The 144,179-nt window shown below is 36.1% G+C and overlaps 1 protein-coding gene across 2 annotated transcripts; it reads right to left on the bottom strand.

The window, feature by feature from the left end:
- Positions 1-76,898: 76,898 nt before the first annotated feature.
- SLC6A15 (solute carrier family 6 member 15) lies at positions 76,899-126,000 on the bottom strand. Of its 2 annotated transcripts, XM_032644110.1 has the most exons (12): positions 125,721-126,000; positions 105,805-106,271; positions 101,642-101,799; positions 101,147-101,273; positions 99,934-100,115; positions 92,969-93,079; positions 89,611-89,852; positions 89,323-89,515; positions 88,235-88,427; positions 85,224-85,383; positions 80,710-80,872; positions 76,899-79,354 (listed from the first exon to the last, which is right to left on the bottom strand). In XM_032644110.1, the coding sequence occupies exons 2-12, from the start codon at positions 106,091-106,093 to the stop codon at positions 78,983-78,985; spliced, it is 2,190 nt and encodes a 729-aa protein (XP_032500001.1). In that variant the 5' UTR covers positions 106,094-106,271; positions 125,721-126,000; the 3' UTR covers positions 76,899-78,982. The 2 variants fall into 2 exon arrangements, with proteins under 2 accessions (XP_032500001.1, XP_032500002.1); XM_032644111.1 differs by lacking the exons at positions 76,899-79,354; positions 80,710-80,872; positions 85,224-85,383; ... (2 more) ...; positions 89,611-89,852; positions 92,969-93,079 and adding an exon at positions 98,860-98,896.
- Between the last annotated feature and the right edge of the window lie 18,179 nt (positions 126,001-144,179).

The following is a 144,179-nucleotide window of genomic DNA, read 5'->3' as shown; positions in this document are numbered from 1 at the left end:
CTGTGGCCTGCCCCAGCCACTCACAACCAAAAGCAATTTTGGCACAAATCTTGTCCCGCAATCTCCTTCATAATCATCGCCCTTGTTTCCAAACCCAACCCTAAAATGTGATTGAAAACTGGGCTTGGACATTCTGACAGGTGTGAAATGATATCTCACCGTGTTTCTGATTTGCATTTCCCTGATGACTAGTGATGTTGAGCACCTTTTCACATGCCTGTTGGCTATCTGTATGCTTTCTTTGGAAAAATGCCTATTCAGGTCCTCTGCCCAGTTTTAATCTTTTTTTTTTATACTGAGTCGTATAAGTTCTCTATATATTTTGGATATTAACCCCTTATCAGACATATCATTTGCAAATATCTTCTCCCATTCAGTTGGTGGACTTTTTGTCTTGTTGATGGCTTGCTTTGCTATGCAAAAGCATGAAACCATAAAACTCCTAGAAGAGAAAAAGAGAACATAGGCGTAACACTCTTTGACATAAATCATAGCAATATTTTCTTGGATCAGTCTCCCAGGCAAAAGAAATAAAGAAATAAAAGCAAAAATAAACATACGGGACCAAATTAAAAGTTTTTGCTTTTATACATATATGTATATGTATATATAATGGAGTATTATTATTGTATTTATTATATATAATATATATATGTGCTGGAATATTAGTCGTAAAAAAGAATGAAATATTGCCATTTACAGCAACATGGATGGACCTAGAGAATATTATCCTTAGTGAAATAAGTCAGACAGAGAAAGACAGATACTATATGATATCACTTATATGTGAAATTTTAAAAATAATATAAAGGAATGCATATACAAAACAGAAACAGACTCACAGACATAGGAAACAAACCTGTGGTTGCCAAAGGGGAGAGGGCGTGGGGAGGGACAAATTGTGGGTATGGGAGGGATTAGCAGATATAAACTACTATAGATAAACAACAAGGATTTACTGTATAGCACAGGGAATTATACCCAATACCTTGTAATAACCTATAATGCAGTAGAATGTGCAAAAAATACTGAATCACTATGCAGTACACCTGAAACTAACACAATATTGTAAATCAACTATTCTTCAGTTTAATAAAGCTTTTAAGTTTGAAAAGGTCCCTTTTGTTTATTTTTGCCCTTGTTTCCCTTGCCTGAGGAGACAGATCCAAAAAAATATTGCTAAGACCTAAACTACTAGGTTTAAAACAACAAAGATACAAAGATATAATGTTCAGCACAGGAAATATAGCCAGTGTTTCATAATTACTTTATATGCAACATAATCCATAAAATATCAGATTGTTGTACACCTGAAACTAATATAATACTGTAAGTCAACTATACTTCAATTTTTAAAAATTGGGCTTGAAAAAATTTCCAAATTGGTACCCATCATAAATTCTATGTATAAAACTATGAGCACAAATTCCAAGTATTGAAGACCTAGTGTATATCTTCATAGTCATTAAGTAAGTTTCTAACCAAATTATTTTACCCTAAATTAAATATTCTTCTCATTTGAACTTGAGAAAGCATCCAATGTCAGTAATGACAAGTTATATTAACTAAAATTGGGGCTAAGTGATAGGTCCCTATCCCCTGTCCAACTGGTGCTGTCTCCTGCAGATGCTCCTGTGGAGGCTGGGTAACCTCTGGAAGCTGACTTTTTCTGCTACAGTCTTTGCAGTTCTTCTATTTGCATCCAAATCTTAACACAGCTCTCCTCAGTGTCAGAGCCATCCATTTTCACCTACCTTCCCTCTGTCCTAGCTGAGAAATGGTCTTTCTTCATCATGCATTCTTCCAAATTTCTGTCTTCTGCCCTGAGTTCTTGCCTTCCTCTCCTGAAGTCCAGACTTCTACAATTTAATTACCTGTTCCTACTTTTCTGCAATAATGACCTTCATCTCAGGAAATGGATACCAAATGCCTAGTTGTTTCCTGATTTGGGGGTCACAGGAGACAGAGCAGTGTGGCTTATGTACATTTGTAATTGAAAAGTTATATTCCATCAAAGTTAGTTAAGGATTGTGTACACGGTCATCATTTGTTAATCTGTTTTGTTAACTATGATAAACTGCTTAAGGTCAGAAGCCGTCTCAAACACCTTTGGTTACTTAAGCCTTAGCATGTTGCCTGATATATTAGAAGACCTCAGTGTATGTTGGCTCTTTGTTGGTGCCTGAATAAATTTATGAGATGCCAAAATGGGAAGACACAGAGAGATGCATGTTAGGTGGGTGATATGTGAAATTTGATCACAGACCTAGGGTGGACCACATACCTTTATACTCAGAGGAAATTCCATTTTAGCTGGTTAGCATCAATACAGAACAAAAGGCAGCTCACTTAGACCATAGCAAACTAGAGATGTTTTACCCAAAAGGGAAAGATAATGACCATTCCTATGCCAATACACACACACCTAGAAAGAAAATCCCACTGAGAATAAAGTTTGATGTAAAAGGAGGGAAAAATAAGGCATTAGTTGAAATAGGTTATAATAAGGCAGTTTATTAAGGGCTTAATTATCCGTACCCCCAGAGGAGGGTATGATATTATGGTGGAGGAAGAAATCATAAAACTTAGCATCAGCGATTCATCTTCTTAGATATTAAATAGGTAATTAATCTTAACTGCAAGAGGCAATTAAGCCTCACTCAGTAAGGTGAGGATTTTTAGGCTCACAGTCAAAGCAAAACTTCAAGCCAAAGCAGAAATAGAAAAGGCAGGAGAGCAAAATAAATGACACATGTGAGTACTTTTCTTTTGCAAAGTACATTAATCTTTACATTGTTTCTGTATTAATCTGTATCGTTTTGGAGAAATTTAAGTTGTACTTGAGATAAAATTTTATTTTCTTTTATTTAGAAAAGTACTCTGAATTTTCTCTTATTTTGGTGATTTTTGTTTTTCTGCAGTTGCTATAGGCATAATACCGTAGATGCCAAGAGTGCACCTTTGAACATTCTACATGTTATAGAAATGTAATTTGACAATAAATCTATAGAAATACAGGCTGGGGGAAGCATGATTAGTAGGATCCTTTATACATACCTTAAAAAGTACATAAATTCTAAGAGAAAGTTTTTATTAATAAGCATTAATTTTTGCCCTACATAAAATATTAAGTAAATAAATTTGAAAACATTTTAACTAATATTGTAACTTTAGGAGTAAGGAGGATAGCATGAATTTGCTAGGGTAGCCATTACAAAATGCAGCACTATTTAAATCTATTTAAACCATAGACTGGTTGGTTTAAACAACAAAAATGTATTTTCTCATGGGTCTGGAGGCTGGAAGTCCAAGATCAAAGTGTCAGCAGGTTTGATTTCTCCTGAAGCCTGTCTCCTTGGCTTACAGATCTCCATTTTCTTTCTGGGTCCTCAGGGACTTCTCTCTGTGCACACAGGCCCCTGGTGCCTCTCTGTAAATCCTAATCTCCCCTTCTTAGAAGGATACCAGTTAGGTTGGATTAAGACCCAGCCTAACAGCCTCATTTTAAAATAATTGCCTTTTTAAAGTCTTATCTCTAAATACAGTCACATTCTGAGGTACTGGGGGTTAGGGCTTTAATAAATAAATTTTTGCAGAACACAATTCCATTCATAATATATACATATAGCCCCCCAAAAAAGCATAAACCTTTGAGATAAAGAGAACTGAGTCAAAATTCCAGTTCTACTCTTGCTTCATGATTTGAAGCCAACTATTTAAATCCACTGAGGCTTGGATTCTTAAGCATATGTGCTTGGATAAAAGTATTAATTTGGATGTTCTCCCTGACTTCTGCCAGCCCCACAGTAGAATCCTGTACTTGGATTTCAGCTCTCTTCTCACTACGACACACCTACATACTCCTATTGCCCCAGGTGAGTCAGTCTTTGCGAGACCAATTTCTGGATTTCTTGTCTGTAAAATGGGAACTATAGAGTACTTACTTCAGAGGTTGTGAAGATTAAACAATTGAATACAAGAAAACTTCATACAAAAATGCCTAGCCAAGAGAAAGCACTACATATAAAAGATAGGAATTACTATTATGGCTATTAAATACCAGAGATAATATATACAAAGTACATGTGCCAGAGCTTGGTGTACAGTAAGGTTACATTACAAAATAGTTACTTGTATTATTACTAGTGTTTACTACAAGTGTCTGTTTATAACTACTGCTACTATTATAGTCATTATTATTATTTTAATTACTGCTATTACTATTATCATCCACTGCTGTTAATATTTTTACTGAAATGACCGATCTTTCTAAAATTCTAAAATTCAAGTTGGAAAAATGTTACTCCCCTGATTTAAACATTTTAGTGACTGCCAGTTGCTTTTAGGACAAAGCACAGAGTCTTATATGGCTCATAATTTTCTGAAGACTCTAACCCTTCTGAGCCTCATCCCTAGCCATTTCCTACCTGCCACAATGTAGCCGCACAAATAATATTTCAGTTCCTCCCACAGCAACAAAAGCACTTACCATGGGCCTGCCTACTGTGATAGAAGCACAGGGACTACAGCTGTGGGGAAAACAAGATCCCTGTACTCAGGAAGCATGTATTCAGGAAGGAGAGGATTGTGGAGTCAAATAATAAGCAAGTAAACATATTAGCCAGTGAAACATGCTTTGAAGAAAGTCAAATAGCAATACAAGAGAGAGACTGAATGATGGACAGCTTGGGATGGATAGCGTAGGAAAGATTTCTCTGAGGAAATGATATTTAAGGTGAGATATGAATGAGAAAAAGAAGTAAGGTGAACATTCCAGGCAGAGGGAGGACCACATGTAAAAGCTCTAAGGTGGGAATGCACTTTGTGAATTCATGAAACTGACAAAAACATGGAGTGACTAGGGCCCACTGTGCACAGTTGAGAGAATCAAAAGATGAGATCTAGAGGTTGGGAGCAGACAGATCCTTCAGGAGCTAACCTGTGTGAGGAAATTGGCTTCTTTATTTTTTTTCTTTTCTTTTCTTTTTTTTAATGTGTATTTATTTATTTGACTGCGCCGGGTCTTAGTTGCCGCATGCAGGATCTTCATTGTCATGTGCAGGATCTTTAGTTGCAGCATCCTGTGTCTTTAGGTGGCCCAGTGGCTAAGACTCTGCACTCCCAATGCAGGGGGCCCAGGGTTCGATCCCTCATCAGGGAACTAGATCCCACATGCTGCAACTAAGCGTTTGAGTGCCACAACTAAGGAGATTGGCTTTTATTATAAGGGCAGTGAAAGCCATTAGAAGAACTTGGGCCTAATAAAACATGATCTGATTTCCATTTTCATAAGACAACTTCAACTTCTTTATTTAGAACTGATTGGGAAAATACAATCATGGAGACCAATTAGAGGGCAATAATGATAGTCCAGGTGAGGAGTGATGGTTCTTGGCTTTGAGCAACTAGGCAGATGATGCAAAAGGCTGAATGAGAAAGTTTTAGAGGGTAACACTGAGACCTATTTCACATATTATGGCAGATACTGTTATTCTCTTATATCTGTTCTTTCCTCCCTCCTTACTTGCAGAGCTAGTTGATTTTTAGCTGGACATGTGTCTGCCTAGAATAAAGACCGTATTTCCTTACTGAAAGGAACACAGACTAAGTTCTGAACAGTGGAACATAGAAGGGGTGTGTGTAACATCACAAAGCATGCTTAAAGGCAAATTTCTCTTTCACAGTTCTTGTTCCTTCTGGTACAAAGTAGACCAGTAGTGACCATCTTAGCGTATTTACCGAGCATGGTGGAGCACAGGGTACCAAGGAACATGGGTTACTGAGAATTAATCTTCAATATGGATGAGAGAAAAATTAATCTTTATCTTTTTTAAACCACTGGTATATAGTTAGATATACAAGTCTGGAACTTAGAGAAGTTGTCAGGGAAAGATACATGAATTTAGAAATCATTTGCTTAAAGATGTTATTTATCTAAAGCTTAAAACTGACTAGAATCACTGAGGAAGAAAATTTAGCCAGAGAAGTCCACAAACTGAGCCCTGGGGCACTAGAGTTAGGGAAGAGGAGGAAGCTTCATTAAAATAGGTTAAAAAGGAGCAACCAGTGAGACTGTGCTATCTTAGAAACCCAGAGGACAAGACTTCAAAGAAGGCATGAGTGGTTAAATAATAGGTCAATCAATGAGGACATAGAAGAAAACAGTGAAGTTGCAGCAGCATGGTTGGTGACCTTGACAGGAACAATTTCAATTGTGTTGCGTGGATGGAAGCCCAAATTTAGTGGGTTGAAGAGAGAACAAGAGGGAAAAACATAAAGACAAAGAAGACCATAGGCCACACATCTGAGTTTTTGAGTTTTTGTTTTTGTTTGTTTGTTTTACCCTAACAGAGCAGTAAAAAGATGCAAAAGAGGAGAATGAAGGTGAGTCAAGGAAGAGGAATTTTCCTGTGTTTTGCTTTGTTTCATGGCAAATAATAGATCTATTTATTCTTTAAAACATCCCCAGGCATAGTCTTTCTCATGGGCTTTTTCACATGTGTTCTCTGCCTAGAATAAACAATTTTCACTCACAATTTTCTCCTGGCTTTTCCACCCAGCCAAAATTAAATATATCCCTTTTTTTTGTGCTGACAGTGAAATTCAGGCTAGAGAGAAAGAAGTCTCCTCTTTCAGAAATCTTTACAGTAGAAAAACCAGGACCTGTGAGTCAAATGGACCTTCTAAATATAAGTTGTCTAATATTGAAGTAGTTGCTTAACGATTCTGTCTTAATTTTCTTATCACTAAAAAAATATGCTTTTTAAAAAATTACTGAAAGTCTGCTGTAAAACCTCAATGAGATAACATGTAAAAGGCTTTGCATAGAGCCTGTCACATACTTAGCCACCAATAAAAGTGATTCTTTTTATTGTGAGCCTGTCTGGGTCCCTCTTTCCCTCTTGTCCCTCAATTTCTACAGATTCCTTTCTGTGCTTCATCCTATTTTTGTCCATTTCTAGACTGAGCTAGAATATTGACTCCTTTTTCGGTAGTTTTAATTGCAAGGAACAGAGACACATTCATGTCCCCTCAACTTAAATAAATTTAAATATAGGAATGATTGGGAATAATCGATCTAATTCAGTAATTTAAATCTGAGTGCAAAGAGACTCAATAATTGGGGCAGAAGCATAAAGAGTAATGTCAATCTGCAGATGCCAAGAGGCAAAAAGAACTATGAGTAGGCAGAAACTGTGAATGAGTGTCTTTTTGAAAGACTATTAGAGAGGAGATGGTTGACTTGCAGCAACAGTGGAAATAGTAATCAGAATTGGTTGAATCTGAATCAACACTGTGGCGAGATTACTCATACACAGATGAACAGTGGCTGCTAAAGGCCAAAGATAAAAAACCCAGTCCTCAGAACCATGTCAGTCCTGAGTGACCTTCTATTTCCTGAACTATATTCCAGTCTCCTGCAGCCATGCTATACTTGTTGCTGTTTCTTCCATGATATCGGAAGGATGTCTTTTCCTGATTCCAGTGAGGTGCCAGTCTTTTGTCTTACTTGACAAACAAAAAACAAAACAAACAAAAAGCAACAACAGCCAATATAGTTGACCCTAACTATATCAGAAATAGAGTCTTATGGTACAACAAAAACAAAAATACTCAGGAGTATATCTACCAACACCTCTAATGCAAAACAAAGCAAAACCTAAAACAGGGAACTGAAATATATTTCAGAAAGGAAAAAATAGGAGAAAACTTTCAACTATTGTGCATAAAAGGCCATCACTCAGTGATACAATATTCTACATTTCCAAATCTTTCATAGCCTAAAACCATCCATATATGTTTTTTCTTAACTGCAGCAGCAGACCTTTCCATCTGACTACCTTCTATACGGTGAGAGTACAGCAAAATGACTAAGAGGGTAGATTCTGGAGGCAGAAGGAGTTTATTGGAGTCCCAGATCCAACTCTTACAAGCTGTGTGATTAATCTTCCTGACCCCCAAACTTGACTTCCCTCTTTCATAAAGTTAAAACTGCTCACCAGAACTCTCCCTTTGGGTGTCCCGTAGCTATTCGTCATTTTCTTCCTCTAAACACCCTACGTCTTCAACAATACTGAACAAATGCAATTCCATGACAGTAATTTAGGGGAATTTCTGACGAAAGATCAGGCAGACACCCTTAACTTTCCAGGCCACTGATTAACTAAAAGGTTGTCATTTGTTTTCTTTTTCGTTTTAAGGCAGTGAGTCAAAGTTCAGAACAGCATGAGATAGGCATCATTCAGAAATCTTTTGTTGTTGCTGTGGGGGTTTTTTTGGTTTTGTTTTTAAATTTATTTATTTTTGGCTGCGTTGGGTCTTCGTTGCTGTACGCGGCTTTCTCCAGTTGCGGCGATAAGCGGCTTCTCATTGCGGTGGCTTCTCTTGTCACAGAGCATGGGCTCTAGGTGTGCAGGCTTCAGTAGTTGTGGCATGTGGGCTCAGTAGTTGTGGCGCACGGGCTTAGTTGCTCTGCGGCATGTGGAATCTTCCCGGATCAGGGCTCGAACGCGTGCCCCCTGCATTGGCAGGCAGATTCTTAACCACTGCGCCACCAGGGAAGCCCCTGGGGGTTTTTTTGTTTTTGTTTTTTTTGATGCTCCTTTATTCTGTACTCAAGATATGGAATATCAGATTATCAGCTATTACTGTGGACATTGTTTTCTCAAGTGATGGTAGACCTTTCATATTTCTGAGAAATGAGGTCACGCTATTTTATGAGGGTAGGCGGGAGAAGACATCCAGACAAATCACATATTTATTACTTGTCATTGTATTTCTCCTTGACAAAGTAACTTCCCTCCCTCTCTTACACCAAGATGACCGACAATATAAGAAGACTCAATTATACTGGTTTCTTTCATCGGTATATGAAAATTAACCAGCATGTAGTGTTTTCATGATATAGCACAAGATGTATGTACTGTATCACATACCATGCTTTACAGTTCTTCCACTTGGAAATTCTATATGTGCAAGGAGGAAGCACTGTCACATTACAAATGACCCAAGGTCTTGGGTACCCAAGTGAGAATGTCTGGGGTCCTCCTACTCGTGCCTTTGTGACTTTGTACATGCTACTCTCTTTTCCTAGAATGGCTTCCCACTTCCTGCCCCTTTCCTCATCTGGTTACCTCTTCACCATGGATAACTGCTCTTCTTATATATTTATTTTTATTTTTTTACATCTGTACACATAACTTTCCTGATATTTAGCACAATGGATTGCACTTGTGTAAACTCCTTGAGGAAAGAATCAATCTTAGTATGGACTTGTCACATAGTAGATACTCAAATATTTGACAGAGTGAATAAATTGATGGTTTACAAATTGATTTTACTTTACTGTTTGGCACACACATTGCAAGGTATAATGTGATCAAAGGTTGGGAGAAGGGATTGAACTAATGATAGCGTGGTGTGGAAAATGGTATCTAGTGACAGAATTTGGGATAAGAAATTCACTACTTACATGAAAACAGATATGTGTGTGTGTGTGTATATATATATATATATATATATATGAAACAGTCTCTTCTAAAAGGAAATCATAAAAAATAAGATTAAAATAAATGTACTCAAATAAAATCCCACTTCTCAGAATCTTTTAGTATGGCCTTTCAATTGAACCAACTAAATTGGGGAAAAAGCTTATTCTATCTTCATTTTCTGCTTTGGTATCATAGCTGAAAATATCAATGGTCAAGGTAGGATTGAATTTCTCAAAAGACAAAAAATAGCTTTTAAAAATAAGCACTTGTAAAAATTTTAAAGTTGATACATTTTAAAACATAGTAGAGATAAAGCTATACCTGTTTTTTATGTTAAGTACTTAGCATATTTGTTGCATGAATTAATTACCTAATTGATATAGCTTCGTATTTCTTTAGTATGTGCCTTGAGGATTTTAACTGTAAATACAAAAGTCTAAAAATATAAAAGTTTATATCAAGAGTTAAGAGTTAGCATCCCACACTGGCAAAGACATTAAAATATCAGACCTATAATCCCTTCAGACAAACAGGTTCTACCAGAAGAATAGAGCAGTAAAAGTATTTTTATTTCCTCCACTGACCTGAATTATGCAACCACTACCTCTTTCATCTCTTTAAAAGGCAGAAATGACTAAGATGAAGTTCAGTTTTACATTACTTTTTTTATGTCCCTCTCCATGACTAACTTTTACTTTTTATAAAGATATGTGCATTGCTTGAAGGAATTAACATTTTGGAATAAAATTGGAGACAAGAAAATTCTCTCAGAATTTAGATTGAAATCAATTACTACAATATGTAAAGTGAATGCTTTGAATATTTCAGCAACTTTTCTAGTGAGGCAATTTTGCATTTTAATTACATATTTTTATCTTAATTTGGAGGAAGAAGTAGGTGTATCATCCATAAAAAATGTCGCTTTAAGTCATTAATGAAAATTTTCTCTATATTAGAATTGCATATTTTAACTCCACTCCTGACTAAAGTTCATATATCATCCACTTACACAGCTTTGATAGAACATCATTCTCCAATCTTTTCATTCCATGACAGATCATTCAAATTTTATGTGTGTAGAATTTAGGAAAGAAAGTGAAGGTGAGTGAATTTCAATGGACTAATGAGTTTCTTTGATTAAATTTTTCTTAAAATAAAATCAACATTGTACATCAACTGTACTTCAATATAAACAAACAAATGAATAAATAAATAAATAAAATTAAGACAATTTCATGTATAGGACAATCTTCAAGAAAACCAGGTAATGTCATACTCCAATGTAGTTAGTTGCGCTAAAATGTAAGTTTTTGCTTTCAATCACCCCAAAGCTCTATATCCCATGGTTACATCAGCTCTCTCACATTTAGTGATGACCAGGAAAGCAGGTTTGTTCCAAAGGGTTACTGGAAATATTAGACGTAGATGCCAAGTCCCCATGTGGAATAGCCCTAGCCTTATGCCATGCATCTTTTTGTTTTGAAATGAATAAACTATGTTCAGTAGGAATCTGAGATCAGATTGTTCCATACTGCTGAAACATGTTCTTATTTTATACTGAATCTCCATATTCTCCTCTTTTTTTTTTTTTTTTTTTTTTTTTTGCGGTACGCGAGCCTCTCACTGTTGTGGCCTCTCCCGTTGCGGAGTACAGGCTCCGGACGCGTAGGCTCAGCGGCCATGGCTCACAGGCCTAGCCGCTCCGCGGCATGTGGGATCTTCCCGGACCGGGGCACAAATCCATGTCCCCTGCATCGGCAGGCAGACTCTCAACCACTGCACCACCAGGGAAGCCCCTCTCCTCTCTCTTTTATATAACATCATTTGGGAGGGAAAAATCAATGATGTAGTACATGCTTTCTGAAATTATGTGTCTTAGACACATGGATTGCTTGGGTCATTGCTTTTCTTCACTAGTGGAAAATATAATGAAAACTGCATAATGAAAAGAACAATCCCAATGAGAGCAGGTTAAACTGGTGCAGAATTTTAAAATTGAAATGTGAGCTATGGAATAAGTAATAAGTTGTCATCTTTGCAAAATAATAATTTCTTCATATGGAATACCACCAGATTAAAAATGATTTTTAAAAACTCTGAGATTAGAATCTTCTTTCTCTATATCAAAAGATTTATTTTCATCTTTCTTTTTAATAGATCTTTATTGAAGTATAATTGCTTCACAATTCTGTGTTTCTGTTGTACACCAAAGTGAATCAGCCATTGGCATACATATGTCCCCGTATCCCCTCCCTCTTGAGCCTCCCTCCCATCCTCCCTATCCCACCCCTCTAAGTCATCACAAAGCACAGAGCTAATCTCCCCGTGCTTTGCGGCTGCTTCCCACTAGCTGTTTTACATTCGGTAGTGTATATATGTCGATGCTACTCTCACTTCACCCCAGCTTCCCCCTCCCACTCCTGTCCTCAAGTCCATTCTCTATGTCTACACCTTTATTCCTGCCCTGCAACTAGGTTCATCCGTACCTTTTTTTTTTTATTCCATATATATGCATTAGCATATGGTATTTGTTTTGCTCTTTCTGACTTACTTCACTCTGTATGACAGACTCTAGGTCCATCCACCTCACTACAAATAACTCAATTTCATTTCCTTTTATGGCTGAGTAATATTCCATTGCATATGTGTGCCACATCTTCTTTATCCATTCATCTGTCGGGGGACATTTAGGTTGGTTCCATGTCCTGGCTATTGTAAATACTGCTGCAATGAACATTGTGGTACATGACTCTTTTTGAATTATGGTTTTCTCAGTGTATATGCCCATTAGTGGGATTGCTGGGTCATATGGTAGTTCTATTTTTAGTTTTTTAAGGAACCTCCATACTGTTTTCCATAGTGGCTGTATCAATTTACATTTCCACCAACAGTGCAGGAGGGTTCCCTTTTCACCACACCCTTTCCAGAATTTATTGTTTCTAGATTTTTTGATAATGGCCACTCTGACTGGTGGGATGTGATTCCTCATTGTAGTTTTGATTTGCATTTCTCTAATAATTAGTGATGTTGAGCATCTTTTCATGTACCTCTTGGCCATCTTTTGCACAGGAAAAGAAACCATAAACAAGACAAAAAGACAACCCTCAGAATGGGAGACAATATTTGCAAATGAAACAACAGACAAAGTATTAATCTCCAAAGTATACAAACAGCTCATGGAGCTCAATATCAAAAAAACAAACAATCCAATTTAAAAATGGGCAGAAGACCTAAATAGGCATTTCACCAAGGAAGATATTTTAATCTTTAGTGAAGTTAACATCCCTAATGAATCTAGAGCTAGGACACAGAAATTAAAAGGGCCTGGTATGTTGAACAGGCAAGCAATCCTGGAAAGTGCACCCTTGAGGAAGTATCATTTAGGTATTATTCACATGAACAGATCCCTGAAGGGAGATGAGAAAGGAGCGAGTGTATTTGTCAGAGTTTTAGTTAGACTATATATACATGGAAATGACAAGAATATTGACTATAAACTTGTTAAAGAACACTATCTCAGAACAACTGTAAGCTAAGACATGTTTAATAACATAAATACAAGAAGTGGCATGATATTCTTATTTCTTCCTAATGAAGGAAATCACCCCTGTATCCAGCCTGAATTGAGAATTTCTTCTATATTTCCCCACCCCCCCCAAAAAAAACTTGAATTCATCAGCACATTATTACATATAAAACAGAAAGTGAGTCAGGCTAAATTCAGAGAACTGTGAGAGAATAAATTTCTGTTGTTTAAGCAATCCAGTTTGTGATACTTTGTTAAGATAGCCCTAGGAAACAAACACAATGTAAGTAATAGCAAATTTTGATATGAGAGATCTATTATGAGGCTGCTTTGACAATTCACCATTCTGCATCATGCAGATTAGTGGCAGAATACAATGGTAAATGAGAGTGTTTCCTTAATTTCTCTTTCAAATTTTTCATCATTAGTGTATAGGAATGCAAGAGATTTCTGTGCATTAATTTTGTATCCTGCTACTTTACCAAATTCATTGATTAGCTCTAGTAGTTTTCTAGTGGCATCTTTAGGATTCTCTATGTATAGTATCATGTCATCTGCAAACAGTGACAGTTTTACTTCTTCTTTTCCAATCTGTATTCCTTTTATTTCTTTTTCTTCTCTGATTGCTGTGGCTAGGACTTCCAAAACTATGTTGAATACTGGCGAGAGTGGACATCCTCGTCTTGTTCCTGATCTTAGAGGAAATGGTTTCAGTTTTTCACCATTGAGAATGATGTTTGCTGTGGGTTTGTCATATATGGCCTTTATTATGTTGAGGTAGGTTCCCTCTATGCCCACTATCTGGAGAGTTTTTATCATAAATGGTTGTTGAATTTTGCCAGAAGCTTTTTCTGCATCTACTGAGATGGTCATATGGTTTCTGTTTTTCAATTTGTTAATATAGTGTATCACATTGATTGATTTGCATTTATTGAAGAATCCTTGCACCCCTGTGATAAATCCCACTTGATCATGGTGTATGATCCTTTTAATGTGTTGTTGGATTCTGTTTGCTAGTATCTTGTTGAGGATTTTTGAATCTATATTCATCAGTGATATTGTTCTGTAATTTTCTTTTTTTGTAGTATCTTTGTCTAGTTTTCGTATGAGGGTGATGGTGGCCTTATAGAATAAGTTTGGGAGTGTTCCTTCCTCTGCAACTCTTCCTCTGGAAGAGTTTAAGAAGTATAGGTGTTACCTCTTCTCTGAATGTTTGATAGAATTCACCTGTGAAGCCATCTGGTCGTGGACTTTTGTTTGTTGGAAGATGTTTTATCACAGTTTCCATTTCATTACTTATGATTGGTCTGTTGATATTTTCTATTTCTTCCTGGTTCAGTCATGGAAGGTTATACATTTCTAAGAATTTGTCCATTTCTTCCAGGTTGTCCATTTTATTGGCATAGAGTTGCTTGTTGTAGTCTTTTAGGATGCTTTGTATTTCTGTGGTGTCTGTTTTAACTTCTCCTTTTTCATTTCTAATTTTATTGATTTGAGTCCTCTCCCTCTTTTTCTTGATGAATCTGGCTAAAGGTTTATCAATTTTGTTTATCTTCTCAGAGAACCAGCTTTTAGTTTTATTGATCTTTGCTATTGTTTCCTTTGTTTCTATTTCATTTATTTCTGCTCTGATCCTTATGATTTCTTTCCTTCTACTAACTTTGGGTTTTGTTTGTTTTTCTTTCTCTAGATATTTTAGGTGTAAGGTTAGATTGTTTATTTGAGATTTGTCTTGTTTCTTGAGGTATGCTTGTATTGCTGTAAACTTCCCTCTTAGAACTGCTTTTGCTGCATCCCATAGGTTTTGGATCATCATGTTTTTGTTGTCATTTGTCTCTAAGTATTTTCTGATTTCCTCTCTGATTTCTTCAGTGATCACTTTGTTATTTAGTAACGTATTGTTTTGCCTCCATGTGTTTGTATTTTTTACATTTTTTTCCCTGTAATTGATTTCTAGTCTCATAGTGTGTGGTCAGAAAAGATGCTTGATATGATTTCAATTTTCTTAAATTTACTGAGGCTTGATTTGTGACCCAAGATGTAATCTATCCTGGAGAATGTTCCATGCGCACTTGAGAAAAAAGTGTAATCTGCTGTTTTTGGATAGAATGTCCTATAAATATCAATTAAACCTATCTGGTCTGTTGTATCATTTAAAGCTTGTATTTCCTTATTAATATTCTGTTTGGATGATCTGTCCATTGGTGTAAGTGAGGTGTTAAAGTCCCCCACTATTATTGTGTTACTGTCGATTTCCTCTTTTATAGCTGTTAGCAGTTGCCTTATGTATTGAGGCACTCCTATCTTGGGTGCATATATATTTATAATTGTTATATCTTCTCAGAATGATCCCTTGATCATTATGTAGTGTCCTTCCTTGTCTCTTGTAACATTCTTTATTTTAAAATCTATTTTATCTGATATGAGTATTGCTACTCCAGCTTTCTTTTCATTTCCATTTGCATGGAATATCTTTTTTCATCCCCTCACTTTCAGTCCTTGTGTGTCTCTAGGTTTGAAGTGGGTCTCTTGTAGACCACATATATGGATCTTGTTTTCATATCCATTCCGCGAGCCTGTGTCTTTCGATTGGAGCATTTAATCCATTCACGTTAAGGTAATTATCGATATGTATGTTCCTATGACCATTTTCTTAATTGTTTTGTGTTTGTTTTTTTAGGTCTTTTTCTCCTCTTGTGTTTCCCACTTAGAGAAGTTCCTTTAGCATTTGTTGTGGAGCTGGTTTGGTGGTGCTGAACTCTCTTAACTTTCTCTTGTCTGTAAAGCTTTTGATTTCTCTGTCCAATCTGAATGAGATCCTTCCCAGGTAGAGTAATATCGGTTGTAGCTTCTTCCCTTTCATCACTTTAAATTAGTCATGCCGCTCCCTTCTGGCTTGTAGAGTTTCTGCTGAGAAATCGGCTGTTAACCTTATGGGAGTTCCCTTGTATGTTATTTGTCATTTTTCCCTTGTTGCTTTCAATAATTTTTCTTTGTTTTTAATTTTTGTCAGTTTGATTACTGTGTGTCTCAGCATGTTTCTCCTTGGTTTATCCTGCCTGGGATTCTCTGCACTTTCTGGACTTGGGTGTCTATTCCCTTTCCCGTGTTAGGGAAGTTTTCACCTGTAGTCTCCTCAAATATTTTCTCGGGTCCTTTCTGTCTCTCTTCTCCTTCTGGGACCCCTGTAATGCAAATGTTGTTGCATTTAATGTTGTCCCAGAGGTCTCTTAGGCTGCCTTCATTTCTTTTCCTTCTTTCTTTTTTACTCTGCTCTGGGGCAGTGAATTCCACCATTCTGTCTTCCAGGTCATTTATCTGTTCTTCTGCCTCAGTTATTCTGCTATTGTTTCCTTCTAGTGTAGTTTTCATTTCAGTTATTGTATTGTTCATCTCTGTTTGTTCTTTAATTCTCCTTGTGTTTGTTCTTTAATTCTTCTAGGTCTTTCTTAAACATTTCTTGCATCTTCTTGATATTTGCCTCCATTCTTTTTCTGAGGTCCTGGGTCAACTTCACAATCATTATTCTGAATTCTTTTTCTGGAAGGTTTCCCCTCTCCATTTAGTTGGTTTTCTGGGGTTTTATCTTGTTCCTTCATCTGTCTTTTCATCTTGTGTATCTTTCTGTGAATGTGGTGTTTGTTCCACAGGCTGCAGGATTATAGTTCTTCTTGCTTCTGCTGTCTGCCCTCTCTCCTTTTATTATTCTTGTACAGTCTGCCATTGTAATATTCATAATAGTTGTGAAAACGGTGTGCAGTTTACCAGAAAGAAACTACAATGCCTAAAGAGCTTCTCAAGGTAAATCTTATTGGTGTTCTGGCAGAGTATATATAAGACATTATTTAGGGATTTTAACATCTTCCCTTACCCACTTTAGAAAGGCTGACAATCGTTTAGTTGTGGAATTGAATACCTTTGTCAGGGGCTGGAATATGCACTCAGCTGATACATGGATATAAACATGTGATCCCCGTTCCCAAGTCCAGAGTGGAAATGTACTTATATGAGTTGCCATTTACAACACTTAGTGATAAATCCTGAGGGTGGGGGGACAGACAAGGTGCACTGGCAACAATGTCAGCTTAGTGGAATAGAAAATATCTGAGCTCACTTTTAATAAAGGAATATTAATTTGCTAAGAAAATAAGAAAAAAGAGTTCCCTAGCAGGAAGAACTGTAAGAGCAATGATAAAAAGACCAGGGTATGTGTGGCATATTTGAGAGGGGAAAACTATTTAGTGTTCCTGAAGTATAAACAGAACATTTGTAGAGTCAAGATAGAAAGCAGGATAAGAAAAGCATTCCTTAAACTTAAGTGGTCCTGAATCTATGCCAAGCAATTTAAATTTAATTTTGTAGGTAATGGGGAGTCATTAAGGAATTTTGAAAAGGGTGGAACTGGAAGTAGAAACCAATCCTAGGCTGACAGAAGTCCAAGGAAGAGGAGCACAAAACAGATAAAACAAGGTAACAGAGGAAGGTTAAAGAAATAAAGCTTTCAACTTTTCAACTGCATGAAACTGCATGTAAATCTTTTCAACTGCATGAGAAGATTTACAAGGATGGACAAGTCTGCATGATTTTCAAGTTTCTAACTTGTGATACTAGGTGAATTGTACGCTATTTTGTTACATAGAATATAATAGATTCAAAGAAAGTCAGTGTATTTAGTTTTGAGGTAACTGATGGACCTGATGAAATTTCCAGAAGAGGCTTAGACAAAAAATAATGTTGGCTCTTAGGAGAGGAAAGAGATATTGACTGCAAATAAAGTTGTTGGTGTATATGTAGCAATTAATGCCACAGGGTTAAATTCACTAATAATTTGACTCATCAATAAGTATTCATATATATCACAAGGTTATTAACTTTATATATTACAAAATGTATAACAAATGTGAAAATAAAACATATATCAACACCAAAATCAATTTTACAATACAACCTCTATTCATTTATCATGCATCTAACCCATGATGTCTCATATACTGTCCATTTCTCAACACATATGAAGTCAGAAATATTTAACAAATCATTTAAGCACTTTGCAGACTTACAGTAATTCATATAGAACATAAATATCTAATTACAGTCAACAAAATCTGACTGCTTCTGTAAACCACAAAGAGATGTTTTTGACCTGCACATCAGTTGTTAGGGAGCTATTATAATATTCCTAACAAATAACATTATGGTCTTGCAGTAATGCAGTGACATGGATATAGAAAAATGAGCTCAGACTAAAAGCACTTCTGTGTTTAAGAAAGAAGTTAGAAGTTAATTGAATACAAAAGTAGCCAACAATTTTTATTTAACACCTGCTAGTCACCATTCTAAGCACTTTACATGTGTTGACTCATTTGATCCTCACTACAGTCCTATGAGATAAATACTATTATTGCTTCCATTTTATGGATAGAAAACCGAAGTAAAAAAAGAAATCAAATTTAGGCCAGAATTTATACTATAGTAAACACCTTTTAAAGACTGGAAGTCTGGGTTCAAATACATGCTGTAATCTTCTACACTAGATTTGTGGTCGTTCCTAGCCTTTTGATATACTCTGCTATGTTCCATGAAGTAGTATCGTACATATTTATAATAATAACTTTATCACAAATGAAAAAGCTTAATCCATTCATGAATCCAAATTGGTAAACCTACACAGAGGTGGTCAAGAAGTATGTATTTTTTATTCTGTCATGTGAATGTAAGCTCAATAAATATAGGTAGAGATTTTTGCTTATAACCCTGTCGTATCCACAGCACCTAGAACTAAAGTACTTAGTGAGCACTTAAAATATATCTTTAAATTAACAAATGAATAAACAAATTAATTAAGCCATAATAGTCTATTTTAATTGAAGAATATATATTGGCAAACACAAGGCTTTTCCTTTAAGAGATTACTGCATAGAAAATTTGTTTAATATTAACAAGTGGTTAGAGAAAAAATAATACAATTTATTTGCAATATGCCCAAATACTAATGAAAGGCACTGACATAATGTTAATATAGGGGTTTGATTTCCAACTCCTCTTTAAAAATAACACTTTGTGATTGGTATGACTATACATATTTTTGAAGAAAATATGTACAGTAAAAGAAGATATAAATACAAAATTGAAAAGAACTTATAATGCATCATTCAGGGATAACCACTGTTAAACATTCAGGGTCTGAATATCTAATATCCACTCTATGAATGTGATTAAATTTCAATTAAAAAATTAGACTTAAACTATGTATATTGTTTTATTATCTTCTTCTCTTAAGAGTGTACCGTCAGAATTTCTACATGCCATTAAATATTATTTGAAAACTGAGTTTTAGGGATACATAGCATTCCATTTTATGAATATATCACAATAAATCTGACTTTTGTGATTCCTAGTACAGTAAGTCTCCTACATATGAACCTTCAAGTTGCAAACTTTCAAAGATGCAAACATGTGTTCGCATGTCCAATCACGTAAGTTAGTTCACGTGTCTGGCGTACATTGTCACATGCGTGCTTCTTCTACAAGTGGTTGTACTTTTGTGTACTTTACTGTACAGTACTGTATAGAGTACAGTAGTACAGTATCTTTATCAAGCCCAGGATGTCCAGAAGCAAGAGTAAAAGCAGTGGTGATGTAGCTGGTACTGCTAAGAAGCGCCAGGAATTGGAGGCCCAGAGAAAGGATGAAGAAAGACAAGAGGAAGAACTAACTGAAGAACTGAAGAGATTTATGACGCAGGAAAGGGAAAGGGGATTTTCTTTTTTTGAGGAGACACTGTTAGTTTTTGAGGCACAGGACCCAAACGTAGAAAGGTACACGAAGGTTGCAGCAGCCATTCAGAATGCAATCCAGTGTTATTGTGTCATCTATGACTAGAGAAAAAGAGCTACTACCCCGACATCACTGGATCATTTTTTCAAGAGGGTAGATAGAATTGAATCCAGCAAGGAACCAGAACCTGTGCCATCAACGTCAGGTGTGAGTGAAATTGCAGCTTGCCCTCTGTCTCCTATTGCTGACAATCCTTCAGCTCTACCATCTCCCACCTCCTCTCCCTTTTCCAGTCAGTAACTCTTCTTGCCTGTTCACTCGATGCCAGCCCCTGGATACCAGCTGTTGTGCTGTACTACTGTACTTTTCAAGATACTGTACTGTAAGACTAAAAATGTTTTCTTTATTTTTTGTTTGTTTTTTTATGTATTATTTGTGTGAAAAGTATTATAAACCTATTACAGTATAGTACTATATAGCTGACTGTGTTAGTTGGGTACCTAGGCTAATTTTCTTGGACTTATGAACAAACGACTTAACGACCGCACTCTCGGAATGGAACTCATTCCTATGTAGGGGACTTACTGTATTTCATTTTACTGATTTCTGTAAATAACACTGTGTAGACATTCTTACATGTAAATACTTGAGCACATCTCTAATTATATTTAAGAATAAATTAGGAAAGCTTAAATTTAAGAGGTCAGAGTTGATTTAATAATTGTTAGAGCTTTAAGAATGCTAAGTTATAATAGAAAATGATACATTTGTGTATAATGTTTATCTATTAAGTAAAAAATGGCTTGCATTATTTTATATAAATATCATCAGGTATAACTCCAAGCCTTCTTTATTTCTTTCATTATTTAGTATTTATAGAGAAGTCTACTACGGATCAAGCAAATTGCTGGTCATAAGATATAAAATTAAATGGCAATTATGTGATAGGTTTTCATGTATTTATTGTCTTCATCTATGCATGCTTAAAATTGACAAACTATTGATTTATGGAAGTGTTTGAAATAAAATTGGATCATTATTTAAAAAGAATAAATTTCTAGATTTGGAATCTATCATTATTTTTCAGTTGAAATGACTATCAACTCACTAATCATTAAATGTAGATTTGAGCGTCATATAGAATTGCCTGTTTCCCTCAAATGTTCTCTAATTTAATATGTTTTCCTTTAATCAGTAAAACAATTACAGGCTTTATTGGCACAACTTAGAGTAATAGGCATTAACACAATAAAAGTTAAGTAAACAGAAGTTAAAGATTATGATCAAATATTATTCTGCTAAGAGTAATAAACCTCTGCCTAGAGGTTTAAATTCTCTTTCATAACTGTTTGTTTACATTTATTTTAATTTTATAGTGTTAAATTAATTTAGACATGATTTTTGATCCAAAATCAAATTTTGCAACTAGACAAGCTTGCAAAATCAAGAGATCTTAAATCACAAATCTATGAAAAGCCTGATAGCTTCCCGAATAGATGGCGGAGATGAAAATTTTAAAGCGAACCTACAAGAATAAACCCACTTATAAATTCTCATGTAAAATTCAACTGAATATTAACATCTTCACATTCCTTAAATTTAAAAGCAACACTTTTATTCCCATTTTTATCCTAGAAATCATGATAAAATCAGACAAGATTTCATCTCAGGAAATATTGTACTCACTGTAGGCACACATGCTTTTATATTAGGAGCAGAGAGCAGAAATTTTTTTGCATGGTAGGAAAATTAAAGTCTGTCTGTAACACTCAACTGATATCTAACGTATTATTTTCTATTCCATTTGCCTGGTTTCTTATCTCTTAGGTGTGTGGAACATTTTGAGAACTGCTTATATAAATAATTTAATACTGACCCCTAAGTCATTTACCATTGACCACTTTTATCAGATATGTCCATGACTCAGTATAAACGATTAACCCTTACATATGTCAGCATAAAATGGCCTTTTAAAACTTTTTGTGTTGAAACTATGAGAACTGAGGATGTTTGTAGCAAGGACAGAAAGGGGGGGAAATGAGTACTTTAAGAAAAAATACATAATAAACCTGAATCAAAAGATTAGTCAAATAATTATTTCAAAGAAAATAGAAACAATAAAGACATCACTACTTTGTATTCCTGGTAAACTATCCATTCAATGTTACTATTATTTCTGAATTCTACAGAAGTGTCCAAAGTGTGCTCTATAGACTATTAAAGCAGATATGTAGCTGTTAATATTTTAAAACAAAACCCAAGGTGAGACAATCAAAGTTCTGTAGCCAAATAATTTGAGGAAACTTGGTTAAACAGAACTGTATACTTTTAATTGTTGTTTTGGTTCTGTAGTTTCTTTTCTTATAGTTAATATGTTTATGGGTACTGTAAATTCTTAGGATATTTGTATCATTTATTTACTGATATATAACAAACCACCCCAAAGCTTTGAATCTATGAATTTTTGAGCAGCTCTGCTGACCTGGACCAGGCTCCACTGACCTCTTTGTTCTCTCATACTTCTCTAATCAGCAAGCAGGTCAGGTAGGGATGGTCTACTGTCCTCAGCTGGGGCAACTTTACTCTGCTTCACATGGTCTTTCATCCTTCAATAGGCTAGCCTGAGCTTGCTTTCTTAGCAGAGGCAGAATACGAAAGAGAGAATGGAAGCATGCCAGATCTCCTGAACCTACACTTAAAAATGGCAAACATCACTTTCCCTGTATTCTATGGGCCGAAGCAAGTCACAGGTGCAGCACAAATTTAAGGGGTAGAGAAATAGATTCCACCTTTTGATAAAAACACCTCTTGGTAAGAGTTATACTGCAAAAGATATGTACAAAGAGAGAAATGGAATATGGGGAATAATACTGTAACCAATGTACTGTACACTTTGACTGGGGAACCCCTTTTTTTCACATAATGCCTTTCAAGATTGAATTTGTAGCTCATATCTCATAAATGCTAACATATAAGGATTTTATAATCCACCTTATTCAATAAATATTAATTGAGCACTGAGTCTAGTCAGCAACTAAATTTTTGGTACACAGGGTGAGTTGAGAGCATGTTCTCTATCTTCAAGATAATTCAGGGACTTCCCTTGTGGTCCAGTAGCTAAGACTCTGTGCTCCCAGGGCAGGGGGCCTGGGTTTGATCCCTGCTCAGGGAACTAGATCCCACGTGCTGCAACTAAAGATCCCACATGCCAAAACTAAGACCCAGAACAGCCAAATATACATATATATATATATATATAAAATAATTCAGTGCAGCTTTCAGTGGTTGCCCATGTAAGTGAAGCAAACTGTTGCATTGGTGTTTTCCAGTAAACTACACTTAGTGTTATTTACATACCTGTATTCCTCTTCAATGCTGAAGCTTGACCATGTAATTTACATATCAATGGGACATTAGTGAGCGTGATGAAAGTAGAGGCTTGATAAGTGCTAGCAAAGAGGTTTGTCCTCTTGAAATATTACCTCTTGAGCCTCAGAGACCGCTATCTATGAGAAAACTCAAGCTAGTCACATGGAAAAGCTAATGCAGAAGAACCAAGAAATTGAATGGATATCCAGATCCAAGACCCCAGATATATGGTCCCACTCAATGTACTTTAATCCAGCCATTCAAGCCACAACATTTTAGGCTACAGTCATTATGGAACTGATACCAGCTGTCTCTGTTTTCCTTGCCTGAAATTCTGACCCACAGAATTATGAACAAATAAAGTGTTTCTTATTTTAATATACTAAGTTTGGGGTGGTATGCTATGTACCAATAGATAACTGTGAGAGAAATTGATACCAGAAGAGTAGTGCTGCTGTATCAAAAACCTAAATGCAATATGGGCCTTGGGACTTGAAAGCAGGCAAAGGTTTACATGTACATGGCATTTCTTATGGAAAACAAAGATAGATGGAAGGAGAAAACCCAGAGACAGCAACTCTATGGAAAAGAACTAGCCTATAATCAAGGACCATGTCCTGTCTCCCAAAAAAGGATACCTGGCTATATGGAGCTGGTTGGATTTTAGACTTGTTATGGCCCAGTGACTGCTATGTGTTATACTTTTTTAATAGGAATGTGTGCTTCAGTTTTCATATTATTATCTCATCATTAAATAGTGGGTATGTAAAGGCAGAAAACTTCCCTTTTTAGTTCACAGATTTCTGGGTTAAGAAGAGTCATACCTGAGCAGCTGCATCCAAAGAACTATGTCTAAAGATCCTCATTTGTACCTGAACCTGATTCAAATGACAAGAGCCTAACTAAGCCTGATACCATAAGGAAATATGATGTTGAGGATCTTGGGAGGAGGGAAGTGTACTTTGCATGTGGAAGGGCTGTGAATTATTAGACATCAAAGTATGGACTGAGGTAAACAGTTGCATCAGTTGCTGCCGCAAACCCATACCTTTCAATATTCACACCCTTATATAGTCTCCTCTAATTCCAGCTGACTCTGGAATCAGCTGTGTATCTTGCTTTGGCCAATGGGACATTAGAAATACACTTGATAGGCACCAACACATTGGTTTAGTCCTCATGTAATGCACCCTGTTTGGACTCTGAGACCACCTTTTTATGAGAAAGTACAAGCTAGCTACATGGAGAGATCACATGCAGGAGAACTGAGGAACCCAGTTAGTCACTAAAACTGAATCTCCAGACATCTGGCCTCAACTGAGCTGTTGTAGTCAGCTCCCACCTGTTCAAGGCAGCCCACATGAGATCCCAACATCACGAAGCAAGATGAGTTACTTCCATTGTTCCCTGCTCAATTTCTGACTGTAGAATCATGGTCCAAGATGTTACCGTGAGTCACTAAGTTTTGGAATTGTTATGGAGAAATAGATAACTGAAACAACAGAGTATGCTGCAGGTTGGTAGAAGAGTGAACATCATTGAGGAATCAGATGGATCAACAAGTATCAGCGCAGGTGTAACAGAAATATTATATAATGAAAAGTGTGGCTGCCTCACAGAGACGATAGATAGGTAGATAGATAGATATAGATAGATAGCCAGCCATTGGTCTCTTTCTTTTATTGAGATAATTGGATAATTGAAACCTAGCTCTATGACTTAGAGATTAAACTGTTCAAGTGCACATAACCCACCAGGTCCTTTCACATTATATTGTAAAATTTAATCACATTCTTACTTGATTAGCATAGGCTTTATAAAATCTAGACAGTCATATTATAAGCAAGTTACATATGCCTACTTTCATTTTAATTAGGTTTACGATCCTAAAGCAATTTAATGAAAACTGGCAAATAAAGGGAGATGGTCTTATTCCAAAGAAGTAGATGTAAAGAGAGACTACACAAGAAAGAAAATTTTCCTAAAGAATTCTTTATTAAGAATACCTGTTATAAGGCACAGTGTTTTATATTTGGATATTCTAAGTTGCATCTAACCCTATCTCGATCTGAGAACATTTTAATATGAAATATTATATATCTAATAATTTGAGAGTTACTAAAAATGCCAATGAGAAAGTTTTCTATGATTTTCTATTTCTTAAAAAAAATTTAACGTGAAATTTTAATATTTTTCTCTGTATAACTTACTATGAAGTTATATATACTAGTTAATTGCTACACCTGTAATAGAAGGGAGGAAACGCATTAGCGTGTTTTCACTTAATACAAATTAGAAATCCCCATGTATAAAAATATTAAACAATTAATTCCTAAGTTATATCATATTTCTGTGATCTACGCTGATTGAAGGGAGGTTTTATGAGTATGTTTGGTTGTTTGAAACAGTCCTATGGCCCATTGGTTAAGAACAACAACTTCAGAGCTCAATTTGCCAAGGTTCAAATCCTCACTCTGTCACTTCTTAACTGTATGATCTGTGTCTCTGATTCCACAATGTTAAAATGGAGACAATATTAGTAACTTTTTCAGAGCGTTGGTATGAGAATTAAATAAGGTAATATACATAAGGCAATCAAAGCAGTACCAGAAACAATATCACACGCAGTACCTAAGTGTAAGATATTGTTATTCTTAGCAGTTTAGTTGCTAAATTTCTCTTCAATTTAGGTAAATTGTCCATCCCAGTCATTCGTACTTCTTTGCGAATTGTTAATAATTTCTTTAAAAGGAAAAAGAAATGAACACTTACTGACTGCCAAGAAATCTTTTAACAGCTTTACTATTAGAAGTTATGTATTGATTGATTTGATCATTAAAAGCACCCCTATGAAGCAGAAACTATGATCATCCTCACTTTAGAAATGCAAAAACAGAGCTTCAGACAGTTTAAAGAGGCTGCCCATGATATGCCCCTAGTAAATGATGAAGTCAGCACTCAAAGTATTAGAGCTCCAGAACCTGCAATCTTAATTATTAAATGATCTCTGAACCACTCTGGATTATATAATTTCCAATTTTTTCTGTCAAAATCGGACCCTATGAAAATTATTGCCTCTAACAGTCTTCTTTCAACATCTTTATCTTTGCAGAAAACACAGAGAAGAAAATAATAGTGCATGAAAGAATCAACAGAAAATTCAGATTGGTGAGAGAGGATAAAAGAACAAAGGGGTCCACAAGCCATTGCAGTGAGCACCTGTGCTGTTCTAGGAACTGTGGATACCGGAATACAAAAAACTGACACTGAGAAGCTCTTTGCCTGTGAGGAGTTTGCATTGATTCCAGAGAAGACTCGTAATGAAATGATGACAAAATTAAAGAATCAATACAAGTTAAATGAGTAATAAGCACTAGATAGAAGGTAAGGGAGAATCAGGATATGCCACACCAAAATATGCCACTTTGGCATACTGATTAATTTGAGCTGAAAGCAATTGAGAAACAGCAGATGCAGGAAAAGCTCTCTGTCTTTCCTCTATCTGCCTAAAAACAGGACATAAATTTCCCGTGAAAAAGGTGCCCTCCCTGTACCAAGAGAAGAGAGCACTCTATCACCAGAGACAGAGTCGATGCCAAGATGATTCTGCATAAGCAAGCGTTTCTAAAATAACCCTTATCTTCCATTAGTTTCCTCCATATATTTCTTAGTCACTTTCCCACAATTTATTGGCCCTAGAAGCCCAAACACCCTTTTTTTTTGCCTAGTCGCTTCCCTACAAGTTAATACCCTCTGTTTAAATTGGTGCATAAGCTGTTAATTTGCCTTTTGTCAGTTTAATTCGCAGGTCCCAGTGACTTAACCTAAAAAGGCAGAGGAAAAGTTTTTCCTCCCTTACAAGGGTAATGACATAGAGAGGTCAGGGCATGCTGTTTTGGAGACTGTACCAAGCAAAGCCTCTCTAAGTAGACATCATTTGTATTAAGACTTGAGAAACTAAAAACGTGTGTTGCAGGTAGAGGGAACAGCAATAGCTGTGGGCTGAAGTGAAAGGAATGGTGGTCTGTTCAAAGCACAATAATAAGAAGGAGACCAATGTGGATAGAGTACAGTGAGCAAGGGGGAGATATGAAGAAGATAAGTTTCTAGAAGACAGAGACCCAGGGAGGGATTTGTGTACCAGGCTAAGGAGTTTAGAGTTTATTCTAATTAAACTAGAAAGCCACTGAACAACTTTAAGCAGGAGACTGACTCCATTTGATATAAGAATATTTCGTGTCATTCATTCATGGAGGTCACCATGCATACCCCTCTGTGACAGAAATGCAAGCCAGTATGTGGAATCGTGCTTGTTATTTATTTTGTTAAGTGTAGAAAGGAAGCCTCTTATTGAAACAGATCCATGTGTCCAACATAATATAGAACACATCTTCTGCATTGTGTTAGGTCTTTAATTGCCATTCAAACTTGTTAATAAACCTTAAATTTATTCTTTTCCTGAACTATTTTTTTCTTTTTGTTTAAAACTGTACCCAAATGTGATTTAGTCTTAATGATTTTAAAATGTCACAAGTGTAGTAAATGTGAAAATTATACTTGAGACATTTTTATTAGCAAACAGTAAATATTTATACCATTACAGAGTAGGGTTTTTTTTTTTTAAGATCTGACTTCTAAGGTTGAATTAATAACAGATTGAAGCAGTTAGAATAAAGATAAAAATCATAAACTCCTAAGGATTTTATTAAATCTCTACAGCCCTCTAAGTATACTTTAGTTTTTTTCTTGCTAATTAGCATGCAATTGGGACACAAAATGAAGGATTTTTCTCTGAGCCATTGTGGTCCCTCTGAAGCTGCTGCAAAAATTGAATGGTTCAGAAATAAACCAAAGTAGCTTTCAGTCCATTTTCTTGGAAAGGTCTTGCCTGAGGGGGTAGTTAGAGGTGTGCCATAATGTTTGATTTTAATGCTAAAGAGAAGTTATTTGATTTGCCCAAGGTCATCAATTGCCACTACAAGAACTGAGAAACAATTCCAGCTCTTTACATCATTTACTGCATCAATGATTTACATCATTTTGTTATGAAACTGGAAAACATAACAAAACTTCCTATTGGGTAAGTGAATTTTTTATTATTTTCACTGAGATATAATTGACATACAACATTATATTAGTTTCAGGTGTACAACATAATAGCTCAATATTTGTATATAAATTGCAAAATGATCACCACGACTTGTCTAGGTAATATCCATCACCATACACAGTTACAGCATTGAATTTTCACTTTTTACATGACTTTCTCCATTTTGGCGTACTATCCAGTGTAGTGTACTGGAAAGAGCACAAAATGTTGGGACAGGTAATGAGAAGACTTCAATTATAGTCTCAGGTACACTTACTAGTTCTTCCACTTACTATTGCAATAGAACATATCATCCTGATGCTTAGTGACTTAAAACAACAAAAGTCATTGTGCTATTATCACTCCCAGTTGCAGGGGGTTGATTGAACTCTCATCTGGAATTTCTTACACAGTTACTGTCAGATTGTAGCTGAGAATGGAATCATCTCCAATACTTCTTCCCTCATGTGCCTGTTGATTGATACTAGCTGTTGGCCGCATGGCCTACAGGAGGCCTTTTCGCAAGGCTTGAGGTGCCTCATATAGCATGGTAGCTTTTATAACCTAACTTCAGAAGTTGCATAGCTTCAATTCCAGTCTAGCCAAGGGCCTGCCCTGCTTTGGGGGAGTGGACATGGACACTTGCATCTCTCAGTGGGAAGAATGTCTATGCCACTGTGTAAGAAGAGCATCTGGAACTGGACAGCTTGTTACAGACATCATGGAAAATACACTCTGCATACTAGCTGTGCTATCTTAATCAAGTTTCTGAATCCCTCTGTGCTTCCATTTTTCCATCTATAAAATAGAAATAGTAACTGCTTGACTTATTCCAAACTGGGGTTATGAAAGTCAGATATTAGGATGTATAAGAAAAGATGTAATAAACTTTCAAACACAATAGCTGAAAGCTTTTATTAGGATATACATATTCTCTAACTTATGTGACAAGGAGGAGAGGATTGAAATCTTAGATTCCAGCTACTCATCTAGAGTTATTTCTAGCTTGGCAATGAATTGCCCATATGAGATACGCAATCGAATTAACTAAATATTAAAACAAAAAAATCAAGCCCGATAAAGCTGATTCCAAAAATTCTGTACACGTACAAACTTAAAAATGAATTGTCATAAGAATTAAAATGCTTTATTTATGATAAAATGATTCAATATGCTGTGCAATTGTCAAAATCTTGGGAACTTTAATTTTTCTAATGAAAGACTGCTTTTGCATATAACTTTTCTATGCTTCAGCTGTCTTCATCAGTAAAATTAAAATACTAACACTTTTTAATATATATTAAATGATCAATTAGATAAAGTTTAGAATAATACCAACATCAGTGGTAAATATAATCTGGTATAAAAATTATCGTTGGGGGCTCCCCTGGTGGCGCAGTGGTTGAGAGTCCACCTGCCGATGCAGGGGACACGGGCTCGTGCCCCGGTCCGGGAGGATCCCACATGCCGCGGAGCGGCTGCGCCCGTGAGCCATGGCCGCTGAAACTGCACGTCCGGAGCCTGTGCTCCGCAACGGGAGAGGCCGCAACAATGAGAGGCCTGCGTACTGCCAAAAAAAAAATTATCGTTGGAATTTGATTCTGAGTTAGGCTTGATCAGACCACATAGAAAGCATGAGATAATGACCAAATTTATCCCCCCCTGCCAGATATCCTACTCATATCAAGGGCATATATTTAAGCATATCAAGGGCCTTATATTTGGATTTTTCTTTGCCTATGAAATCTGATGATAACACTTTTTTGTTCTGGCTTTCACTAAAGCTGTTTTCTAATGATTCAAATGCAGAAAAACATGACAAATACTATTTAACTAAGAAACTCAGAGAGTAGGATCATGGATCAGTATGGGTGTACCTGCCTAAGAAAATAAACTGAAGACTATATAGTTTAGTAATTCATTGTCATTATTTTAGTGAACAATGATAGAAGGAAAAGAATTATTTTTTTAATTAAAATCCAAACAATTATAATTTTAACAATAATTTTGCCTGAGCTATAAAGTGATTTATTTTTTCTCTAAATAAGTAAAGCACAAATCATTCTAAAATAGGGAGATTGACTGCATATTCCATCACTTTTTTCAACTAAAATTTATACAATACCAGCAATACTAACTTTGAAGATTTTAAGGAATGTAAGTGGTACAGTGGAATGTGATTAAAGGCAGCAATTTTCACAGTCATCTAAAAATATCACCCCTCACCAACAGTGATTCATTTAAGAAATATTTACTGGGCACCATAGTTTCTATGTGCATGGCATTTTTCTTAGATCTAAGAAGACAGAAATGGAAGAGACACGAGCACGGTCCTTAAGGGCCTTCAAACAAAGCAACATGATGATTTTCTGTAAAGGAATCATGTGATTTAATTGTATAATTGTATTTTCAACAATTATCTTCCTATGGCAGAGACTAGTATACTGTTTATCAAGCTAGTTGCATATTCTTTTTGGATACACAATTATCCTCATTTTTCCCAGCCTCATTTGCAATTGAATGTGGCCTTGTGTCTGAGATTTAGCCAGTGGAATAATAGTGACAGTGAAAAGTACCACTTTCAGGACTAGACCATGAACTTCCTAGGGTATCATTCACTGTCATTCCTCACACAACCTGTTTGATATTGAAAAACAATGGAAACTTCAAAGCTATGTGAAGATGATGCAAAACTCAAGAAGTGACCAAAATCACTTTAATGTTTCCCTCAGCTTGACTAAACTTTAAACAGGTTTCTTATTGACTGTAGACCCCTGACCTCGCTTTTCTTAGAGCATTTACTAGAATATTTGCAATCCAATACTTCTCCACTAGCTGACCCTAGCACTTAACAAAATCTCCCATCCTGTGTTGAGTTCAACTTCTCCCTCCGATTGCAATTGTCTTGACACCTATTGCCATAGTCTTGAATAGTCTCCTTTGCCAGTTTAACTTTTCTGATGCATTTTCTTTTGATATAGGAAAACTGGGTCTCTATATCACCTCATGGATTCCAACACAAGCTATACAGTAATACCTGTTTCGGACTTAGCATAAATGAAAAATCAATTATCTTGATTGAGCTATAAAACTTGGGATTTGTTGCTTAGAAAAATTAGCTTTCCCTTAGTTAACATAATCCCCACAATAATGCAAGCCTCTGAGGACAAATATCCTTTTTTTCTTATTCACCATTGTTGTCCTATAACTGTGAGAACATAGAAGAAGGGACAAGATCTAATTAGGATGATTCAGGAAAGTCTTCATATAAGATAACATTGATTTGAAACATTAGTGAGAAGGAATTTTCTGAGAGTTGATGCTCTCCAAAGAGTGATCAACATATATGAAACCCTGGCCATAGAAGTAAGCGTAATATATAGAAACTAGTCCTTAGCTATAATTAGGTTACTTAAAGGCAAGAAGTTTGCATTAGTAATAGGTGAATAAATAGGGGGTGATTCTAGTATCTGAATCTCTCTCTCACTGAGTGATGAATTTTAAGGTTCACCAGAGCAATGGGTTTTCTTTGGACCAAGGATGAGAGAAAAAGGCAAAGGTTCAGAGGACATGAAAATCAGAGGACTGAACAAATCCAGGAGGTTATTTGGGAACTTAATTTAAAAATCTGAAGAAATAATTAGGCCAGAAGCAAATACCAAAACCAAGCTTATAGAGCCAAGAATATATGAATCACAGATATTAGCCAGAAGAATGTAGTTGGTTACTGCAACGGTTCAGGAGAAGTCTAAAGACCTACATTTGTGGCATTATGGTAGAGGAAAGAAACCAGACAGACGATATGAAATCTGTAGAATTCTGTGATCAACAGACTTTGAGAAATTATATAGAGGAAAATCCACTGGGCTTTGGTTTATGGCTTCTGGCCTAGGAAAGTAAACGACAATGTAGTCATTCACTGAAAGTGATTTAAAAGGGAGCAACTATTTTTGAAGTAAAAAATAGAATTACAAGATCATTTATAAAGTAAATTTTGAAACCCTTATGGGCTATCCAGGTGGAATCCAATCTTCTTAAGTTGTCTGAAACTTAAATCATCACCTAGATACCCCATAAGAGTTTCAAAAAGGAGATGAAGGATGCAAGAGTTGAGGAGTTTGGAAGTTTTTTTATTATGAAATAGGGGTGGTAGAGCACACAGTAGATTATAAAGGGGGTCATCAGTTGCAAATGAGTCAGTGACAGAGCAAAAGTAAAACACTCTGAACTTCAGTAATGAGAAAAAAACTGATGGCTGGAGGTGCTTGTCAGGGTCTGTGGATATTTGTTTTATATAAAAATAAGTCATGTACTACACAGACTAGGGTGCATGACACCTACTGGCATGGCTAGTGCAGTGAGGAAATTAGTCTTCAGATGCTACCCTTTTCACTGCCAAAAACCATCCTCAACAACGTTACATGTTGGATTAGCCCAAGCTGAAAATAAATATGATATTGAAAGTAGGATTTATTAGATTATCTGTTTGATTCCTGCAATCAACAGCAGGTAATAAGCAGATTTTGAGTGGATAAGGCAAAAAATAGTATTTTTGATTAACTGAGAATTTAAGGGCAGTTGACATTGGAGCACCAGCTATCTGAACCAGAAAATGGTGGCCAGTGATCAATATGAAAGTTATTTTCCCCACTTGAAGATGTAGTAGGAGTGGACATATGATATAGTAAGTGGGGTGGACATCGAACATACAGTACACACTTGACTTTTGTTAAGTTTGTTAAGTAATCATTGCACTCATTTTAGAAGTGTTTTCACATGATTATTTTTCTTAAAATTTAAAGAAAATTTTTTGTAATTTTTACAACTATCTCAGGGAGATTATCAAACATTGAGCTGTCTAGATTGATTATACAGTCTTCTAATTAAAGTGTTTATTTTCCTTTTTCCATTATTAAAAAGCAGTCAAAACCTTGAGATTGAGAACTTGTATGTGAACTGTAAGATTCTCAAGCATTACATCTTAAGACAAAAGACTGTTTATTGGCCTTTACAGAGTTACATATAACTTGTTTGAAGTTTTTAACTGGAAAAATAGTAAGAATATTTTGGAACCTCAATCATCACAGCACCTTGTCAATAGACAGTGCTCGCTTGCTCTCTCACGCACTCTCTCTCTCTCTCTCTCTCTCTCTTTAAAGCTATCCATTGTTCTTCATTCAGGTCAAAATTTTAAAAGCAGGGTAAAATACAAAGTATATGCACTAGAAAACGATCAGTTATTCTCGACACTACAGTGCAGTGTTTTGTGAGGTGCTGGTCAATTTTGGAATGGGTTACACTATCAGGAGCTCTGGGAAATATTGCGATGTCATTTTATTTAGGAACAATTGACTTACAAAGTAGCTAATTTATTTTTAAATACAGCTGTGCTAAGGCATCAAATAAAACTAAATAGGCAACGAGATAATGTTTATTGCTCAGGCTCTAAAGATAAGCCGACTGGTTTCAAATTAAGTTGCTGTCACTTACTAGCATGTGACTTTGTTCAGGCTGTTAAACTCCTGAAGCCTCAGTTTTTTCACCTTTAACATTAGTAAAATAACAATACCTACTACACCCTACTTAAATGGGGGTTTTATAAAGTAATGTACATAAAATGCTTTAAAATACATATTGTTTTTTAAATAAATAATTGAAGCTTTCATTGGAAGATGAGTATAACAGGGCAGAGGTGCGGGCTAGGAGCACAATTAAAGTACTGTGGAGAGGCACTTTAATCACTGTATAAAATTATTTCCTTTATCCTAAACAATATGGTCTAATTTATAGCACAACACTATTAACTGACTCATGACCAGATAATTTTGTTATTAATTGTGAAGTTCTGCTCAAATTGCACCATGAGAAAAACTCTTTTACTTTCTTACATATTTTCCCCTAATTCACAGATAGTAAGCATCCCCTTCACTGTACTTTCTTAATGTGTACGTAGTGAATTCCAAAAAGAGAAATCGATTCAGCAGCATAATATTACGGTGATATCTGCCATCAAAGAATGGGTGCTATTTTGACAGCAATACCCCTGGTGGTTGATCATTTATCCCTGGTGACACTAGAAATGCAAAGCCGTCAGCAGCCACCAGTTAAGTGAAAAGATTAGTAGAGCACATGTTCAACAAATAGATTTACTCTAGAAAGATCCATTTGAGTCCTTATTTGATTTTACACTTTCTCTATAAATTGTAGCTTTATTGATTCAAGAAGCTACATTTGATTGAATAAAAATAACTAAACATAACTTCTTCCATTTACATATTAGCAGTCAAAGAAAATTCTGTTTGAAGCATGTAAGAATATTGAGTTTATCCAGATACAAGATGTTAACGAGGCTTCAAGATGAATGTGTCAATACTAAATGTGTGGAAATGGAGTGAGAGTGGGAAAGTATGGAGTCAGCAAGTGCTAGAAGTAAAGGAAGGCCATAATAAAGCAGTGACCATTCATTGTTCAGCTTTTTTAATTTCTAAAACTAGCTATAGAGAATATAATGGGAAAGCCCTTCAGAGACTGAGAAGTGGAGTTTGTACTATAACAGATGAAGCAAAAAACAGAGTAAGAGAGTGTTACAGGCTGAATTGGGTCCCTCCAAAATGTGCATGTTGAAGTCCTAACCCCCCAGCACCTCAGAATGTAACCATGTTTGGAGATAAGGTTTTTAAAGATGTGATTAATTAGGGCTTCCCTGGTGGCGCAGTGGTTGAGAGTCCACCTGCTGATGCAGGGGACACGGGTTCGTGCCCTGGTCCGGGAAGATCCCACATGCCGTGGAGTGGCTGGGCCTGTGAGCCATGGCCGCTGAGCCTGCGAGTCCGGAGCCTGTGCTCCGCAATGGGAGAGACCACAACAGTGAGAGGACTGCGTACCGCAGGAAAAAAAAAAAAAAAAAAGATGTGATTAATTAAATATTGAGGTCTTTAGCATGGGTCCTGATCCAATATGACTTGGTATTGTAGTAAGAGGAAATTTGAATACAGACATGCACACCCACAGATGCCTTGATCTCAGACTTACAGCCTCCAGGACAATGAGAAAGTAAATGTTTAAGCCACCTAGTCTGTAGTGCTTTGTTATGGCAGCACTATAAAACTAATAGAGATAAAGAAGAGGGCAAGGTTGGGGAAGACAGGTATTCCAGGTCCTCCAAGATCATACTATGCCATCATCATCTCCTTCCTGCTGAGGTGACCCTTATTCAGTCTCTAAGAGCCTAGATCTGCAAGAGGGTACTTGAGGTATAAACCTTTTCCTTGATCTCCTTGGTGGTCCTTATTTAAAATTCTTTGTACATTATGTTGGAACGAATCATTAACTATTCCTGTTTCTTGGAAACTTTTCTGTAATAATTCTCAATCAAAGGTGGAAACCTTTGACCAGTTGAGTGTTGGCACAAGAAATCATGGGAGTTGACACATAGATTGACTTTCTCAGATATGTAATATTACCCTTGGACACGAAATATTCAAGTCTATATGTTAGTAAAAATTTTCAGTTGTAAGTTAACTCATTCGTATCCAAGAACATTAATAAATCAAGATAACTTATTGAAATATTAATGTCTGCTTGTTCTTTCTTTTTTCTTTTTTGCTTCTCTGCCACTCTCACTGTCTTCCACCAAAGTAGGTAGCCAGGCTTTGGAAGTCCAGGGACTTGGTGGGGTGGAAAACTTCAGAAGTAAGTGATGTAATAAATTATTTTTGTCTTTTGAAAAAAGGATGTTTAACTGGGAGCTGAAACAGACCAGCAGGAGTGTCAATATTGTTAAAAATATGAAATTCACAACAAGCTTCACCATTCTTTATTATAGTCAGTCTGATTCTAGGAGACAAGTCAGCTTGAAATCCCTGAGCCCTAAACCAATAAAAAACAGATTATGTTAGGTGTATGGGCAGAGTTTGGAAGAAAGAGTATCTTTAAGAATCAAGGAGGCAGAGAAAAGGATTATGGAATGGAAGATAGTATTCTGAGTTCCACAGGTAATGGGGCATCTAAGTACTCCTCCATGTGGCACCAGAGAAGATGACTCAGTCTTTAAAGGGATGGCTGTATAATCTATCTTAAGGAGATGCTATATCTGTTACAAAAAGGCAGAAAAACAGATCCAAGAGCTTTAAGAAAGGCAGTTTATTGGCTTACATGGCTGAACATTTCAGGAGTTATTTGATCAGCTGTTGAAGTGATGCCCCAGGATTCAGTTTCCTGTCCTCTACCTTTCAGTTCTATTCACCTTAACACCAGTGCTATTCTCCAGCAAACTCTTTCCTCTTGGTTTTAAGACAGCTTAAGTAGCTCCAAACTATACATGATCTGAGCTTCATATTTTAAAGGAAAAATGAGATTCTCTTATCCAGGATCCCCTCCCTGAGGTAAGGTATCATTCATTTCATTAGCCCTGAATGTATCACATGTCATCTATGAACCAATCACTGTAGCCAGAGGAATGCGCTGTGCTGATTGGCCAGGCTAAGGTAGTACACATACTGCTGGGTCTTGAGGTTAAAATCTGCTTTACCCAAACCACATAGGATGAGATTGAAAGAAATGACAGCTTTCAAGGACAAAAATGGCTTCCAAAAATAGAATAATTAGGCAAAGATTTCTATAGCCCACATCTAACATGAAAGCACAAAACTGCAGGACACCAAGGGAACACTGCAGACTTAGACAAAAAAGATACCAGCATTAAATAGTAGACAAGAGCTTACAACTCATTATCTCATTTGGGGGGTAGTGTCTAGATCTCCTGATTTCTGAGTGAAACTGGAAGAGGAAGGATCCTATAATGACTGAGAAGAAATTCTCAGCCAGCACAGGAAAAGTGCAACTTTGAGACCAATCTGAATTGATTTAATGGTATGTACAAAGTAATATTTCTTTTACTCTTGGACTTGTGGAGTAAATTTAATATCCTTTCATAAGGGTCTTAGACTTCCTTTTAAATGCTGACCCAGCCAGGTTACTGAACTTGTAAGGTTAAATGATATCACTGAAATCATGAAAAGTCACCACAGAAATGCCAACATATGATAACTATATACGACTTGGGATAATTTCATTATGACATATTCATGAACTAATGAATATGTAAAACTATAACCATCCATTTACTGAAGCCTATCTTAAAAACTATACCATTTCTTCCAAAGTTATCAAATGAATTTAAGAAAAATAAATAGAGTAGACAGAGGGGAATGTTTTACTTAAAGACAAAGCCTCTTTAAAGAAATAAAATCAAAGAAGAAAACAAAATCCATGTATCACATTCCTCTTGATACCTCTCTAATTTAACTCCTTTTTCTGGAAATATTAAAAATGTATGTCTGTACTTCAGAAAGAGGAGACCCTTTTGTTACCAGCGTTAGGGGTGTGTTTTAATTAAAAAAAAAAACAATGAAAAACTATAATATGGATCCAACCATAAATATATATGGAAATATTTCAAGTCCTAAAAACCTACACTTTTACCCACACATTCCAGCAGAATAAAAAATGAAACCAGATGACCTCCAGTGGTGACAGATGGGCTCAGTTTTTGACAATGTGATTCTTATATTTTGCCCTAAGCTAGAACATCTTTAAACTTGATGAGGAATAAAATGAGAATTTTATTGCACAATTTAAAATAAGACTCAGTCATATAAATTGACCATGAACCTGGAGCATTAATTTGCAATAACTTGAGCTACATATAATTATACAAACATTTATTCTAAGTCAGTAAAGCAGAAGCAATTTTACAATATAGTAGTTCAGTTTACCAGGATGGTGCAGGGTTGATAGTTAATTAGTTTTTTCCTTTATTTTGCAAGAATATATGAAAATTAATTTGTTTTCTTTCTCTTGGTTACTTGGTTAATTTAGTGAATGTTTCCCCAAGAGATATCTTCATGCCAAAAGTCAATACCTTCAAAAGCCTAAGGAATTGTCTTCATTTGATTACCTGTATGTCTATGATTTAGAAACCAGTTGTACTCTATAGAAAGTTTGTTTTATTAATTATTAGGTTATATAATTTTCTTTCCTCCCTCTGGTACCCAAAACATTTATTTTAGAAAAATAGGTGTTCTTTTTATTATTCATAATATTTTGAGTCAATAAGTAAGAAAAAAATCCAAAGAAACTTAAAGTTTGAGATTTTACACAAGGTTTCGGTACCCCTCAGTACACTGAGATAAACTACCTGTCAAAACATTTATGTGTTTATTTCATGCAAGATACCAAATTTTCCTCTTCTTTTTCCAAGTTATAGTTAGCTAGGGAACTTTTCATTTTGGTCTTAAATTGAATCAATGGGGGGCAAGTATGCATGCATTTTAGAATATATCACAGAATGATTTTCCACTATAACTTTCCTATGGGAGCAGTCTACTACCAGACAAGTGTTTTAGCTGCTTTCCTCCAGATCATTCCAGTTATGGAATGCATAACTACTCTGAGTCCTGCTTTTTATTAGGTTGGGTTGTTGACATTAATATCTAGGGTGCATTAAAAAAAACAAGTATAGGTAAATCAAGTAGTTAGGGAAAGGAGAGGGCTTCCTTTTTGACTCATTTGAACCAATATACATGTGAAACAAAAATTTTTGTTTGATTAATTGAAATATTTAAGGCAAACTGACCAATCAGCCTTCTTAATTCTCCTCTCTCTCTGTGCTTTTGCTTGTCAAGGGGAAGCTATAGGCAATGGTGAGTGACAATACAGATTCTTCAGTCAGATTATTATACAGGTAATCAGGAGTACTAAAATGATTTTTTTCAAAATGCAAAACTACTGAATGTCCACAGGGCAATAATTATTGTGTTCCACTTGACAGAATTCATTTATATTTCTATGGATATGAATTATTTACTTTTCTATCAATATCCTACACCTTGGAACAGTAAAATACCAACAACCAAAGTCACAGATAACCCAGCAGGCTGAGTCAAACAGGTCTTCCAGGAATCTTTTTTACCCATTTCAAAGTCTCCCACATTTTTTCTTGACAATAAAATGGATAGGAAGCAGAAGCATATTAGTTGTTTGATGAGAATAGCATGTTACATCTTCCAGATAAAGAAAAAAAGGAAAGGAAGAGAGCAAGGAAGAGAGAGGACGGATGGGAAGAGAGAAGGCAGACAAATAGAAACTTCACAAAGAAAAGGAGTCTACAAAAACAGTAGTCCAAATAGGACACAGCTAAAATGTGACATAATTTAAATGACTGAGGGATGTAAGAAAATATAATCCATTTGACCTTGACTCTAAGAACATTCTCTTTCAAAGAGCAATCCAGAACCTACCAGATGTTATCTGCAGTGGCTAAAACTCACAGTCATAATAATGGAAATGGAATTTATTTGTTTTCACCCTTTGAAATCTGTTAAAACAAAAGTGAAAGAATAATTTATGAGATAGCTAGTGGGAAGCAGCTACACAACACAGGGAGATCAGCTCGGTGCTTTGTGACCACCTAGAGGGGTGGGATAGGGAGGGTGGGAGAGAGATGCAAGAGGGAAGGGATATGGGGATATATGTATACATATAGCTGATTCACTTTGTTATACAGCAGAAACTAACACAACAATGTAAGGCAATTATACTCCAATAAAGATGTTAAAAAACTAATTTATGGTTTACACAAAAATATATAAATATGAAAGATATAAAATATACTGCAGAAGGATCCAAATGTGTCTCAGCATTCAAAACAGAAAATAAAAGCAGAGAATATTTCATCATTAAGCAGTAAAAAATAGCTAACATTTATTTAAAATGTGAAAGACACCTTAGTAAGCAGTTTACATTTATCATCTCATTTATTTCTCACAAAACCACTATCAGTAAGGTGCATTTTTATTGCCAATTTACTACTAAGGAAAATGAGGCACAGAGAAACTTTGTAGCTGGTGATCAGATTACACGAGTGTCAGAATCTGGACTTAAACCAGGCAGTTTGACACCTATGTTAACATAGGTGAAATTGGAAACTAAGATTTCTCAAGAAAATACTACAAATACACTGAAAACCAAACATCTGTATTATAACTCTTTCTGTAGTGAGTATCAGAAAATAGAATCCAAACTGGATTGGGCAAAAGGAGAATTTATGGGTTAACAGATCTGACAGGCCCAAGAGTATAAATAACTTCAAGAACAGCTTGATTCAAGGGCATAGACAATGCCATCTCTCTCCGTTTGCAGTTATGTTTTCCATGGCTTCTATATTTAGGTTTCATTTGGTATCAAGATGGTTCTCAGCAGCTCTAAGTCCACATCTGCCAGGTTAAATTCCAAAGAGGAAAGGAAAGAGGGAGGAGGGAGAAGGAAGAGATATAGTTCCACAGATGTCCTAGCCTGTGTCCCTGTTGAATTGTTATAAAACCATCCTGAACCAATCAATGTGACCAGCACAATGTGATGTTCTGCTTGGCTTGGTTTAATATGCGTATCTATTCTGGACCTAGAATCTGAGCTAAAGCAACCAAATCATCACAGACTGATCTTGGGACATGTTTCATTTCCTGCAGAAAAATTGGGTTGCTAATACCTAAAGGGTGAAAAAAATACTAGTTGGTAAATATGACATATCTAATATATCAGATATATGCAGTCCTTCGTCAATTTGTAGGAATTACAGCTCTCTCCTTATATATAAGCCTGTGTCCAGAAAAATGTCCAGAACCCACAAAAATAGAATAATAGCTTGATATATGATAAAATATTGGATTTTTGTTCTCAAAAGCTCTAACAGTATTGTAACTTCATTGTATGAATGCAGTGTGAGTAACTCTTAATAAGTCAGCTGATTACTCATAAGAAATTATTGCTTATACCTAAAAATAAAAGGCAATGGGATAATATATCATTTGACTGTAAGAACTAAATAAGGGAATAGTCTTATTTTTATCAGTTCCTCCCCATGAGGCAGATACTCCCAACTCCACAGTTTGGGAACACCTGGCCTAGAGCACTGAAATACTTACCATGACATACAACATATTACAAAAGTTAATCTAACTTACCTTCGTGGTACACTGCTGCATCCCACAACTCTCACCTTCTCACACATGAAACGTCATCACTTTTGAAACAATCTGTACCTTCATGCCTTTATGTTTTGTCCTTATTTTTTTTTTAGACAGCTCTTTCGTGTCTGTCTTCTCAACCAGGTGAATTGATAATCACCCTTCATAACTAAATATGTATCACTTCTTCTTGGAAATTTTCCTGGAAAAGTCCACATAAGTTTAGATGCTCCTACAAAGTGGACTCACATGACACAATTATATTACTGATTATATTTGTGTAACTGGTATATTTCCTTCCCCAAATTTTCACTTTTCAATGACAGGGATTGTGTTTTATTCATCAGTCTACTTCTAGCACCTACTATAGCATGGTGTTGAGAACACAGAAGGAACTCATAAATACCATATTTCATTAAATTTAAAAACGTCATCTGATGTAAGATGCCCTGTCATACTATATACCATTAAGAAAGAACATAATAACTTTAGCAATCAGAGTTCTTATTTTATAATTCCTGAGAGGCTTTATCATACATTCCTGAAACTTCTTGAGTCTGACTTCTCAGAATTCTTTTTCAACTCTGATAGATTGATACCTATTTTTTCCACACAATGTCAGCCTCTGTGCTATTACCAACATCAATGATGCAGCATTTCATTAAAAGGTTCTTAACAATTATTCAGAATTTTCTTTTCAAAGTGCTGACATGTTTTTATACTGGGCTTCCTTGGTATTAATAGACCAAGGACTCACTTGCCACTTCAATTGTACTTAAATGTACTTAAGTACTTTAGCAATTAAATGTTTACTGATGAAAATGTCAGTAGTTTACAGTTGTCTTGTTTTATCACCAATAAGAAAAATCAAGTTAGTGTATGCCTTAGGCTGAAGTATGTTAAAAATGAATAAATAACTAAAAGAAAATTTATACCCTATATTTATTTTTTCTAAGATATTATAATAAAAACTTTCCAACGTGGAAAAAACTTGAAAGGTTTTTTCAGTAAAGACCTAGTTCACAGGTGATACAATTAATACTTTGTTATGTTTGCTTTATCATATATCTATTCATTAATTCATCCCTCTATTCATCCATCAACCTATATTACTTTTGGTGTACTACAAAATTATTTACAGACATCAGTACACTTCCCTATAAAGACTTCAGGATATATATAATTACCTACAGTTTAAGCTTTGTTTCTTTTGAGATAAAACTTACAAACAATTAAATGCATAAATATTTGTGTACCATTTAATGAGTTCTCACAAATGCATACACTTCTGCAACCTAGCAAAGATATAGAATATTACCATCACCTCATGCCTCTTCATAGTAAATCACTGCACCAACTCCCCAGAGACAAATACTATTTTGATTTTTTTTTGCCTATTCTAGAACCTCTTTTAAAAGAAGTCATGCAGTATTTATTCTTCTGTACAATCTTTCTTTCACATCCATATTGTTTGAGATTCATTCATGTATGAATAGCTCATTCTTTTTATTGCTGAGTAGTATGTCATTTTATGAATATATCACAATTTGTTTATCAGTTCTGTTACTGATGGACACTTGGGATAGTTCCAGAAAGTTTGGGCTGTTATGAATATAACCGATAATGAATATTTTTATAGGTATTTTTTGTGGACGTGTTTTTTTTTTTTTTTTTTTTTTTAATTTTTCCGAACACGCAGGCTCAGCGGCCATGGCTCACGGGCCCAGCCGCTCTGCGGCATGTGGGATCTTCCCAGACCGGGGCACGAACCTGTGTCCCCTGCATTGGCAGGCGGACTCTCAACCACTGCGCCACCAGGGAAGCCCTGGACGTGTTTTTAATTCTATTGGATAAATACCTAGGCTTGGAATTTCTGGTTTATGGGTAAATATGTGTTTGGTTTTTTCTTTTTTTTTTTTTGCGGTACGCGGGCCTCTCACTGTTGTGGCCTCTCCCATTGCGGAGCACAGGCTCTGGATGTGCAGGCTCAGCGGCCATGGCTCACGGACCCAGCCGCTCTGTGGCATGTGGGATCTTCCCCGACCGGGGCACGAACCCGTGTCCCCTGCATCGGCAGGCGGACTCACAACCACTGCGCCACCAGGGAAGCCCTCAGACTGTGTCTTGCACATTATGAATGAAATGTTGTTGAAGTTCTAACTATTATATTCCTCCAAACCTTTTTTTTTTTTTAACCAAGACTAAATTTACACTTCAAACTGCAAGTTCTTGTTTCCCCTTTAGTGGAAGATAGCTTAAACCTCAGATCAGTTCATTTAGCATTTTCTGGGCTGCTTGGAGTCTTTTCCACGCATACATATTCAGGGGTCAACCAAGATATAGGCAGAGTTTATACATAGAACATGGGTTCCTCTCTCTGACTTTCCTCCTCTTAGGATTTAACTTCTAGCTTTCCAGGAAGTTTGGCCCTGAACCCTGTCCTGTTCTTCATGACAGCAAGAAACAATGTTTTCCATTGAAGTTTTAGCTGACCCACAAGGTGTTGTCTGGGACCTGCCCTTCTGGTAAAAGCTGTAAAAATAGGATATTCACCTAGTGTCATTCTCTCCTTCCAAATGTCACCTCGTCTTCAGAATCTACCTACTTCTGTCTACTCTCCACGCTTCAGGTAGTTGTTTTATACATAGCTTCCAGAGTTTGCAGTTATTATCTATGGTATGGTTGGTCCAACAAGTGCTACACAACCATAGCTGAAGTAGAACTCCTACATTCATTCTTTACTTACAATTATATGTAATTAATTTCTTCCACCAATAAAACACATTGTGGTACATTGTGATTTTTCAATAGTATTGGTGATAATTTTACTCCATCTTTATAAAACTAATGGAAAATACTGGGTTAATAAAGTTTGATCTAGTAGTGAAAAGATAAAAGTTATTTAGAAAAAAAACAAAGATAATATTAAGCTTTCTCTTTTTGTTTGATAAGTTTTTGCCAAATGCATAAAAAATCCCAGAACAAAACTATTCCTTTGTCTGTTCTTTTTTGGAAATAGAAACATTTCATATGCCTAATAAATAGCTTTTATGTTAGCTTTTATGTTACTGAGAGATAACCACTTTAAGGCCAATGCCTTAAAACAAGACACCAAATTTATCAGAAAATTCTGAATAAAATAATTTTTTATTCCTCTGATACTCCTAAATACAAAATGATACCTTCAAGCCCTTTATATATAAATGTGTAACTCTCTGTAAATGTAATAGGAAAATATGAAAATTGTAGAATATTGTTACAGTGAAATCAATAAAAAACACAAAACCAGCTAATCTGCCACTATAGATTTTAAGATCTAGCCTCTTAGCAATTTTGAAGTATATAATACAGTACTGTTGACTATAGTCACTATGCTATGCATTAGATCTTCAGAACTTATTCATCTTCCAGAGGCAAGATTATACTGTTTAACATCTCCCCAATTCCCCCACCATTATTGATTTTAATACATTGTATGAAAACACTGGAATAAATGTGAATCTATCAATCATGTCTCTATGAATTTACCAAAAATAATCCAAATTATCTAAATAAGTGTCTGAATGTTTTTAACATACTATATATAAGGTGTTTTGGATTAGTTTTTGCCATAATTCCATCAAGCAGTCAATATTTTTGAGTACTTACCTGTGCAGACCTGTACAAAGAAGAGTTATTAAAAATGAAAAAAGTTAAAAGAATGATAGACAGAGAAACAGAGCACAACCATAAGAAAGAAAAACACAAAGGGCATTATTACAAAAAAAGATTGAGACTGGCATTTGGAAAGAATTAGAAATAGAAAATAGGAAGTTATGAGATTAAAAAGTTTAAAAGGTAAAAACAATGAAATCCAAATTAGAACTAGCTTTTCCAGAATGAAATGAAATCCAAGTCACCAGAGGGAAAGAAAATTATGAAACATGTTTATAACAAACTGAAATCCATCATAGGGCACTTAAATGTTAAGTCCAGTTGACATAAGTGCTTAGTAGACAGATGACTGTAGTTAAAATTGAAAAAAATAATTAAGATAGAATTTAGTTAGAATATAAGTGTAAATAGACTCATAAAATAAAATCAAAGGTAAAGGGTCTAAAACAAGTTGAAATAGATGGGGCTTGAAGTATACCACTTCCAAAAAGCACGGATTGGTATTTGACGGTGTAAAGATATTTCTTACTAGACAGATGAAAGAATACCATTTGACATTTGTTGCTTTCCAAAGTTCATCCTTATTATAACATAGTTCCCTAGTCTCATGTATAAAACTTAAATAAAAAACACACTTTTTTTTCATTTTCTATGAGAACTTGTGATTCATATATATTTGGAATGGAGTTATAATTTTTTTAGCCTGTGATGTTAAAGTCTTCATTCCCAGTCCTAAGAGAATTGAATGAAATTTTTTATCTTGAACTTGCAGAAATGAATAGTCAAATAATAAAAACAATAAAATGAAATGTGTTCCATTTTGAAAGAATCTTAGAGAGGTCTTGGTTCTCACCAAAAAAAAAAAAAAAATTATTGGCATTTATATGTGCTCCTAATATCTCCTAGTTACTACTGTCTACATTTGATTCATGGACCTGCCTTAGATTCCATTATCTAGAGTAGATAAACTATGTAATAAATGATTTAGCTTCATTTTTCAGTATGATTTTTAGATAAGAGCAATGTAGCAAAGAAAGATAAGGGAGAAACTTTCAAAGATAAAAATGAAAGTTATATTTACTCTAAATATTTCTGTTTTTATAATAACTGAAGTAAGTTATCACTATTCTAGGAAACAATAATAAAAATAATAAATGTTTACATTTAAATTAGTAACAGATATTCTTGCATATGTAGCATATCCTATATAGTACCCTATGTTGTAAAGAGGCTGAGCTCTGGGGACACATGTTTTGTTCAAATCCTGTCTTCAAATGTTGTGTCACATTATTTAGTTTCCTTACGTTGCAGCTTTATATCTGTACTATGGGGATCATGATGTTACCTTTCAGGTTTATTGTAAAGTTAGTATATAAAAAGTGCTTATAATAGTGCTTCCTATGTTATTACTATTATAGTTATTTGTACATAATACACAAGGAAGTGGAACTCAAAATTAAAAACTATGAATATTACGAACCATTGAGTGTTTACTTATCAGCCTTTTCTAGTCTCATTATCAGTATGTGATCTTTGAAGCCAAGAGTAAGAGATGAGGCATGTGGAGAGATATCTGCAACCACAGAGGATTTATTTTTTTCTCAAAATAGATCTGCCTTAAAGCTATATAAAGCTACAAAATTAGAATTCAGGACACGGGTGAAATTGAGAGGAGAGGCAAATTTTTTCTGTCACCCTCTCATCCTCAACCTTTGAAAGCCATTTGTCCAGGATCTAGACTCCTGAATGACTCACCCAGAGACTGCCTGATGACAGTAACTATGACAGTATTAGGCTTTTCTCTAGATGTATATAACATTTTCTGAAATGTTAGTTCCATTTTTGTGTGTGTGTGTTAATTTGGTGACTATTTTGGGTTCTCTTTGTGTGGTTATTTATAAACTTTTCATCTCTTCATTTAACAAAATAATTTGTGAGCCTATCATGTACCTGGCAAAACAAAAAAAGAACAAAGTACACTTCCTGGCTTCACAATAAACTGGGAAGAAAGCCTGAAATTTACTGGGGAGAAAGTGTAAATTTTCGAAAAAGAGTAGTAGGCAACTCTCCAGCTAGGCTTTCTTGAAGGTAGGGTTTACTGGGTTTCAGGTTAAGGTCTAAGATGAAGAGAGTCTACTGAAGCAGAAGTCCAACATTGTGAGAGAATGTTTTCCCCTGGGTTCTTGGAGATCTTAGAAGCAACAGCCATGAGAATCTCAGCAAGGTAAAGAGAAAGAGAAGGAAATGTTTCATATTTCTATGTTGCAAAATACACAAATATTCTTAATTTAAAAGAACCTAACTAGTAATTTGCTAACTTTCTACTTACTTTATAGCCCTGTTGGCATTGGTCTAATTTGTTTCCAGTAGCTTCTCAATCTTTCCCTGCATTCATTCCCATTCTACATGAGAAGCCCCAAATGTCATTCCTGTCTGTGATCTGTGTTCATCAAGAAATTGAGCATTTATCTACCAAGATCATTTAATCCCCAAATTGGAACCATTTACTTTTTTCTAAATACTTCCCATGCTTGATCTTATGTGTGACCCTTCCTCACTCTTCCCGCATTTCTCCCCAGCCCTACAGGTTAATCCTACTTATACTTCAAGGCCTGATTCTCCTTCTGTGCTCTCAGCAGCCCTCTGTTCCTTCTTTATGATACCTCATATTGTATTTTGTCATAATTTATTGTTACCTGTTCCATTTTTATGCATTCTCTACCAGATCTATTCAATAGTTACATTCCTACAAAATTCAGTGTCCATTAAAATTATGCAAAAATATCCTTTGTGTTTATATATAAAATGAAAGGAGGTTCTAGTCTCAAATAATTATAAGTGAGTTTTTCCACCTGCAAGATTGGTTATGGAAATATTTAAAAGTCATTAGGACCCAGGAAAATTATTTTTTATGTGGGACTCTCTCCCACATTCCAGGATTTCTAGCGCTCTGATGTAAGAGCTCTGAATGATAGCAGTGCAAAATGATAGTGACACCCAAAAACCCACTCCACAACATTCCAACTCCTGCCCAACTCTCAGGAGTTAATGTGATTTTTAAAGTAGCCAGTATTAAGATTAATTTTACTCGGGGAGAAGTACCCTACCAACACCATCACCATCCAGGATATAGTGAAAATATTTCTTAGTGATGGGAAAGTGTTTGAAGAGCTCACTCCTTCCTGTTCTCTGGGAACTAATTTTTAGATGATTGTTTAATGGACCATGAAGGTATCATTTGACAGAAAAAGACCTAGGGAGGAACACAAAGAATGTGGGGCAGAACTCCAGCACAGCTTCCCCGAATTATGTTCCAGAAAAGAAAGGAGAGAAGTGGAGTCCTGCTGTTGGTGAAGAGAAGGGAAAATAGGGCTTGCATTTATTTATGTTTATTTTTAATTTAGGAGCAGGTTGTCTCTGACCTGCTATCCAAATGATCCAGGTCATAAGACATTTGATCTGCCTCTTCCAGGCGGACAACAGGAGGGAACTATTCTTCCAAACCACCATATCTCACCTGCTAACTGCACACCTGGGAAGTCAGGCAGCCCAGAAGATTTTGCTCTGACGCTCTCTGACTACCACTGAGTACATATTCCACAATGTCTGAGAACGCACATCGGCCTAAAATGAGTTTCTGAGTGTGTAGCCGTGCACTTCTGGTGGGGTACAGTTCCCATACCTGCCTTTGACAGAGAGTGCTAGAGTGAGTGAATTGAGACCTTGGAGGTGGTTCTTATAATTCATAAGGATTATAAACGCCTTGAAGGTGAGATGATCATTTATCTTCGTAATCCCACCCCTACCACCACAACCACCATGAGATCTTAACACACTCTGCCAAAGATATATTCCCAACACATTTTTTAATTGATTCCAATCTCTTTTTTCATCATTTACTATTCCTTTGCAAAGAGAGTGTGCTTTTAAAGTGTTGCCTCTTCCTTACACTCTAGGATTTTTCTAAACCCAAACTGTTTATAGCTTTCAAATGTATGTGTGTATAGTATGGAACTAATAATTGGTCAAACCAACTCTGCGTATGTACAGGTGTTATATTTGGAACACAAAACGAGTACCTTAAGAAATATTTGTCGAATTGGATATAAACTTGTTACGCTCACTACATCCATGATCCTTTTTTCTGTTTTTTTCCCATATTTTGCATAATTAGAATTGTTGAGGTTTGTCCCTAAGTGCTTTGCACAATATTGTGTACATTATAGGATTAAGTAAAACTTCTTGAGTGAATTAATAAATGAATGACTGAATAAAGCGACTACTAATTGTTAGGCAAGAGGTGTAGCCAGAGACCCAAAATGATCTGCATTTAGCTTCTATCTTGTCAACTCTGAATTGATTACTTTGATTTTAACCATTCTTGTAATTTTAGAAAATAAGACTGTGGGATTTTGAAGCTGAGAGTGGAGTCTTTTCTTCTTTCCTGTACCTACTTGTGTTTGCAATTACATCAAGAACAACAAATGCACAACCATCTCTTCATCTTTTGAGTGTGGTCTCCGGTGCCACAAACTACGTAAATAAATCACAACTGCATGGCCTAGGTCAGGGAAGAACACACAGGCACCAGCTTCAATTCTGTTTAGCCAGTCTAGGGATCAATGCCTCATATATAACCTGTCAGTGTGGGCAACCTCTGCAGCTACGGGGTTGCTGAAATGCTGTATAATGGAAACTGTAGACCCTGTTGGACCAAAAGTAAACAACGATGAAATAGTGAGTTCTTGAGAGACCACAAGTGTATTTAAGTAGAAAAACAGCATCCCACCATGTGATGACTTTAGCCAGCTGTGTGAATTTTCCTTGGACTGAACCAGACTGTTGGCAGTGCCAATTCCTCATTAGTAGAACTCTGGGCATGCACCTTTTGGAGCCAAGAAAATGAGATGGAATGGGGGGAGGGAGACTCTGAGTACCTGGGTGCTTTTTGGCAAGCAAACCAACTAGACACAATCATAATCTAAACTTTGCTTGGTCATAGCATAAATGTCGGGAATAAATGTCTAACTGATTTGTTTGCCCTTGCTTGCTTGAAAAATAGAACACTAAATCAGCCATCAACACCAGACAATGTTTCTCTATCCGGAGAAATGTAAAACAGCAATTATTCATTACATTATAGCAATGCAGAGAAGCTAACATATCTTTATACTCCCCCTTTTTTAAAAGAGTAAACAAATATTTATTACTCATCTACTCTGTGCTAGGAGGTGTTATGTTTGCTAAGTACATACCTCTGAAATAATACCACTGTCTTTAAAAAATTTATGTTCTAATAATAAACTCAAAAACAAAAAAACATAATGTATGTGTATACATGTGGAGAGAGAGAGAGAAGGGGAGAGAGAGAGCCTAAGGAATATATAATAAGCTAGTGTAATAGGCTACTGTAATAAAGAGAGATGAAGATAGGACGTTTGAAGATGGGTACTTCTTTTACAGGGGCAGTTACAGAAGACCTCTCTGAAGTGACATCTGAGTTTATATGTTTTCATTCATTTATCAAACACATGCTATGGTATAGGAATTTCCTATCAGTTTGGCAATATCTGTGAACAAAGATCCCCTACATCACTACCTTCTAGTGATGGTAAAGAGGAGTGAGAACAGAAATTGATTAGTAAATATAATAAATAATGTGATAGAATGTGATATGTGCTATAGAAAAAGTGATGCAAAAAAGGAAGATCAGAAGAGCTATTGGCAAGTTGTCATTTGAATGGGGTGATCAGAAGGCTTACTGAGGAGACAATATTTGATCAAATACTTGAAAAAGTAAGAGATCTGCTAAGGGATATTTGGGGTAAAATTATTCCAGGCTGAAGAAACATTTAGTGCAAAATTTGGGGGTGGCTTGCTTAGGGATTTTCAGAAACAACAAGGAAGCCAGTTGTGACCAGAGCAGAGTTGGGGAGGGGAAGAGAATTGAGAAATGATTTCAGAGGTCTCTGGGTTTAGTTCTGAATAATGAGGCTGTGACAATGTGTCAGATTTTTACGTCACCAATCGGTACTTCTCTGTTTGGGAGGAAAGAAGCTTTGAGAGGAGGAGGTTCACCTGCTCAGAATAAAACTCTCCTCTTCTTTCTTATCCGTAAAAAACTTCCACCCCTAAACCCCATCCACATGCCTCCCCAACATACACCTATACCTGTGTGCACTCTCGGCAGAGAGAAACATTAGTCTAAGCCCGTGGTTTGCCACCTTAGCTGAGACTCAGAATCAGCGGTGCAGCTTATTAACTGCACACATGTCAGGGGCCCACTGGGTGATCCAGATTCAGATCTGTGTTATGGCACAGGCCTCTCTTTTGGTGTAGAATCTCCCCGAGGTAACTTTGATGGGCAGTCAGGCATAGAATCCAGTGCTCTACATGTACTCGGTGTGTGGTCCGAGCAATGTGAGTGTTATCTGGGAGCTTGTTAAAAATGTAGAATCTCAGACCTCATCAGAGAACTGTGGAATCAGAACCTGTGTTTTAACAAACTCGAGATATGTATGCACATCCAAGTTTGAGACACACATCTCCACATCGTTGCCTTAATTCTCTATTCTTTTATACCTAGTCTGTGTAGATATGCCCAAGTACTTCAGACCTGTTTCTTAGGGGGAAGTAAGCATAGCCCAACGAAATAGAATAATCTTCCCCCCAAGAGAAACTCTTCATGGGACTTCCTGTGTAAATCTGTTCTGCTCACAGTATTTTTATAACCTGGAAACAATTTGTAAAATAGTGTATGTGGCCAGAAATCCATCATGCTAATTATATGTAATTTGATATCATAATAATATAAGTATTCGTTAATTCATTGGTTAAACATTTTTTATAAAGTTTTTCAGAAGTACTCTTGAAATTGAAAATTTCTTTTCCCTCAGCTTGAAAGTATGAGTAGGCTCTTCTGAATGTGTGAAATTAGAAAATGATCAAATTCATATGAAAAATTTATGGGGTACATTTTCAGGGTCTGGTAAACAATATGTTTTCTTTTTCAGTTTGTTTTTTTCTCTCTCTCTTTGCTTTTAATAAGTGGACATGAGTATTAAAGCTATGAGCTCAGAATTTCTTTATGTAAGTTTTTAAGAGTAAATAATAGCCTATAGATGAAATAAAATATTTTTAATTAAAAAATAAAAAGTATTTAAGGTCCCTTCTTCATATATATGTGTATACATATATGTGTTAAATGCAGTAACATATCCAACAGAAATAATAAACTTCAAAACCATATATAATTATGTCCACATAATTTCCGCAGCTGTAAGAGTAATATTAATGAACTCCAAAACCACCACCAAGGAACAAAATAAATACATCAAAGGATATTTTTCTCTTTAGGTTCATGGCAAAGAAGATTTATAATTCGATTCAAACATCACATCTGAAAGTGAATATATTGCAGAAATAGGAACCTGCAATATCAGCTGTGGTTGACAATGAATTGAAGCCATTCCCAATGACTCATATTTTTTTTTCTGCACTGGCAGTCAGTTAAAAAACTGGGTAGTCTATTTAATATCTAATTTTGAAGCTAGATGTGTTTCTATCATTAAGGGTCCATGCTTTATGACATGGGAAAAACTTCATTTGGAAAAGGGCAAAGCTGATTTGTTAAGTGATATTTAGTCCAGTTCTGTATGGTACACTAAAGAATATCAGCCTTTGGTAGGGTCACCTCTAATGATGAAAGATCATTAATTGAGCCACAAATCAGCAAAACAAGTCATTTGTTCAGGACAGCAAAGTAAGTAAAATACTTTGCAAGGAACATCAAAACACTGTCACAAATTTTAACAACTAGCCTGTGTCTTCTAAATCTAAACTTGACTTAAAACTTTGTCAGATAAAATGTACCACATATAAAAAGTGTTATTGGAAAACAATTCATAGATTTCATGTACAATATTTCATTTCAGCTACACTATAATTCTGTGAATTCAGAAGGACAGAAGTTTGATTGCTTCTCAGAAAACCATTTACTAACAAATCTTCCATCTAAATGTACACATTTCTGAAATAACTCCCTTCTCTAGTTCTTTCCACATCTTCTAAAGATCCAGTGGTATAGAAGGCATGGAAGGATGAGAGAAGGCATAACATCTGTAATATGATCTATTGGCATACTGAGGATTCAAAAGGAAACGCCACTATTCCATTTTTAATACTACAGAAATTGTTCATTATAGTTAAATTAAATTACCCTTATTTTAACTAAAACCATCAGAACGTCTAAGACACAGTCATGATAGCATAAATTAGAAAAAATATGCAGTTTTCAATATGCTATTAAGGTAGTTTGGATAATTCAGGCAAAAAAAAAACTTTTACTGAATTATCTTGGTAAAAGAAAAATATGGGTTATATCTGTTTTCTTGAGTTGCCTGGAAATTGGAGAGATAAGAGACTAATTAAAGATGACTTATTTTTAGCAAATCTAAACAGTAATATCAAATCTTTCTTCAAAATGGAGCCACTGCAAGATTAAAAATATATCAGTTTGAGTCAATTACAATCAAAAGGCTGTCATCTGGGGAAAAAAATTCTGGAAAGAAGTTCAAATATTTTGAAAACTATTTTTAAAGGAAAACAACTTCTTAGGGACACCCTCATCTTTTTGTCCTATTTCAATCATTCCCAAACTTGGCCACACACTCGAGTTACTAGAGTTACACACTAGAGTTACTCGTGTTATTTAATAAAAATAAAGAATTCAGAGGTTAATCCCTGGAGATTCTGACTCAGTGGAGAGAGTTCTAGAAGTGAAAAAAATTTTAAAGACCTCAACAGACTTGGATGGGGCTAGTCTAGATCCAAGGATTTAAGATCAATGCCAACAGATATAAATATAAAGGACCATGTTAAGGAGACTATAAACAAACCAATCAACAACAAAAACAGGTAGTAGGTAAGGATTGGCTAAAAGTATACCAGTATTGTATTTAAGTGCTGTTACTAGTCGGAGATTTAGATAAATCACACTTTTTTCTATAAACTATTAAATCTAACTTGCTTTAAGCATTTTATTGTCTCAGAGATCGACCATATTGACCACTAAGTGCAACTGGGCATCCATACCAATGTCCTGTGGTAAACAGAATCATTTCAGGCAAGAAGAAAACCTCAAGTAAATGTCTCGGCTATTATTATATTCCACAGTCCATTATGTCATGTTCATTCTTACTGGTCTTTCCTATGCGATTGCTTGGGAAATAAAGGAATAAAGTGATTGCTGTAGAGATTTTAGGGTTGTAAATAAAGGAATAAAGTGATTGCTGTAGAGATTTTAGGGTTGTTGAGAAAAAGTTTATTAAAAACTTTTCTAGATTATTTTCTGGTTTGTGGTACTATGGGTGATTTTATTTACTTTTATAATTTTTCAGTATTTTCCAAGTTTATATACTGTATATAAATTACTTTCAAAATTAGAAAAAATAATATTTCAAAAATATACCAAATGGGAATTATAAGTGGAATGAATATTGTTATAATGATCAAAGATATCAATGCCAGTAGATTTACTCAGTAACATGATAATATATTGTGTTGGTAATTTGTGCATTTTCATTCTTGTTAATTTCTTTTTATTAAGTCATGACTTTGGGCTCAAAAGCAAAGCAAAATTTCCTTGCAGCCCTACTATCCTACCCTTTGTTCACACAGAAATTTTAGTTCATGGAGGGTATAGAGATTGAGGGCTTGAGGAGAAAGAAAGCAGAGAAAGTGTCTTTGCAAGGGGAGAGAATAAAGAAAGCCTGGGTGGTGGATCTAAGGAAGCCAGATTCTTTCGACACAGGTGTTTCACAGTGTGCTGGAGCTAAGAGCATTTGTTAAAGTTTGAAATAATTTGTGCATCTGAGTTAGTGGAATATGACATCTATTCACTACACTGTTTGCTTCATATATTTACACCTGATGGAAGAATATTTCTCATAGTAAATGATGCAGATCTTTTGTATCCAGATCTGCAAAAATATCCATTAAAAATAATGTCAATCACTGAGTCCTTCCCAGACTTATTAAATCAGAATATCTGAGAACTAGAAATTAGTAATTTAAATAAGCTTCCTAAGTCATTTTAATCACAGTAAAGCTTGAATACTATTATTTAAAGGCATAAATTAATATTTATTAAAGACTTTTATCTTTAGAAATTAGCATTTATCATATCATTACACATCTAATTTTAACACTGGGAACAAATCTCTCATATTTCCCTCAAACAGAAAGTCTCCTTTGGCCCACAACAAGATGGGAAAATGAGGATCAAGCAGTGAATATGTAACTGAGATACCATGCTTCTCCCTTCCCTCATTCTTGACCCACCAGAGAATTGATTCTGATGGACAGAAGGATAATAACTCCTTCTTTTACCCCGTTCACTGACATCCATTTGCTTCTATCTAATCTAAGGTAAGTAAACATATTTTTTTCTTCCAAAAGTACTTTTTGTGGAAGCAGATACCCACAAAAGACAGATGCTTGGAAAATGCACAGCAATTAGCACTATTTTTCATTGGCCCATAGCCCTCTGAATATGGTTTTGGAATTGGGAAGAGGATAGTAGGCGTGACTGATAACACTTTGGTATCTACAGGATAAGCGAAGTAGCCTAGAGAGAATAAAGTGTATTTAATATGAATCTGGACCACACTTCCCCTGAATTATTATTTGTCAAGGTATATGTTCATGTAAACATTTTACACAAAATTTCCACTAAAAACTACCTATCTCCAGTCCATCCTAGTAGAGAGTCCTCAGAGGATACTGAAAATTGGAGTACCGAAATCTGACCCAGACCTGTGAGCTATACCTAAATTCCCATGTCTCACCCACAACAGTTCTGTTAAAGCCTCTTCTTCTACACTTGCTATTCATAGGTTGTTTTAAACAGAAAAACACACCCATGATATTTACTCAGGTTCTTTTATTGAGTCCCCCAGATTGCACTAGTGGAGGGGAAGAACTGATTCTAGAATAAGACTAGAATCTACAGTTTTGAGTGGAGTTTTCTAAGAGGGAGCTGGAGGGAATGGACCCTAAAAAGGAGAATCTCTCAGGAGATGGAGAAAGCAACAGGGTTTGACGTAGGGGAGCACGACTAGCTTCCGGGAGTCTGGCCATGGGAAATGGGATTCTTCTGAAAATCTCTTGGTTAAATAGTTTATAATAGCATGAAAGTTTCCCTAATACTCATCATAAAAAGAAAGACATTTTTCTCTTATTCTCACAGGGTAGAGATGAGATTAGGGACGTCTGTTTATTAACAATTGACTTTAATATCTGTGTGAACTTCAGCGAGGGGGGGGGAGATAAATTAACCATAATACAAGCAACATGTAATGATTCCTTGCTATTCTAATGTCGTTCTTAGAGAACAGAGAGGGACCACATGTTCATTGAATCCATCTCAATGAAGTGATAGAATTACGATTGCCTTTTATCACTACTCATTGTTTCTGTCCAAGAAGAAGTAATAAAAATGGCCAGAATCCCTCTCCCCTTTGCAAGTCACCCATTGTAAGAAAAACCCTCTGGGGACATTCAGAACAGCTCAGAGTTTTAGAAAAGGAAAGGAGTCATTTTAATTAGGACTAAGGGATGAAACCTATGGGGATAGAACCTAAATGTGTTTAATACTGTTGGAGGGTAAATAGTAAGAGGCACTGTGGATTCATCTCTGCCTCTATGTAACCTCTGTTTATTTTAAAAGGACCAAATTAAAATTATATGCTGTCTGAGATTTGCTTTAAAATACTCCAGAAAAAAAAATAGTTGTGAAATAGATTAAACAAGATTGGCCAGTTCTTTAAAATTATTCAAGTTGGGTGAATGAAATACATGAGGATTTATTATATCTTCCTCTCTTTTTTGTGTATGTTTTAAAATTATATAATAAAAAAATTAATTGTGTTTTAGCCCAGAAAATGGTGCTATCTCTGATTTTTCCACACTGAACTAGAAGAAACTATACTCAGTGTGCAGTTTTTGTATTTTTTCTTCTATGCTTTCATGGTTAAGTTTCCTAGTTAACCCTGATTTCTCAGTAAAGCCGTATTAACTCATAGCCTTTAATGGACAAATGCAGCACAGTAAAGTCTGACCTTTTGCATATCAACATTTCTGTTGAAAATATTGTAGCATTATCCTGGGGAGGAAATGGTCCTGAAACTTCAGGCCATAATCAGCAAAGAAGTTGCAGTGTGGCAGTCCATTTTAGAAGTGGGAGAAAGTAATTGGTAGACACACACACACACACACACACACACACAACATGCTTAGGAAAACATGCATAACTGCTACAGCGCTTGTTTTTGTAATAAGCCATGAAGTCATAGTTGATGTCAGGCCCTGACTTGCAGCATTTGTTGATTTTTGTGCTGTACATGCTTCCAAAGGCTGATTTCCAGCTTCCAAGGTGATGTCACAGATGCAGAGCTGAGAAACGAACCACATAGTTCTCAGGAGCCCACATGTGCCTGCTCTAGAACACCCCTGCTTTCATAGTACCAGAAGCTGAGACTGTACCTTCCTAGTTTGCACTGGGCCGTTTTGCATTCCTCATGCCACTCAAACAAGAGGCAAGTGGGAGGGCCTTCCCTGGTGGCGCAGTGGTTAAGAATCCACCTGCCAATGCAGGGGACACGGGTTCGATCCCTGGTCCGGGAAGATCCCACATGCCGCGGAGCAACTGAGCTCGTGAGCCATGGCCGCTGAGCCTGTGCTCTGGAGCCCGTGGGCCACAGCTGCTGAGCCCACGTGCCACAACTGCTGAAGCCCACGTGCCTAGAGCCTGTGCTCCACAACAAGAGAAGCCGCCTCAACGAGAAGCCCCGCGCAGTGCCAACGAAGAGTGGCCCCCGCTCACCGCAACTAGAGAAAAGCCCTCGCACAGCAGCAAAGACCCAATGCAGCCAAAAATAAATAAATAAATATTTAAAAAAAAAAAAAAAAGGCAAATGGGATAGTATCCTGGTGGGGGTGATAAATCCTAGTTAACAAGGATAAACTGTGGTTGTTGCTACACATTGGGAACCTCTGGGATGCTCATTGCTTCCATCCCAATCAGCAAAGTTAATGGAAAATTAGGGCAAAACAAACATATGAACAAACAAGTCGGCAAACAGACAGATAAACGAGGCAGGTCCACACATGATTTAGACCCCTTAGGAACAAACCTTTAGATCACTAACAGGTAAAGAACTTCAAGTAGCTCAGATCCTGACAGTAAGCAAAGGGCAGTGGAATGCGCAGTGGATTAAGATCATTGACTATTAATTTTTGTGCCCCCCCAAACCTAATAGAGTTTCTGACACATTTAAGTGCTCCATACATATTTGGCAACTGAATAAAATTCATCTACCTGGTTAATTATGTAAATTGTCTTTAAACCAAGTGCTGTTTCTGAACTAAATTATCAGATATACTAATGACTTTGGATTTGAAATTCCATTGTTTGTTCCCCATAAATGTATGCTGAAGCATAACAAAATTGACCTAGTTAACTTTGCCATCTTGATAGAAATCTTCTGGGTAATCCTGATTAGATATTCCCAAATTCCTCACTTTGCTTTTCGTTACACTGATATAAGGAATTCTGGAGAAGTAAATAGCAACAGACTTTAATAGCAGGTGCAGAGAAATAACAAACCGTTCATTTGGATACTGAGCTCAAAGAAAGAAAAACATCCTTCTACCCGTGACAGATATGATTTGCTAGTTCTCAGTACCATCCCTGTCCTTCAAACCTCTCTCCAAGACTGCGGGGGAAGAAAACTAAAAACCATTTTTCCCAGACTCCCTCACCATGTGGGAGGTGAAGAAGGACAGGAGGAGAAGTGAGTATCCCACAGCAGCTGCAGACAGATATGTGGGCACGAGCAGTAGTCAAGCAGCAGATGAAGGGTATTGTCAGCAGCCACTGGAATTTCTCCTGAGTATATTCATTTCAGTGCTCTATGCCTTTAAGATCATTACTGGAAGCTTCCCAAGGCTTCCCCGAGCCATCCCGAAAAGAACCTACTGATACTGCAAGCAGCTAAGGTCACTCGTGTTGATTTCCCTGTTCCTTTACTTCTCCATTTCCTGAGGGTGTCTTTACTGACCGTCACATCCTCTGCCCTTGCAATGGTTTGGAAAGCCTCTAGTTACCCATTTAAATGCCTTTCCTGTCTCACACTAATGTAGCATCACCTCTGAATAATACACCATCCTATCCCATACTTTTTTCTTCATAAATGGCATGATGGAGAAGGATGAAGCAGAAAGAAGAAGCGAAAGAGAAGGAAGCAGAGATCAATATTTGTTGATCTGTCTTTGAAACTAATACAAAGATTTCCTAGGCCCACGGATCCTTAGAGAAGGATTAGATGAACGTTTGTCAGAAAAATACTGAAATAGCGTATTTCTTTAGGAGTCTAGTAGTCACTTCTAAAATTACTTTTAATGCTACAATGTTGTCTAATAGTCACTTCTGAAATTACTTTTAATGCTACAATACTGTAATTCTATGAACCATCAGGTAGCAGCCAAGGAATGGGAGTTCTGAATCACTATGGAATTATTATCAAATTATCTATAATGTGATAGAATAATAGCAGTAATCACATTGATAGCACACATTATCACTTAAAAATGCTTCAAGGTACAAGCCTGCATAATTTCCTCATTAAAGCATTCATTATGGAAGCTTTATTCTGTAATTATGTCCACTTTTCTAATAATTTTCAAATGATATAAAAAGTATCAATCAATATATATACAATATACATTGAATATATCATGTATGCCAGACCCTATGCTATGCATGTACTTTGGAATATACCAAAGAGCATAATTTATATCTCCCTGATTTTACAGAGAACCTGAGTCATCCTTAATCCCTTCATTCAATCCATCAGCCTGTAGCTGTAGGTTCTGACTCCAAAATACATACCAAATCTATCTACTTTTCATCTACATCAAAGTCGCATGGGCTAAGCAGTCAGTTTCTCCCAGGAAACTGCCTCTTCACTCCTGCTTCTGCATTTCCTCACCACCACCAATCCAATCTACACCCAGAACACACAGTGTAGTTTTTAAAACATAAATCAGGTCATGTCAATTACCTGTTATACAACTTTCAGGACTTTTTCTTTCTTTCACAGTAAAAATTAAATGCCTTTGGACAGTGAAGCCCTGCAATATACAGCTCCTGCATCCTTTTCAAGCCTCATCTGGTGCATACCACACCCCTTCCCTCACTGTGCTAAGCCACCCAGCCATTCTGTCTCTGGCCCCCTTCTCTGTTTTAGTGCCTTAGCTTTTACTGTTTTCTCTCCCCCGTACACTCTTCCCTAGTGGGTTTTTTTTTACTTTTGATTTTAAAATAATTTCAAACATACATAAAAGTCATTGGATAGTATTAAGAGCTCCCATGTACCCCTTTTCCAGATTAGGACACTTGCTTTCATAACCCCAGGAAAATGATCACAATCAGGAAATTACCGTTGATCAAATATTGATTAAATATTACTGTCTAATCCACAAACCTCATTCAAATTTCACTGATTGACCTAATAATATGCTGTAAAAGACTAAGATCCAATACAGAGCTTTATGATGCACTTAATTGATATGTTTCATTAGCCTTTTTTAATCTAGAACAGGTCCTCAGGTTCTTCTTGTCTTTAATATGTTTAAAGAATAGATTAGTTACTTCATAGAAGGTTTTACATTAACCGTGTTCTCCTCAATACATTGTATTGGAAAATACACCATAGATAATTGCTGTATTACTGGTGATATTGACTGTCATCATTTGGTTAAGATCTTCTTCACTGCAGTTAATTACTTAATGTATTTATTAATAATAACTTTAAAGTATTTTGTAGAAATATACTTTGACTCTTCATGTTAATATTGTCATTAGCACTCTTCAGATTTATGTTCTTCAAGAATTTATGTATCCCCCAAATCATTAACTACCTGAAGATTTTTAAAAAATTATAAACTTACAGCACTGAAAAATATTGCATACTTGTGAGCAGATTATACGAAATGTGAGTAAATTTATGTTAGTAGACTATTTCAAAAAAGTACTATTTATTTTCTTAAATAATTCATGGAGTTCTACACACACTAATACACACACGTGTAAAAAATGTCTAAACAATGATGGAAAAATTGGCTAATATATTTTAACTGTTGTTATTTTAATAAAAGAAAAATATTTTACTAAAGTCCAAAATTGTTACTGGACTATCAATATATAATTTTCTTGATAATTGCTTTAATTTAGGAAAACAAGATTTTTTTTTTAACATCTTTATTGGAGTATAATTGCTTTATAATGGTGTGTTAGTTGCTGCTGTATAACAAAGTGAATCAGCTATACATATACATATATCCCCATATCTCCTCCCTTTTGTATCTCCCTCCCACCCTCCCTATCCCACCCCTCTAGGTGGTCACAAAGTGGTCACAAAGCACGGAGCTGATCTCCTTGTGCTATGTGGCTGCTTCCCACTAGCTATCTATTTTACATTTGGTAGCATATATATGTCCATGCCACTCTCTCACTTCACCCCATCTTACCCTTCCCACTCCCTGTGTCCTCATCCTCGAGTCCATTCTCTACGTCTGTGTCTTTATTCCTGTCCTGCCCCTAGGTTCTTCAGAACCATTTTTTTTTTTTTTTTTTAGATTCCACATATATGTTTTAGCATACGGTATTTGTTTTTCTCTTTCTGACTTACTTCACTCTGTATGACAGACTCTAGGTCCATCCACCTCACTACAAATAATTCAATTTCATTTCTTTTTATGGCTAATATTCCATCGTATGTATGTGCCACATCTTCTTTATCCATTCATCTGTCAGTGGACACTTAGGTTGTTTCCATGTCCTGGCTACTGCAAATAGAGCTGCATTGAACATTGTGGTACATGACTCTTTTTGAATTACGGTTTTCTCAGGGTATACTCCCAGTAGTGGGATTGCTGAGTCCTGTGGTAGTTTCACCTCACACTGGTCAGAAGGGCCATCATCAAAAAATCTACAAACAATAAATGCTGGAGAGGGTGTGGAGAAAAGGGAACCCTCTTGCACTGTTGGTGGGAATGTAAATTGATACAGCCACTATGGAGAACAGTATGGAGGTTCCTTAAAAAACTGAAAACAAGATTTTTAATGATTGTTTATCTGTATTTTGTTTTGAAGAATCAATTATGTTGGTCTTTTTATATTCTTATAAAGTTTTATTTCTATAATATTTTTTAAATTTACATGGTAATAGAGGTATAAAAAAGAAAGCTTTAAGCCGTAAAAACAAGATTTTAACATAAACATATGCCTTCCAAAGCACCGATTATTACTGTCAATTTACTGGAAATAATGTGAATGAAAATAGTTGAAAACCTTCTATTGATATAGAAATGTACTACTGCCCCCTTATGGAAAATACTTTAATGACACTCAGTGGTTTTACACTTCTCTTTTGAAGTGGAGAGAAATAGTAACAAGATTTTAAAAATGATTCAATTCACAAAACAACACAATTTTTTTTATTTGTATAATTTTTGCCTTAAGCTAACCAATGTAGAATTTCTACAAATTCCCTTCTCACATAGTGTCCTTTGAATTTGTATCAGAATGACCGTAGTAGTACATTTAATGGAAAACTGAAATATAATAATTGACCATTTAATTTGGAAGGTGGATAAAAATACTCATTTTAATATTTAAACTATTATTGGTTAACATGTCTGGTTAATCTAGGTGGAAAAACTGAGTAAGAAAATGTTGAAAATAATAGTTAACACTATGTAACATGTACTATTTAATATGCATTAGTCGAGGTACAGAGCATTCTACATATATTAACTCACTATATCCTCACATCAACTTTATGAGTTAGGTACTGTTATCATCCCTCATTTACAGATGAGAAAAAGGAGGCGTGGAGAAGTATGTGAATTACTCAATCACTTGGATACTAAATAGCAGAGCTGGTATTTGAACCAGGCAAACTGATTCCTTGTTTTTAACTCCAAAACTCTACTGGTCTCAATGATCAAGATAATTTATTAAAAGATTTTATACATTTATCCATGATCCCTGAAAAAAACCTAGAAATTGCCAACTCATTTTTTGTTGGATCTTTTTAGCAGATGGAATGGGTAGACTAGTTTGATCCTATTTAGTAAAAGTGCGGATGTTTAGATATGACCCTGTTTATTCTCCTCTAATGCTTCTTCCTCCTTCACTATCTCCTTCTCACCTATTTCTCCTTCCTTAAAAAAAGAGGTGGGGGGAAGGAAGAGGAGACAGAGAAGAAGGAGAGAAAGAAGAAGAAATTGCATGTCAATTCTGTGCCAAGCACTGTTAAGCCCTGGAAATACAATTCTAAATAAAACTAAACATCTAACATTTGGGAGTGTATAAGCTAAGGTGGAAAACAGAGAATCTGAATATTGTGTGATGATGTTATTCCAAAGATGACAGAGCACATAAGCAGGGCAAACAAATCCACAAAGGAAAATACCTTCTAAACTGAGAAATGAAAGATATGTTGATTCTAGCCAAAGATAAAGAGGAAAATGGGGAGGGATGGAGAGCAATCCAGATACATAGAATGGTGTGTGGAAAGAAATGGATTAGGAGGGATTCAGAACATTTGAAGTATAAATACATCAGTTACATGTGGCTGGGGTGTAGAACGTGCCAGGAAAGAGATGAGCCAGAGGCGAGGCAGAGACGTATTGCAGAAAACCAGGTCTGTCTGCCATCGTGAGCAGTCTGAACTTTATCCTGAGGGAAATGCAGAGCCTTAGACAGATTTTTAAGAGAATAATCAGAGCAGAATTATGCTTTTAAGTGCTCTACTTATCTGCCTTTTTCTCTAGAAATGAAGGAAAGTAGTGAAGTCTATACTTTGTTATTACTCTCAGCAGCATTAGATTTATATTCACCAGGGAAGCCGAACATAAATGAACACAGCTTCAGCCTCTTTCGTTGTGGGCTGAAGTGTGTTCTCCAAAAGTGTATGTTGAAGTCCTGATGCCTGGCACCTGTGAATGTGACATCTTCTAGAAATAGGACTTCTGCAGATCAAATTAAGTTAAGATGAGAGCATATTGGACCAAGATGGACCCTAATCCAATAAGGCTGCTGTCCTTATTTAAAAAAAAGAAAAAAAGAAGAGACACAGACAGGTGAAGAGAGAACACCATGTGACAATGAAGGCAGAGACTGGAGTGAGGCATCTTTGCCCAGCACCACTGGAACTAACAAAAAGGCATGGAAAAGACACTCCTCTAGAACCTTCAGAGAGAGCATGGCTTGATTTCAGACTTGTAGCTTTCAGAACTGTGAGAGAATAGATTTCTGAGGTTTTAAGCCACCCAGTCTGTGGTACTTTGTTATGGGAGTCCTACTTAGTTCTGCCCTTAGGCCTTCATATGGGGGTCACTACAGAGCACTACAGAATCCACCAAGTGATAGGCAGTTGGCTCATGAGAAAAGGCCATCATTATATTTGGCAAGACATTTTCCCATATTTTCCTCTCTCTAAATTTCCTCTCTCTAAATTTTCTGTATGTCTAGGTAAATGCAATTGTCTAAGCACCCAAGAAGTTTCCTAAGTTAAGTGTAGTGTCTTCTCATTCACCCGCCAAGATAATAGTGCATGAAGAAATACTCCCTGGGCAGGTGATTTCCAAGATTTTATATGGATGCCGTGATGGTAGTAAGAACAAATGAGTTATTGCATGTGGATGTGGTAGCAGACTGGCAGCCTGCTAGCAGAATCTGGCTCTTAGAATGTGTTATTTCATTAGAACATATGTTTCTTAATTTTTTAAACAATCATTTTGAATGAATTTAGACGAGGAGCCCAGTTTCCAACATTCCCTCCTGCTTTCTAGATTCTCAAATATGTTTAACTTGAAGGATCTGAGTTTGTCACTATACACTATCCACCTTGCTTTGCATATGTGTACCTGCCATCTAACTATATTATGCTTATAGGGCAAGAAGGGTCTGCACCGATCTGGTTCTTCTAAGGCAATACAACAAACCATTGCTACCCCCGTATGAAGGAGATTTGGGTATCCCTGTTCACAGTCAAAGTTCTGGTCCCTCAGGCTTCGTTCTTTCCTTTGCTTCTTAGTTCCCATTTCTTCCCTCGGTCCCTGACTCTTGACTTTTGGGCTACATTGTCTATATTCAGCCCTGCATTCATTGGTTGTATCTTATATTTGGCTGTAATTTACAAGAGGCATAAGTTTGGTAAATATATGTGGAATAGGACAGAAGTATATAATGTCTTGGCCATTTCTAAATCAAGAAGCGTAATTTGTCTTGGCATCTCAGGGCCAGTCTTACACACAGGAAAAATAGGAAGTACTTATATGTGGCTTGATTTTTGTGGGTTCTGGAAAGCCTCAAGCTGGTAAAGAATCATCTTCAGCTTCTGGAAAATGCCTGAATATAATGTCCACTTAATATGGGCCAGCAACTGTGCTGAGCATTTTATCTCATTATCTTCTTTAATTCTCATAATACCTCTATATGGTAGATACTGTTATTAATCTCACTTTACAGATAAGGAAACTGATCTCAGATTGGCTTGATAAATTATCTAGAGTCACATAGTATTAAGCGGTAGAGCTCATATGAAGAAAAAATTAAATCCAATTCCAGGACCAAAGTCTTCTTTTATATATATCAAAGAGAATATTTGCATATAGGTTCTTATAAACTTAGAATTCGTTTTTTAATAAAATGTTACCCAACCTAAAAATGGAAAAAGGTGATGCTGCTTTAGTTGAATAGAAAGGAGGGTGGAGTAAGTAAAAACCTGAAAAAAACCTAGAAATTGCCATTAAGGGTGGATTAAGGGTGGAATGGATTTAAGGCTGCATTCTCTATTAGCTGCCACAGAGAGTGAAGCTTAAGCCTAAAACTCCTACTAGTCATTCATTCCTTGACTAATGGATATGAATAAAGGAGAAAAGCACAGAAAAGAGCAGAACACTGCAGCCAGAAATGGGCAAGGAGGGAGGAAAGAGCTGAGAGAACCTGGTTGACGTGAAGCTTAAGGCTACCCAGATAAAATTTATAAACACCTAGCTTAAAGGGTGTTAATAAAGAGCAGGGATGCAATAGATAAATTCTCTATACCTAGCTGCCCAGACCTCAGTATTGGAGCTCTTAACAGAAATGATTACATTTCACTGTTTCAAAAGTTTGGACTCTAATTTTCAGTAGCCGAGTCTCCAGATTTTCAAATCCTAAAACATACTGTGCTTCTTAAAACATGAATAATGTGCGGAAACTACTTTTCTTTCTTTTTTTTTTTAAATTAATTAATTTTTTTGGCCACACTGTGAGTCATCTTAGTTCCCCAACCAGGGATCAAACCCTCAACCCCCTGTACTGCAAGCACAGAGTCTCAACCACTGGACCACCAGGGAAGTCCCTGGAAGCTACTTTTCTAAAATTTCCATAGTTTATGCTAAGCAATGACCCTCTCCCGATTAGTTCCGTTGTGCTTTTTAAGATGCTGTTAGGGCTACATTCTAAGGTGAAAGTTCGTAGTATTTCCTTTGTGTGAAATCAACGAGACAAATCTGAAACCTGGACAACACCAGGTTTCAAGTCAGCCTTGAGAGGTAATCAATAAGAGCAGGTGAGGCTGCCATGCCTGGCTGATCAGTGAAGGATATCACAACCTGGGAAAGGAACACAAGGTCCCACAATCCACTCCTCTATCTAGTGCACACAAGTAAGCTCTTTTGCCAGAAACATCTCCCTATTTTTTTCTGAACAGACCAGAATTGTTTTGCTTTCTTTAATGATATTACACAGGCAATGCTTTTTTTTTTTTTCTGTTAAAAGACACAAACTCATTCATATATAAATTACTTTCCTCTGATGACTAGGATGATGATGTAAAGACAGAGATTTAGAATTTTATTCAGACTATTGTTAAATAATTATCGTCATCATTTTCATTCAGAAATAGGATCATTTAATGACAAAAATATTTTCTCACTATCCCAAAAGCATTGCTTTTTTTTAGCGGTACACGGGCCTCTCACAGTTGTGGCCTCTCCCGTTGTGGAGCACAGGCTCCGGACGCGCAGGCTCAGCAGCCATGGCTCACGGGCCCAGCCGCTCTGCGGCATGCGGGATCTTCCCGGACCGGGGCACGAACCCGTGTCCCCTGCATCGGCAGGCAGACTCTCAACCACTGCGCCACCAGGAAAGCCCCAAAAGCATTCTTAATGGCCTTGACATTACCTGAAATTATTTGGTCATAGTAAAGAAATACGTATGCCTAATCATACACAACTATTGAATTCCTATGAAACAAACTACTTGTGAAATTTCAGGTACTTTTTCATTTAATCATGACAAAATCAAGGCAAAATCTCTGAACTAGTGCTTGTCATCACTATATGCATTATAAAGTTTAGTTTTGTAACAAGAACACCAAAAAATGATGTTCCTGTCTATCACCCCCATTCTAGAGGTGTTATGCTCACTCATCTGCCTGAAAATAGAGAACCAGTTTTAAAAGCCTTATTTGAAAAAGTTGGAAATGTGAAAAATTAAAAACTTTGAAAATTTCAAGTGTAGGATATGGACTACTGTATTTTTAAAAGAACACAGGGCTTCCCTGGTGGTGCAGTGGTTGAGAGCCTGCCTGCCAATGCAGGGCACAGGGGTTCGTGTCCCGGTCTGGGAAGATCCCACATACCACGGAGCGGCTGGGCCCGTGAACCATGGCCGCTGAGCCTGCGCGTCCGGAGCCTGTGCTCCGCAACGGGAGAGGCCACAACAGTGAGAGGCCCACGTACAGCCAAAAACCAAAACAAAACAAAACACAGAAAGATGTTCTGAAAGAATACCACAAAGTGATGACAAAAAGGGTGTGTTGTTTTTGCTATTGAATTTCAGCTGTAAAATTCAACAGGAAGGTAGCTTAATGTACTTGTTGGGGTTGGGATTTGTTTGAATATAAATATTTTATGAAGAGTGGCAAAAAAATAGAAATGAAAAACTTTTGGATGATAAAATGCTCTCTGTTTAGTGTATATGAGCTATGATTATGAGTTGAAAAGTAAAAATAAAATAATAAATTTCATATAGTGATACTACAGTGTATACTATGTAAATAAATAGATTTAGTCTACTGAATCTAAGTCCTAGAGCCAGCTTATCAGTGACCTCACTTGGCTAAAGAAATGGGGAATAGCCGTTTCTATTTAGAATGGCTGGTTGGTTGTTCATTTAGTTGTCTCTACATCAACATTGCAGTACTTCATACAGTAACTCAGAAAAAAGGATTGAGATGATTAAATCTCATAGGATTGTTTATAAAAGGGCTGAATAAACATAATTCTACTTAAAAGTGTATTAAGAAAGTATATAGTGGGATTAGGAACGGAGTAGAAGGATGTGCTCTCACTCCCTCTTGCGAGAACACCAGAATCACAACTAGCTGCCTGACAATCATTGACAGGAAGACACTGGAACTCACCGAAAAACATACCCCACATCCAAAGACAAAGGAGAAGTCACAATGAGACAGTAGGAGGGGCGCAATCACAGTAAAATGAAATCCCATAACTGGTGGGAGGGTGACTCACAGACTGGAGAACACTTACACCACAGAAGTCCACCCACTGGAGTGAAGGTTCTGAGCCCCACGTCATGCTTCCCAACCTGGGGGTCCGGCAACGGGAGGAGGAATTCCTAGAGAATCAGACTTTGAAGTCTAGTGGGATTTGATTGCAGGACTTCAACAGGACTGGGGGAAATAGAGACTCTACTCTTGGAGGGCACACAAATAGTGTGAGCATCAGGACACAGGGGAAGGAGCAGTGACCCCAGGGGAGACTGAACCAGACCTATCTGCTAGTGTTACAGGGTCTCCTGCATATGCGGGGGGTGGCTGTGGCTCACCCTGGGGACAAGGACGCTGGCAGCAGAGGTTCTGGGAAGTACTCCTTGGTGTGAGCCCTCCCAGAGTTGGCCATTAGCCCCACAAAAGAGCCCATGTAGGCTCCAGTGTTGAGTCGCCTCAGGTCAAACAACCAACAGGGAGGGAACACAGCCCCACCCATCAGCAGTCAAGAAGATTAAAGTTTTACTGAGCTCTGCCCACTAGAGCAACAGCCAGCTCTACCCACCACCAGTCACTCCCATCAGGAAACTTGCACAAGCCTCTTAGACAGTTTCATCCACCAGAGGGCAGACAGCAGAAGCAAGATGAACTACAGTCCTAGAGCCTGTGGAACAAAAACCACATTCACAGAAAGATACACAAGATAAAAAGACAGAGGGATATGTACCAGATGAAGGAACAAGATAAAACTCAAGAAAAACAACTAAATGAAGTGGAGATAGGAAACCTTCCAGAAAAAGAATTCAGAATAATGGTAGTGAAGATGATCCAGGACCTCAGAAAAAGAATAGAGGCAAAGATCGAGAAGATGCAAGAAATGTTTAATAAAGACCTAGAAGAAATAGAGAACAAACAAACGGAGATGAACAATACAATAATTGAAATGAAAACTACACTAGAAGGAATCAATAGCAGAATAACTGATGCAGAAGAATGGATAAGTGACCTGGAAGACAGAATGGTGGAATTCACTGCTGCAAAACAGAATATAGAAAAAAGAATGAAAAGAAATGAAGACAGCCTAAGAGACCTCTAGGACAACATTAAATGCAACAACATTCACATTATAGGGGTCCCAGAAGGAGAAGAGAGAGAGAAAGGACCAGAGAAAATATTTGAAAAGATTATAGTCGAAACTTCCCTAACATGGGAAAGGAAATAGCCACCCAAGTCCAGAAAGCACAGTGATTCCCATACAGGACAAACCCAAGGAGAAACACACCGAGACACTTGGTAATCAAATTGGCAAAAGTTAAAGACAAAGAAACATGATTGAAAGCAGCAAGGGAAAAATGACAAATAACATACAACGGAACTCCCATAAGGTTAACAGCTGATTTCTCAGCAGAAACCGTACAAGCCAGAAGGGAGTGGCATGATATACTTAAAGTGATGAAAGGGAAGAACCTACAACCAAGATTACTCTACCCAGCAGGGATCTCATTCAGATTCGATGGAGAAATCAAAAGCTTTACAGACAAGCAAAAGCTAAGAGAATTCAGCACCACCAAACCAGCTCTAAAACAAATGCTAAAGGAACTTCTCTAAGTGGGAAACACAAGAGAACAGACCTACAAAAACAAAGCCAAAACAATTAAGAAAATGGTCATAGGAACATACATATCGATAATTACCTTAAACGTGAATGTATTAAATGCTCCAACCAAAAGACACAGGCTCGCTGAATGGATACAAAAACAAGACCCATATATATGTTGTCTACAAGAGACCCACTTCAGATCTAGGGACACATACAGACTGAAAGTGAGGGGATGGAAAAAGATATTCCATGCAAATGGAAGTCAAAAGAAAGCTGGAGTAGCAATACTCATATCAGATAAAATAGACTTTAAAATAAAGAATGTGACAAGAGACAAGGAAGGACACTACATAATGATCAAGGGATCAATCCAAGAAGAAGATATAAAAATTATAAGTATATATGCATGCAACATAGGAGCACCTCAATACATAAGGCAACTGCTAACAGCTATAAAAGAGGAAATCGTCAGTAACACAACAATACTGGGGGACTTTAACACCTCTCTTACACCAATGGACAGATCATCCAAAATGAAAATAAATAAGGAAACAGAAGCTTTAAATGACACAGTAGACCAGATAGATTTAATTGATATTTATAGGACATTCCATCTAAAAACAGCATATTACACTTTATTGTCAAGTGCACATGGAACATTCTCCAGGAGAGATCACATCTTGGGTCACAAATCAAGCCTTAGTTAATTTAATAAAATTGAAATCATATCAAGCATCTTTTCTGACCACAACGCTATGAGATTAGAAATTAATTACAGGGAAAAAAATGTAAGAAACACAAACACATGGAGGCTAAACAGTACGTTACTAAATAACCAAGAGATCACTGAAGAAATCAAAGAGGAACTCAAAAAATACCTGGAGACAAGTGGCAATGAAAACACGATGATCCAAAACCTATGGGATGCAGCAAAAGCAGTTCTAAGAGGGAAGTTTATAGTTATACAAGCCTACCTCAAGAAACAAGACAAATTTCAAATAAACAGTCTAACCTTAAACCTAAAGGAACTAGTGAAAGAAGAAAAAACAAAACCCAAAGTTAGCAGAAGGAAAGAAATCATAAAGATCAGAGCAGAAATAAATGAAATAGAAACAAAGGAAACAATAGCAAAGATCAATAAAACAAAAAGCTGGTTCTTTGAGAAGATAAACAATAACTGATAAACCATTAGCCAGACTCATCAAGAAAAAGAGGGAGAGGACTCAAATCAATAAAATTAGAAATGAAAAAGGAGAAGTTAAAACAGACACCACAGAAATGCAAAGCATCCTAAAAGACTACAACAAGCAACTCTATGCCAATAAAATGGACAACCTGGAAGAAATGGACAAATTCTTAGAAAGGTATAACCTTCCAAGACTGAACCAGGAAGAAATAGAAAAGATGAACAGACAAATCACAAGTAATGAAATTGAAACTGTGATGAAAAATCTTCCAACAAACAAAAGTCCAGGACCAGACAGCTACACAGGTGAATTCTATCAAACATTTAGAGAAGAGCTAACATCCATTCTTCTCAAGCTCTTCCAAAAAATTACAGAGGAAGGAACACTCCCAAACTCATTCTATGAGGCCACCATCACCCTGGTACCAAAACCAGACAAAGAATACTACAAAAAAAGAAAACTACAGACCAATATCACTGATGAATACAGATGCAAAAATCCTCAACAAGATACTAGCAAACAGAATCCAACAACACATTAAAAGGATCATACACCATGATCAAGTGGGATTTATCCCAGGGATGCAAGGATTCTTCAATATATGTAAATCAATCAATGTGATAAAACATATTAACAAATTGAAGAATAAAACCATATGATCATCTCAATAGATGCAGAAAAAGCTTTTGACAAAATTCAACACCCATTTATGATAAAAAGTCTCCAGAAAGTGGGCAGAGAGGGAACCTACCTCAACATAATAAAGGCCATATATGACAAACCCACAGCAACATCATTCTCAATGGTAAAAAACTGAAAGCATTTCCTCTAAGATCAGGAACAAGACAAGGATGTCCACTCTCACCACTATTATTCAACATAGTTTTGGAAGTCCTAGCCACGGCAGTCAGAGAAGAAAAAGAAATAAAAGGAATACAAATTGGAAAAGAAGAAGTAAAACTGTCACTGTTTGCAGATGACATGATACTATACATAGAGAATCCTAAAGATGCTACCAGAAAACTACTAGAGCTAATCAATGAATGTGGTAAAGTTGCAGGATACAAAATTAATGCACAGAAATCTCTCGCATTCCTATACACCAACAACGAAAAATCTGAAAGAGAAATTAAGGAAACACTCCCATTTACCATTGCAACAAAACGAATAAAATACCTAGGAATAAACCTACCTGGGGAGACAAAAGATCTGTATGCAGAAAAGTATAAGACACTGATGAAAAAAGTTAAAGATGATACCAACAGATGGAGAGATATACCATGTACTTGGATTAGAAGAATCAATATTGTGAAAATACCTATACTACCCAAAGCAATCTACAGAATCAATGCAATCCCTATCAAATTACCAATGGCATTTTTTACAGAACTAGAACAAAAAATCTTAAAATTTGTATGGAGACACAGAAGACCGCAAATAGCCAAAGGAGCCTCAAGGGAAAAAAACGGAGCTGGAGGGATCAGACGCCCTGACTTCAGACTATACTACAAAGCTACAGTAATCAAGACAGTATGGTACCGGCACAAAAACAAACATAGATCAATGGAACAAGATAGAAAGCCCATAGATAAACCCATGCACCTATGGTCAATAAACTATGACAGAGAAGGCAAGGATATACAATGGAGAAAAGATGGTCTCTTTAATAAGTGGTGCTGAGAAAACTGGACAACTACATGTAAAAGAATGAAATTAGATCACTCCCTAACTGCGTACACAAAAATAAACTCAAAATGGATTAGAGACCTAAATGTAAAACCAGACACTATAAAACTCTTAGAGGAAAACATAGGCAGAGCACTCTTTGACATAAATCACAGCAAGATCTTTTTTGATCCACCTCCTAGAGTAATGGAAATAAAAACAAAAATAAACAAATGGGACCTAATGAAGCTTAAAAGCTTTTGCATAGCAAAGGAAACCATAAACAAGATGAAAAGACAACCCTCAGAGTGGGAGAAAATATTTGCCAATGGACAAAGGATTAATCTCCAAAATATATAAACAGCTCATGCAGCTCAATATTATAAAAGGAAACAACCCAATCTAAAAATGGGCAGAAGGCCTAAACTGACATTTCTCCAAAGACATACAGATGGCCAAGAAGCACATGAAAAGCTGCTCAACATCACTGATTATTAGAGAAATGCAAATCAGAACTACAATGAGGTATCACCTCATACCAGTTAGAATGGGCATCATCAGAAAATCTACAAACAACAAATGCTGTAGAGGGTGTGGAGAAAAGGGAACCCTCTTCCACTGTTGGTGGGAATGTAAATTGATATAGCCACTATCGAGAACAGTAGGGAGGTTCCTTAAAGAACTAAAAATAGAATTATCATATGATCCAGCAATCCCACTACTGGGCATATACCCAGAGAAAACCATAATTCCAAAAGACACATGCACCCCAGTGTTCATTGCAGCACTATTTACAATAGCCAGGTCATGGAAGCAACCTAAATGCCCATCAACAGATGAATGGGTAAAGAAGAAGTGGTACATATATACAATGGAATATTACTCAGCCATAAAAAGGAATGAAATTGGGTCATTTGTAGAGACATGGATGCACATAGAGACTGTCATACAGAGTGAAGTAAGAAAGAGAAAAACAAATATCATATATTAACACATATATGTGGAACCTAGAAAAATGGTACAGATGAACCAGTTTTCAGGGCAGAAATTGAGACACAGATGTAGAGAACAAAGGTATGGACACCAAGGGGGGAAAGCATCAGAAAGGTGGGGGTCGTGGTGGGATGAATTGGGAGATTGGGATTGACACGTATACACTGATGCGTATAAAATTGATGACTAATAAGGACCTGCTGTATAAAAGAATAAATTAAATAAAATTTAAAAATTAGAAAAAGTAAAAAGAAAGTATATAGTGAAAATGAAACTACCTGTGCTGAAATTTGGGGGATGTTTAGGTCCTTTAAAAAAAAGTATTAATAATCACTGACTACATCTATGATAAAAGTGCTTATTTTGGTTTACTTAGATAATGCTGCAGCTGGTGGAAATGATAAACGTTTAAAGTGTTAACACTCTGTGAATGTATTGGATTTAAGAGAATAAACATTTTACCAAAATAAAAGAAAAAAAGAAAGTATATAGTGAACAAACTTCTAATTGATTTATTTAGCAGGGAGATTGGGCCATCCAGATCTCCTCTTGCTCAGAGAAAATATCTTGTTTGTTCAATCCTACCAGATATTGATATAACTGATCTCAAATGATCCCCTATTGGTACTTTTAATATTTACTCAGATTCAAGCAAAGCTTTAAAATGAAGGGGGAAACAGGCATATTCCTGACAAAAGAGACAGAGAGTATTCTGGGAGAATGAATATAAGCCAGGCATCTGCATCTTTGAATTCTGCTGACCTCATCAATAATGTGGGTAAATGCCAGTGATGACCAGATCAAATGAATGCCACATTGCTACCATGCTTGAAAATGTCAAGGTTTATTCAATCTTTTCAGATTGGAGTACAGTGCTATATAGTGTTCTGCTTTGTTTGCTTTTTATAAGCATTCCTTTAAACAACAGTGAAATGACTATTGTTGCAACTCTTTTAATGGCTTTTTCCTGAGTAAATTATATTCTCAGAAATGTAAATATCAATCTCTTCTAAAGAACCTTTATCTTCCTTACTATGCAGTTGACTATCCCCTGAAAAGTTAATAAATAGAAAAGGAATAGCAGATGAGATATCATCACTAATCTACAAGGCATGGTTTCTTTTACTTACATGGCACCAAATATAGTATTGCATAGGCACCACAGGGCATGTTTCTTTTGCTATTCATATAGATCAAGTGTTTTTGGGTTTTTTTTGTTGTTGTGGTGGTGGTGGTGTTGTGTGTTTGTGTGTGTGTGTGTGTTGATGGTGGTGCTGGGAATGACTGTGATGTTTTAAAGTAATAGTAGAATCCAAAGGGCTTTGGATTTAGGACAAGATACTGTCCCAGTTCCTTTTCTCTTTTTAACACCACATGATAGACATTCTTAAGGCAATGTTTTAGACGAGAATTATATTAGTACAACTAGAAGATCAGCCATTTTACAGTCAGTCATTTGAGGCAAAATAACATATGAAACATTTTACATCAGTCCTAACTTATGAAGGTAAAAATATTCTATACTCAGTAATGGATAGCTTAGAGGAAATGTTATTTTTAATAGTTCCAATATTTACCTAGAGTTTTTTCCCTTTTTGTCAAAACTTTTTATCTCAAAAAACCTACAACTAAAATTTATGGAAAAATCTATGTAATGGCTATAATTGATATTGATTTTATTCATATTCAGTTGAATGAATAGTAGATATGTATCTCTTTTGGAAGTGTTTAGAAAACACAGTGACCAGAAAAAATGTCAAAGGGATAAAGATATTTTACTTTTTAAGGAATTTTTTAAAATTATGAATTCCAAATTCTATCTACCCAAATTATTTTCCTCCCTAGATATCACAGATACTGAACTTTAGTTTTTATTCTGTTTGATTAAAGACAATTAGAATTCATATTTTACTTGATTTCCTCTTAATCTTCTTCATACTCATAGTTTCTAACCAAGAATGCACATTAGAATAAGTTTTAAAAGAAGTACTCGTGTCCTGCTTCCAATGCTAAAAGGATTCAGATTCATTAAGTTAGAAATAAGGTCACAAGTGACTCAAATTCATAATTGTTTTTAAGAAGCACTATGTCTTGATTTTAAACATTCTGGAATCACAGACCCATTTGAAGAGCCAATGAAAAAAAGAACTTCTTCCTAAAATAATGCACATAAACACAAACATATGGAAATGAAAATATACTTTCATAACATATACCCTAAGACGTCGTTTCACCAAGATATTAGACTTCCTCATTATGACTCTAACACCTAAAAGTGAGTACATTTTCTCCCTCTTCCTTTTATTCCACTCTGAACACTTTACTAGCCCTCCTGCCACACTCCTCAGACTGCTTTCCACTTGAAGATAGACAGCCTTTGGTTATGTTACGTCTAGGTGCAAGTTTAGGCCAGAGTTTACAGAAATACTGGAAAGTAATACAAAAGCAAATAGCCTCAAATTTTGGAGTATGGAGAAGGATACTTCATACTACTGTTTATTGATTAAATACTACACTGCCTGGGAAAAAGCAGGTAAGGGCACTCCCAGACAAATGTGAGAAAGTTGGGAAAAGGTGAATAGTTTACGCCTTAATTACAGTAGTGTCTGGGATAAGTGCTAAGAATAAGGCAGACTCTTGGTGAATAGATGCTGAAAGAATGGGTGAATAAATGAATGAACAGCTGAAGAACTGATTGAAAAAAGCGGAAAGGAAAGATTGTTCATTCCCTTTCACTTCTGTGGCCTTAGTTTCCTCATCTGCTACATGGGCGCATTAGAAGCTGTTCAGGTTCTCTTCCATCTCAGACAATTCCTGTATTCTTCGTATCACTCCGTGAATGGAAGGAAGAAGACCTGTTCCCTAGTGCGAGGCAGGTATCCAGACTGTAAATTAACAGCCCTCATGGCAAGAGAGGGAGTGTAGAGGGATGGTGCTATTTGGCAATGTATTATCATGTTAAGCTAAAAGCTGGCAGGTAAAGTAAGTAAGTATTTGCTACAAACTTTCTAACATTGAGTAGCTTATGGAAGAAAATAACTGCTTCAATGCGAAAATAAACAAAAATTATATTACCTCAACTTCTGGAATAAAGAGGCAGATTTATGTGCCTTCAAGTGACACATGGTCCAAAATCAATTATTTCTCAAAATAAGTAAGATTGAGGAGAGAATACCAAATGCTGTCATTATGTAATGTGTATACATGGAACATCTCTATAAAGACATATTAAACTGGTAATCGTCGTTGCCTTCGAGGATGGGAAATGGGTGGCTAGGAGAAATTTTGAAAGGAAAATTTAATTTACACTGAATTGGGATAATTTTTGAGTTTGTATAATGTGCATATATTGCCTATCTATAAAATATTCTTAAACTTTAAAGTACTACAAAATATAATATTAGTGAAGATGCAAAAAAAAAACCTGAAAGTTTTAGTCACCAGTGGAATTATATTTTAAATGCTGTGATGCAGTCTGTTTAAACGTCCATAGCAGATGAAGAATATTTGGCCAAAAATAATCAATGGATCCAGGGTGTATACTACCTCTCCTATTGTGCTGCTTTATCCACCATTATTTTTAAAGTGTGGCCGATATAGTGGTAGGACAGTTAAATGAAAGCTTTTTAACTAGGTGGCACTCAGTGGAGTTCTGCTTCATCCAATGTCATATATAGAACAGTTTCATAGAAATCATAATTTTTTTACACTTCAGAGACAGTACTGACCCAGCAAGCAGTACACACGGTTTCCTGGGAGACGATAAGTATTTTTCCAAGAATTCTGGGACTACATTAGAACACACTTTAACCATAATACTATCTTTTTCCTTTGTCTCTAAAGTGGTGGCAACTCTCTGAATCAGTTTATTAATCCCTCTTGGAATGTGATGATTAATTATTATGAAATGCCTAAGTGCTGACAGAAGTGCAAGATAATCTAGTTCAGGTGGCACAAGAAAAGTCAATGAGAAAAACAAACATCATTTTTAAACTTTGTTTATTTGTAGCTTAAAATGTAATGCCATACAGTTTTAACAATCACTTAAAAAAGGATTTATATTTGCAGAAAACAGAAGCAAAACAGAAAGCTATGAAATAAAATGCCATCTTGCTTCAAGTTTTCAAATCAGTACTTAGAGTACTAATATACATCTATATACATTGCAAGTATATTTTACAAATATACTATGAGTAATCTTGAAACCGCAATAAATATCAAGTAGGTTTTTAGGCACACGCATAAAAAAATGCGAAATCTGCATAATTCTTGAGAGTGCTGAGTGACTCATTCTTAGATCATTTTCACACATATATTTTACACAAAATATACAGCCATCACACACATGATCCCCAGTCACCTCAGAACCTCACCTTTCATCCCAGCATTAGTGCCTTCTTATTCTTTGATACTATTGCTCTATACAGCTATTACATAAGAAAATACTTTGCAGTTTTCTTCAACTAATTGCCTAAGAAGGTATCAATGCTACCAAAATAAGTACAGCCTATCTACACAATATGTTCATGGAAGTGTGCTGAGTGGCACCAACTTACAGAACTGGTCATTGTAACCCTGGGGGTTACCCTGAAGGCAAACTTATACATTTTGAAGTATACCATCTTTGAGTTGCCCATACCATAACATCCAGAAATTATTAGAAACTGAGGTAACACCTGTGGTTTTTAGAGATAGGAATCCTTGAAAAAAACACCAAAGGTATTTTTGAAAATTCTGACCAACATGGACCTCAGTTATTGTACACTGTGTCTGTGGCTCTTTCTGTGCAAATGTAAACCAGAGAATCCAAAGGAATGCTCATGTTGAATTTACATACACTGCTAGGATTAAAGATCACAGCCATGGAGCACCTGAGATCACCCTCTGATAAGCGAAGTCTAACGCTTCTCTTAGTAGAGCCAATGTTCATTGACAAAAATGAACCAAATAAAATCCCACTGATTTTTGCCCCCCAGCTACAAGTCAGATTCTGGCATATCTGGCATATCTGCCATCAAGTACCCTATTCCATATCGTCCATTGGGAGCAGTATCCAGAGTTGGTGATCCACTCTGTTTTCTATAAATATTTTTACCAAAATTTGGAGAGGACATCTCGCTTGATATCCTTCCATGAATGAGGCTTGCATCATCTCCCTCTAAGTTTATAGGCTCCTTCAGAACCCGTCCTCTCTTATAGGTCACAGATGCTAAATTACCAGAACTATCGTCTATAAGGTTGCAGCGACGAATGAAGAAGACAATTGGGACAGGCAGTATTGCCAGGACCATCAGAGAGATACAGACAACCATTCCCCACGTTGGGTAGCTCAGAAATTCCTCTGTTGCCTGTTAAAGCCAAAAATAATTATTAATAATCTCTTTCTCTGCAGGGACATGCAAAAAGATATATTTGTCTCAGGTTTATAAGAAAAGAATCCGGGCTAGTCTTATGATTTTGACTAATGAATTGCTGTGGAAGTGACAGTAAGCAACTTCCAGGGCAAAGCCTTAAAGGCCTTGCTGTTTCTGCCTTTGTGTCTTAGAATGCTACCCTGAGTCTATAATGCCTGGAAGAAACCAAGAATGAAAGCTCACATAGAGCTCAGGTCTCCGAGTTTAATCAACTGTATGAGTTAGCTCACACAAGACCCAAAGAAGAATCATCCAGCTCATCCACAGAACCCTAAGAAATAATAAATCATCATTGCTTTCAGTCATTAAGTTTGGGGGTCATATGTTACTAAGCAATAGTTACCTGTTACATGTGCCACATTATCTTTCTAAAATCTGAAATTAAATTTTGAACTACATCTGGCCCCAAGGGTTTTGGTAAGGGATAACAGACTTATTTGTTTAGAATAGTCTTGAATTTAGTTGTTATTATATAGAATTACTGACCATAGGATAAAGGTCAGAGGTATCTGAAAAATAAGCATTCTGATTTTCTAACTGCTAATATGTACTTTAAGATTGCATTACTATGTGGCTACAGCAACATGACAACAGAAATTGAAATAGTCGTGGCTAATATAAAACAGTTATAGCAAAACTTTACTTCAGTATTTACTTAAATTATGTATACGTGGCTAATGAACAGTTGCATTGTTAGAGTATCTCAGATATAAGTTAGTAAATTTATACAGGAAAAAATATTTCTGGTGGTTTGATCAATATGTTTTCTAAAGTCAAAGGCCCAATTGGTTCATCTATGGTGACATGAATAAAATTACTTTAATGAGGACCAAGTCAGTACTTTTCATGTACTAAAAAAGTCCAGGGCTTCCCTGGTGGCGCAGTGGTTGGGAGTCCGCCTGCCGATGCAGGGGACACGGGTTCGGTGCCCCGGTCCGGGAGGATCCCACATACCCCGGAGCGGCTGGGCCCGTGGGCCATGGCCGCTGAGCCTGCACGTCCGGAGCCTGTGCTCCGCAACGGGAGAGGACACAACAGTGAGAGGCTCGCGTACCGCAAAAAAAAAAAAAAAAACAAAAAAAAACCAAAAAAAAAACAAAACAAAAAAAGTCCACAACATATACAAAAATCATACATATTTGGGGCCAAAAGAACATAAAAGTCTCCTCACATAAAAGCAACACCATTCATTTAACCGCAAACTATACTGTGAAAAAAGCAAAAAACAAAAACCTCTAAAATGACATTTTATGTATATTTTTATCTACCTTCCTTATTTTGCATTTTACCTTATCTTCAATCCATGCATTATAGCCAGGAGGACTTAATCCCATATTCACAATGCTAGCAATTAGCAGTGATAATAGCATTAGAGGAGAAATATATTTCCACATATAGTAGTAATATCTGTTGGGAGCAAAGCCCAGCATATCCTTTAAGTCTTCCATAAACCTAAATAGAACGAAGGAATTTAATTATTCCTCGAGTTAATATAGCTATATTAAAATATGGTAAATTACATGTCCTTTAAAATATGCATTATATCAATGGTTTGACGGGGGTTAACCATGATACCCTATGACATTTTACACTGAGTCTAAAAGTCATATTGGAAGATGACTTATAAATTAAGAACATTTATAAAGTAAAATGGAACCAGTTTACTGTAATTTTCATTTGGAGAAAGTCCCCATAAGTCAATTACTGGAAAGTCTCCTCCAACTGATGATTTCCACTCTATGAACACAATATTTGCAATACATTAAAATTTCCTTGTTTCTTTTTTTTTATTTAGCCATATGTAATATCATCCAATCCAATTGGTGTTTATATTATCTGACCTCTCATTTCTTTTTGTAGTCTGTTTTTTCAACTGAAAGAAGGTCCATACATTGCAGTTGATGTATGTGTTTCTCAGACCATTTTTCATCTCTAAGTTCCTCATACATGTCTTCATCGTTTCCTCTGATTTTTTGTTGAATCAGCTGGTCACTTTGTCCCACAGTCTGTATTTGGCTGATTGCATTCCCACAGTTTTGCTTCACAAGAGCATTTGATCCTCCTATTTCCCATGAATTAACACTTAGACCTAGTAATGATTAGACTTAACATGGTTTTTTTTTTAAGAGTCAGGTTATTGAGGTACTTTTTACCTGAAGTAAAATTCACCCTTTTTAATTGTATGATGTTAACACTGTCAGGAACATGTAGCCATTTCATACTAGTCTACATCCCTTACTGTTTATGTCGAGATAAATATTTACTGCCAGCCCTTGTATTAATGTTTCTGCAGACTTCTTGGTTGTCTAAACCTAGTTCTCTCGTAGATTCTTCAAAAAGAGATCGTAGTAACTATATTTCCTAATTTCTTGCATGTTTCTAATTGTTTGTCTGTGGTCACTATACCTGAATGTCAGTTCAGCTGACTTTAAAATCTGTGGCTTACGTTTTTTCCTTGAGAATCATACATATGTCTAACTACATAATATCGTTACAAAAATTTTGTTAACTATTAGATTTTTCTCTTATAAATAATCTTCTTTGCTGTGTTTTGTTTTGTATTATTTTTGCCTGGATGCCCTTTTTCTTTGTCTTGTAGTAACAAGGCTATGTTAGCTAGGCTATGTCCTCGTGTTGGCCTTTATGTCTATTTCTCCAAGTATATTGTTTGCCCTTTCAACATTCAAATTAATTATTTCAGGCAAGTTTCTTCAATTATAGTTTTTAGCATTTGTTCTGGCTACTGTTTTTAGAGGCCTTCATTGTACATATGCTGAATCATCTTTGCTTAACTACTGTGTTTATTTATTTCTCTTAAATCCTTTGTTATTTCTCCTTGATTTTCAAAAGCATCCCTCCTTTCTAGCTTCTAATTCTTCTGAAATTAGGCACTGTGCTTATCATTTTTGTTTTCTTTTTAATTTGATCTTCATTTCTTAAGTGTTTTTCTTTTATTTACAATTATTTCCTGAGTTCTATCACCTCTGTTTTCAAATCTTCCTTTTCTCTAATTATTATAATTCTCAATTTTAAAATAACTGATTTCTGCTCTTCTTTGGTGGCTTCTATGATTTTTAAACATTTATTTCACCTCATTTTGAAGTATTGTTAGTTTTCCATCTATTTTGCATGTGTGCTTTTGTTGTCTGCAGAGATTTTACTCTTTTTAAAAAAAAAAAAGATTTTACTCTTTTTTTTTTTAAAAAAGAAACTTTTCTTAAGATTTGGCCACAGTTAAGTGAAATGAATTTTCCTGTGTGTTTTAGGAGGGAGGGATGGGCCTTTCCTCTCTGTTTTTGCAAAGTAATCAAAAAAGGTGGCCTCAGAATTTCTCAGCTCTGTTTACCTCCGCTCTCCTCCTCATACTGACCTGGACTTTCTTTTCCATGGACCCTACTACCTCTCTCCTACTCAACTCAGGTTTTGCTCCCACCACTTTTTCTTCAGTGAAGAGCTTTATCTTGGAAGAGAACTTTGGGTTATTCATTTCAAGAGTTTTTAGAGACCAGATTTCTCCAGCACTGATGATCTTACTGTATTTTGGTCCCTCTGCACTCCGCAAAATGTGGGCAAATATCCTATAGAATTTCTCCCAGTTTAGCTCACTGTCTTCCGATCAGCCTGCCACACATTGCAGGGAGGACCTGGGGGTGACTGGAGAGCTGTCAGAAGCCCAGCTGCATATCCTCTACCATCTCCCACACGGAAGTGATATCACACAGGTCCTGTGGCTGCCAGTGGTTTGCCCCAACCTTTCGTATTTGAGGGTTCACAGGAATATCTTCTTGCCCGTGTTTATGGGTATTTAGTTCTGCTTTCTAGTCATTCTTTTTCTCTTTCATTTTTAAAAGGAGACTCAGGAAAAAACAATCTATGCAGCCATCACTTTCAGCTTTACAGGATCTTCCTTCTCGTTTCCTCTCGTTCATATTTCTTCCTAATCCCTAACTTGCTATGCTCCAATATTTCTTTTTCTGCATTTGAATTTACTGTCTCAAAGGTTTAGGTTTTGAAAGCCTTCTTTCTCTCAACTCTGTGTCTGGAAATGTAGGTAAATGTGGCAGAAGACAGAGAAGAGCTGAGCTCATGACACTGTTGAAGGTGAACAGGAAGAATATAAGGTTGCTACGACATTTAAAGGAGGGGAAAGTAAATAAATGAGAGCATTTTAGACAGGAGAATTCTAATTCTGCTCGTAGGACAAGATATGAGCTTTAGAAACCAACAGACCTGGTTGCGAATCATAGCTCCATCATCTTTTAATGTATATCTTAGTCCTTCTGAGCTTAATTTTTGGCATTTTCGAAAAAGGTAATACCTGTCTTGGAGGATTATTGTTATACTCATAGACAACATATGCAGAGCACACTACCACACATACAGCAGAAATTTATAGATGCAAGTATTATTAGTAGCATTATTCTTCCTGTTGTTATAATGATTATTATTTAGGAACTACTAAAAAGAAATATTTACTACTCTGCCTATTGTAAATGTTGAACTGTCTAAATGGAAATCTAAATTATGATCTTATTAATCCATAGATCAGTCCAATAACAATGTCAAAGTCCAACACAGTGCAGGTTAGGAGTTGGGGGTAGCTTGGTAGAGTGTAGAAATATCTGGTTTTGAAATTAAAGTCCTGGCTCTGCAACTAACATACTGCGTCCTCCTGTACAAGTAGGGCCAATTTTCCATCTAGGATATGGGTAATATTAGTTACCACAGATTGTTATAATGACTAACATTAAATGCGTGTCATACAGCTATTACTACTATTGCTATATAGTACATGATCGTTAAATGTAAGTTCCCCTATCTTTCGTTGCCTGGAGCTTTTGCCAGTAATAAAAACATTCTTTAAGTTTTGTCGCAAAGCTCACTCAATACCAATAAAGTTCTTTATGTTGTTTAAGAGGACTCTGGTCCTCAATTAACTTATTCCTACTTCACAGAGACCTCTAATAAGCTTGATGGTCTTATTACCTTTAGTTAATCCATATATCAGTTTAAAATCAGTTTAAAATAACTAAAGACCACAACTTTAAAAAATATTGGACAAGGCCTCCAGAAACTTTTTTTATTCTGAGGCTACTCTAATGCTTCATTTCATGCCAAGTATATATACTTTTCAAACCGATCAGGTATATAATTCAAAGGTTTAAGCATCTCATGAAGTCATGACTCCACATAAATAAGAAGTTTATGTACAGCAAATGGCATATATATCCTGGAGCATCATATATATATGCCACTTCCCAAAATTGGCCTGCTACATAAAACATTGTGTAACATGATAAAATAAGGCATTTTATAGCATAACAAAATAAAATTCCTCTTGTAAAACAGGTTAGCAACGTAATTAGAAGTATAGTCTTTAGAGTTAAGCAAAAATGGCTATGAATCCCAGGTCTGCTTCTGTTCAGGTGTGTGACGAGCAAGTCACTTGGTGTCTCACGAAGCCCGCATTTTCTTATCTGTAACAATAGCTCAAAACAAGGTTCTTGGAACTTTGCCAACATGCTCTAAACCTTGGAAGTTCCTATCTGATAGCCAGAATTAAATCAAAGCTCCAAAATCCTAAACTACATTACCATCTACACCATTCTATCTAATCACCTAATAAGGGGATATACTTCATTAAAATTATCGAATGAAGAGGAGCCTGCAAAAGATTTGATTTTTGTGGCGAGGAATTTTTCCCTCTAGTCACTTCCCTCCTCTTCTAAATGAGATATATAATAACAATTGGTCTTTCCTCGAGAGAGATGAAAAATGAATGCATAAGAGAGAATATACTTACTTATCTATGCCATAAACAAAGGATACAGCAATATTCTCCAAAATGACTACAATTAGCAGAGGCAGGGTAGCAGAATAATCATCAAACATTGTAACAAAGTAATTCCCAGAGCGCTGCACAAACATCAGGCCAATACAAAATGCCAGAAGACAACAGATAACTGGACCAAAGGAATAAATAACAAAATTAAGCCCTACTCAGAGTCAAGTCTTTTAAACTTCATTATAAGTTATTATATGCAAACAATGATTTTGTTTCCACTTTTATAAGTTGTCAATGATACAAATAGGATACCTTTCCTGATACCATGGAATATAACATATTGGGAATTAGTTACCTGGATTTAGCCCCAGATTTAATATGAATTCATTGTAAGACAGTAACTCAACTCATCTCGAGTCTGTGGAAACGTGTTTACTAAACACAGATAACAAATGAGGCAAAACTGAGGATATATTAGAAGTATAAATCTCCATACCCTTCTTCTCATTATTAACAGCAAAGTGACCTTTCTAGGCAGCAAATGTTTGTGGGTCATTTCTACTTTTAAGAATGTTTTATAGTTTTGGAAGCAATACTGAATTTTGAAATTAATAATGAGATTAATGTAGCTTATAATAAGACTATGATAACATGTATTTTTCTATCTGATTGAAATATGGTTATTGTTAAAGCATAACTGAAAAAAATCTGATGAGACCTTGCCTTAGCAGCAATCCATATCTCTGTCCTGATGGTGCCCAAACAGATTAGTTAGGAATACATCTGTGACAGGGTTGGGCAACCTGATTCTCCAGGTAACTAAGAAGAGCCATCTAAAAGGAGTTTCTGCAGCAGTACTGAAGAAAGATGCAGAAACTTCTAACCAGCTACCCTTAATATAGAAAGTTAGAATTCTGGAATCCATATGATATTCCCATATTTTTGTTAGACTCATTATTCTCTCTTGCACGTTGGTAGAGAAGACCTCAAAAATAAAAGATGACTGTGTTCTCTTTCTTAAACAGCTTTTAGCAGAGGTGAGTAAAAGTGAAAGAAGTGGAGCAGGTAAGGGCAGTTCAGAAGGGGAGAAAAGACATCCTGGGGGTTCCATCTGATGGGGGGTTCCCTAAAAATCTCAATAAGTATGGGTTAAATTAAGCCATTTCCTCCATCTTGTAAGCGCTATGCTAGTGGTCTGAGTTACATCATACATAAGTGAATATTATATATAAACATACCATGTAGAAAAGGAAAAGTAGCATTCACTTGGAGTCTAATGCATATTGAAATATTTGAATGCTTGTCACAGCAAATTGTACTCAAAGTCTCAGGATCCAAGTAACTAACAGAGCTTGGATTTGAACCACAGCCTGTGTCCCTCTCACTTTCTCCTAATTACATTATAGTATAAGGTAGATAGGAAGAAAGTGTATTCCAGGTGTTAAAGACAATGAGAGTTTTGCTGACGATGTGAGAGGAACAGATAATGAGTAAGTCACTTATCTAAGTCCTACTGTCCTATCAGAGGAGATGAAAACATCTGACAAAGGTGATGGGGGAACATTTCATCTAAGTATATAAAACATGACTCAAAGTAGAAGTATGATCCCAGAATACAGGTAACAGGGGTAGAGAGTATATTCCTCTTTACTCTGACCTAAAGGTCTTCCACTGGGAGTTACCAAATACTCACATGTGTGTTTCTCCCTCTACACTGTTGTTTTCCCTTTAATTTTGCAAACCCTCTTACCACAGGAGGGTTGGGATATGGGGCAAAGACGAGGAAAGCAGCAAAGATGACTGTTACTTAGTCTGCATGTCAGGCAGGGTATTGATAGCCTTCAAATAAATAGAAACTGCAAAAGTAGAGACTGCCTTTCAGGAAAAGACAGAGACATTTCTCATTTATGTTCAGCTGAATCAAAGATATTTAGATGTAAATACCTCACAAACTGCTGAAATTGTTTTATACACACACACTTAGCAGAACGGTGAGTGATAAAGATATATATGTATTTGAGAGTTATTTACACATAAATTATTACTGAATCTTTTAGAGCTAAAAACAGAGCCTTGGGGAGCTTGTGTACCACTGCCCAGCATTTAAGATCATCTATGTATTTTTTCCAATTAATTATTGCATCACTTACCAACACTGTTGCTGCACTCTGGTCTGGCTGGCTTCCTCGCTGCTTCCTCTGTCTCTACTTGGCTATGTTTATGAACACTATCTTCTGACCCCTGAGAAGACCCCTCCCCTTTCGAATTCAATTTCCATGCCTTTCTCTGACAGTTCCCTCATATATTTAGATGACCTCTGCTGCGTCTTAATTCGTAGAACAGGTAAAGTTCCTATCATGCTTTCAGTATATTACATGGTACAAGTCTTATCTACCCACCTTGATTTTAATTATCAGTCCTATTCTTTTTAGAGGAGAGGCTCTCCTATATCTCTGTATCTCTGTTGTAATTTCTCTTATATCCTTGATATCCCTCAAATGTGAGGACCATGCAACACACAACCAGTACTTTAATAACTACTTGTAGATTGAACTTTTAACAACCATCAGTATTGATAAATTGTGTTATTGTCTTTCCTACCTAGATGTATTAACTTCTGTCAGGCTACAATTGCTCTTTTATATGAGAACTCAGTTTAGGTTTATCAATTTCAGCTATGCACTTTTGGAAAATCCAATGACCTGAACTACTATTTTTATAATTATCTGAGTTGAATACAAAATTATACATGAACATTCTGTGACTTTGTTCTAGCGCCAGTAATTCATGATAATGACATTATTACTAATAAAGAGTAATGGAGTAAATGATCACTAATAATTAATAGAATCTATTAAATATGTCATTTAAATATTATATAAATAAATCCCTAAATAACAAATACTAGTATTATTAATAAGTAGACATTAATAATAAACACTTTTCCTATTTCCATCTCCGATCTCTCACCAAGGGTAAAACAGCCCGCCACATCAGTCCAATGAAAAGTCAAATACATAAAAACTAACCAGTGAGAATTTCTTTCCTCACTTTGAATGTGTCCACAATGGGTGTGATGATCCCTTCAATGGTTCCAAACATGCTGCCAAGCCCTAGATTTACCAGCATGAGGAAGAACATCACTGACCAGAAGGGAGATGCAGGGAAATGTGTCATTGCTTCTGTAAAGGCAATAAAAGCTAAGCCAGTCCCCTGAACAGCCTGTAAGATATACAAAACAGCCACGTTAATACAGAGCAATATGAAGTGCTGGCTATATATACATCAGTTGCAAAGGGCAGGAGAACTCTGAATAATGCATGGGAGTTACTGGAGATAAACACGCTGATACCATGTTGTCTCCTAAGAAACTGTGCCTCTAAACAAAATTCAAGATGATCGTGTTATCTCATAAAAACAGCAGGTAGACCAAAATTTTAAAAGAACCTTAAGAGTAAGTTAGTAATTAAATCTTTCCTTACAGAATTCAAGATTTTTATGTTAATGATGGCTTCATCCATAATTTCCTGCACGTGATTCTTTATGTTTAGTCTCAAGTACAGTTAGCTATCTTAAAGCAAGTGATTAACAGCCAATTTCTCCATTATATTTTCCTTTTTGCCAATGTAAAGAGAGGGTGACAATTAATGCAAGGCTATTTATTCGTGTTCACCTATGTGGTGTTTATTAAAATGTATGACAGTGGCTAGAAAAAGGACTTAATCATGACTTATTGAACACAGTTATTAAGATGAGCAAATATCATTCATGTGTCCAAACAACCATACAATATGTAAATGATAATTGCAATTCAAGTTTTGTATTAAATATTATACCAGAAAAGGTACCAGACTAATTTCATTTTCTGGGATGAAAATCACCTAATTTATATCCATATTTTAAATTTTTGTGGCTTAATCAGTGAAACTGCTTTTCAAAGTAAAACAAACATTTTTGATTTAAGAAAATGTGTTCTCTGAAGTAAAGAATGTGAATTTTGAAACAGCATGATCTTCCACAGGTATTTTAAAGATTATTTTCCTAAAAGAAGTCTTCTGGGTAATGCATATTTTAAGTTAATAAGAATTATTTTATCGCATAAACATAGCCTACTAACTTTATTTAGCTCGTCTTCAATTTGACAGGAATTGAGATGAAGAGAAGGAAACTCTCCTTCTTTCACTTTTTGAATGATGTCATAAACTAAGTGATAATCTTCCGCAGTAACAGCTGAAAAGTTGATATGATGGGGAATAATATCTTGACTAATGTTGCCCATTTTCACAAGTTTGATGACCATTTCCAAATTTCTGAAAAGGAAAACAACATTAATGAACACATGGGTTTGGGAAGGAGATTTTTTAATATAATTATGCCATCAAAAGCTAAAGGAAATCAACCATACTCTGCAATGCATTTCTCATTTATGACATTTGCTTTGAAGCCCAGAACTGCAAACACCACCAATGTTGCCAGGATAGAAGTAAAAAAATTGATGAAGGACACCAGGATGGCATCAAAGTGGCAGTTGTTGTCTCTCTTGTTGTAGCTTGAAAAGGCAATGACGCCACCAAATCCCAGACCTAAGGCAAAGAACACCTGAGCTGCAGCTTCTCTCCAGACCTTGGGCTCCAGCATTATTTCAAGCTGTTTAAAATTAAACAGAATATAAGTCAACTGCAAAAAAAATTTCAGAATAATCTACAAGGAATCGGTTCTATTGTTTAAATATATCGTAATGACACTTATGCACCCAAAGATTATTTAAAACAGGGCGATAGTCTGTTCTTAAGTAGAAAGAACAAATTTTTCACTTAGGAATAATACAAGGAATATGAATAAGAAAGGCTACAGACTATTGAAACTTTAGACGGGGATGTTACTTAAATACACGGAGAAAATACTTATATGGGAATTTTTAAATATTAAGACAAATCATCAGAGGAGTATTTGAGAGAGAAATGAACTATCTTCACTTATTCTTATTTATGTCTTTGTTTTCCTTCCAAAGCAAAATAAATCAGTTAGCCATAAAAGTTAAATAATTATTTAACAAATACCCTAAGTTTTGTGTTTTCTGAAGTCTAACAGCCAAAGCAGATAATAATTATAAGCTGGGTAGTGCTGAACTATTTGTACTTTGAGTATTCAGATACGTATTATTCATTCATTGAGTAGTTTCCTGAAAGCCTTTTCTTTGAAAACAGAAGAAATTCAACCATATCATCGCTAAGACCTTTTCAGATCCAAAGTTCTAAAGTTTGGAATCTGTGCTGAACATATATTTCAAGTAACTGTGCTTCACTTCTTAAACAATTATCACTGTATATAACCAAACCTTTTAAATGGAACTATTAATATTAGCCATACCTGGCACAGACCGCAATAAACAGTTAAGTCTGATTTCAGTAGCAGTAGTGTTTAAATTGGTATTTTATCTCTTTTCACCATTGCAGTGAAATTGCCTTTATTGGGAACAATGCCAAATGTGGTTAAGAACATGAGTTACATAGACACTTTCAGATCCTGATTCTGCCATTTAACGATCTAAAACTAGTGCAACCTAGGGCAGGTGGCCTGTCCACTCTGAGTTCAAGCTTTCTCAACTGAAAGATGAGAGTAATAAGACATGTACTACTTATCACATTGCCTGCCGCCCTCGAAGTCCTCAATAATTGCTAACATATGGACTATAGTGGCAGGCACACTGATAAGCACTTTATATGGATGATCTCATTTAATATTCACAACAATCAATGAAATTGTGGCTAATATTATCTGCATCTTAGAAGAGTTAAGAGACCTGCCTCAGGTTACACAGCACTTCTGGGGTAGATCTGACATATGAACACAGGTAGAATTCAAAATGCGTAAGCTCTCAAACATTAGGATATGTTGTTCAATTAATTTTAGTGATTATTACTGAAATTTATGCAATGTTATCATGAAACATAATCATGATTATATTTATAATTTATTTGCAATTAACTAAAATATGCATACTGTTTACTGACTATCGCTGCTACATTACCATTCTACGGTTGATACCCATCTAGTAAAATACACTCATTCAACTGTCTATCTCTACTTTGTCCACTAGATGGCAGACAACACCTATGTGATAAAGACATTCTGATTATTTCCAATTCAGGAATTAAATCTCCATTCACTGGGAATATTTCGTGTGCTTAGGTACATTCTCCCTTACATAAATAATGTAAATTAAAAAGTTATTGACAACGTCTTATCGTTATTATATTAACTATCATCCTACAGTGGCCTAATACAGAATCTTATCAACAGTCCATGAAAAGTGAGCTGAAGAAATAATTAACTCTAAAATAGTTATCTCCAGTTCTGGCTTAAAATGTTAACAGTGCTGCAGTTTTAAATACGGGGACCATGTAAAAGCATCATATCAAAGTATTTAGAGTCTAAAGTATCTATTTAAATTAAATATTTAGAATTATGTCACAAACAATTGCCAACACAGAGAAAGGTGATATTCCAGGAATTCACAACAAAGCTAGTTGTTTTTAACTCAGAGAACTTTTTTTTTTGATATTGCAAATATAAATATTTTGGTCACTAAGTATGGCCCATCTGAAGCTGATTTAAATTATAATGTAGCTGAAATTCATAAATCTGAAGTAATTATTCACTGAGGAGTTCCAACAACTCTAAATGATAAACAGAACTTTAGAACTATTCGAGAAAACCAGATCACAGTGTCAACATTTTTGCTACTCGAGAATGAACACCACGTTGGAACCAGATACACAAAGAACACAGCCTCTGTGACACAGTATCAAGGCAGCTGCCAGGAGTGACAATTCCAAGGAAGCTAAAATCTTCTGCCCACATCTCTCTGCACCATGCTTGGCTGCACAGTCATCATTCAGACAACTTCCAATTTCTGAGCTAATTTTGAAATTGTGTTTTTATAACTCGTTGTCTGCCTATGATAGAGTTAGCAAACTAATGTGAAGTGTAATGTCAGTGTAAAACCAAAATATATATACACCTCAAACTTGATTTTTCCTGTCAAATCAATATAACAAGTCCACAAGGATTAATCAAGTCAGCTGTAAGTTAAACAACGGAGTCTAAGTTCCGAGCCTTTTAGGAAACCTAATGAGCATTTTCCTAAAATGCATACGCATTTATAAAAGTTACAGAACTTCCCAAATGCACTAATGTTAAGTACTATTCTAGAAAATACAAAACTGCAAAACGAAACATAGTAAGAAACCTTGAATTTCTCTGAGACAGATTTAGAGGGCAATAGGGTTCTTAACCTGGGTCCATGGATTTTAGGTGATCTGTCAACCTCCTGAGACACTAAGCAAATTAATATGTTCATTATTTGCTCTGGTAAGAAGATTCCATTATCAGGTTTTTTTCAAAGGGGTCCATGTCAAAAGGTTAAGAACCACTGAAATAGAGGAGGAAGAGTAAAGACTGAAAAGTTCTAAAATATACCAGTGTAAAAATGGGAAGTTAATTTATTATAAAATAGGAATTTTTGAAGTTTAAATAGTGAAACTCACTAATGGGGCCTTTAAAATTGGAGAGAGATGGATATAATTATAGATGTCTAAAAGCTCCGGTTTTACTAGGCTGGTTAACATAACAGCTATAATTTAATAGTCTAGTGCACATAGGTTAGAACAATTATCCCTTAAATCTAACTGTGGGAACATTTTAACAATAAACATGAGGCTTTTGTGATCATAAGCCTTAACTAGAAATACAGTACATACCTCAGGGGTAAACATGTGACGGATGCCATCAATTGAACCATTTAAAAGGAGTGCTCTGATTAGGAAGCATATAAGTACCACATACGGGAACAGAGAACTAAAATACATGATCTGCAAAGTAAGAAAGATTAAAAAAAAGTGAGACATCCTAACGACTATTTTCTTCTTCACAGTTAAGATTATGTGTTCTGTTCTATACCGTGAAAGTGGCACTTTTTATAATATGATAAATAATACTTTTAATACCTTGCATAGCCATCATATCAGAGTGGCTTCATAGCCTTGATTCAATGTGACTAGTTAAGATTCTATTTGAGATGTAACAAAAAATAAGAAAATTTTCCTTATTGAAACCCCTTTTAAATAGCCCATAGGTATGGTGTAATTTGAATAGTGTTGATTCCTTACAGTTCACAAAACAAGCAATATTTAAGAGAAATGAATGGACACTAACTCGTTAACAAATTTCTACTTTATTGTTTGAGGTAGCAAAAAAAAAGTCCTTTTTTTGTTTGTTTTAATTAAGCAAAGTTCCATTATCATTCTATAAAGCTTCTGGAGTAGAGAGTGGTCCTGTTAAAGTTCCTACAGAACTTGAATAATAGTGTAGAGATTTTATGTTCTACTTCAGAAGTTTCATCATTAAAGTTAAACAAATGTTTATCATAGAAAAGCAGTTGTCCTAACCAGACATGTACCGCCTCCTTGACATCTCCATGTGGTATCCAAAACTTTCCCGATTTTCCCCCAAAGCTGTCCCCACCCAACTCCATCTCCCACCACCCATCCATTTGCTAAAGTCAAACATCTAGAAGTAGTTCTGCACTATTTGTAATATTCTAGTTTCCAAGCTACCACTCAGGTTATCTCATTCCCTGCTTAACCCACTCCAGGGATCTCTAATGCAGTTGGAGTAAAAGGCGAATTTCTCCCTCTGTCCTGCAAAGCCTTAGACTAGGCTGCCTACCTGCCTGCCCCACCACTCTTCCCCCAGCTGAGCTTCAGCCCCGAGGGAAACCACGCTCTTTAGCTTCAGGGCCAGAGCAGGCTGTGCCCTCAGTCTGAGGTATTCATCTCCCTCATCTGTCCGAGACTCGCTCCTCTCTGTTATTTTACGTCTTATCTTCATTTTCTCAAGACTACCTGGAACACCCAGAATAAGGTGATGCCTTTTTCTCATCCAGTATACCTCCATCTGCCCTCCTCTATGCCCCATGAACCTTCAATATTATTTTGTTTTGTCTTGACAGCATTTAACACTGTTGAACTTATCTTGTTTATTTGTTAATTTTCAATCTCCCCTACTGGAATATAAGCTCTGTGAGGGCAAGGACTTCTTCTCTCCTGTTCACTACCAAATCTCAAATACCTAACAGAGTTCCTAACACATAGTACGTATATAATACTTATCTGAGGAGGAAGGAATGGAGGAAGGGTAGGAAGAATGGAGAAAAAACTGCCATAGCAGAGGATGGCTCAGGCAGATTAGAGATATGGAATCCTATAGTAACTGTAGACAAACAATAGGCAAGTCAACACAATAATTTGCCCCTCTTCTACTGTTCTGTATACCTTATAATTATATTAAGCATTCTAAGAAAAAAAATTAATATTACAAATAAAATCTCAGCATAATTAGAAACCCATATTTTTTCTAAAAATAATTATATTTTAATTAGTTGTAAAGAAATATAATTTTTTGATCATTTCAAAATGGTATAATTTTTAAAATTTTTATTTATAAAAATGGTATAATTTTTAAATTGCATCCATTCATCCACATTTCTTGATTTCTTCTTATCAGGATGCTTTTAGATGGAGTACATTTTTTTCATTCTTTCTGCCTACTTTTAGCATTCTTTAAATTTGTGGGTCTACTATATATCTATTCAAGTAGCCTTGATCTCACTTGATTACAGCTATTCCTTTTATGATTCTTCTTCACAAATCTTGGGGCTAACCAGAAGCATGGATTCACCTTTGCACAATTGCTTTTTTTGTTTTTTTTTTTAACAGAACTCAAATTTGCTGCCTTATAAATGACTTAAAGGACTTCCATTAATGCATTTATTTTAAAAATGAAAATGATGGCTGCACACTAAAATAATCTGGATAGTTTGATTTTTTCCAATAAATACAGTGTACCCTCAGTATATTTTTAATATAATTTCAAATTAGAAGCTAAAGGAAGAAATGATTCTTCCTGTATGTGTATTTGCCCAGGCTAAACAACTCTAACACACCTGAATATGGTTCTCTTCCCCACATCCCATAACAACTGACCAACAAGTCCAATTGACTCCAAATTTCATCTGTCCCTTCGTTTTCATCCTCAGTGACGTGTCACTTTTCACTATTAGCTTCCTTCTCATTTTGCCTCTCGATTTTTCCCTGCCAGCTCTCCTCTTCATCCCTGAAATTCATCACCCACACTGCTACCAGAAAGATCTTTCTAAGGATCTGATGGTGTAATGAACTGCTAAAAATCTTCAAATATTTCACACTGTTTGTTAAGTAACAGCCAGTCATTTTACCAGTGTCTATAGATACTTTAATACCTGCAGTCAACTTACATTTCCAGCCTCATTTCCCACAAGCTGCACAAATTGTATGTAAAAGTCACACGGGGTTACTCAGCAAACTTTGGGCTTTGCACATGCTGTTTTCCATGCCTCCAATGTCCTCTCTCTGAAGTTTCTGGTGAACTCTTCTTCAACTGTCAAACTCTAGCCCAAAAGTTACCTGCTTTGTGAAGCCCTCCCCCAATTCCAGGTTAATTTCAGTGGCTGCCTCTATGCTCTATACTCTCATACACTTTTTATTTGTACATCTTACTGCATTTATTCTGCTCTCATTATTTGTCTCACCCATTAAATTATGGGTTCCATGAGGATAAAGATGGTGGCCTATTAACCTTTGCACATTCTTAGATACTCAAAACTATTGTACATTAAGAGAAAATTCATAGGAAGTTTTCCTTTCTGTACACATTCCCTAAAAAAAAAAAAAAGAAACAAACAAAATCCCCTCATCTTTATTTTACAGTATTTTAAAAATTAGGTACTAATTATATGGTGAGACATTTCAAATTTCATTTATTAATTCAACACATATTTGAGTTCTTAATACTCATCTGGCTTCAGTGATAAGACTCTGATAAGCTAAGGATAGCTTCGTCCAAAAAGGAACAAGAAAATTTCATGTTGGATGCAACATGGAGAAAAGTAACAGTCAAGATTTTAAACACTTAAAAACTTAAGTAGTAATAGGTAGTGTTCACACCTGAATTTTTTTTCTTCTGTGAGCAGGTAAAGGACAAATATTTAATCATTAAATTCTGAGATTTAAAGATGTGTCTTAGGTCAGCATTTTACAGAGGTATCCATGTTGCGCTTTTAAACACAAATTCATTTTATTTAATCATATGGGTCTCATAATAATAAAATTGTCAGTTGAATAATATTATTGAAAATAGTTTAAATTCTACCTGACTATATGTACAATGCTACCCCAAACACTTTCTCCTTATTTTATATTTTGCATTGCTACCTGATATTATTTTATGATTTGTTTATTGTCTGCCTCTGCCACTAGAATGGACATTCCATGAAGACAGGTATTTTGTCTGCCTTGTTCACCACTGTACCTCCTGAGCTAGATCAGTGCCTGGCACATAGTAGGTGCTCAATAAATATGTGCAGTGAGTAGATGAATGACCCTTAAGTATTACTCTTAAGAACTTGGAAGTGAAACAATGAAATATGTTTCTCTGGCTGATTTTAAGACTCCCTGGGCCTTAAAAACTGACATGCCTTTCACAGTAAGTACATTCAGTAAGAGACATAAGTTTATCAATCAAAATGTTGCATGAAAATATTTTCATTCTACTCAACTATTAAAAAAAAGAAAATACATGAAATCATTTAGTTGTTTTTCTCTCTTACATATTAAAATGTTTATTTTAAACATACCTTCAGAAAGAGTCATTCTCTTTGAGGATTTCATAGCCTAGTTCTAACTCTGCCACTTATCAGTTGTTTAATTCTGGCCAATTATTTATTTTCCCTAAGCTTAACTTTGCAGTAAATTGGGGATAAGAACATGCAAATCATCTTGCTGCTAGAAAGATTAAACAAGCTAATGCATGCAGAGTACTTACTTAGCACAGTAGTGGTACTAATGGCAAAGTAGTACTAGTAGAAAATATTAGAGTTAGAAGAAAGCCTAGAGATTCTCATTTCTATCTTTCCCCTGCGGGCAGGCATCCCTTGCATAGAGGCTCCAACAAAGGGAGATTTTGGTCCACCTCTGTTGGACCACCTCCAGTAGCGCTGAGCTCTCTACCACAGTGCAACTGATTTCATTGTTACCAGGCTTGATTCCTTAAAGGTCTTCCTTTCCTTGAAGATTTACCACCATCCCGCCACTCTGCATAATTCCAAATATTTGATCATGGTCCTGTTCTCTGTGATCACACAGAATAAGGCTTATTCCTCTTTTTATTCAACTATTGGAAGACTGTGATCACAAAGCTGAGATGGCTCTTTTCCATAACAAAGTAGTAAAGATTTCAGTAAAATCCAGTATTACAGGTGTGGTTCAACTGGCATGTGCCTACCTGACCTGAAGGAGAATGACACTGTCATACTCCTGTCTTAATTCATGCAGTTTCAAATTAGCATTGTTTGTGTGTGTGTGTGTGTGTGTGTGTGTGTGTGTGTGTGTTGGCTAGGGATATCAGAAGTTGACTTTTCTTTCAGCTGCTAAATTCTCTAAGTTTTTTTTTTTTCACATACTACCCTTAAACTTCATTACCCTTAAACCATATATCTCTATACTGCATTTGTGTGATTGTTTATTTGGAAGCTTTTTTGTTTGGCAGGCAAACACAGCTTTACATTTATTCCTAATAAATTTCTTATTATATTTAGCTCATTGTCTCAGAATGAGGAATTGTCACAATTTAGACTTTCATAACTTTGTTCATATTACTTACAGCTTTCTACCCATCTGTGCCTACTAAATTTTTTCTTCAAAGTCTGCTGAAAAGCTACCCTCTCCCTGAAGCCTTCTTGTTGAAATAATAAACTACATGTAGTCTATAAATTGTATTAAATTTTTCCAGATAAAGTTATATTACACGACATAAGAAAAACATCCCCAATGTTGTGATAAGAAAAGGATGAATAGTTCTTTAAATGATAAGACACATACTCAGACAAAGAAGAAATAAAATGTGGTGGTAAGACTTGAGCAGAGGGATTTTTGGACTTCTCTGGCTGACCATAGTTGGTTCTCGTTCTATCATATGACATCACCTTAGGAAGCACATAAATGTGGTTAGATTTGGCTTAGGAATCTAGTCCTTTATTTATAACTTGACTGTAATGGGGCTCTGACATAGTAGAAGACACACCAAATGGAACCAATTAATTGAACTTACTTAATCACAGAATACACTAACATTCACAGAATATGGTGTTATCTACCACATTCATTTCTACAGAGGAAAAATGGTATAGAAGTTCCATCAGGAAGGTAAATGTAAAATCAGCTGTGATTAACAAGTTTAAAAAAATTGTCAAACATTTCTAATTAAATATGAAGTAACAGGAAGCAAAGATGAATTAGACAGACTTCGCCTAAAAGAGTTCACTTTTTGTGGGAAAAAATATACCACAGTGAGAGACATTATAGTGTTGCAATTAAATAACATGGGCTTTAGATTTAGACAGAGCTGGGTTTGATCCAAGTACTAGCATTTACTAACTGTGATTCTTTGAGCAAGTTACCTGTTTTCTCAAACTTGTTCTTTTATCTGTAAAGCAGGTCTGAGAGTAGCAATTACTTCTTAGAGTTGGTTTTTGTTTTCTTTTTTTTTTTTAAGATTTAATTGAGATAAAGTATATATAGCATTTATCACAGTGCCTAGAACAAAGTAAAGAGGTAATAAATTTTGCCTTCTGTTATTGTTCTTGTTCTCATCATTATCAGAATCATCTCCATCATCGTCATTTATTACCACTACTACTGCTTCTGCTACTACTACTACTATTCCCACTCTTACTAGTATATGATGGTAAGTGGCAATATGTTAGCCTGGAAAGATATATGATCAGAGAGCTATGCTTTGGAAAGAAAAAACAGTAGAGATGGGTTGTTAAAGGGCAGAGAGAAGATGAACCAAAATTAATTCTTGCTATGGTCCAAACAAAAGAAGTAGAGAGCTTTAAAACAATGGCAATAATAATGGGAAAAAATGTAATATGGAAGCAAAATAGTGAATAACAATTACTTTCCTAACGCATCCTTTTAAAAAATTATCTGATTGACTTCCTGGGGTATCTAGAATTCACTTACTGTCTTTCTCAAGCACAGCCTTATAAAATTTTCCATTTGCCCTGGCAGGCATGCCCTTTAGTCTTATATTACTCTGAGTTCCTTGTTGAGATATATCATAACTACCTGATGTTCATATCTTTAAGAAACACTCCACACTAGACTATTTTAAAATCTTTTATGCAACTTTTCCCTAGAGCACCTGTAGTAGAGAAAAATGAATGATATAACACAAATAAACAAATTCTTTATTCTACCACTTTTCCCAATTTCCATGATTGGAACTAATCAGAGAACTAAAAACATTAAGGTCAGCTGAATACCAGAAACGAGAAAGGACTTTTAAGTATTGACAAAAAAGCTCAAAACAGATCTTGATAAAATAGGGAAAGATTATAAACGACTTTAGATTTCATTATAAAACACTTATATCTTTATTTATGTCCTTTCCTTGATTTAAATACGTTTTTTAAAGCACCACTTTTGACCAATCTTTAATTAACTGCCGAGAGAGTAAAGTGCTACTTGCAGTTTGCCCACACAGGTTTATAGTGGGTGGGGGAGATAGTTCCCAGGAATGGTGATGAGGTGATTAGCAGAAGCAGGAGGGGCTCTAACATACTAACTTTTCCAGAAGACTGAATGCCTTTGATCATAGCCAAGCACACCACAACCCAGGCAGCCAGCAAGCAGACGGTCATCTTCCAGTTTAAGCCCCCACTTTCAGAAATGGAACTGGAAATATTCAGTGCTTCTCTGTACCAATAATAGGTAGTGGCAGAACTTTTTTCGCATTCTGGCTCTACAACTGTAGAAAGAAAGGTAACACAGTCATTTCAGACTATAAAGAATAATGAGGCCATTTCCCCCCAAGTAAGCCTGTAATCAATTCTTAACTTTTCCTAGAAAAGTACTACTATTCTACAGAAGCATTTAAATCCACAATGAAACCTCAACTGTGCAAAAATGTGAAAAAGTCAACAGACATGAATCCTCTTTGACATTTGTTATTACACATTTCTAAAATAGGAATATGTGAGATTTTTATCAAGGTGATTAAAATGTATCAGGTTTATAGCCCCTTCTGCCCCCAGAATTATCTGATTGACTTCCTGGGGGCAGAGCTGTCAAAAATGCTAGCTTCTAGCCATGTGTGGCTTTTGAAATGGAGCTGGTTTAGAGTGACTAGTGCTGTAAATATAAAGTACAAAGGGGCTTTTAGAGACTTAGTATGAGAAAAACAGTGTAAATTATTACATAACTAATTTTTATATTAATTATATGTTATAATGTTAATATTTTGGATATATTGGATTAAATAAAATATTTCACCTGTCCCTTTTTACTTTCTGTAAATATGGCTACTAGGACATCTTAGACTACATATGTGAGTTGCATTCTATATTTACTGGACAGCACTAGGGAATTGTTCTTTATATTCTAGGATATAAAAATAAATGATAAGAAAACCATAGAAAAACAACCCAAGACATAAAAACAATTCCTTCAATCTAAACTCTTTTTGTCCTCGTTTTTATTTTAATGAAACTGTAAGGCATCAATAAAGATATACAGAATAAAATATTGTCAAAATTTACAATTGAAGGCTTATAATTGTTTACCCTAACATCATGGGGCACAATAAAATTACTTGGAAGGAGCTAGATAAATTAAATGATGCCAGACATCTATCTTTCTGAGTATGTCAAGGAAAGTTTGTTATAGTAACAATTTTGAAAGATTTTTCCACATTATTTAAAAAAAAGAATCTTGAAAGCTCCTGCCTTTACCAACTGTATGATCTTTAGATACAAAAATACTACATGGTACATGTCTTACAAGTGTGTGAAGCATTTTTCACCAAAGGACACTGATCCCAAGGTAGAGGTTGCTGAAAAGACTGAGAAAAATAAAACAAACTCCAGCCAATGATGACATTGTAGTAGAGAGCCACAAAAAAGCATACCTGCAAAATAAAATAGTGTGATTATATTAAACCTCTCATGCCCCTTCCTTTGAAACAATGAGATGAAATGCATAAAACCCATTTAATACTTTAAAAAAAAAACCTCCTTATTTTATTTTTATTTGAAAAACATTATCTCTTCTAAAACGATGACTCTCATAGACCTTAAGAACATGCGTTAACAAGATTGAACTACATTTAAATTTACAGCTTGTTTTGTGTATTAGTGCAAGCTCCAGTAGTGTTTTTTTAAAACATGATTAAAGAGTTGAGTAGAAATACACACTCAAAGGTTTCATTTAAATTCAAACTATATAATTACAAGCCCTGTAAAAATTATAAGGCATATACCATACCAGGAAACTTACTACACAACTTGCAAATCCAATCCCTCCCAGTTTAGGGCTTATGTAATTCCACACACCAATGCTTCCTCGCCGAATTCTTTGACCCACAGAAAGTTCCAGGAAAAAAAGGGGAATACCTATTACCAGAAGCAGTATTAAGTATGGCAAAAGATAGGCACCTACAGAAACAAGAACAAATAAAATAGATTATATTTTCAACAGTCACAGGAGAGAATACACTAATTCTGATTATCTCATGAAAGATGATATTTAAACTTCCATATAGTATAACTACAAAGGACTTTAAAGAAAATGCAATTTCATTACTTTAAGCTTTCTGGTATTTGAAACTTGAATTTGACTGCTACAAAGAGTTTCTGATAAAAAATAATTATGAAAAAAGTAAGGATACCAATGAATAGTTTTAGTTTCATTTTATTGAAATGGTAAACCAGCTTTATTTTTTGTAAAAATAATTGCTTCCTTAAAATTAATTATTTTCTCAAATAGGTTTCACAAACTCCTGGAAATCTTATTCATACGACGTTAATGAAGTCATTTATTAAATTTTATTCAAACTCATCTAAATCATGCATTTCAAATCTGATAAATCAAAATGAGTGAGATGTTATGGTATTAAAACTGACTCTTCCTAACTAACAACAGGGAAGAAGAAATGGCTGCTTAGACTGAAAGAGAAAAAAAAAAAGGAAAAAGAATTTCTATCACAGACAAATGTCATTTTTTCCATATATATATATATATATATATATATATGTCATATAAAAAGTTCACTTCAGAAAACAAGTAATTTTTTTTTTGCTTTCCAAAATTCTGTTAAGGGGTAGGGAGGACTGACTAAACTGAGCTATTTAATAGCTATTGTAAAATATATGTGCTATTTTCCTTGTAGTAAAGTTTTCATACTTGAAAAATATATATATTATTTTACAGCTAAATTTCAACTTAAGACACATGATTAGTGACTTTAAAATGTACTGAACAGCTTGACAATGTTAATATTAGACTCTATTAATTGATAAAGTCAAATGTGAAACCTGTACTCATTGCTACATGAGAATACATGTGCAAATTATTCATTAAATGACTTCTAAAATGGACTTGTTACATTCAAATTTCCTGTCTGGAGTTTTGTCCAACCAGATACTGCGAAGTGGGTCATGTAATCGATGGCACTAATTCCCTTTATAAAGTGGAGGCCATTTATTATATTTTCTCATTTAAAAAATGTGTTTAATGGTATTGAATAGATTTTGGAAACTATTCAAATTGTTATGGTACCTATTCTGCTGAAGAAGTAAATATTAATGATTTTATTTTCAAATCATTTATCTCAGTATCTATATATCTCTGAAATAATTACGATATACAAGAATTTCCCAGGACTTCCCTGGTGGTCCAGTGGCTAAGACTCCACGCTCCCAGTGCGGGGGGCCCGGGTTCGATCCCTGGCCAGGGAACTAGATCCCATATGCCGCAACTAAGAGATCGAATGCCACAACTAAAGATCCCGCGTGCCGCAACTAAGACCCAGCGCAGACAAATAAATAAATAAATAAATGTTTTTAAAAAAAAGAAATTGAATTAAAAAAAAAATTTCCCTTAACATGGTGGTTGGTAGAAAATCTCTACTCTCTTACAGCTGATTTTCAGTCTTTGAGACGAGTTGATCTACAAAGAGGTATGCAATGTAAAGCATCGATGCATGAGATTATAAAACAGAATTATCAAAATTCAAATTCTAGATGATTAATAACATTGAGGCACTAATGACCTGAACATGTTTCCTGAAGAACCGAAAGTGCATTTTAACACGTCTCAAATCCTGGGGTGTGAATTGGTTTATGTGTGTGTGAATGACTAGGAGGAAAAGAGAGAATGAATTAAGACTGGACTCATTGGGAGCATTTCCTCCGTTATGTGTTCATGACACACTATTAGATACCTGGCCTTTTCTTCTAACTCAAATTTCTCTAACACGAGCCTCCATAACAAAAATAGTCATAGCTAAACTACAACTGAGAATTTACTATTTGCCAGGCACATTTCTATCCATGTTACATGTAGTTACTCATTTATTCCTCACAAGAATCCAATGGGGCAAGTACCAGTATTTTCCTCATTGTACAGGTGTGGGAATTCAGCCAGAAGAAATAAGTTAACCTGTGAATGGTCACCTGGATAATGTGGGAAAGAGCCAGGCTTTATAGTCAAACTCACTTCAAACTTTGAGCTGGTAGCTTCTACATTATAACACTTATTAAGCTTAACCATTGTGCTTTCAGTAATATCTTCAGACAAATCAACTTATATTGGTCTATTACTTTTTATTCTGTTATTCATAAAGTGCCTCAAATGATGACTAAGATTTAGGTAACCTGAGACTGTTTGACTAAACAGTCAAATACCTAGACGGCTCAATGCCATACTGCACGCTGAGTACCGCCTTTTGAACTCCAACAGCCATCTTGAAACGATAAAGCCCATTGGTGTTTTATAATGTCACTCTCTAACATTTGTAATTAGAAGAGAGGAAACAATACTAGGAAGGGCATCTTGACTCTCTTTATATATGAAAGAAAGGAAAGAGGAGGAGCCATTTTTGCTAACAACTGATTACTATGAAATCCTTTAGAGCTCTCCACCAAGACAAATACTGTATTAAATGGAAAGCAACCTGAGTTTTCAGCCAAGATAGCGGTCTTCCTTAATAGTATTGCCAGTTAGGCTCATAAGGTGAAAGGTCTGAAAATCAGAATTCATCTTTTGCCAGTCTTGCAAATGGGGATGATTTGTGAGAAACAGAAAGCAGGGCAGTACATAGCTGCTTGTAGCTGATTTAATAAATAATTCATCTGTGATGTTAAAGACTAGCTAGTGGAGCTTGCTGTTTCAGTGGAGTGATGGGTAGTGCATCACCAGCTTCATGTACTGATTCTTACCTCTCTGGCAGATTTGTCAGACAGGCTACTTTTCCCCAAACCTGTAGTTTTGTCCCTGGTTGAATTAACTAAGCAAGACCTTAAACATATTTTGTCACCATGACACCTTAGCTTTTTATCTATTAGTGACTGAAAAGAAACCATTTCATATATGAATGGTTTTATTATTTCATCTGATATATAGGTTGTAACTACATCAAAAATAAAATAAAACCATGTTTTTTTCCAGTCAGCAAAACTATCACAAACTGGAATCAAAGACCAAAATATTCAGTCTTTCCTTTATGTGCTGAAATGCTGCTTACAGAATATTTAGTGTTTAATCACACTTGTTTGAACAGCTTCCATATATGTATACGGTAAAGATAGTAATGGTAAAGAAAGTAAAGCTTAATATTAAAGTTATTTTAATTTAATAACCCAAATGTTAGTTAACTTAATGTTCAGTTTGACTTTGGTGTACTATTGAGCTTGTATCCTACATGAACAATGTACTCTCTTGTATATGGTTTTATTTTCTTGATTTTAAGACAATTTTCACTAAATAACACCTGGTAATGATATGCACAAATACAAAAAGCTAAATATCATGTTGATCTAGATAATATGTTTAAAATTAGGAATGGTAATTACCATCGTAAGGATGCTAATATCTGAGGATGAAGACTATCTGGCATTATATTAATTATCTGGTTAAATTCCTTCTACTAGGATATACAAAGTTCTGGTCAGCAGTTGAAGACTATAATCATTCTAAATTATATGAAATTTTTGCTTTTTTGAAGAGGGAAACACCTTAAAATTCAGAGTTAATAAATTGTGGACAGAAAATTCTCTCTTGTCTTGTTCACCAATATCGTCTCATATCAAAAACTTGAGGACTTTTCTCCAAAGTGAATAACTGATAGGCACAAGGGATGGAACACTGGTTAGAAAAGTCAGTAATTTAGAGATGTTAATAGCATCCACAGAAAGAATTTGAGAATTTATGACCTTAAGCAATCCTTGAGTGTTCATAGCAAGCCATCTGCTCCTATGGAAACCTAATCTGAAAACAGAGCTGAAATTACTTCCAGCAAAAGTGTCTCCCTAGTTTTACAGTGGAATTCATAGTTTCTAAAATAGTGAAACTACAGCAACAACAGGGGCTATTTGACATAATCAACTGCAATTTGCTCAGCAATGTATCACTCAAAAAAAAAGCAGAAAACAGAAACTTACCACCCCCATTCTTCTGACAGAGGTATGGGAATCTCCACACGTTCCCTAATCCTACAGAAAATCCAACCTGGGCCAGGATGTATTGTAGTTTACTGTTCCAAGCTGGTCTTTCATCTTCGACTTCAGATCCTTCTTCAACATCTGTGTCTTTCTCTTCTTGGACGTCAACAATTAGTTCACTTTTCTTAAAGGCATCATCAGCTGAGTCTTCATTGGAAAGAAGGTCTTTGACAGACTCAATAACCTCATCGTCTAATTCTCTTTTTACCACCTTGCTATTCTTAGGCATTGGAAAGTGCGGGCAGTGGTATTTTTTTTAATTCCCTTTTGGTAAGTTTGTTAATCCTTTTTAAAAATATGTTAGTTGATAGGAATAAAAGATGGAGGAGGATATCAAAGGAATCTTTGATTCAAGGTGATAAGGTCTTATGGATCCTGGATCTCTATGTCCAATATTCTGTGGGTACCTGTAAAATTTTAAGTTGAAAAACAATAATATTTAATAAGGAAAAATATTTAAAATACCAAAGACCCTTTCTTATTAATTTTTAAGATGCAAACTCTTTCTACAGAGTGTAAAACATATGACTGTCCTTGACCTTTCAGAGCTTATTATGTCCAGAAGTATAAGAATTGTAAAGTACACAAGGGCTTCACACACATTTTCTTTTAGCTAACTTCTTCCTTCTTGCAAAAATCTACTTTGATCTCAGATATACCCCACTGCATAATGTTGACTCGGTTCATTCGTAAGTAAGTAGAATTTTGAGACCCTTTTTCTTAATTCTTCCTTTTTCCCCTCTCTGACTAAAGTACATCCCTTATTTTATTGCTTATAGAATTATATACACAATTGCATGCCATCCCTGTAAATTTGTCTTATACAGAATTTCATCTGTTGGCATGTTCATCTATTTATTCATTTGATATTAAGGGAAAAGACATTAAGGGATATATTGGGGGAGGGGAAATTTCTCCTCTTTCCCCTCTTAGTTCTTTTGGTTGGTGATTAAAATGACGTAAGACAGATTCACAGGAGAAAAAAAGTCTATTATTTTCATACAGCAAATCCACATAAGTATGAAGAATTCCAAAGACAACAAGGCAAGGTGAGATAGATATATATTATTCTGGACTAAGAAGGAGGTAGGGATCTGAGGTTTTAAGGGGAAGTAAAATAATTCAAAGGAAGATAAAAGTTGTTTGGTAAACAAATGTTTGCGGGTCATCCAAAGACAATAGGACGCAGGGAGGACTTTGATCAAATGGGCTTGGCTAGGTTCCTTCCTGTCTACCACACCTAATACTTGACTATAGTTATCAGGGGTGATAGCTCCTTCCTGGGACAGGCCTCCTATCTTAAATTCTTTTAGGCAGTAAGGAAGGAATTCAAAGGTTCTTCCTGAGTCTTTTGGGCTTTCATTTTTTCAGCTCAAAGTAATCTGCATGCTGGAGTGGCAGCATCTTGTGGCAACCTACCCTGAATCCCATCAGACACAAACATTAAAGAAACATACAATATCTGCTTTTAACGAGCTTATATCTACTATAGAGAAAGGTGCATCCCAAATAACTGCACTACGCTGCACAATGTAAATGACCCAACATCCTTACAATAGGCGAGACCAGGAACATTGGATACAAGTGAACTTAGAGTTGAGCAGAAATGGAGTGGGCCACAACAAACATAAGGAAAAACATAAACAGATTCAGGAAGTGGTAAAAATTTGTGATATTTGTGTGTACATTCTCTCAAACAACTCAAGAACAACACTGCCATCACCTTGGCATTTTCCCCTTTCTCCATTTCTGTTTGCATTATATCTCATCTCCTTTCTCTATTCAGATACAGACCAAGTAAGTACACAAGGCATATCTACGAACCAATGAGACTATTCTTTTTTTTAATTGAAGTAGAGCTGATTTACAATATTGTTTTAGTTTTAGGTGTACAGCACAGTTGTTTGCTTTGTTTTGTTTTTGCAGATTATATTCCATTATTGGTTATTATAAGATATTGGGTGTAATTCCCTGTGCTATACAGTAAATCCTGATTGCTTATCTATTTTATGTATAGTAGTTTGTTAATCCCATATGCCTAATTTGTCCCTCCCCGACTCCCCTTTGGTAACCATAAGTTTGTTTTCTGTGTTTGTGAGTTTGTTTCTCTTCTGTATTCATTTGTATTATTTTTCAGATTCCACATATAAGTCATATCATTTGGTGTTTGTCTTTCTCTGTCTGGCTTACTTCACTAAGCATAATATTCTCTAGGTCCATCCATGTTGCTGCAAATGGCAATATTTCATTCCTTTTTATAGCTGAGTAATATAGTGTGTGTGTGTGTGTGTGTGTGTGTGTGTGTGTGTGTATACCACGTCTTCTTAAGCCAGTTGTCTGTTGATGGGCACTTGGGTTTCTTCCATGTCTTGGCTACTGTAAATAGTACTGCTTTGAACATTGGGTTCATGTATCTTGTCAAAGTAGAGTTTTCCATTTTTCTGGATATATACCCAGGAGTAGAATTACTGGATCATATGTTAGCTCTATTTTTAGTTTTTTTAAGGAACGTCAATATTGTTTTCTACAGTGGCTGCACTAATTTACATTCCCACCAACAGAGTACAAGGGTTCCCTTTTTTTCCACATCCTCTGCAACATTTATTATTTGTAGACTTTTTGATAATAGCCATTGTGTCCAGTATGAAGTTGTCTATTTTAAAAAGTGACTAAACATATGAGAGCTTCTCCTCAAAATTGGATCAGGAAGCTTTAGAAATGATATCCCAAGAATTCTATCATTCACTGCTAGAAAAAAAAATGGAATTCTTTGATGGAACTGCTGTTAGATTTACATTAAAAGTCAGAGAAAGAGTCTGTCATACTTTATCTTATAATCTTAATGAAACAGACAGGGTGCTGGGTAATGCAATAAAAAGAAAAATTCTTTAACTTAACCATATAACTATTCATCATTTTTAGGTTTGTATGTGTTTCATTGTTTCCAAAATTAAAATATATACTCTAAGAAAATACACTCATTAAGATCTGGTGAAGATTAACAGGAAGACTGTGAAGGAAATTCTGAAAGAGAAGCATTCCCAAAATATTCTGAATAATAGACATATCTCTGGAATAACTGAAAAACTTCTCATGGTGACTATTTTGAAGAGGCCAACACGGGTTAGATACAGAAATAGTTTCATGCAGTTAGGGATTATGTATGTTTAATTTGTACTATTTCCCCCTAGAGCTCAGTAATTATTAGTTGAATAGATGAATAAACACTGAAAAACTGAAATAAGCTAATTTTCCAAATAGTTTTTGCTGGAAGAAAACAACCTGACATATAAGAAATTGTGATTTGTGAGACATGAATTATCTAAAGGTCTACATTTTTTGGATCATCTAATGATAAACTGTTTGCATAATAACTTTACTGATACATGGATAAGAGCATTTGTTTTAATCTGACAAGCTTGGAGTTATGCCATAGCTCTTTTACTTAGTTGTGTAACTTCTCATAGTTATATGACTCTTAACTTAGTTTCCTCAATAGACATTGGTCTGTTACTCCTTTTGCTTTTTTCCATGCAAATAGAAAGGTAAGGAATGTATTGAAGTTTAAAGATATTATTACAGTAAAATCACCCACCATTTCATGAAGAAAAAATTTAAAAGACAGTGTTATTCATGAGTCTCCCTCAAATTAATTATCTCAGAATTGTTGTATTCCTTCTACAGATTTCTAGTCTTTGCAGCAAAAAAATTAAAAATAACATCTTTGGCCACTATTGCATATTTTTTACATATCCAATGAATAATCATACATAGGATATCTTTTGGCATAGTTTAGTTTAAAAATTCCTGTCAGACTACCCAAAGTTCACATTCTTATGGAAAAAAAAATCAATGTCTAATGGAAACAAAATTTAAATGCAACTTTCTATTTTAAATGCCTAAAATATACTTAACTACATATGCAGATTTATAATGCAATAATCTTAGGCAACCTTTACAAAATTTAAAACTTAAAAAGTGATGCTAAATATGTATTTGCACGCATTTAGAGTTCCTTTTCTATTATAAGCAAAAAAAAAAGAAGTGATAGTACATTAATAATATCACAAGTAAAATAATTTACATTCTCTTATCTCACTTTGTTTCTCCCACCTCCTGCTCCTGTCTAGGATGGCTATAGGAAAATATTGGGTGGGGTTGCAGTTAACATTGAAGTTTCCACAATAACACGTAAGTCTTGGGGGAAAATGTATATCTCTTCTTCAATAGGCCATAAACTCTACTTGGAGAATGACATTATCTTACCAATCTCACATTCTCAATGTTTAAATTTGTCTGTCAAATAAATGAACTGAAGTATGACAGAATAATATTGTATAATAACCACAAGTATTTTACATTATTACACGTTTGGTTGTTTTTTTGTTTTTTGCCTTTTACCCCAAGTCCCTGTATTTACTGAGTCAGAGGCATATCTTTCTTATATAGCTGCTGCATATAGCCAAAAGATATAAATTCAGTTTCTGAGTGGATTTGTAAAAACCTAGTATATGAGACAATTTGAAAGCCAAATTAATTTCAGAATTTTCAAGATCCAACTTTTCTGAAAGAGAAATTTTTTAGGAATGCCAAAAGCTTGCCTGAAGAACTTAGCCCGTAAAAGTATGCCATAAACAAAGATTTAAACGTGTAATTGGCTATTGCCAAAAGTGTATTACTGTTACTACAAAGCAGGAATGTCCAGGGAGGATGTGAAGTAGTGGGTGATAAATTTTTCATATTCTACTGGTCACATGGGCAGTAGGATAATCAGAATCAATTAACTGCACAGTCCCTGCCAAGTTATCACCATCCACTCCTGGGACAGTAAAGTTGGCAACAAGCTATCATATTGCTCTTCACCTGTACCTAGGAGTTGCGTTAGCTGTCCTCATCACTAACTGATAAGGGCCTCCTGTCTACAACGGAGTAACAGGTGAGAGCAGGGGTCAAGAAAATACTGCCCATGAACCTAATACAACCCACGGTCTGATTTTGTAAATAAAATTTTATTGGAACATAGTCATGCCCACACATTTACATATCTCCTATAGTTAATTTTGCGCTGCAACAACTGAATCACTTTGTATGGATTGCAAAGCCTAAAATATTTACTATTGGAAACATTTGACAACCACTGTTCCAGAGATTAATCTGAATTGAAGATGCAGAGTGCCCCAGATCACTCCATCTATGTTTCATTTGCACGGCACTAATTTTTTTATTACATGGTGTGACAAGACAGACATCTCCCCATTCAAAAAGGAGATTATTTAGTAAGTAACTATGAGATTATGAGTAATTATGAGATAAATTGCTAAGAATGAAAAAGTTTTACATAGAAACAGGGAGATGGAGGGGTAGTAGTTGAGAGGGGAACAAAAGCAAAAGATAAATGTAGAATATATATCAGGAAACAGAATAGAATAAAACACAAAATACTAAAAGATAAAATAGCAGACTTTTGCTAAGACTTGTATTATTTAATAATAATAATAATGTAGCACGGTCAACACTGAGAAATTACTAGTATGGAGATTCCTAGGGATTTCAAGCAGAAGTAGAAAGGAGAAATAAGCCCAGGATATTCAATCACCTCTATAAAAACGAAGAGAAAAAAATACTTGATCTTCAGTTTTTATACTCAAGTACTTTGTATTCCAATTATAAATGTCGCAAATATTCTCATCCATAAAAGATCTGATGAGCCCTAATGGGGAGAAAGGGACAGGCTACATGATCATGAAATTTAGCCAATCGAGACAGAGACCCATGTTAAACGACAGAAGTGAACACTAATTTAAACAAGGAAATAAGGTTCAAAATCTATAAGAATTATGTTGAGGAGAAAAATATAAATTAAAATTCAAAAATAACCTAACAAAATCAGGAATTTAAACGGGAGAAAGAAAGGTATGAGAACGTTCTCATCTTTCATAGCAGAAAGATGAGGATTAAACTGTAATGAGGATTAAATTGGCAGTATCAATTTAGGATATTGTCTAAATATGAAACTCATAGTCCAAAAAAGGATAATGACCCCACTTCTTCATGTTTTTGTATAATCCTTCTTATTTACTTTTAATGAGATCTTGTAGGAATTAATATTTATTGCTGTGAAAAGATATGTGTTGGTGCCAAACATTTACTTATTTATTTATTTATTTATTTATTTATTGGCTGCATTGGGTCTTCATTGCTGCGCTCGGGCTTTCTCTAGTCGTGGCGAGCAGGGGCTACTCTTTGTTGCAGTGCACTGGCTTCTCAATGCGGTGGCTTCTCTTGTTGCGGAGCATGGGCTCTAGGTGCGTGGGCTTCAATAGTTGTGGCACGTGGGCTCAGTAGTTGTGGTTCGCAGGCTGTAGAGCGCAGGCTCAGTAGTTGTGGCCCACGGACTTAGTTGCTCCGCGGCATGTGGGATCTTACCGGACTAGAGCTCGAACCCATGTCCCCTGCATTGGCAGGTGGATTCTTTAACCACTGTGCCACCAGGGAAGGCCATGGTGCCAAACATTTATATCTAGGTTCTAGAGACAGACTGAGTTCAAATCCAAACTCTATCACTTATGGTTTTATGACCTTGGCTAAATTACTTAGTTATCTAATAATAAAGTGCTTGGATAAACGCAAACACATTGAGAGTACTCAATATATGTTTTCTTTTAACTATGATTATCGCCCTCTTATATTTGTATTATATTACAACTTCATTCAATTAAGGATAATGTGAGTCCAGAGCCAATGCTACATGTTTCAGGTGTCTTAACACCACTTTTTTATAAAACCAGTTTTCTATCTCTGCATAATAAATTACCTCAAAATTTAATAGCTTAGCAAACAAAAACTGTATTTGCTCATGATTTTGTGGATTAGCAATTTGAGCTAGGCTTAAATGGTCAGTTGTTTTGCTTCTCTTGACTCGGGTCACTTCTGCTCTGCAGTCACCTGTCAACTCGAGTGGAGGAGGATGGCCTAAGAGGGTCTCAAATCACATTCTGGCAGGGACAGCCTATCAGCCAGAGCACTTTGGTCCTCCTACACATAGTCTCTCCAAAATGCTAGCTCCAGCTTGTTCACATTATAAGCTTAGAGTTCCAACTCTAGCCCAAAGGAGTAAGCCCAACACACAAGTCCTAGTAAAGCCTGTTTGTGTCACATTTGCTGATGTCTCACTGACCAAAGCAAGTCACACAGCTAAGTCCAGATGACCCAAGAGTAAATAAACTCCATGTTTTGATGGAAGGAACAACAAAGTCAGTTTGCTAAAGGTATGAGTAGAGGGAAGAGAGAAATACTGCCACCATTTTTGAGAATAATCTGCATTTGTCCAGTTAGATTTCCTCTCCCTGGATTTTGAACCTTGAGGAGAAGAACAAAGAGATCAAAAAGTTGGCATCTCATTTAATTCAAAAGGGATTATGCCCAGGCTGTAACTACTACCATAGTCATGGATCCTGGATCCAGTTTTCAGAACTGTTTTCATTCTTGCCCTTTTCCATCTTATTGCCAAGCACCCCATTGTTTCTTTGAGTCCTTGCCACCCTGCCAATATTTCTTTTTTTTTTTCCTCATAGCCAGCATCAGTTTCTGCAGCTTGCAAAGAACCTTATTATACACCTATTATAAATGTAAACCTATTATAAATATAAAACAATTGGTGTCTTCCCATTTATCTATTCTATATAGGGAGTTACATACATTAAAAATGTTGAAAATGGGGCTTCCCTGGTGGCGCAGTGGTTGAGAGTCCGCCTGCCGATGCAGGGGACACGGGTTCGTGCCCCGGTCCGGGAGGATCCCGCATGCCGCGGAGCGGCTGGGCCCGTGAGCCATGGCCGCTGAGCCTGCGCGTCCGGAGCCTGTCCTCCGCAACGGGAGAGGCCACAACAGTGAGAGGCCCGCGTAACGCATTAAAAAAAAAAAAAAAAAAAAAATGTTGAAAATGTTACATTATTTAAATTTGGACTTATCTTTATATTTTTCTCATTCTCCCATTTTTGTATTGCTTTAATATCTTCATGAGTAACTTTTCAGAAAAAAAATCTATTTTAAACACTTAAAGCTAGATTCAAAACCTTTTAAAATCAACATAATAAAATTTTAACTTGTGGTTCTCAAGCCTAACCATTTTTAATGTGTTTTTCCTTTCTTAAGATTGTTTCATTGCCTCTCCACATAAATTTTGAAATCAGCTTGTCAGTTTCTACCCAAAATAAAACAGTCTGCTGGAATTTTGAATGGGATTACATTGATTCTATAGACCCATTTGTGGAGCACTCACATCTTAAAAAATTGAGTTTTCCAATCTATGAACTTGGTATATCTTTCCATTTATTTGTATCTGCTTTAATTTCTCTCCAGAAAAAAGTGATTTTTTAAAATACAAGCTATATACCCTGCAACAATGCTAAATCAAGTTGTTATTTTTAAAGATTCCTTAGGATTTTTATATAGACAATATGTCATTGGTAAATAAAGATAGTTTAGCTTTCTCTAATTGTTTGCCTTTAATTTCTTTTTCTTGAGTTATTTTCTGGCTAGGACATCCACCAAAATTTTGAACAGAAGTGTTAAGAGCAGATTTCTTCATCTATGCCCCAATGTTAGTGGGGAAGTACTCAATATTTTACTGTTAGGTACAATGTTAGTTATGGATTTTTTCATCAGGTCCTTTTATCTGTTTAGAAGTTTCTTTTATTCCTAGTTCAGTGATTTTGTTTTTTGAATCATGAATACCTGTTGAATTTTGTCACATAATTTCCTGCTTTTATTAAGATAATCACATAACTTCTTAATCTGTTAATATAGAGTATTATATTGATTGATTGATTTTGTATCTTTTATTATGGGATAAACCCCACTTACTCTAGATGTATTACCCTTTTAATATATCACTAAATTTAGTTGCTAATATTTTGGTGAGGATTTTTTTCAACTATATTCATGGGAACATGGATCTGTAAAATTTTTTTTCTTATATTTTACTTCTCTGGTTTTGGTGGACTCCTTAATAGAGTTCTGAAATGGCCTCTCTTTTATTTTCTGAGAGACTATATGTAGGATTGGTTTTATTTCTTCCTAAAATGTTTGGCAGCATTCACCAATAAAGCCATCTGGGCCTGGAGTTTTCTTTTATGGAATATCTTCAATTAAAAATTCAATTTATCTTATTGATATACAGCTACTTAGGTTTTCTTTTTCTTGCTGTGTTAGTTTTGGTAAGTTGTGCTTTTCAAGGAATTTATATCATCTAAATTGTCAAATTTATTGGCACAAAGTGATTCATAATAGTCCCTAGTGTTTTTTAACACCTGCAGGATTTTTAGTCTTATCTCATTTTTTATCCCTGCTATTGGTAATAGGTGTTTTCTCTGCTTTTGTCTTGATTATTCTTGCTAAAAATTTCACTATAGAGTTAACTCAAAATAGAAATAATTCACTATAGAATTAAGAGTTCTTACTCCATCTTTCCAGACTTTTAAACTACTATTGTTACAACATCTTTTGAAATTATGTTATATTAGACATTAATAAATGTTTCCAGTGAAAATATGCAAAACCCTAAAATAGCAGGCAGGCACTTGCATCTTAGATATGAGAGATGACTCAAACAGACATGCCTGTGCTGGCTAATTACTAGCATTTTCCACAATCTTAATATTCTATAATAAAGAACTAGAACAACAGTAAATTATCTCCCTGACTTGGACAAATTCAAATTTTACTTAATAAAGTTTTCTTTAAATATGAACCAATTCTGAACATTGAATCTGAAATTCATTGTAAATTCAAATGAAATATATTTTTTCATATTCTAATGTATAAGGTAAAAAGTAAAGACTATTTGAACAAAAATAAAATATTGAACCATATTGAAATACCCAAGAAAAAAAAGGCACATGTTAAGAAGTTTGTAGTTATGAAATAATCGCCATAGAAAAAGACAAAATTTGGTAACATAATGAAATAATGATTTTAACAAATAATACAAAAGATTTTCAACCACATAGAATACCACCTAAGCATTTATTTTGCAAATTATATCTCTTTATATAAAATGTCTGCATTAAGCAAAAAGATAACAAAAAAATCACAGAATCAATCAAAAGGAGGAGAACACTTTTACAAGTGAAATACAAAGTCACAACTTACACTTGGTAACATACGTTTTGCCCAAAAATGTGGACTATAACACATCTATCAGAATGGCTAAAATAAGTAGATAAATAAATAAATAAATAAATAATGACACCAAAAGTTGGTGAGGTTGTGAAGAAACTAGATCAATCATATATTGCTGATAGAAATGTAAAATAGTATAGCCACTCTAAAAAATAGTTGGCAGTTACTTTTAACACTAATAATAGAGTTACCATTGTGACCATCATTTTGCACTCTTAGGCATATATCCCAGAGAAATAAAAACTTATTTTCAAGCAGAAACTTGTACATAAATGTTCATAAAAGCTTTATTCATAATAGCCCCAAACTGAGAACTACCCAAACGTCCTTCAATGGGTGAATGGTTAAACAAACCGGAGTATGTCCATATCATGCAATACCAGCCATAAAAAGGAAAGAACTATTGATACATGCAACAACCTGGATAAACTTTAAGGGAATGATGCTAAATGGGGGAGAGAAAGCCAGTTTGAAAAGGATACATATTTCATGATTCCATTTATATTACATTTGTGAAATTAGATAATGACATAGATGAACCACAGAACAGTGGTTGCTAGGAGTTATGGTACAGAAGGACAGGTGGGTGTGCTATAAAAAGGTAGCACAGGAGAATCTTGTGAGATGGTTACCATTTAGTATCTTCATTGTGATAAGGGTTGCATGAGGCTATACATGTGATAAAATTGCAAAGAACAATACATACATACAGAAAAAATGACTGCATAATCTGGAAAAGCTCTATGAATTGTACCAATATCAATATGCTGGTTTTGATATTGTACTGTATTTTTATATAAGATTATAAAGTGGGGGAGGCTAAGTGAAGGTTACACAGGACCTCCCTTTGCACCTTCTTGTGAGCTTGCAATTATTTCAAAGTTAATTATAATTATACAGCAATTCCCAGAAATTGAAATGTATTTTTGTTGACTTCTATAAACCAAGGACAGATCTTAAATTTTATTTAACTAAGTCTTTCAAAAGGCCTTTTAAACATTTTGAAAATATACAAAAAGTCTTTAAAACATTTAAAATTTTATAGAGAACACCTCAGATTTAGGCACTGTGTTCATTTCCTGAGGGTGCTATAACAAATTCAGATTTAGTGGCTTGAAACAACAGAAATCTGATCTTTCAAAGCTCTGGAAGCCAGAGATTTGAAATCTGTTTCAGTGAACCAAAATCAAGGTGTTGTCAGGTCTGAAGTCCCTCAGGAGGCCCTAGGGGAAAGTCTGTTCTTCGCCTCTTCTAGCTTCTGGGGCTGCCGGTGTTCCTTCACTCATAGCCACATCACTCCAGTCCATACCTCCATAGTCACATTGCCTCCTCCTCTTCTATGTGTGTCTAATCTCCTCTGCCTCTTTCATATAAGGACATCTGAGATGGCATGGCATTATAGGGCCCATCTGGACATTCTAGGATAACCTCTTCATCTGAAGATAATTTCTGCAACAAGTCTTTTTCCAACTAAGGTAACAGTCACAAGTGCCAGGAATTAAGAAGCAGACAAATCTTCAGGAGCTATTATTAGCCTCCTGCAGGCACATTCTATTGTATTACACTTATTTATATATTTGTATTATCATGCCTTATGGAAAAAATGAATTTGAAAGCATTCAACATGCTTCATTGTCATCATCATAGAATGTCAAGTATGATCTCTCTCAGATGTTTCCTATAATAGATAGCAAACACAAATGTTAACAGTTCTTCCCAATGCTGTATTATCCCTGTTACTCATCTCATTAATAAGATGGAGTCTATTTCCCCTTCTTTTAATTCTGGGCTGGCCTTGAACTTCTTTGACCATTAGAATGCAGAAGTGACACTATGCAAATGTCACTAGGTCTCAGGAAGCCTGGCAGTTTCTGCTTTGACTCTTTTGGAAGCCAGACACAATATAAAAAATGTCCACCTGCCCTGTTAGAAATCCCACATGGAAAGTGAGAGAGACACTCTATCAGCCACCAATTGTACCAGCCATCTGAGCTAAACCCACAGGAACAAGAACAAAGATGTTGACATTCTAGCCCCAGTTGAATAGCCAGCTAATATCAACTAGAAATATCAACTAGAACAGATGAAGCACCTAGCTGAGCCCAACCAACACAGAGGATAATGAAAAATAATAAATCATTATTGTTTAAAGTCACTACAATCCCAGGAAGGTAACAGAGGGTGAATGCTTCAATATAACATTGTTTCAAACGTACTAAAAAAAAAAACAAAAAATGGATAGTTTGTTATGTAGCATATGTACTAACTGCCTAATGGGGGAGAGAAATTGAATAGTCACTGAATTTAACTGAAAGTAAAAATAGTTAATTAAATTTGAAATATTGTCCAAGGAACCATTCACAGTGGGGCTAGACCTGTGTAAAAAAAGGTGTGGTTTAGGTTTTTAAATCCATGCAGTGATTCTCTTGTAACCACAAGATAAATATTAGCCTTGAAAGACACGTTTAGTTACCCTAATGTAAAGCTCCATGAGGTCGATTTTATGCTTTTGTATATCATTTTATATATATCAGAAATGAAACAAGGATTATAAGAAAACCTGCAGACATCAAAATGACCATAAAGAAATACTAGCAAAAACTCTACACAAGTAAATCTTGACAACTTAGTTGAAATAGGCTAATTCCTTGAAAAACACAAACTACCACAACTTACCCAACATAAAACAGGTCATTTAATATCCATATAACTATTTAGAAACATGAATGCATTATTTTAAAACTCTCACAAAAGAAATCTCCAGGCCCAGATGGTTTCACTGGAGAATCCCACCTAACATTTAAGAAACAATTAACACCAACTCTGCATAATCTCTTCCAGACAATAGAAGATGATAGAACACTTCGCAGTTCATTTTATTAAGTCAGTATTACTCTGAATCCAAAACCATACAAAGATAGTACCAGAATAAAACAAACAAAAAACTATATATCTATATCTTTTGTGAATAAAGACAAAGACTTCCTTAACACAATATTAGAAAACAGAATTCAGTGCTATATAATAAGAATTATACCCCATGACCAAGTGGGTCTTATTCTAGGTACACAGGCTTGTTCAATATTCAAAAATGAATAATGTAATATTTTCCCTGAAGCTCAGGAACAAGACAAGAATATCTATTCACATACTTTTATTCAGTGTAGTACTGGAAGTTCTAGCCAGTGCAGTAAGGCAAGAAAAGGAAATATAAGGCATATAGATTGGAAAGGAAGAAAGAAAATTTTCCATATGTGCAGACATCCTGATTGTCTATATTGAAAATACCAAGGAATCTACAAAATATGAACAGTACTTTTATATTGAATACTTCAACTGATGAAAGAAATCTAAGAAGATCTAAATATATGGACAGACATACCATGTTCACAGACTGAAAGACTCAACACAGTAAATATGTCAGTTCTCCCTAAATTGGTATACAGGTTTAAGGCAATTCCTATAAAATCCCAGCAAAAATTTTTGTAGATATAGATTATTCTAAATTTATATAAAATGTCAAAAAACTAAGATAGCTACAACAATTTCAAAATGGAAGAATGAAGTAGGAGGAATCTTTCTACCTTATTTGAAGACTTATATAGCTACAGTGATAAAGACTGTGTGAGGTTGACAGAAGGACAGACAAATAGATCAATGAAACAGAAGAGAGTACCCATAAGTAGGTCCACACAAATACATCCAACTGATTTTTGACAAAGGTGCAAAAGCAATTTCAGTAGAGAAAGGATAGCCCTTTCAACAAATAGCTCTGGAACAATTGGGCATTCCCAAGCAGATATAGCCTGGACCTAAATTTCATACCTTATACAAAAACAACTCAAAATGAATCACGGACTTAAATGTAAAACATCAAACTATAAACCTTTTAAAAAGAAATCATCAGAAAAAATTTTGAGATCTAGAGCTAAGCAAAGAATTCTTAGACATGAAACCAAAAGCAGAATCCATCAAAGCAAAAACTGGTAAAATGGACTTCAAAATTTAAAAATTTGCTCTGTGAAAGAACCTATTAAGTGGATGAAAAAAATAAGCTAAAGACTGGGAGAAAACATTTGCAGACCACAACCCCAAGGAAAAAAAAACAGTATTTAGGATCTATAAGAACTCATAAACATCATCAATTAAAAATAATTTAGAAAATGGACAAAGGACATTTCACTGAATATGATGTCTAGATGGCAAATGAGCACATGAAACGAGGTCTGACATTATCAGCCATTAGCAATGGTAACTAAAACTACAATGCAATGTCACTACATACTTATTGGGATGGCTAAAATAGAAAGACAACCAAATTCTGGCAAGGATATGGAGAAAACTGGATCATTCATACATTGCTGGTGAGAATGTAAAATGGTACAGCTCTCCAGAAAACAAAACATGCAACTACCATATAATCCAGCAATTGCCCTCCTGGGCATTTATGCTGTAGAAATGAAACTTTAGCTTCCATAAAACCTGTAAACAAGTTTCTATAGCAGCTTTATTCATAACAACCCTAAACTGGAAAGAACTCAGGTGTCATTCAATGGGTGAATGGTTAAACAGACTGTGGTAAATCCATACCATGGAGTACTACTCAGAAATAAAAACAAACCACTAATACACACAACAGCTTAGATTAATCTATAGACAATTATGCTGAGTGGAAAAAGCCAATTCCAAAAGGTTGCACATTATATGATTCTACTTACATAACATTCTTGAAAAGACAAAACAACAAACATGAATAATAGGTTAGTGGTCACCACGATTTAAGGAGAGGTTGGGGACAGGACTGAAGTGGTTGTGCTTATGAAAGGGCCACACAGGGATCCTTATAGTGATGGAACTCTGTAACTTTGCTTTATCAATGTCAATATTCTGATTATGATGTCATAGTATAGATTTGCAAAAGGTTACACTTGCAGAAAACTGCATAGAGGGCATGCAAGAACTCTCTGTTATTTCTTATAATTATATATTATCTTATATAATTATTTCTTAACAACTTCATATGAATCTATAACCATCTCAAATTTTTTTTAAAAAAAACCTTAGTCAACTCACTAAAAAATTGTGCATTTTTATGCTGATATAACCAGTTAATTTTAGTGAATCCACTAAATCTCATCTGCTGCTCTAATACAATTTTATTACTAAGAATATTCAATGTAGGAAACTTTCCTATAAATTCAGAAACTACAAAAATCATGGACCCAAAAGATCCATTGACTTTTTTTTTTTTTTCGGTACCTGGGCCTCTCACTGTTGTGGCCTCTCCCGTTGCGGAGCACAGGCTCTGTACGCGCAGGCTCAGTGGCCATGGCTCACGGGCCCAGCCGCTCCTTGGCATGTGGGATCTTCCCAGACCGGGGCACGAACCCGTGTCCCCTGCATCGGCAGGCGGACTCTCAACCACTGCGCCACCAGGGAAGCCCCTCCATTGACTTTTATACCTTACTCATTTGATGGCATCTGATGCCTGGCTACTGTTCTCCCAAGAGTACTTTTTATATACTACTGTTTTCACTTTAGAATATGTTTAAATTTATATTTAGAATAAATAATACAGTAATATGGTGGGTATAGAGTGAAAAATATCTTCCCACTCTTTTTCCCCAGCACATCTAATCCCACCCCTATCTCTCTATAAGTCACCAAAGTCCTCCACAGATATTTGGTATATATTCAAGCTAATATGTATGTTCAGGCTAATATGTGTTTTCTTTCCACCTTCCCAACCTTTTTCTTTTTACACCACTGTTACTATATACTATATGATACATAATTCTGCATCTTGGTTTTTCACTTTAAAAATCTTTTAAACCTTTTGCTCTCAATACAATAGTTTATTGTGTTTTTTTAAATGATCGTATGGGTATGTCATACATTACTGTGTTATTTAAAATGATTGTATGAGTATGTCATATATCAGTCATTTCTGACACTTTGCTTCAGAGTTCAAGCAACTCACTTTGTATATCTGACATTTACATATCTGTAGAATAAATTCCTAAAAGCGGAACTGCTTGATCAAAAGTTATGTGCTTTTATAATTTTGGTAAATATTGACAAATGACCCTTTATCAAAGCTGTCTCAATTTGTACTACCACAAGCAAAGTATGAAAGTGCCTGGTTCCCTATGCCTTCTTCAATACAGTGAGCAATATATTTTTTTAACATCTTTATTGGAGTATAATTGCTTTACAATGTCGTGTTAGTTGCTGCTATATAACAAAGTGAACCAGCTATATGTATACATATATCCCCATATCCCTTCCCTCTTGCATCTCCCTCCCACCCTCCCTATTCCACCCCTCTAGGTGGACACAAAGCACTGAACTGATCTCCCTGTGCTATGCAGCTGCTTCCCACTAGCTATCTATTTTACATTTGGTAATGTATATATGTCCATGCCACTCTCTCACTTCCTCCCAGCTTACCCTTCCCCCTCCCCGTCCTCAAGTACATTCTCTACGTCGTCTGCGTCTTTATCAGTGAGTAATATTTTTGATCTTTGCCAATCTGATAGGTGAAAAAGCTCCCAGGTTAAGCATTCTGTTCAAAGATAACAATCAATTAATCTTATGTGAAAGGATACCTTAGCGCGTCAATCACAAGGAAATAAACTGAACTTCGAGACTGGAAACAGCTCTCTCCTATATCAAGTGGTACCGTGCATTTAATACCACCCTGTAGCCCAGTCTCTAGGGCTTGCTGTTCACCAAGAAATATGAGACAATCATTACTGGTCAAAGTTAATGTATAAGCAGATAAATTTGTTTATTAAAAAAATTATTTACTCAATATATCCAGAAGAGTAGTTAGGACTTGTTTTAAGTTATAGGGCAAACTGGAAATAAATCTAAAGATGCCTGCTATGTAACCTTGAATGTTTTCACGCATCAGACTACACCCATGGATTTTTGTTAATAATGCAATCTGCTCAGAATCTATTTTAAAATCGACTCTGCATAGGAATATATTATTACAGCCAATCATGCATATGTATGCAGTAATAAAGGGGTTAACACACTCTCCAAAGGAAGTTGAGAAGTAAATTGAGAAGTAAAAGCTTTCCGTGCTTTTGATCACCAACAGTCTCTTTCAGGTCTATCATTCTAAGTCAATGATTTTTTAATTACCTGGATAATAACCCCAGAGTTCAAAGGAATGCAAAATTTTTACCAATTAAAACAAAAGTTTTGTCATGACAGGACAAGCATATTTTCTAACATGTACAAAATAAAATTTGAACTGTGATCACTGGGTAAACTAACGCTTATCAATTTAGGTTTTAGTAATTATTCTAACTTATTTTAAAATTTCAACTACTGACAACTAAGCATCTCACCTGATTATTGGTATCTCAAACAGCTATGATCCAATTTAAAAATTCTTTACTATTTGCTATGGTTTGAATGTTTGTGTCCTCCCCCCATCCCATATATGTTGAAATTCTAACCCCAAAGTGATGGTATTAGAAGTTGAGGCTTTGGGGGGTTAATATGAGATGCTAGAGAACTAACTAGCCCCTTCGACCACGTGAGAACACAGTGAGAAAGCACCATGAACCAGGAAGCAGGCTCCCACCAGACACGGAATCTGCTGGCACCTTATCTTGGACCAGCCTCCAGAAGTGTGAGAAATACATTTCTGTTCATTATAAGCCACCCAGTTTATGGTAATTTGTTATAGCAACCTGAACTAGACTGAGATAGTATTTCTTATTTACTTTATTAATTGGATAACAGAGCACTTATTTCCTAAAAACATATGTGAACATCTTTCTTAACGCCATTAAAATACAATATCTTGAGTTACATATATTGGAATATAAAGTAATTCTTGAATCAAATATATAACGTGCAATCAGAAAAAGAAAACTTGTCAACAAATGATGACATTCTCTTCCTTTCACAACATTAATTCCTATCTTTCTGCAAAAAAAAGAATATACTGAATTTTCTTTTCAGTTGGAGGAAAATGGTCAATGAATTCAGTAATATATTGATAATATATTTTAAGCTAACAAATATACATGGATCGCTGGTCATGTAAGACACAAAGCCCACTCATTTTCGCAAAAATAAAATAGACAATTTTGATGGTTGAATACTCCGAATTTAATGAGAGAAATACACACACTCTTCGGTCCATCATCAAGTATTTATTAAATACCTGCTACAAGTCAAATCCAATACTATGCGTTGAAGACAGAAGCAGGAGTGTATCTCAGCAGCATTCTTGCAGAACTGAGGCTGGGTGGGGTAAGGAGCTCTTCACGGGGTTGTTCGTCAGAGAATGATATTTCTTAAAGCAAACACATTGTTCCCTGTGTTTCGGGAAAGCAACCAGGCAATGACAGGTATAAAACAGCTTTAAAAACGGGGAGACGAGAAGCCCAAATGTAGCACAGAACGCAAACGCTTCGGTCCTCTTGTGTTTCTGGGCAGTGGACCAAACATACGGTGCAGACTGAGACTGGGTCTACCTTTAAGACCTGGAGGGGAAACGGCCGGCCTAGGGGAAACGGTCGCAGTCTCATTTGCATAAGCACCCAAACACTGCTGACGTCACGGCGCCCGAGTGCGGACCCCGCCCCTTCTTACTCCACTGTTTCCCCGCTAGGGAAGAGAACGGAAAGCGGAAAGAAGAGCTCAGCACCGGAGAGCGCGAACCTGTGGGCTTCCCTCTCCGCGAACGAGCGGCAAACGCCGCTTTTCCGCTTAACGGAAAAGCATTCCAGCCACTGCGGCCTCTGAGACCGGGTAGGTCATAACTGTCCCCAGGGCAGCTCGAGCGTTTTTAACCCATTCGTATTTATAAGGCGCGTTACTGACTGAAACTCTACCCCTATACTCAAAACGGTCCTCTACCCAGGCCACGCACAAACGAGCCGAGTTCATGAAACGTAGAAACGGTCTCCCATCATCTTAAAATCCCGGCGCCAACACCCTCACCACCACATCCTCAAATCCCTGGATGCGCAGAAACACACAGGCTGTGCTTTCTCCGAGAGCCGCGTGCCTTGTGCGGGAGAAAGGCCCACTTCAGGACCATTTAACGCAGGATACCTCAGGCAAAAGGGAACTGGGGTCACGTGAAAACACACCGCCTTGGGCAGTCGCCTTCGGCAGTTGCAAAAGCAACCAGAAGCGAACGAGGAATGAGGTTGGCTCCTCTCCCCGCCCCACCCTAACCTGTACGAGGATCAGCTTCCAACTCACCGAGAGCCCTGGAAGCGTCTGGCTCCGTCCCGACCCTGGCAACTTTCCGACTTGCCTCAGGCGGACCCCGCCCTTCGGCCAACCCTGACTGGACTTGGAAACGACTAGTCTTTCGGGGATGCTGTGGTCTCGGCAGGAAGGAAGAAGGATGGCGGCACGTTTCGACCCATGTGCTTCCCGTTACACACCGCTTCTAGGCCCCCCGATTGTGCACAGGTGCAGGACGCAGAGCCCGAAGGGTCGCCCGCTGAGCCCAGCTTCGCCCTCCTGGGGCTCTGGAGCCGCCCTACCTCCCCTCACCCCCGGACACAGCCTGAGTCCTTCCCGGGATCCATCCATCAATTCCGCTCCCTTCCCCGGCCCCGAGCTCCAGGGTGCCTCACGGTGAGCCCCACCCTACCTACACCGTGTCCTTAGCGGTAGAAGCGTGTCCTCACCGTCAGGGTGTCTTGGCCGGCGCCTCTTGCTGTGTCCACGTCCCGACAGAAGCAGCAGTGGCCAAGGGGTCGGGTCCAGGTGACTGACCGAGGCCGCGGGGAGCTGTCTGCAGAGAAGCAGCTGCTGAGGGCGGGCGGGCCCTGGGGCAGGGTGCAGGGGGTCTCTGCCCTGCGGGCTGGCAGGGGACTACTCCTGAGCGCCTGTGTGTCCGCCAGGCGAAAAGCACGAGATGCAGGCGCGCGGGTGCGTGCGCGCGCGGGTGTGTGTCAGTGTGTGAGTGAGGGTGTGACGGAGGCGCCCACGTGCCCGGCCCGCCAGAGCTGCGGCCGCCAACAGGCTGCGGGGGAGGGGGAGGCTGCGGGCGCCTGGGGGACGCGAGCCAGGTCTCCAGGCCCGGCGCCGCACCTCCCCGCCCCGCCGCCACTTGACGCAGAGGCCGCTGCGGTTGCCTCGCTGCGTCCTCCCTGCGGTCCCGGCGGGGGACGGGAGGGACTCCGGGAAGCCGGCTTCAGAGCAAAACAAAACAAATCCCCCCGCGCCATCCCGTACTCCCCCAACCTACACAACCGAAAGGATGGGCATCACTTGCCCGCCCCCACCACTGCCACCCCGCCTTTGTCCCAGCCGGGATAACAATAGAAATGGTCCTACCTTACACCCTTTGAATATTTTCCGAACGTCGGGGACCGAACTAGAAGCAGTGAATGACCCAAAGAACACTCTTCCCTAGCTTTCTTTCCCAGCCTGCCATTTACATCTCTCGCAAAAGGAAAGCACTCTGGGCATTTGCTCCTCCATCAAACGGTGGCCTGGATAGCGCTCAGTGATTCTGGCCAAATGATGAAAGGCTCTTTTAAGGAGCCAGTCCTCACCCTGTGTTGGTCCCTTAGCATCCCACTCGTCTCCAAGGGGTCTTATTACAAAATGAAGCCTGACTCACCTCTTGTAGCAATGAAGACATACTCATTAAGCCACGTGGAGAATTCCTTAAAATATACATCACGGAGCACAAAAGCTTAGCCTACTTTTGAAAATGGCTGAATCTTCCCCCAAACAGGGCATATGCTCTAGAGATTAAATTTTATGTCCTTGAAACTTTAAAAGAAATGCAAAATGAACGTAAAATATATTATAGCAGAAAGGTTTAGTGACTTGGTGAAGGACATTTTCACTTCTAGATGACTGATATTACCATTAAAAAAATACCTTTGTGCACTTTTAGGCCTTTCAACAATCCCTCAGATTTTGACGGTTTGTATCCAATTAAGACTGAATTAAATAATAAGGCCATTGCAGACAGGTTTTTCATGCAGTGAAAAATCTCCTGGAAAGAAATCACAAGACCTAAATTTCAGGTCAGAACATTGCTACTAATCCCCAGCTTTTAATGCAGCCAGGAGAGCTTTTTCTCAGTCTCTTCCAAACCCACCTTTAAAAAAAAATTTTTTTTAAGAAAAAATTAAATTAGATTTAATCCTCTGGATGCCCTTCTCCTGGCATGGGTAAATAAATAGTCTGATAGATGCCCCACAGGAAAAGCTAAAAACAGTTACAATAAAAGTCTTACAGAACATCTTGTCTAATTTACTTTTACTTCACATATTTGTGACAGGCAAATATTTATGTTAATATATATCATTTTATATATGTTGAAATTGAAACATAGTACAAATAATACCAATAACAACTGAGGAGAATTTAAGAAAATAAGTAGAGCTCTGTCCTCCATAATCAGGATTAGGCTTATCTGTGGGAAACCAAGTTTTCTGTATGCTTGCAGGAATTGTTTATAGTAGTACCAGGAAGGCCTTCTGGCCTACCAGTATTCCCCCCTCACACTTTTTCACTGATGTTTAACACCTGTCTCAAATGCATGTACAAAGGTACAAGTGACAAATATTTGTGGGGTAATGCCCTCGAAAATGATCGATACAATTTATGTCTTGATGCCAATGAGGAAAAATAAGATAAAGTAGCTACTGAGTTTCCCCCTAAGCACCTGGGGCTTTAAAATCATTTATTTAATCTTCTCAACTAATTAATGATGTGATTTTCCTAAGTTAGAGATTAGATAGAGGTGATACCCAGAAAAAAAAAATGCAGGACTTCCCTGGTGGGGCAGTGGTTAAGAATCCGCCTGCTGATGCAGGGGACATGGGTTCAAGCCCTGGTCCGGGAAGATCCCATATGACGCAGAGCAACTAAGTCCATACGCCACAACTACTGAGCCCGCCTACCACAACTACTGAAGCCCGCACGCCTAGTACCGTTGCTCTGCAACAAGAGAAGCCACTGCAGTGAGAAGCCATGGCACTGCAACGAAGAGTAGCCTCCACTCCATGCAACTAGAGAAAGTCCATGCGCAACAACAAAGATGCAGTGCAACCAAAAATAAATAAATAAGTAAAAATTAAATTAAGTTAAAAATTTTTTAAAAAAGAAGAGAAAAGGAAAAAAAATTGCAAACAGTCACACAGTGACATTCAATGGCAGAATGGAGATTTAAACCCAGATCTGGCTGGCTTTTTTTTTTTTTTTCTCTATGCATTTTTGTAAGCCTTTAATGGATGTATAGGTTTTAACAGATGGAAAGTGTAGAATTACCACCAGGACTAGGCACCTTAGAAGATAAGAAGTGGAGGAGGGTTGCAAAGGTCCTAAAAGAAGATCCTGGGTAATTCCAGTCATGGAGGTGAACAGTACCGTTTAAAATTTTTAACAACCAAATCTTTCAAAGATTGACTGTTCAGCTGCTAACATCTTTTAGCTAGCAATTACTGAGTGTTTTCTCTGTCACACGGTAGGAAAATGGCCACCATGTGGTGGTGTTGGTGCAGCGGGAGGAGGCAGCACACAGAAGGGAAGAGCAGAACTTGGAAGAAGATTTCTCCCTACAGGTAAAGGTAGATCCATCCTTATGCCCACGCTGTACTGATGTGTACTTACATATCAACAAGTATTGATGTGATGCTGAGTATGTGCCTTTGCAATGTGTGGAATAATCCATATGCTTGATTTTTCTTAATGCTTACACCAACCCTATGAGGTAGGTACACTGCAGAAGAAAAACCTGAGGCTTTGGTTGTCTAAATTCACACAGTCAGGAGGCATCTGTTAGATACAGTAAATAAATACCTGCCTGTATCTAAATCACCTTCTGAATCTGACACCTACTTTTAAGCAATCAACATTATACTTCTCATTTAAAAAAAAAAAGTAATAGAAGGGCTGAAAGAGAAAGTAAGTGAGTATTCCCTTAAGTGTGTGTGGGGTGTGTGTGGTGGGAGGAATCTTGACTTGCCAAGTCTTTCTACCATAGTATTTTTTAAAACCAAATCCCTCAAAATGACAGTATTGTGCAAAAACGCCCAGAGTTCAGAAAAACAATTCAAAGATTCTTTTAAAATGGTTTAAATGCATGATGCTAAAGGAAAATATTGAAATCATTTCACATCATGAGATAATATTAATTCATGTTCAAAATTCTGCCTTTTGGCACTTCTGCATGCCAATTAACACAGGAACAGTTGTTTAATTAATCATTTAATTAAAATTTTAATAATTTAGAAGTCTTTCCAGTTCAAAGGATACGATGCATTGTCCGGCCATTGATGAGTAGGATCTTAATAGCAACTCAAACCAATAAGCCTTTTTATGGCTTAACTAAGGATGTAAGAGGTGTCCCACAAGACAGTGCAAAGGATGCAGCTCTCATAAGATCCAGAAATTTCACTCCCAAGGATAGTCTGAGAAAGTAAAGTTCTTCATTATACAAGTGGAAACAACAATTCAAAGGAAAATATTGAAATCAATTCACATCATGAGATTATATTAATTTATTTTCCTATTGTTGGGGAGGAAGAAATTTTTCTCTACCCTTCTAGGTTCTTCTGGCTGGTCTAATAATTAAATTGACATGAGATCGATTAACAAGAGAAAATCGAACAAGTTTTAATAACATGTATACATGAGCGAGACCCAGGAAAACTGAGTAACTTACCAAAATGGCCCAAGCCCTCACCTTAAGTACCATCCTCAGTTAAAGGCAAAAGAGGATGTTGAGGATGCTGAGAGTCATTATGGGAGGTGACCAGGAAAAGCACAGTAAACAAGGGTGATTGTGATGCATATTTAAGTCTTTGCCTTCTCCACTGATAAGAGTTTCTAGAGATTTGGTCATCTTCCTCTTCCATAGACAGAGTGGGAGAAACACATACAAATGGAGATGTCCCTCATAAATGTAAATGTTTCCTACAAAAGGGCAACTCCTAGTGGTTTTTAGAGCCCTTTCCATGTCTGCTGTTTCTCAGGGGGAAAAAAAATTATTTTTAGACAGCTTAAATTCACTAATATGACAAAGAGACCTGTTTTAGGGTGGCAAATTCTGCTTCCTGACACCATAATATTCAGCATATTGTGGAGATTCTATTTTTCATTCCAGTAAAAATTTTTATTATATCACCCTCCATACAAAATGTTATGTTATATAAACAAATGTTATTTGATACATAGTCTCAAAATGTTTCTAAAATAAAGTCTACGCAATCCCAAAATACCTAGTGAATATTCTGTTGATCCTGTATATTCATGACTGATGAAGGACTGAGAGGTAAAAGCAAGGCAATTAACCATGTTGTCTGATCTCTGTATAAGCAGACAATGGGTTAACTGAATAGATAGATGTCAAAGCAATCAAATCAAATTTTTAAACAATTGACTAAGATAGCGAAGCATTCAAAACAGTAGACAAGGATCAAATCTGCCAGTGTTTCTGCATTTTGTAGATAAAGCCATAATGGCTCTGATACGTGAAAATACGAACAAAAGTGATAACTTTTTTAAATTTTTTGGCTGAGCCACGCAGCATGTGGTATCTTAGTTCCCACGTCCCCGGCAGTGGAAGTGCCCAGTCTTAACCACTGGACCGCCAGGGAAGTCCCTTAAGTTACTTTTTAATTATAAATTTCTTTTACATAATAATAGATTATGCTTCTAAAATACTTTATATATGTGGACAAAGAACATCACCTGCCATTTTAGTAAACAAAGAATATTGCCTGCTAATACAATAAACAACATGTTACCCACCATCAAGCCATCAGCCACTGCAGCAGCTCCCCAAGTGGTGCACCCTGAGGGGAATTCAGGATGGAGAAAAACTGGAAACATTCTGTGCTAGATACTGGCTCTAGTAGTTAAGATGCATATCTGAGGAATAATTTCAATGATCTCAGACTCCTGCATCCTCCCATACTTAGAAAAGCACTAAAATCATTCACTTGAGATGTCTCCTCTATATTATGGCTCCTCCCTTACCCCTTTGAAACAGTTCTTCAGTGCTATCTGAGAGGTGTCGCCCAGGCTATAGTGCTCTGTATGGTCCCTGAATAAAACATAACTCACAATTTTTAGGTTGTGCATTTTTCTTCAGTTGACATATATGTCAGGTACTGTGCCCAAGCATTAATCTGAGTCTACAGCTATGTAGAGACGTAAAGACAAAACGTTTTATAGTATTTGTTTTGCATGTCATGCCTTTTCTGCTTTTTCTTTGATTCATTTCAAAATCTCGTTACCGATTTATTCAAGTTCCATAGACTCCATAATCTAATCTAAATTCTAAATTATTATTTTAATACAACAGTGATACCTACTCATTGAATAAATGTCAAAGTATGAACTTGTACATGATAAGAAGTTAAAAAGTTAAAGTCCCTGTGTTTAAGTTTCTTTGCCTTTCTGTCAATTCTACAAGCTAATATTTAATAGTTAAATATTGTTAACTATTTTATATGTATTCTTACAAAGTTTCCTTTCCTTGTCTCGCTCTCTCTTCCTCTCTCTATATATATGTCTATATATACATACAATATACAAATATATAGTTTTGTTTGTTTTTATTAGTGTTGTTGTTTTATAAAATGTTACAAATGACTGCTTTTCTCATTGAAGCATAACCAGAACGACTCAAGAAAACTAGGTTGATACTGGGATTCTATTAAATTAAGATGATAGTTAAGTACTTAGGGCACCTATAGGCCTTCTAGGATGCAATAAGTGGTTGTCTTTTATAAAAGTAAATGCCTACAGTTTTCTTCTGAAGTCTTAGCAACCCCTTATCCATCTTCTTTATAAATGTTGATGGCTTTAGGGTTCTGTCCTTGGTCCTTATATCTTTTTTCTTTCCATACTCTCCCTGGGTGATTTCATTCACCTACATTTTCTTTCATGTTTGATTCAAATAATGGTGATATTAAAATATTTAATTTTATGTAAATAATAATCTATAATTGGCACTGACCAAAGGAAATTGATCATAGAGAAAGCCAGGGTTCCATGAAGGGAGCAAGGGTGACTGAAGTAGCAGAAAGGAGGCACTTGGGGGACTCAGGGCACAAGTATTTCTCCAGAAGTAAAAAATATTTCAATTTTCCTTCAACTGATACAGCTGAATAATGTGGGATAAGTTAAAATTATTCTGTACATTGAAGTGGTTTTTTGGGCATATACTATTTGTTATGTTAAAGCAATTCCTTTTCATTGCTAAGTTTTTGAATCATGAATTATTTCATTCAACAAATATTTATTGAGCACATACTAAATAGCAGGCACAGTTCTAGGTGCTTGAAGTACATCAGTAACCAAAACAGACAAAGATCTCTGCTGTCATAGAATTTAAACTTTAGTGGGATGGGAAGAAGGAAGGCAAACAATTCACAATAAACATAATAAATAATTAAATCATATGGTATGTTAGAAAGTAAGTGCTATATATTAAAAAAGAGAACCTAAACCAGGCTAAGGGAGTTCAGAGGGTCAGGGGAAGGAGAGTGGATTTCAGTTTTAAGTAGAGTGGTCAGGATAGGCCTCACTGGAGTTTTCTGGAGCAAGCACTTGAAGGACTTGCAGGTGTTCGCATTGTGAATGTTGGGAGGTGGGTGTGTTCCAGGCAGAGGAGTCAGTCAGTGAAAAGGCACTAAGAGAAGTTCACCTGGCATGTTTGAGGAAAAGAGAGGAGACCCAGATATATCAAATGCCCGTATTACTTTATAAAGTCAAGCTTATGTTTTTTAAACTTTAAATTGTTATATAAAATTTATACTCATAGATTTTCTGTTGTTTATCCATGCTTGCATTCCTGGTATAAATTTTTTCTTGACTATGATATAATATTCTCTGTATAAATTGATGGATCCAACTTTTTCATATTTTATTTAGAGTTTTTTAAATCTAAATACATAAAATAATTTATCTGTGATTTGTTTATATTCCCCTCACAAAATTGTTTCTCAAGGTTATTCTAGCATCTTAAAATGATCCATAGTTTACATTCCTATTCTAGTCTCTCAAATACTCTTTTATAAGATAAAAACAGTTTACTACTTGCCTGGGACATTGAGAAAATTAGGAAGGGGATGGTAGATAGAGATACTTTATTATTAATTCAATTTTTCTGTTTGTCTATTTAAGTTAACTCTTTTGTTGACACTATATGCATTTTTAAAGTTTTTCCAATTGTATTGAGAAATTATTGGCATATATCTCTGTATAAGTTTAAGGCATACAGCATGATGGTTTCATTTACATATATTGTGAAATGATTACCACAATAGGTTCAGCTAACATCCATCTTCTCATATAGATAACAATAAAAAGAAAAGAGTAAAAGAAAAGAATTCTCCTTGTGATGAGCACTCTTAGGATTTACTCTCCTAACAACTTTTCTATATCTCATACAGCAGTGTTAGGTGTAGTCATCATGTTGTACCTTACATTCCCTAGTGCTTATTTGTCTTCTAACTCCAAGTTTGTACCGTGTGACCACCTTCCTCCAACTCCCTGCAGCACACTTGCCTCTGATAAGCACAAGTCTGATCTCTTTTTCCATGTGTTGGGTTTTGGTTTTTGTTTTTAGATCCCACATACAAGTGAGGTCATACAGTCTTTCTCTGTCTGATTTATTGCACTTAGCATAATGCCTTCAAGGTCTATCCATGTTGTTGCAAATGGCAAAATTTCAGTTTTTTATGGTTGAGTAATATAGCATCATATATTACTCAACCATAATTAATATGCTTTGACTTCTTTTATGTGCTTACTACAGGATTTTCCCATGGGGTTACCGTGAGGTTTACATAAAATATCTTAAACTTTTAATGCCCTGTTTTAAAATGATAGCAACTTAACTTCAATGGAATTTGTACACTTTACACTTTTAGTTGGTTTCCTCTTCACATTTTAGGTTATTGCTGTTACAATTTACATTTTTTATTGTTTTTTAATTGTGTAACTAATAACAAGTTATTGTATTTATGGTTATTTTAGCCACACTCATTTTTTTTTTTAAATGAGAGTTGTGAGTTATGCATCACAGGGTCTGTACAGCTTACTGTTTCAGGACCTGAATCAGGCCTGAGGTTGCATTGAATTCCCTGGTCCAGTGAGGCCACCGGTTTTGCTCTGCAGATGGGGGAAGCCACTGGCTGTGTTCTCTTTCAAGTGCCACTGTATGTAGGGCTATCGAATGGGCTATATGGCTTCCCTGGTTGGACAGGCTGAAGGCTACATTCAGAGATGAGTGGGGCTATGAATTAGGTGCCCTGCTGAGGCACAGTTGGAGAAGCATCTCTAAAACTGGTAATGCTCTTTGTTGTCTTTAGTCAAGCAAACCCACCCCCCAAGCTCCCTGGCCAAACAGGGCCACTAGCGTTGTTCCGCAAACTCAGCTCTGTCTGCTCTTCTCTTGTCTTGAGCACTGCTGGGCTGCACAGCTTTCAGGTGTTTTCACCAGCCTTTCTCTCAGATGGGGCCAGAAGATACTCTCCACAGTGGGTGAGGCTGTTTCTTGGCCCCCTTGCCTGGGTAGGAGTGGGAGGGCCACTGCAGGCTACACAATTCCCTAAACAGTTTCTCCAGTTTAGAGGGGCCAGAAGCTACCCTCAGCTTTGGCTACAAATGAATCCCCCACCTATGCGTACACTGAAAGCCTCCACGTCTAGCACTGCCTTTCCTTTTCGGGTGATTAGCTTTGTCCACTCACCTCTTGGCTTGAGTGCTGCTGGGCCACACCGCTTCCAGGAGTTGTCACCAGTCCTTCTGGTCAGATGGGACTGGGAAGCGCTCTCCATAGGGGATGGGATTGTGACTCAGCACCTTGGTTTGGTGAGCAAACCAGGTTCTGGGTCTGACAAAACTCCTTGTTTGAGGATCCAAATCAGGTAGATCTGCACCCCACTGAGTTCCTCCAGAGCATACCCCTGATTAGTTCTGCAGATGAGCAAAGCCACTGGTTGGAATTACTACTTGGGCACTGCAGGTATGAACTGTCTGCCAAGATCCCCGTGATGGTTTTTGCAAGCCTTCTTTGTCACTGTCAGATTCCCAGCGACTGAGCCCTGCAAATTCTTAGTGTGAGGTCAGAGTAGGGGCTTCGGCAAAGTGACCCACAATGGGGAGGCGGGGAGCTGCTTGTACCTCCTGGATTCTCTTCTTCCACTGGATGAACCAGTGGCTCAGGGAAGACCTCTCTGTGTGATGCTGTGCTGTCCTGGGGGAGGGGAAGTGCAGTCAACATGTAACTGCTTCTGTTACCCTTGTAATGCAGTCTGTCTTGGTCTCTGGGAGTGGGGGTTACTTCAGCCTCACTCTCTTACCCTAGGATTCTTTCAGTGGTGTCTTGTTCTTGAATAGATGTTAGTTGTTCTTCTTGTAAGGGTAAGTGAAGTCAGGAATGACTTACGTTGCCATCTCAGTGTCATCATTCTCCTAAGTTAACTGTTTCTTATTGAGTAAATTTTGGTAATTCATTTCTTTTAAATTTTTCTAATTTTTTAGTGTGTTGCAATAAGTTTGTTAGTATTATTTTTAATTTAAAATGTTAGATTATACTTGTAGATATAAGTACTTCTCCATAATATTGTGTGTTTCAACCTTTTCTCTCTCTTTTCTAATCAGTTTTGCTAAACATTTGTCTACTAGTCCTTTCAAAGAATCAACTTTTGATATTGTTGGAGACGTACTTTTTGCTTTTTTGTGAAGTTTCTTTTCCCACATTATTTATATATTTCTTCTACTTGTTTTTTTTTCTAGCTTTTGGGTTTGAACAACTACGATTATATTTTAGTTTGTAAATTGCTTCAAGATTATAATTTACTCTATAAGTACAGCTGTAGTAGCAAACTACTAACAACCTCAGTCTCAAGCAATATAACAGGTAGAGAGTCCCAAGCTCACAGGGAATTCCAAGAAACCACTGCATTAGCTGTGTGACCTTCTGAGAGTTGTGACTTCCATTTTATTCTGTCTTCCAAATTACATACATGTCCCTCTTATTGGCAAACTCTAAGAATCTACAAGGAAAAAGATTCTTGGAAATACAGTGCTCACCCTTACAAGGAAGCAGTCATGATAGCATATTGAAAACAGCCAATCCAGCGCATAGCATTCCTATCCATAATTGAATTTTTTATGAGTTCCTTTGTGTATGTGTGATATGTTCATTAGATTTATTATTATGGTTACACTGATTTTACAAAATGAATTGGGAAGATTTTATATTTTACTAAATTTTTGGCTAGTATGAATATATCTCCTTGGACATATCTCTTCTTTGAAAGATTGAAATGAATTAGCTTGTAAAGCTATCCGGGCCCAATAATCTTTCAGAGGTAGTTCTTTCACATTATTTCCAAGAGCTTTTAAAAATTCTTCCTATCTAGGTTTTCTTCTTCATCTTTATTTGCTTTGGAAAAAATTTTTTTTCAGAGACTATTTTTTATTTTAACAAAATTTTAAACCAGGGTTGTGCATACTAAAGCTGTATTTATAGAATACTTTAAAAATCTGTTTTCTAGCTATGCTTGTAATAAACAGCCTTGCTGCACAACTAACCCTCCAATAATCTCAGTTGCTCACAACAGCCTTTATTTCTCACTCATAATACACTTCAGCAATTGCAGTTTGCTCCAGTCTACTTGACTCTGTTTGACTTTGTTCCATGTGTCTTCTCATGCTGGGACCTTGCCTGAAGGAGCAAACCTTATATGGAACACACCTATTCTGTTAGAAAAAGGGAAGACAGGAGGCCAACGCAATTGAAAATAAAACTTCTGTTTAGATGTGGTGTGTGTCACATCATTTACTTTTCATTGTCCAAAACAAATCAGACCCAGGTGTGGTTCTTCTTGATCTGAAGATCTGGAGGAGGAGAGGTGGGAACCCAACCTTCCACACATGCCCACAACACAAATCCAATGTATAATGGTGGAATAGGAACAAGACAACTATAATAAACAATGCCATTCGGAGCAGTCAGTCGTCCAAAGCACTTCTGAAATCTCACTGAGCTAACTTGTAACGTGTTCATGTGCTCAGTGAGGAAATGTTAGTTAGAGGCCATAGTTCTCCTTAAAAGTAATGCCCTTGTCATTTGTTCTCCATGGCTTCTGAGTCCCCCCACTCTTTAATTAATGTTTCCTTTTTCAGTATCACCCTTGGCCACATACGAAATGGAAATTTTGGTGCCTAAAACAGATTGTCAGTTTGATCAGACTGGTGGTACTTAAAAAATTATTTGCTTCCAATCCATTCTGTGTATTAATAGGCACTTGCACAATTCTTTTCAAGACATGCCTTTCTCTTTAGATTTAATCATAGGTACTTTGAGCTTATCAGATACCTGTGAGATTATGCTTTTGGTCTCTTTCCCCAGAGATATGTTGTCCAACTTAAAGGATCTGATGGGGGACTGGCAAATTAATTAAATCTGAGTTTAAAACAAAAGATGTGGTGGCCATGCCCTCACTTTGTTCACTGATGTTGCTCAAAACATTTTTTTGTTTTGTTGCTCCCATTTACTAATTAGAGAAGGGAAAACAATATATCTCTAAATCCTGCAAGTTCTGAGCTTTTTTTCTTTTCTTTTTTTTGTCTCTTCTTGAAAATGAGCCAGCTTTCCTAACTCATCTCCTCCTTGGCACACCCCTTATAAAATGCAGCTAATACCAACAAACACATACTAATAACATTCTATTTAAAAAAAACCTCTCCCAGAACCACAGGTTCATTAGATTCAGTATCTGTTTTTTAAATGATTTCAGGTGACAGTTTTATCAAATATTTCACCACTGTATAATGTCGGTTGCCATTTTCCAGTCTCTACTAACATTTTACTCTTCATCCACTATCTGATCCCAAGCTAATGCCGTATGTGTTAGTTTTTTGTTGCTGTTGTTGATGGCGGTTTTTTTAAATGACAGAACCCACTTGTGTCAATTTCCCTATTAGTTAGACTTGTATCATAACAAGCATGTTTCATGTAGCTTCTCATTCCAGAAGCCAGACTGAAGGAGCAGATCCTATGCAGAACTTTTTTTTTTTTTAACTTAATTTATTTATTTTGGCTATGTTGGGTCTTCGTTGCTGCACTCGGACTTCCTCTATCTCTAGTTGCGGCGAATGGGGGCTACTCTTCACGGCAGTGCGCGGGCTTCTCATTGCGGTGGCTTCCCCTGTTGAAGAGCACGGGCTCTAGGCATGTGGGCTCAGCAGTTGTGGCTCGCGGGCTCTAGAGCGCAGGCTCAGTAGTTGTGGCGCACGGGCTTAGTCGCTCCGCGGCATGTGGGATCTTCCTGGACCAGGGCTCGAACCCGTGTCCCCTGCATTGGCAGGCGGATTCTTAACCACTGCGCCACCAGGGAAGCCCCTATGCAGAACATTTTCAAAGCAAAGTGAAAGGGCAAGAATATGAATCAAACCAAACAATCATATTTAAAACTGTTTTTCAGACATGGAGAATGGTTTACTTTGTGAAAGACCCAGCTCTTAAACTTATTTATATATTCTACTAATTTTTTTCTATTTCTTAATTTTCTAAATTTGGTTTCAACTCTTATAGTCTTCTGCATGTATCAATTTGCTTTGTTTTTCTATTTCTAGCTTTTTAGATTAATGCTCAATTAATATTTCCCCCTTTTTTGAATAAGAAAAGGACCTCACTAGTTACAAAGTGATGCTGTATTCAGCCTCTGTCCTATTGTTGCTCCTCAGTGTTAGAGATTTTCCCCAGTGGCTCCTCAGCTTTCTGAAAGTTGCTGTCTGTTTTCTGTATGACTTCCAGTCCAGCTGCTTTCAAATTTGTACTGTTTCACAGTGTTAAAAAAAAAAAAGAGAGTGATAAGCTCTATCCCTGTTCATTGAGGACTTTACTCCTTGCTCTACAAATTAGAGTGTATTTAAGATGTTCTAAAAAGGTATACCTTTATTATTTTGAAGTGATACAACATTTTCAAAGAGAGAATATTCTTTGTGTCTCCCTTCATTATATCTAGTTAAAATTCTTGAGTTTTTTTTAAAAGCATCTTTCTTTAGTTTCAATTCATATCCAGAAACTCCCTCTTTGAGATTCCCTTTGATAATTGCAGTGGGATTCAAACAGGAGGAGTTAATTGCCTGTGTTCACATCATTATCTACCCAGGAATCTTCCCTTGAGAATACTCTATACATGGATAGTATATGGCAGGATTTGAGCTATGTGTAATATATTGATGTTTTTGGGAGGCAGAGTCTTCACTGGTTGGGTTAGGTGATACAAATATGCAGTGTTGGAAGTGAAAGAAGTTAAAAATTGTAAAGAGAACGCCCTAATGTTGCAGTGAAATTGGAAGTATCAGAATTAGCTCATTTTAAAAATGTATAATTTAAATATATGTACATATTAAATTCATGAAATTCCACTGAAAGGGCCTAGAAGCAAAGACACACATAGCAATGAGCACATCTAGAAGTAAGGTCTCAGTTTCTAAATATCATTCTGCACTGAAAAGAATCAGTGTTTCTGAAATGGCTAAACCTAGGTCTGAGACAAAGAAAAACAAGATGAGCTTGGAAATATCTTGTGCCAGAAGTGATCAAAAAGAGATAGGGACATAGCAAAAGGAAATAGCTAGCTTGAAAGGTTTCCAACTTGCTAAATATGGGGAATTTCAAACTTGAAAATTAAGAATGACAGTAATGTAGTAATATAGTATAACAGTAAATAGAATAAGGATACATATGTCCATACTCATAATAAATAAAGCAATAAATATGAAAGAAGAAAAAGATCTTTCTTATAGTAAAAGGCCAAATACTGAATGTACATGGAATGGGGATTTATAAAATTACCATCTTGCAAATAGCAGAGTAGTAATTAATTTGAGTAAGATAATCTATGGTTTCTAAAACTAGTAGTTAAAATTTTTTCCAGTACTTGTTATGAAAATTTTCAAACATACAGAAAAGTTTCAGGAATTTTCTAGTGAATGCTTATATACTCACCATTTAGATTCAACCATTAACATTTTACTACCCTTGTTTTATCACAGATCAACACCTTTCCACCATTCTACTTGTCATAAATCCATCTTATTTTATTGAAGCATTTCAAAACAAATTTTATACATCCGTGCATTTTCCCCCTAAGCACTTCAGCATACATATAATTCATTAGAATTCAATGTATATTTATAGTTCTTTTTTTTTCTTTTGAGGTAAAATTTACATAAAATAAAATTAACAAGTCTTAGATATATCATTTGATGAGTTTTGAAACAATTGTGTAACCCAACCACCTGCCAAGGTACAAAACGTTACCAGAGGGCTTCCCTGGTGGCGCAGTGGTTGAGAGTCTGCCTGTCGATGCAGGGGACATGGGTTCGTGCCCCGGTCTGGGAAGATCCCACATGCCACGGAGCGGCTGGGCCCGTGAGCCATGGCCGCTGAGCCTGCGCGTCCAGAGCCTGTGCTCCGCAACGGGAGAGGCCACAACAGTGAGAGGCCCGTGTACCGCAAAAAAAAAAAAAAAAAAAAAAGTTACCAGAAAACATCACTCCAGAAAATTGCCTCTTCCCAGGTAATACCTATATCACCCCTCCAAGGCAACCATTGTTCTTATTTTCTCCAGCATACATCAATTTTTACTTCTCTAAAACTTTATACGAATTAAATCATACAGTAGTACTCTTTTATTAAGACTTCTTTCACTCAGAATAATACTTTTAAAATTCATCCATGTTAGAGGAATAGTTCATTTCTTTTTATTACTGAAGAGTATTCTTTTGTATGAATATAAGTATAAAATCATTATCCATACTCCTACTGATAGATACTTAGGCTATTTCTAGTTTTGACTATTATGAATACATTTGCTATAAACATTCTTTCACATTTATTTTTATTGACGTATCTTTTCATTTCTCTTGTGTAAATTTTTAGGAATAGTATTTCTGCACCACGTAGTAGGCATATACTTAGTTTTATAGGAAACTGAATAACATTTTTCAAAGGGATCTGGTGTCAAAGTCTGTGCTCTTAACTACTGTGTTGTACAGTTGAAATGGGACTTGCAGGAAAAATAGGATTTTCCACATAGAAAATTGAGGGAAAGATATTTCCGATAAAGAAAGCAAAGCGTACACTCGTGAAGTTTATTCATGAGAGGGAATTGAAGCATGTGTTTGATGAGATTTTGAAGGTAATTAAGTTATGTCCTGGAGATCTGCTTGATCACAATGATAAAGATTTACGGCTTAATGCCATAAAAGATGGTAACTCATAGGAGTTTGGGGAGGGAGGAAGAAATCATTCATTCATTCATTGATTCATTCTCTACAGTAAACATTTGCTGAATACTAAGCATGTTCAAACACCTCAGTGATCTTTGTGGTGTTTTAAGAAGATGTGCTAAAGTTTTGAGACAGCACGATGTCAGGAAAGGAAAGAACATCTTCGAGAAACAGTGAAAAGACAATTCCAAAGGATTTTTTAGTTAATTGAATTTATCTTCCTGAAAGAGAGTAAACTTAACAGTAGTCAAAGCCTGAATAATTGGGAAATTTCTATTGCTTTTAACCACAATAGGGAAGTTAAAAGACAATCAAGTTAGGGTTACGAAGCTGGAAGCAGAACGTTTATGAAGGCACACTTTCTAGGGAACCCAGTACTTCTGTTATAATATCAAGTACAAAGTTCTAAATGTAACAGAATTTGTGTTCTTGGCTTTTATATAGAAAAGACCTTAGACTACTTAAACAAACATGGGGCTATTTTAATTCTAAGTTGGTATGCCACGTCTTAATTATAAGTTCTGTCAAATAATTTCTTAGAATAGTTTTGTTTGTTGTAGGAAATATAGCCAAGAAGTTCAGATTTCCTTTGAAAGTAACAATATTTAAGGATTTAAACATTGATTTCAGGGCTTTTGAAATTTAAAAATGCATACATATTGGTGCTTTTTTGTATTTAAGCCAAACTAATTTGCAGAACTTAAAGTTGGAGGGAGATATAATAGCATATCTTTCAAGGGAAAAGAGTGTACAATCATATTTAATAATATGTTATTATAATGTTATGCCAATAAAGCATTTAGAGATGTGTGTAAAACACGAGAATTCAGAGTGAATCAGAAGAGAATCTACAGTCTTAGAAAAGCCCTACCAGCAATCTTTCTCTTCCATTACTTTCATACAACCTTACCCTGAGTCTAATTGTCACATTGTAATCTCTTAGTTATTTGCACATGCTTCTCTTGTGAGTAATATTTGAGCATTATATTTCCAGCACAGCTAAGTAGATTTTTATATTAAATTAAGTTCTGCTTTTTTGTCATCATTTAGATTCTCTTTATATTTGATAACACTGGGGACCACCATTTAATGGTCCCTCTCCACCTCCCCGCACAGCTCTGTCAATCTCTGATTATGAAAGGTATGATAAAAGTCACAATGTGAAATAATAGCATGACAGGAATAAATTGGAGGTCCTAGGGAGATTCAATTGGAAGATAGTACTAATTCAAGAATAAAGTGAGGGGCGCTGAATAAGTAAGTTACTGTCACAAAAATGATGTAAAACCAAATCATTCCCAAGCTCAATGGCTTAAAACTATGATTACTATCCTCATCACATATCTATAGAGTGGTCAGGAATAACCTTATCTAAACTGGCCTGGCTCTATTGGTTCTAAGCTTCATTCAGGGCTGCTCCACATGTCTCTCACCTGCCTTGGACCATTAACTTCCAAGGCATGTTCTTTTCATGGCAAAAGGGCCAACAGAAACTTGATGCCTCTTAAGGACAGAATTAGAACTGGCACATTATCACAACTGCCCACATTCTATCAGTCAAAGCAAGTCACTTGGCCAAGCCCCATATAATGAGGCAGGGATGTTTATTTCTCCCATAATGTTGGGGAAAGGACTAAATATCATGGACAATAATCTATAAAACGCAAGCACTTAAGCAATCTGAAATATTTTCTGTAACTAGACTTCTCTTTTTTGAGTTTCACACCTATACATTTCCATACCTAGCTGTCCCCCAGGTACCTCATCTTCTCAGTCTTTGACAATTCCAGTCTTGCCCAATGGCATGTTTTAAGTACCTTTTATGTGCAGGCACAGCCTCACCCAGTCCCTGAGTCATCAATAATGAAGAAGGCAATTTATTAGTCATTCCATTTATATTAAGTCTTGCTGTAGAAAGTGAATATCATTGTGCCTGGGCTGGGACTATAGGCTTGCTGAGCATTGACCTTTTTTTCTCCAAAAAATGTTTGCAGGGAGGTGGGTAGCTTTTAAACTAGGATTCTGTATCAATTTTCCTAAGTTCCAGAAAAGAGGTAGCAATAATTTATAAAGGATGCATTGTGTAGAATGGACATTTTAACAAGATTAATTTCAATCCATGAACTCAGAATACCTTTTCATTTATTTATGCCTTCTTCAATTTCTTTCATCAATGTCTCATAGTTTTCAGTGTACAGACCTTTCACTTCTTTGATTACGTTTATTCTTAAGTATTTTATTATTTTTGATGCTGTTGTAAATGGGATTTAAAAAAATTTTTTTTGGATAGTTTATTGATAGTATGTATGAATGCAACTGATTTTTGTATATTAATTTTGTATCCTGCAATGTGACTAAATTCATTTATTAGTTCTAATATATTTTTGGTGGAATCTTTAGGGTTTTCTACATAAGATTATTTCATCTGAAAACAGAGACAGTTGAACTTCTTCCTTTCTCATTTGGATGCTTTATATTTATTTTTCTTGCCTGATTGCTTTGACCTGAACTTCCAGTACCATATTGAATAGGAGTGGTAAAAGAAGGCATCTTTACCTTGTTTCTTACCTTAGATAAAAAGATTCCTCTTTTTACCATTAAATATGATGTGAGCTGTTGGTTTGTCATATATGGTCTTTATTATGTTGAGGTATATTTCTTCTGTACCTAATTTATTGAGAGTTTTTATTATGAATGATGTCAAATTTTGTCAAATGCTTTTTCTGCATCTATTGAGATAATTGTATGATTTTTATTCTTAATTCTGTTAATGTAGTGTATCACATTTATTGATTTGGTATTTTGAAACATCCTTGCATCTCAGGGATAAATCAGTCTTAATTATGATGTATGAT

This window comes from Phocoena sinus, chromosome 10, assembly GCF_008692025.1.
Source record: "Phocoena sinus isolate mPhoSin1 chromosome 10, mPhoSin1.pri, whole genome shotgun sequence".
Classification (NCBI taxonomy): Eukaryota; Metazoa; Chordata; class Mammalia; order Artiodactyla; family Phocoenidae; genus Phocoena; species Phocoena sinus.
The sequence above is the reverse complement of the archived record's forward strand: the minus strand, read 5'-3'. Positions and strand labels throughout refer to the sequence as shown.

Bases quoted from the DNA above. Each gene is read 5' to 3' on its own strand.
- SLC6A15 (XM_032644110.1), bottom strand. From the start codon at position 106,093: ATGCCTAAGAATAGCAAGGTGGTAAAAAGAGAATTAGACGATGAGGTT. The intron at 101,800-105,804 runs GTAAGTTTCTGT...TTGTTTCTGTAG, and splicing joins CTGTCAGAAGAATGGGGGTG to GTGCCTATCTTTTGCCATAC. The intron at 79,355-80,709 runs GTAAAATGCAAA...TGGCTTTAACAG, and splicing joins ATGCATGGATTGAAGATAAG to GCAACAGAGGAATTTCTGAG.